Source organism: Dromiciops gliroides, chromosome 1 (genome assembly GCF_019393635.1).
Source record: "Dromiciops gliroides isolate mDroGli1 chromosome 1, mDroGli1.pri, whole genome shotgun sequence".
NCBI lineage: Eukaryota > Metazoa > Chordata > Mammalia > Microbiotheria > Microbiotheriidae > Dromiciops > Dromiciops gliroides.
This window is the reverse complement of record NC_057861.1, coordinates 676,738,319-676,882,497: the sequence shown is the minus strand read 5'-3', so window position 1 is coordinate 676,882,497 and position 144,179 is coordinate 676,738,319. Positions and strand designations below refer to the sequence as shown.

General features: G+C 43.6%; 1 protein-coding gene across 1 annotated transcript; it reads right to left on the bottom strand.

Annotated features, from left to right (window-relative positions):
• Positions 1 to 39,004: 39,004 nt before the first annotated feature.
• On the bottom strand, positions 39,005 to 132,357 carry MAPKAPK3 (MAPK activated protein kinase 3). Its single transcript, XM_043975652.1, is given in 14 exon segments — positions 39,005 to 39,744; positions 40,589 to 40,669; positions 41,364 to 41,449; positions 46,694 to 46,818; positions 48,067 to 48,142; positions 53,186 to 53,210; positions 53,212 to 53,267; positions 53,270 to 53,309; positions 54,438 to 54,517; positions 55,278 to 55,287; positions 55,289 to 55,343; positions 60,571 to 60,710; positions 131,146 to 131,520; positions 132,248 to 132,357. Coding segments are annotated over 13 exon segments (1,185 nt in total). The 5' UTR covers positions 131,404 to 131,520; positions 132,248 to 132,357; the 3' UTR covers positions 39,005 to 39,591.
• Positions 132,358 to 144,179: the final 11,822 nt, after the last annotated feature.

Here is a 144,179-nt window from a genome sequence, read left to right as displayed (position 1 = left end):
ACCATAACAGACTTCCTCGAGAGGAGAATTGGCTATAAACCAACATCGAATAGAAACAAAAAGACTTCAGTGGGGAAACATTGTGCAGGTGTGGCAAGGTTCACATAGAACTGTTGTCATTTTGGACAATATACTCCATAGGTCTTTTCATTTGGCTTGTAACAGAGAAAAGTTCCAGTCAAGTGTTGTGCTTATTCATAGAGTTATAAAGGGTACAGAAGTCATAACTGTGAGTATATGCAAAAATTCCTCTTCAGCATAACGAGGCCATGTCTTCTAGCCTTGCCTTGAAGGCAGCTGGGTGGCACAATAGATAGAACATTGGTCCTGAAGTCAGGAAGATCTAAGTTCAAATGCAGCCTCAGAAACAGATTAGCTGTTTGACCTCGGGCAAGCCATCTAACCTCTGTCTGCCTCAGTTTCTATCGGTAAATAGCACCCACCTTACAGTGTCATTGTGAAAGCACTTGTAAAGCACTTAGCACAGTGCTTGGCACATGGAAGATATTTAATAAAAGCTTGTTCTCTTTCTTTCCCTTTCTTGTATCCAAGGCACATAGCTCTCCCATTAGGGACTGTTGTCTTAGAAAACTGCAGTCATGGGAAAGCTTGAATGTCAAAGAGAGATGAATAGCTCCCCCCCCTTATATTTCCTGGCTCATTGTGCCCCAACCTCAGAATAAAACTTCAGGAAAAATGTCTTTAAAAAAGTTGTGCAATGTAAAAGCAGATATCATCAAAGCAATGCTTAAAACACAAAAGGCTCATAACGCACACATTGACAAATCCTTTAAACATGAAAGAGCAGCCCAGGACAAAGCATTCCTAGGAGCCCATATGTTTCTATGTATAAATAGATGCAGAAATGCATGTTATCCATAACCTCTACCATACTTGCCTGGGAGATCTGCTGAATATGTTTCACCCTCACCTCACAGAAGCAGGTATTCTTATTCTGTGTGCAGGAAGTAAAGGCATGTGGCAGAATCACTGAATCTTTGAGTAGGATGTGTGTGGGGGGAGAAAGGACAGACAGGAGCCATATTGCCAGGGACCTTGAATGCCCAACTATGAAGTTTGTATTTTGTGGTAAGGATTGTGCCTCTTATTCTTCCCCTTCTGTCCCCTCCTCCCCAGACTGAAAGTTTTTAAACAGGAGAGCTGTGTGTGCAAAGTGGTGTTCTATTCAGGAAGCTGAGGCTGATGGCGTAGGTTCGACTTTTAGGCAGGAATGTTTGGGCTCTTGGTGCTGATCTGATGATATCTCCATGAAGTCAAGCCTCTGAAGAAAATATTTCAAGCATAATCGGGCTAATGAGGGGAGTCTCCTGATCTGCTGGAATGAGGCACTTCCCCTGGGTCTAGGTCTGTGGGGAGAGGTGTGTTTTCTGGCTCAGTATTGAAATATTTGCACTCTGGGATGATGCACAAGTCCGTTATTGTTCCCTATGGTCCCTGTTACTGGGGGCTGTGTGAAAGATGATTGGTAAATGAGCAGGAAAAGCTGCCAAATCAGTAAGTTTAAAAGGAGAAACAACTTCTGCTTTCTTTCTCTCTTCCTTTCTTCCAAGTATGCTGGGACTCTTCCAGCTCTCCCCCAGATTCACAGTGAGAAGGTGTGGGAAGGGAATCTCTGTCTCTTTCCCCCTCCCCAGCAGACACTATGGTAGCTTCCCAAACATGACAGTGAGAGCATGTGCTTGTCCAGGTGAACTGATGACCGGATCTCCAGTCCCTTGTTGCCTCTTCTGCTTCGTGTTCTTTCTCTGAGTACAAGTGATTGAACAGTAATCCCGAGACAGACTTTCTTACCCTTGGAGACCTCATGAGCTCAAGAGGTCTGTAGTAATGGAAAAGGATTGATGTTGCTTGCCCAGTAGCAAGTGATTTCTACAGCTATACTCTTCTAAGAGGAGATGACATGTGTCAGGAGAATAAGCCATCCATGCCTAGCTGGCCAGAATATAGAGACTGTGAGAGAACTGCTGTGTACCATAGATAGACTAGGTGACTCATGATATTTGTTGGTACCGATTATGAAAAGCAGAAGTTTGAGGACCACCTGTTGGGTAAACTGTTTCCCATGTTGTACAGAGGGGCTTGGAATAAGAACCCCCACCCCAAGAAAGGCTCTGATATTGTGTGATGGTGATAGCAGGCAAGAACACTGATCATGGTTTTCAAGATTTCTTTGTCTTTTCAGAAGTTGAACAGCTTCCTATTGACAACTGAGTAGAATTCATAATCCTTAGGCTGATGTTCAAGGCATTATACCAGGAAACCCCCGCCCCCTTTGCTATCTTCTCCATCCTTTAAAGACCCAGCTCTAATGCTACCTCCCCCAGAAAATCTTCCTTGATGCCTTTCAATTAGTAGTGACCATACCCACTACTCCCTCCACCTTCAGCAGACTTTACATAGCACTTTGTTTTACTTCTCTAATGAACTTATTAAAGTTTCCATGACGATGCCCTCCCAGGGCACTCTTCTTACCTTTCTGAGCCTTCCTGCATCCTTTGTTAAATCCTCATTCTTCCATACTTTAAATATGGATTCTGTCCTTCACTTTCTCTCTCTATCCTCTCTCCTTTGGTAATCATTGCCTTGACTTTGTTATCACCTTTATGTAAGTGACTTTGTTATTATTTAGTCATTTCATTAGTGTCTGAGTCTTTGGGACCCCATTTGGGGTTTTCTTAGCAAAGATACTCCAGTGGTTGGCCATTTTCTTCTCAAGTCCATTTTACAGATGAGGAAACTGAGGCAAACAGGGTAAGGTGACTTGCCCAGGGTCACACAGCTAGTAAGTGTCTGAGGCCACATTTGAACTAAAAAAAGATGAGTCTTCCTTACTCTAGGACCTGCATTCCATCCACTGTGCCACCTAGCTGCCCCTATGTAAGTGACTACCACATCTTTAGATAAAGCCCTACTCTCTCCTAAGCTCCAGTTCCATGTATGTAACTGTCTGCTCAATATCAATCAATCAGTCATTTATTAAATGTCCACTGTGTGCTAGGCATTAGTGATACAAAGACAAAAATGAAAATATTCCTGACTTCAAGGAGATTAAGTTACATAAGGGGAGATACAAATCTCCACTTGGACATCCTACAAACTACTTGCAACTCAATGTTTCCTAGCAGTATTTTCCATGTTTTCCCCAAAGCCTATTCCTCACTCCAATTTCCCTATTTCTGTTGATGGCACCATCATCCTTCCAATCACCCAGACCTGAAACTTCAGAGTAATTTTTAACTCTTCCATTTATCTCACTCCCATATCTAATCTATTATCAAGACCTGTCAAGTCTAGCTAGGCAATAGTTCCAGTATCCATATCTTCTTTGCTACTCCCACTACCACCACCTTAATTTAGGTCATTGTTACCACTCATTTGGATTATTGTAATAACCTTTTAAAAAGTCTTTGGGTTTCCAGTCTATTTCAACCTACTCTTCCCATGGTTTTTCCAGCCATTCTTCAAATGACTAATTGAATCATCTGATGTTCCTTCTGGTCTGGTTCCTTCTCTAGTCACAACCTTTTCATGGGTCTTCATTACCTACAGATGAAGTATAAATTTCTGAACCTGCTTTTCCAACATTGCATTCTGGTTTCAGCCTACTTTCCCAGTTTTATCTCTTCTTACCTTCTTTCATTTACTTTTTGTGCAACTAAATGAGACTATGACCCCACGGTCTGTTCTCAACCTGCCCTACCTTGTCTTTATTGTTTTACTCTTACCTCACAATGCCTGGAACAGATTCCCCTCCTCCCAAACTATATCTGCTAAAATTCCTCTCTTCCTTCAAAATCCAACACAGGTATGATCTACAGCACGAAGTTTTCCTTGTTCTTTCTTCCCAACAGAAAATGATTGCTGCCTCCTCAAATTCACTAGAGTACTTTACCTGGACCACTCCTTTATATTTAGCTCAATATTCATTCTGTCAGTTATTTATATGCATTTCATTTTTCCCTATTAGATTATAAGTACATTGAAAGCAGGGTCTGTGTGAGAGGTGGCTTGGAGCTATCAATATTCTTGATAGAAATGTAGAAAGAAATTATATAAATTCAATTAGATTCAATAAATATGTATTAGGTGGCTTTTGTGAACAGAGCACTCTTTTAATCACCAGGTGACACTGATAACTGCACTCTGGGGAGTCCCACACTCACCCCCGGTTGCTTTGTGTATGCTTCACTGGACAGTCATGCTAAGTGCCAAGCTCTGTACCATTTCCAGAGAGTCAGCCACCTTCTAAGCCTCACCTCTGCCTTTATTAAGTAGCACTGTCTTATCAAGGGCTTTGTGGACTTGTGGATCTATCCTATTAGAAGTTAGCTCTAAGCCCTAACACTAGAAAAACCCCACCTCTTTTTCTGAACTTGTTGGGGTCCCCCCCCAGTTATTTCTAGTCATGTGATGGCTCACCACAGAATCAGAGAGACATGCTTAGATACTGTATGTAGCATTTACTTCTAAAATGGAATTGAATTGAAAATCAACTTGACAGAACTTAATAACTGGAAAATGAAAGTCACCATAGTCTAATGAATAGCAAGCTGGCCTCAGAACCAGGACTACCTAGACCTGCCTCTGATATAAACTAGCTATATTAACCTGGGTGAGTCACTTAAACTCCAAGCAACCCAAGGAAACTCTCTAGGATTCTAAGTTGCAAAGCAGCTTACAAACTGCATTGGTAGGAAGAATGTGACTCCCTAGACTAATGAAGTTACAGGTCTATGAACTGATGCTGAGGGAAGTAAACTCATCCAGGAAAACAATCTACATAGTAACTACAACAATGTCATTGCAAAGAACAACCACACATCCCCAAATCAAAAGCGAATGTAACAAATTATAAAGATCAAGCAGAATGATCCCAGAAAAACCTGGAAAGACTCATGAACTGATGTATAGTGAAGTGAGCAGAGCTGGGAGAACATTGTGCACAGTGACAGCAGTATTGCTCAATGAGCAATTGTGAACGACTTTACTCTCAGCAATGAAATGATCCAAAACAATCCCAAGGGACTAATGACGAAGCCTACTATCCACCCCCATAGAAGGAACTGATAAAAAGAGCACTTGTGGATTGTACATATATAACCTGGTTGCTGTCTTGTGGATGGGGGGAGGAAAGGGAGGGAGGAAGGGAGAAAAAATCTTATGAAAATGAATGTTGAAAACTACCCTTATATGTAACTGGAAAAAAAAAAAGATCAAGCAGAAATGGAATAAGGAGATATGAGAGAATAGTCCTAACCTGCTCCTTTGTACAGGTACGTCCATGGCAGGTGATGGTCTCCAACCTGTCTTTTTCTTTTAGGCTACAATCCTATATCCAACTTCTTATTGACCATATGGGACTCAGTATACCAGAGGCATCTCAAACTCAACACATCAAAAACAGAACTCATTATTTTTCTCCCTCAACTCACTGCTATATCAGTTAAGAATACCATTATTCTCTAGTGACCTAGGTCTAGAACTTTGCTGTCATCTTTGATTCCTAACTATATCTCATCCCACATATCTGATCAGTTGCCAAATCTTGCTTTTTCAACCTTTACAAGATCTGTTGCATAGATCACATAGCCATCACCTTAGACTACCGCAATAACCAAAGTGATTTTCCTAAAGAGCCATATCCCCTCTGCTCAATAAACTCTAGTGACTCCCTGTCTCCTCCAGGTTATAACACTGCATATAAGTAGAAGACACTGTGGGGAAGACAAAGAATTGGAGGCTAGGCTTGGGTTCCTGCCCTGAAGGAGCTGACAATCTAGCTGAGTGATGCTTCAGTGGCTTCCTCTGGTTACTGAGTCAAGTTAAAATTCTCCTGCTTGGCATCTAAGATCTTCCATAATCTGGAACAATCAAGTTATTGCCCTTCACAAATTCTATGTTCCAGTTCTAGATGAAATTCTATGTTCATCCAAACACACTTTGAGCTCTTAGGTTCTTTCCTATGTTCCTTCACCTCTTCCTCTATTGAAAATCTTTTGTTGTTGTTCAGTTATGTCCCACTCTTCATGACCCCATTTGGGGTTTTCTTGACAGATACTGGAGTGGTTGGCTATTTCCTTCTCCAGCTCATTTTAGAGATGAGGAAAATGAGGCAAGCAGGGTTAAGTGACTTGCCCAGGGTCACACAGATACTAAGTGATTTGAACACATGAAGATAAATCTTCCTTACCCCAGATCAGGATCTCTATCCACTTTGCCACCTAGCCAAATTCAAATACCACTTCCTGCAGGAAGAACTTTTTAATGTTGGAAGTCAGTGATTATCTTATTAGGGTAAAGGGATCAAGAAATTCTCCCATCAACTTGATGAGTTTACAGAGAGGAATTCCTTTATTTGGAACTTAATGAGCTTAGTGAGAAAGGAAGTTTTTGTTCCTGAAATTTTCCTTATACCTACTTACAGGGGATATAGACCTGCCAATAAGTGTCTTCTTAAAAAGACAAATGATCATCCAGGCCCAATTAAGTCCCAGCAACTGGGGCTATCCTCAAGATGGATTGCTTAGCTTAGAAACCCAAAGTTTGAAGGTTGGGGGATTCTGTTTTCTAACTGGAGGAGGATAATTCTTTGAACTTTTTGCCAATAAGAAACAGAAGATTTCAAACATGGTCCCTGATGCTAAGAACAGGGAAGGGACTTTATACATGACAGGAAGTAGGGGACAATGACCACCACCATACTACCCTTTCTATTAAAATTAGGAAGTGTATTTCCATATGGGCAAGGGTACGCCTACCTAGCAGCCTGAAAGTATTTCTTTTTTGGGAAGGGTGCAAACCATAAAATGGCAATTAGGTTCTGGGGGAGATTAAAGAGGACTTTGCTGGGGAGAGGAATTCATCAGAATATTGGTGTATTACCTATATGATAAACTCAAACCTAATTTTTTTCCAAGGAGAATCCAAACAACCGAGTGCAATTTCCAGAAAGACTTTAGGACCATGGTGGAAAAGTATAACCCTCAGAAAAGGACAATTATGTTTATCACTTGTGAGCTATTTTGGAGTTTCTGTATGTGTGGAGTTGTTGTCATTTTTCATTTCCTGTGGGGCAAAATAAATGCCGTCCAATATCTTATATGCACTTTGTTACCTTAAGTGCTTATACAGGAATCAGGGACTCTTGTACACATTTGTAAAAGCCTAGATGTTAGCTTCCCATAAACTATATTTGGAGATTTCCCAGAGTATACAATTTAGGTAGGAGGAAATCATGAGTCTTAGAGATATTGATCTTTTAGGTCACCCCTCAAATTGAAACCAGAGCACAATTGTGATTCCATAATATATGTACCTTTTAAAAATTACTATTATTTTATTTGAGCTATCTGTAAAGAGGAAGCTAGGTAGTTCAGTGGATAGAATCTGAAGTTAGAAAAACCTAGAGTTCAAATTCAGCTTCAGACACAATTTATGTGACCTTGGGCAAGTCACTTAATGGCTATCTGCCTCAATTCCTCATCTGTGAAATGGAGGTGATGATAACACATACTTCCCAGGGTTGTTGTGTAGATAAAATGAAAATATCTGCAAAATGCTTAAAAGTCTATGAGATGGAGGCAGCTAGGTGGTGCAGTGGTAGAGCACCAGCCCTGAATTCAGGAGGATCTGAGTTCAAACCTGGCCTCAGACACTTGACACTGACTAGCTGTGTGACCCTGGGCAAGTCACTTAACTCTAATTGCCTCACCAAAAAAAAATCTATGAGATGCCAGTTGTTATGTAACATCATATTATTCTGTTAGACAGCAGTCTCTTTATGTTGTATAAAACCTGGCATAACTCTCAGAGCCAAACAGTGTGCTGCACATAGTTTTCATTCAGTCAATATTCCACAAAATTCTCATGTATCCACATAATTACATGTAGATAGTTGTGCTAGGAGCTGAGTGATACTCAAAGTCTAGTTAAAACTCAGTCCCTTACCTACATAGAATTTATAATATAGTAAGACAATAAGGTAAATATAATATACACTATTATATGATAATATTGCCCATCAAAGATGGGCAAGCAAAGTGAGGTCCAAGTAGGAAGATTGTTATTGACTGGGAAGGTTTCCAGGATAAGATGTGACAATTTGGGCTTTAGAAGAATTTTTCAGGGAATAAATGTTGAATTGAATTAAATCAAACATTTACATCCAAGATAACCAGCAGCTGGGCAGCTAGGTGGTGCAGTCATAAAGAACTGGCCCTGGATTCAGGAGGACTTGAATTCAAATCTGGCCTCAGACACTTGACATTTACTAGCTGTGTGACCTTCGGCAAGTCATTTAACCCTCATTGTCCCACAAAAAAAAAAGAAAAAAGATAACTAGCAGCAGGCAGCATATTCTAAGTACCCAATGAGCTATAACAGGGCTTCTTAAACTTTTTTCCACTCGTGACCCCTTTTTGCCTGAAAAATTTTTTACATGAACCCTAGTATATAGGTATATAAAATAGGTATACATAACCCTTCACTGTTGCCAAATTTTTTGTGACCCCCCCCCCCCCACATTCAGTTACTCAACCCCATATGGAGTCACTACACACGGTTTAAGAAACTAGGAGTTGTACCAACAGTAGGTACTAAAGGAAAATGGAGGAAGGAGTAAGCCCTTAGGGCTGGGGCAATCTCAGAAGGTTTCACTGAAGGGGTAGATTTAGGTTGGACTTCAAAGGCACAATAGTACTCAGAAAAGTAAAAGAATGGAGAGGGTATTCCAGGCAGTTATGGGGTTGGGGTTGGGGAATGGTATGAACCAAGGAATTGAGAACATATGATTATGCTTGGTGAGTTTAGGGCTTAATGCAGAGAGAGTCAGGTTACCAGAAAGGTCAGGGAAAAAGAGGAGAACCCCTCTCAGGACACATCCTGCATCTGTAAATTTGGGCTCCCTAAGAACAAATTGAACTATGTATACTGCCTCTCACTTTTAACCATATTTGTTCCAGGATTCCTAGCTGTGGTTCTGGGCAAATCTACGAGAAATAAATAAGGACAGAATTCATGACTTTGGCTTCCCAAAGCTCATAGAATTTAAACCTGGAAAGGGCTATGCAAATTATCTAGCCCAATATTCTCATTTTAGAAATTAAGAAACTGGGGCAGTTAGGTGGCACAGTGGATAGAGCACCAGCCCTGGAGTTGGGAGTACCTGAGTTCAAATCCGGCCTCAGACACTTAACACTTACTAGCTGTGTGACCCTAGGCAAGTCACTTAACCCCAATTGCCTCACTAAAACAAACAAACAAACAAATTAAGAAACTGAGGCACAGAGGGTGAAGGTACTTACTTGCCCAAGGTCACAGTCCCTATAGTCTGCGGTGGAAATGTGATTGACACATAGGTCTTCTTCCTCCCTGGTCAGTGTTATTTCCATTCTATAGTGGAACATGCTTGCAGAATGATGCTTCCTGGTTTTAAGTGAGTCTATTCATGTCATTGTTAAGGGTGCTAACAAAAGAATCAGACCGTCTGTTATGCAAAGGCAAGGCAAACACAATAAAAATACTTTCTCCTTGACAAAAGAGAAGACAGTCCCTTATATCTGTTTCAAACTAGGATCAAAGGATTTTAGAGCCAGAAGGGACTTTCGAAAATAACGATCTCCTTTTAAATATGAAGGAGCAGAGACTCAGAAATCAGAGTGGGAATAAATGACAGAACCCAGGGCAGGGGTCTGTTTAGTTCTGCCTCTAAGCCCAGTGTTCTTTTCATTGTGCCACATTGCCTTGTTAGTCCTCCACTGAGGTCAGCTGGGTGGCATGGTAGGAAGTGGACTAAATTTAGATTACAGAAGATCGGAGTTCAAATCCTGCCTCAAACGCTTGCTGGCTGTGTGACCCTTAGCATATCACCTGACCTCTCAGCCTCAGTTTCCTCATTTGTAAAATGGGGGTAATAAAAACCCAACCCCTACAGCATAGGGTTTTTTGGAGGATCAAACCAAAAGAGAAAATATATGTGAAACATTTGGTAGACTTTAAAGCCCCAAGGAATGTTGGTTTTATATGTGTGGGCTTTTTTGGGTGTATGTATATGTATACGTATATATATATATATATATATATGTGTGTGTGTGTGTGTGTGTGTGTTGTATATATGTATGTGTATATACATGTGTACATATACATATGTATACGCATAGGCATATGCATGCATACACACAATCATTTCTGTCTGTCTACTTCCAAAACAAAAGACAGAAATGAGAACAGAGAGGGAAATGATGATGGTGGGAAATGACATTTGGCTCAGGGTGTGAGACAGCATGATAACCTCCCTCTGCTCTGGTCTGGTAAAAGGCAGAGACAGGGACAAGCAAAGGATGCTCACATGCTAAGGAGCTGTCCAGAGAATTCCCCTGCATCTCGGAATAGGAACAATCTCAGAATGTCACCTGATCCCAATCCCCTTTCTTAGGCAAAATTGGTAATGAGTCCCCCCACCCCCACCCCCTACACTTTACATAATACTTTTGCTTGGACCTCTTGAATAGTACACATCACGTGTTGTTTTCTATTACAATTATCTGGGTTTGGGGTGTATCTTTCCACTCAGCCCTAAGCTCCACAAGTTTTGTTGAAATGGGCCTGAAACCTATTCCTTAATAGAGTGATCAGGAATGTATCAGTGTCCATGAAGAAAAAACACACCTCCCCACCCCCAACGCTTTATTTCTTCAACTGACACGATACACAGACCATCAAATGTGATTTCCCCCCTCTTTCTCCAAGCACTGGGCAGAGTCCCACTTAAGCCATCCCAGGGCGATCAGAATCTCTCTTGTGTCTAAAGGCCTCCAGAAAAGGAAACTCCACAACCTAATTAAGAGCATCTGAGGCCCTGTGCAGAGAAAATGACTCGACAAAATCCTACTTTGAAATCATCAAAAGCGAGATAAAAACAATCCCCAAACTTGATGCCTTTGAAGATCAGGCAGAAGGGGAAGATTTGTAGACCACTAGTTCTAGACCTCTGTGGGGACAGTGAGAGAGGAATGGGGGTGGGGGTGGGGAAGGAGGGACTGACCAGGAGAGGCCAGGGGAGGTGAACATTCAAACCTGATCCCAAAGCCATGGCTTGCTCCACCCCACCACACTGCTTCATTAGCATAATGATGGAAACCTTTTCCAGTCTCCTTGAATTTGCCTTTGCAGCCATCCAGTAAGCCCAAGAAACCCCAACATTTGGAAGCCAATCCCTGTTCCAGCACTAACAAAGCCTTGTGGAAGTGGACTTTAAATTCATAATTCTAGAGAGAGAACCTGAGAACTATATTCAAGGTCACATAGACCATATTATAGATCTAGAATTAGGAGGGATCTTAGACAACATCTGAGATGATCAAATAAAATGCTCCCCCCACTCCTTTGCAGTTGTGAGAAATCCATGTATACTGAAAAATTGCATGTGTTTTCAGATTTTGGGATGTGTTGATAGATTTTGTTCTTTTTCCCCTTTTCTTCTTTTAAAAAAAATATTCTGTAAAAATGAGATAGCTCCCTGGGAGAGAGTGGGAGGGGAAGAAAGGATACAGGGAGAAATTTAGGCAAATGTGAAAATAACAGATATCAATAAAAATTTCATTTTTACAAAAGAAGGCATCATAGAAGTCATCCATTCCGAATCCTTTACTTTACAGATGAGGAAACTGAGGTCCGTGGAAGTTAAGTGATTTGCCCAAGGTCACACAGGCATTGAGCACCAAATTGGGGGTACAAACACGACTATACTCTGAGCCACTTTGGAATATAAGCAAAGAAATCACCCCTTAGCTTTTTCCTGTTGTAAGGGAATTGTCTTTCACAGACTTAATCACAAAAAGGGGCCAATAATGAGATGTTAAACTAACTGATAAATTGTGGCCACAGCTAGGTGATCCCTTTATGAAGTACAAACAAATCCCTCAGGTGAATCAGAAAGCAAATGATGCTGGAGGATGAAGATTGACAGGCCCAGCCTCTAGGTACTGCTCTTTAAAAATAAGTTTGGTAAGTCTAGGGCAGAAACTAGAATAGAAGCCCTGCCCCGCAACCAGACATTGCCAGAATAAGACTGGGGGCTAGAGAAAGGGAAGCCACGAGAAGCCAAAGGGTGCCCAAGAGAGCAGAAGCCTGACAGAAGCCTCCACCTCCGAGGAGAAGCCTGTCTGGGAGTGAGGCTGCTGGAACACATGGGCAATGGGACAGAACCAGTGCTGCCGAAACTTCCCCCAAACAGATCTCAGAGTAGTAAACCCATATCTCTATTCTCTCTGGTGGAAGCCTTTTTGGTTCTGGGCCTGAGAAAGTCTGTTTACCTTTCTTTGTTTTAAATGTTTATTTTGTATGTGTAAAAAGTGTTAACCACAGGATTTTGTTAATCTAGGTGTACTTAATGGAAATATGGAGAGCAGAGGATTAGGGACCATCCCCAGAGGAGAGCTAGTTTAAATACTGAGTAAGGAACACCACCATGTTTTTGCTGTGGTGCATCAGTCTCTGACTGATGGCTTGGAACTACAAAAGATAGTTACAGCTCCTTTGATAACAATTTCCCTTGGAGAAGAGGAGCATTCTCATCGAGCCAATGAGTCAGAAGTAGGGTGAGTGAGGCAAATAGGAGTAGTTAAATAATTGTTCACCACTCCTACCCCACTGGTACCACAACTGATGATTTGATCCTTTACAATCACAAGGTATAGGTTTTCTCACCTCCTCCCCAAATAAACCCTTTTTTGAATTCCAGACCACCCCAACTCTCCCCATTTTTCTCCTTTTTTTGTGAGGCAATGAGGGTTAAGTGACTTGTCCAGGGTCACACAGCTAGTAAGTGTCAAGTGTCTGAGGCCGGATTTGAACTCACGTTCTCCTGAATCCAGGGGCAGTGCTTTATCCACTGAAGTGCCACCTAGCTGCCCCCCTCCCCCAGATTTATCCGTCCCCCCCCTTCTTAATCAATTATAGGGCTCGGGGTAGCTAGGTGGTGCAGTGGATAAAGCACCAGCCCTGGATCAGGAGGACCTGAGTTCAAATCAGACCTCAGACACTTGACACTAGCTGTGTGACCCTGGGCAAGTCACTTAACCCCAATTGCCCCATAAAAAACCCCAAAAACAAAAATAAAAACAAACAAACAAAAATTATAGGGCTCAAAGATTCCCAAGCATGGATTTGGAAATGGGAGAAAGATAACATATTGTCTTCACACCAATTAAAGTGCTGAAAAGTCCAAACCAAGGCCAAGAAGTGAGAAAAACTGTTGAGACTGTCATAACCTATGTAGGAAACTGGAGTTTCTCTTGTACATAAGGGAGGGACAGAAAGACCCACCCTTGGGCTACTGCTTTCTTCATGGACACTTCATCTCAGTTCCTGACACTTACCTTGAGCAGCAGGCTCAAAGTCAGAAACAGGGTAGGCCTGGTGGAACTCATCCCTAATTGGGAGAGTGAAGATATGGGCTGTCTATTTTTTAATCTCTCTGTTTTTGTATTTTGATTTAAATGCAAGAGCCAACTGGTTGCACTCCAAAATTTCAGTCCCACTAATTTGACTTTAAATACTTAAGCTTTGTGTGGAGTTTATCTTTCATCTTCCTGAGTTGGCTGCTATGGTACTACTAAATCTAGGGAGCATTTGCTACAAAATGGTGTCGATCCAACAAACTTCCCAACTCCCACTACCCCTTTAAAATCAGATCATTAAAAGGAAGAGAGAGTTGCTGGTGGCAGTGCTGGTGAAGTACCCTGGAGTGGGAACCAAGCAGTCTAGGTTCTAGTCTTGTTGGCCTGTAAGTTTCTGAGTGAATTTGAGAAAGTCTCTTGTCCTTTGTACTAGGCAATTTCTCAGATGAGGCCCATTCTGCTTCTTCCTGCTATTCAATTCCAGGACTAGCTCACTTGTCTGTTTACAATTTCTCTCAAAGAGATATATATATATATATATATATATATATATATACTAATGAACTAATTAAATAAGCTAACCATAAAACTTTGTGATGCAATCCAGATCTGTCCATTTGGTGTTTTTTTCCTGCTGTGAGAAGAATTTTTTAAAAATTAAAAATAATAATGTGTTAGCAGTCATATAGGTCTTTAAAGGTTGCAAGGCACTTTACATGCATTAACTCATTTGATCCTCACAATAACTCTGTGAAGGGAGTCCCACTATTATCCCTCTTTTATAGATGAGGAAACTGAGGCTGAGATGTCAGGTGACTTACCCAGGATAACACAACTAGGAAATATCTGATGCAAGATTTGAACTCAGGTCTTCCTGATTCCAAGGTGGTGCTCTTTCTACTCTGCCACCTTAGTGGAGTTGTATAGAAGGCTATGCATTTTTAAAGGGGAAAATGCCATGTAAAATCTGAGGGGAAAGGTGATTTCTTAGCAGAGTTTGTTGAGGGAGGTTCAGGAAAAATAAACTTAGAAGATGGCACTTGAGCTCAATCTATCAAGAAGGCGAGGAAGGATGTTCTGGTCATAGGGAACACCCTGAGTATAAGGTAAGAGAGCAAGTTATGTTTAATAGGGAAAGAGGTGAGAGAGCATAACAAGGTTACCTTCACTTGGGAAGGGAGGAAGCCTTTTAGATCTAGCAGGATTTCTGAGTATCTTTAAATTATGTATAAGGGGGAGGGGATAAGAAAAAGGCCAGGTACAGGAATATTGGGAATCATGGATTGTAGATGCTTTTCTGAAGCAGGATAAAAGGGCAACAATAGAAGAGGAAGTGAGTAGCCTGGTAGGAAGGAAGGAAAGAAGGAGGGGAAAGAAAGAAGGAAAGGAAGGAAGGAAGGAAGGAAGGAAGGAAGGAAGGAAGGAAGGAAGGAAGGAAGGAAGGAAGGAAGGAAGGAAGGAAGAAAGGAAGAAAGGAAGAAAGGAAGAAAGGAAGAAAGGAAGAAAGGAAGAAAGGAAGAAAGGAAGAAAGGAAGAAAGGAAGAAAGGAAGAAAGGAAGAAAGAAAGAAAGAAAGAAAGAAAGAAAGAAAGAAAGAAAGAAAGAAGGAAAGAAAGGAGGAAGGAAAGAAGGAAAGAAGGAAAGAGGGGGAAGGGAGAGAGGGAAGGAGGGAAGAAAAGAGGAAGGAAGAAAGCAAGATAAAGAAAGGAAGGAAGAAAGAAAGAAAGAAAGCCCCTTTCTTTGTTCCCCTTCCCCAAACTCTTTATAAACACTTATATAAAAAAGACAATTTCCAGCTCTCCATTTCTATGATTCCATGAGTCTAAGAACAAGGGATAAGGTTAGCAAAAGAAGAAAATTATACCCTGGAAAAATGCTATTGATTTTATGAATAGGAATACAACTTTTCCTCGGTTGCAGGAGAGGAGAGGAACCCCCCTCACGGACATAACACACACACACACACACACACACACACACACCAAGGCAATCCTGCCCATAGTCAGTCTTTTTCTCCCTTTCCTAGACATTTTGAAGTTTCACATGTCTCAGGTATCTCATACTGTGCCTCCAGGAGGAGTCCCAAGATACCCTTTCTCCTCCTTCCCACTTCTATACCTCCTATGAAAAGGGAGAAAAAACCCACAATGGATGTTCCACTCTAGCATGGAATTGTTCACTATTCCAGGTTCAGCCATAATTAAAGGATTCTAGCCTCCCCCCAGTACATGCTTTACCAAATGACCAGGCAGAAACTAAGTCAAATAGCAAAGCATTTCACTGGGACAGTCTAGCAAAAGAAACAAAGGAAAATTCAGTAGTAGAATAATTCTCAGCACTACCACGTCCTATGTGAAAGGTTACAATCTCCCATAGTCCTATGACAGTCAGGAATGGAACACTTGGCGGAAAATTCATGGTATTTGTTGGGCGTGGGGGGTGGGGAGCCCTTTATTTGAGAGAAGGGGATAATGAATAGTGGGTAGTGAGAGATACTTTGAAAAAGCATCAATAAAACATTGTTAAATGTGCAGAGAAGTACAAAGGAAAAGTACAGAAGTACACAAAAAGAGACAAACGACCTTGATAAAGTTAATATATATGCATTTCTTTCTTGAAAAAAACTATAACAGAATTTTATCATTTCTTATCTAATTCACTTTCTTGTTCACCCTTGCATGTTGAAACATTTATGATGGTTGATTATTATGGTCGGAATTTTAGATAATATTTTTACAAAGGAAACTCATGAATCTAGATGAGGAAGGGTTTTATGTGGCTAGAACACCTCTCATGGATCTGTCTCTGGCCTGTTATCTGCTCCTCATCCTCAACTAGACCTTTTGCAGTTCTCTTGGCTTGGTGTTGGAGCTCCACTGACCACTGGACCTCAACTATACTTGTGCAGCTGCTGATTGGTTTCCTCAGCCAGCCTTTACTGAAGTGCCACCCTACCTTCACATATACCTGTCTTCTCTGTCAAAATGCTGCTGTCGTCTCTTAGGGCGGCAGCTTCTCCAATTGATGGGGAGAGTGGAAGGGAGGAAGTATTACCTTTCTTGTTAGATTGCTACATGCCAAGAACATCTTTTAAGAGCCAGTCAATACATTTTCAGTTCTTTAGTTAGTCAGGCCCAGGACTGAAGACAAAAGTCAGCTGTCAGAACTTTTTCCTTCTGACTTTTCTCCTTTCAATGAAGATCCCCTGTTCTCACTCCCAATTGGGTTAGGGTGATAGATTTTCTTTCAATTCCTGCCAGCTAGTGCCTGGGTCCTGAAATTTCTTTAAAGATTTCTTTTGCTTCAGGGATACACTTAATAATCCTGGAGAAGAAGAGATAGAGGAAGGGATAACCTTTGCCCTTTATTCCTATTGCTGTGGCAAAGGGCTCTGTACCTTTTATAAACATAAAAAATAATCTAATTCCATGAGATTTTTGGAGTGATCGTGTTGTGAGTTCTGAGAGCTTACTGACTTTTCTCCACCATCTTGGCTCCACCTAATTCCATGAGAAACCTGAAGAACACATGAAACCATGGGGAAGCATAGGTCTATTAAGATTTTAGAGCTGGAAGGGGCCTTAGAGATTATCCAGTCTGACCCCCTTATTTTATAGATGAAGCTTAATTCTGTCTTCTCTCTTGTTGATTATTGCCAATTTATCCTGTATAGTGGTTGCTTGTACATTGCATTTTGTCTCTTCTATCAGATTATGACCTCGTAGACAGCAAGGACTGTCTTTCTCTATTTCCCCAGTGTCTGGCACATAGTAGGCTCTGAATAAATATTTATTGACTAATGATTAACTGAGGCTAGGTAGGTTAACTGATAGGAAAATTAAGCAGCAAACAGGATCCAAGCCAGGGTCACTGCCTCCAGTTTCCTTTCTCATAGAGTAATAAACAGGTTTTTCTTTTCTTTTTGCTTTTTAAAACAGTATTTTATTTTATTTTTCCCAACTACATGTAAAGATAGCCTTCAACATTCATTCCCATAAGATTTTGAGTTCCAAATATGTCTCCTTCTCTCCCCTCCCCGCTCCCGAGGACAACAAGCAATCTGATATAGGTTATACATTACAATCATGTTAAACATATTTCACATTAGTCATGTTGTGAGAGAGGAATCAGAGCAAATGGAAAAACCACAAGAAGGAAGAAACAACAATGAAAGTGAAAATAGTATGCTTCAATCTTCATTCTGACTGCATAGTTCTTTTTCTGGATGTGGAGAGCATTTTCCATCATAAGTCTTTTGGCACTGTCTTGGATCATTGTATTATGGAGAAGAGCTAAGTCTATCCCAGTTGATCACACAGTCTTGTTGTTACTATGTACAAAGTTCTCTTGGTTCTGTTCATTTCACTCATTTCACACAGTTCATGTCATGATGTAATTCTTAACTGCTTGAAAAATAGGACCAAGGAAGCTCTGATTATAGGTTAAATGTACATTGCCTCACTTAAAGCTTTCAGTGATCTCATAAGGTGCAAGTATTATTACTCCCAGGGTAGCAAAGAACTGACTGAGGCTCATGCAGGTGAGGTGACTGGCTCAAGTTTATTCTACCAAGAAATGACCAAGATTTAGACCCAAGTCTTCATCTTGCTAAATCAGCATCCTTTCATCACACCACAGTATCTGTGTGGGTGCCACTCCTACTGAGGATCATGGTGCTAAGAACCCACTCCCCCTCCATTTAGAGAGCCTGAGCTGCCAAGCACATGCTTCCTCTCCACGCTAGTCACTCCATGCAAACATCAGTGGCAAGAAGAGGTGGAGCTGGAAGCCACCTGAGATGGCTACTAAGGGGTACTGTTCCGAGCACATAATTACTTCAAAGTGTTCAGCCTAGCTCCTATTTCCCAACAGCTATTCTGGGGCTCATCTCCCCCTCATGTACACTGCAGAACTCCAATTAACATTAATAAGAATCACATGAACTCATTAAGTGACAAACAGACCCCCCATTCTCTCCCATACGGTGAGGGCAGGGGGCTGATTTTCCTATAGCAGCTGCCTCTGAGAGTAGAGTTATTTCTTGTTACATTTTTATGCTGTCGAAAGAGTTATGATTACCTGATTCATTGGTGCTAATAGCCCCAATGAGCTTTCCTTCCACAGTTTAGCAAGTTTAATTTATTGCCGGAGTTTAGATATTAAGTGTCTCCAAGGGGCTTATGTTCAGTCTGCAGGAGCTGATTTAGAAAAGGTAGCATGAAATACACACACACACACAACATAATAGAAATACTCACCCCAGACTAAGGGAAAGGAGATGACTTTGGTTGGCAAGCCTGTCCAAATACATCTAGCATATGATGGTTGGTCCTAAGAACCACATTGAAGAATGAACTTCCATTAATTGGAGAATGCCCAGAGGAAACAAATCAGGATGGGACTCAAATTCATGAAGAGCATTTGAAAGAAGCAGGACTAGAGTACTGTGGATAGAGCTCTGGGCCTGGAGTCAGAAAGAATCCTCTTTCTGAGTTCAAATCCAGCCTCAGATGCTCATTAGCTGTGTGACCTTGAACAAATTACTTAACCCTGTTTGCCTCAGTCTCCTCATCTATAAAATGAACTGGAGAGGGAAATGGCAAATCACTCAAGTACCTTTGCTAAGAAAATCTCACAAAGAGTTGGACATGACCAAAAAATTACTCAAGAGCAACAAAAGAAGAAAGGAATCTCAGACTATTAGAACTCTGAAGGTTCTTAGGGACGTCATCTGATATCATTGTTTCTCTGAATTGAAAATTGAGATCCAGAGAAATTAAGTATCTTAATCAGGTTCCCACAACCTGTAGTGAATTACAGAGCTAGAATTTGAACCCAGATCTTTGGACATCAAATCCACTGTTCTTTCTACAGCACCAGACAACCTGTGCCTTGCAAGGTAGTGAGTTGCCCATCTCTAGAGGTCTTCAAGCTGTTACCTGTTAGGGATGTTGCTGAGAATATTCTTGGGACTTCCAAAATCCAAAAGTACAGATTCTGAAAATTACACAGGAATATCAGTGGAGAGGGAGATTGAGGAAAGTCTATGAGGCTCTCTTCAAGGAAACTGGAGTCAAGATGAGAAGCTTAGACCATAGACTCAAGAAATGTTTAGGCTAAAAGGGACCTAAAGAATCATCTAGCCCAATCCCCTCATTTTCTAAGTGAGGAAAATGAGATGCTGAGAAGAATAGGGCTGTGCCTAAGGTTCCCCAGCCAGTAAGTTCGCTTTCAAGGACACAGTTTGAGTCAGACGATATTTGAGCCCATGTTAGAAGGTTCTTACCTGACTTTTCAGGACACGAGGACCTTCCCCCCTTCCTTCTTCCCACATGTACAAGCTAGCTAGATGCCGAAGAGTAAGAAGCTATATAGATTCCAGACAATTCTTTTAAAAATAATCATGCTTCCCTAATTAAATACTGTTTGGTCCTTATTAGAGAAGGACTACAGGGAGCAGTGGTGCTCTCCAGTGATAGCCATGGGTAATTACAGACCTCTTTCAATTATCCAGGGGCTGTTGAGCCTGGGAGTGGATTATCCAGGTGCTTGGCTTTCCCTCTCCCTGTCCCTCTCCCCCCTCCCTCTCTCCTTGCTCCTTCATTTTTCCTTAGTCATTCCTCCAGCACAGAGTGACACTGAGGGAGGTGGACTTAGTCCAAGTGCCTAAAAAGAAAAGGGTTGCCTGGAGAGGAGGTTGGCACTCTTCATTTCTTCATGGTAACATGGGTTTTGGAAGCTACAAAGAACCTCAAAGACCATCTATTCCAGGGGTTCTTAACCTTTTTTTTATCATGGACCCCTTTGTCAGTCTGGTGAAGCCTATGGACCCCTTCTCAGAATAATGGGCTGTTACCTACATTCATAATGGAAGGAAATTCTCTATTTCAGTTAGAGGTCAGTGAACCTCTAACTGAAGAGGTTCTCATTCTAGAGGCATAGTATTGTTTTCCCACCCAGGCTCACAGAACACTCCCAACTCCTCCCACCCCCTCCAATCTACCAGTGGTTAAAAAACTGGTCTAGTCCAGACTCCTTATTTAACAGATAAGGAAATTGAGGTTAGCTTAGAGTGTAATGGAAAAGGCTCTGCTTTGGATACACAGGACTTGGGTTCATATTTTAGATCTGCTACTTCCTCCCTCCTTTCCGGCTCCAAGTCCTCTGAGCTGATGACTCTGATTGGAGTGTGCTCTTGTCATCACGGCTGCTGTCTGTTCAAGAGGATGGTTATCAGTGTCAAACAAGGCAATGAGGTCAAGGAGACTGAGAATTTATAGTTTGCAGGATTTAAAGCTGCGAAAGCCTTTGGAGACCATTCATGCTGTTATCCTCCTCCTCACCCCCTGCCATGATACCAAATGATAGAACTTTAGCCATAGGCAGATGACTCTAGAAATCAAAGTGCAAAGGGCTTCATTATAAAAACATATCCAGGTCCCCTGCTCCCCAATTCCACACAGCCAGGACAGTTAGACAGGTGTCTAACCATCTCCTTCCACCCTGGAGTCATGTATCTGTCACATGCAGCTCCAAATAGGTATAGGAAAAGAGCATACCCTGGGAAGATGATCATATCAGGGATTTACATGTGACCTAACGCCCGAGTCTCTGACAAAGTTTAAGAGGGAACACATATTTTTTAGGGAAACAGTCAACAGTTCAACATAGCTTTAAATACCAATTGAGGTCCTGAAACGTTTTGTGTAAGGGGATGGTTTGTGGTAGATTTTTTTTTCTTCTATCCTGCCCGCCCCCCACCCCCATGATTGCAAGAATGCAAGTTGCTAGTTCTGCCCGTCCCCCTTCATAGAGTCACTAAGTGCCTCCTTGAGGCTTATCCAAGCTTCGAGACAATTTGCATGGCCCAGATGTAAGCTTCCAGGGGACATAACAGGAGTTGAAAGACCAAGTGTATGTGTTTATCCCCAGCCCTGGAAAGACAGCTAGATTTGTAGAGAACATGTTGGAGACACTCAGCCAGGATTCTGGGTTGGGGAAGAGGTGAAAGGAAATTACTCATCCTTGCCCAGCTAGGAACAAGGAATGGGGAGATTGGGAGGTGGGGGTGGGGTGCAATGTGTGAGGGAGGGACAAGCACACAAAGTTTTAACTGTGAGACCCTTTTAAGTCTGCCAGATGTGAAAGATACCTTTCCAAAAAAAATAATAATAAAGCCTGTTGATTGTCTCTCCTGAGGCATGTTGGCTCTGCCAATAGAAGAGCAAACCATTTTCCACCCCCATCCTCCAAGGAAGCAACCGCAGAAGTAGATAGCAGCTTTAGCAGACGGCAGCAGCAACGTGCTGAAGAAGAAGCAAATAACAGGGGAACAGCAGCTATGGAGGCCGAGTAGAGAGCAGTAGCACTAAGGAGAGCGCCGGCCAATGGTAAGGGGGCGAGCTGTGGGATATGGAGTTGGAGTGAGCCACAGCCAAGTTGCTGGAAAAAAAAACATGAGAGTTGTATCATCCATGATGCAACCAATTCTGAGTGTGATTTTTTTTTGGGGGGGGGGATTGTTCCCTTTTCCACTGGCCTGGAATCCAGTAGATTTTGTATGTTTGTATTTGAGTGAGGGCTGAGAACAACTCCAGGCAAATGGAAGCCACCTACAAAGCCAGACTCACTGGGGGCTCTAGAAAAGGATTGGCAGCGATTCCTGGACTTGGGATTGGAACTGCAAGCCAGTGGGCCTGTTGATGGACTGACCTGCAAGGGTCAAGACAAGTGATTGAGCCCCAAAGTGATGCTTTGAGGGTAATCTGTTATATATGCACCAGCTGGATGTGGTGTCCACCTTCCTAATAAAGGAGCTGAAAATGTTGATCAGTCCTTATATGTATGTTGGCCCAGAGGCCGACTCACACTAGGTAACATTCTAATTCTTCCCTCTAACTCCCAGAAATCAAAGTAGCATATGGCAGCAGCAACTCCATGGAGAAATAATGTGACTAGCAAATACAGAAGAAGTCTGCAAATTTAGTGAATGGCAGCTAAGGAGATAAAGTGGCAGCCTCATAGTATCATAGAATCACATATTTAGGGCTAGAAAGCACCCTGGAGGACACTGAGCCCAAGTCCCTCATGCTACAGATGAGGAAAGCAAAGAACAGAGAGATAAAATGACTTCCAGAAAGTCATACAGGCAGTAAGTGGTAGAACCAGGATTTTTCTTTTTTTTTTTTGGCGGGGCAGTGAGAGTTAAGTGACTTGCCCAGGGTCACACTGCTAGTAAGTGTCAAGTGTCTGAGTCTGGATTTGAACTCAGGTCCTTCTGAATCCAGGGCTGGTGCTTTATCCACTGTACCACCTAACTGCCCCCCAGAACCAGGATTTCAACCTAGGTCCTTTGGCTCCAAATTCACTGCTCTTTCCTCTAGGGATAACACACTGTCTCTGGAGATGGGGTGGATGCTAGATGTAGCAGAAAAGGGACCTGAGAGAGATGAATCCAAAAAGCAGGGAGGTACAACTGGTTGCTAGGAGACAGAGTCATGAGGGGTGTTCTAGACCTGACCCAAGCCTTCTTCAACAAAATCTGGAGTTTTCTAGTAAGTGCTCCTTTTCCAATGGGAAGATCATATCCCTTAGGAGATTATATCCCTTAGTTTGTAAAGGAGACCAAAAATGATTTTATTCCCTATTTTGTATTCCCTTGTTATTTCCTTTATTAGTGCCCCCAGACAATTCTCTGAAACTATAAATTGCAGAGAAGGAGCCATTCTGAACATTGGAAGAGGGAGTTCCTCACCAGGAGCTCACTCATGAAACACAAGTCCATTGAAAAAGAAACAAAAAGTCCTTGACTATTTTGTCCTAATTAAATGCTTTACTGTTTGATGTATGTTTCCTGCCTGCTCAGTTGGTACAGAATAGTTCTTCTGGCTCTGGGGCTTGAATCAAATTCCTAGTAAGTAAAACATCATACTGTGAATGTATGGCTGTGATAGATTCCAGAATCACATGGAACCCACATTCCAGGTGCAAAGTGATTTTTTGTCAACTGAGTCCTTTTCTAGAGGCAGTTGTGTTACAATGAATGTTGCTAGAGGTCTTTGGCCTTTCAGCTCAGCAGACTCAACAGGTTTTGGAGGGTTAACCAGTCCCCAATGTGGAAAGGGAGCACCTTCCGTGTCACTATATATACTATCTATGATCACAGTTTCTCCCCCTCCCCATGAGCACCACACTTTACAGTTTACAAAGGGCTTTCACTATAGTAAAAATGACAATACTGCCTAAATTAATTTACTTATTCAGTGTCATACCAATCATACTACCTAAAAATTATTTTATAGAACTAGAAAAAATAATAACAAAATATCAAGAATATCCAGGGAAATAATGAAAAAAAATTCACAGGAAGGTGGGTTAGCGGTACCAAACATGGAGCTTTACTATAAAGCGGCAGTCATCAAAACTATCTAGTACTGGCTAAAAAATAGAGTGGTAGATCAATGGAATAGGCTAGGCTCAGGAAATGCAGTAGTAAATGACACTAGTAATGCAGTGTTTGATAAACCCAAAGTCCCCAGCTTCTGGGATAGGAACTCAGTATTTGACAAAAACTGCTGGGAAAACTGGAAGATAGTATGGCAGAAATTAGGCATAGACCAACATCTTACACCTTATACTAAAATAAGGTCAAAATGGATACATGATTTAGACATAAGAGGTGATACCATAGGTAGATTAGGAGAGAAAGGAATAGTCTACCTATCAGATCTTTGGAAAGGAAAACAGTTTATGACCAAACAAGAGATAGAGTATATTATTAAAAGCAAAATGGATGATTTTGATTATATTAAATTAAAAAATTTTTGTACAAACAGAAGCAATGCATCCAAAATTAGAAGGGAGGCAGAAAGCTGGGAAACAATTTTTGAGGCCAGTACTTCTGATAAAGGCCTCATCTCTAAAATATATAGAGAACTAAATCAAATTTATAAGAATCCAAGTCATTCCCCAATTGAGAAATGGTTAAAGGATATGAACAGGCAGTTTTCTGATGAAGAAACCAAAGCTATCTATTCCCATATGAAAAAATGCTCTAAATCTCTAATGATTAGAGAGATGCAAATTAAAACAACTCTGAGGTACCACCTGACACCTATCAGATTGGCTAAAATGACAAAAAAGGAAAATAATAAATGTTGGAGAAGCTGTGGGAAAATTGGAACACTAATTCATTGTTGGTGGAGCTGTGAACTGATCCAACCATTCTGGAGAGCAATTTGGAATTATGCCCAAAGGGTGATAAAGCTGTGCATACCCTTTGACCCAGCAATACCACTTTTAGGTCTTTTTCCCAAAGAAATCATGGAAAGGGGAAAGGGACCCACATGTACAAAAATATTTATAGCTGCTCTTTACGTGGTAGCAAGGAATTGGAAGTTGAGGGGGTGCCCATCAATTGGGGAATGGCTGGACAAGTTGTGGTATATGAATGCAATGGAATACTATTGTGCTGTAAGAAATGATGAGCAGGAGGAGTTCAGAGAAACCTGGAGGGTCTTACATGAGCTGATGATGAGTGAGATGAGCAGAACCAGAACGTTGTACACAGTATCATCAACATTGAGTGTTGATCTACTGTGATGGACTATATTCTTCTCACCAATACAATGACACAGAAGAGTTCCAGGGAACTCGTGATGGAAGAGGATCTCTAAATCCAAGAAAAAAAAAAAAACTGCAGAGTATAGATGCTGAATGAACCATACTATTTCTTTTGTTTTTGATGCTATTGTTTTTTTCTATTTTGAGGTTTTTCATCATTGCTCTGATTTTTTCTCTTATAACAGGACTAATGCTGAAATAGGATTAATGTTATTATGTGTATATACATATGTGTGTGTATCTATATCTATATGTATATAGATATATAGATATAACCTATATCAGATTACCTGCTGTCTAGGGGAGGGGGGAGGGATGGGAGGGAGGGAGAAAAATCTGAAATTGTAAAGCTTGTATAAACAAAAGTTGAGAACTATCTTTACATGTAACAGAAAAAAATAAAATACCTTATATGTAAAAAAACAAAACAAAAAAAACAACAAAAAAAAACCCCACAAAAGGCTTTTACATATATTGGCTTATCATTTTTATAACAGACTCATAAGAGGGCAGTCCTGGGGTTATTGCCCCCCATTTAAAAATGAGAAAATGCAGAAGCAATGCAGTCAAAATTAGAAAGGAGGCAGAAATCTGGGAAACAATCTTTATAGTCCGTATTTATGATAAAGGCCTCATTTCTAAAATATATAAGGAACTAAATCAAATTTATAAGAATGAAAGTCATTCCCCAATTGAGAAATGGTCAAAGGATATGAACAGGCAGTTTTCAGATGAAGAAATCAAAGCTATCTATTGCCATATTAAAAAAATGCTCCAAATCACTGTTGATTACAGAAATGCGAATCAGAACAACTCTGAGGTACCACCTCACACCTATCAGATTGGCTAAGATGAAAAAAAGGAAAATAATAAATTTTGGAGAAGCTGTGGAAAAATTGGAACACTGATGCATTGTTGGTGGAGCAGTGGACTGATCCAACCATTCTGGAGGACAATTTGGAACTATGCCCAAAGGGCTGTGGGACTGTTCATACCCTTTGACCCAGTAATACCATTACTAGGTCTGTATCCCAAAGAGATCAGAGAAGAAGGAAAAGGACCCACATGTACACAAATATTTATAACAACTCTCTTTGTGGTGGCAAAGAATTGGAAATCGAAGGAATGCCCATCAATTGGGGAATGGCTAAACAAGTTGTGGTATATGAATATAATGGAATACTATTGTGCTGTAAGAAACAAAGAGCAGGAGGATTTCAGAGAAACCTGGAAGGACTTACATGAACTGATGCTGAGTGAGATGAGCAGAACCAGGAGAACATTGTATCAACAACATTGTGTGATGATCAACTGTGATAGACTTGGCTCTTCTCAGCAGTGCAATGATCCAAAACAATTTCAAAGAACTCAAGATAGAGAATGTTCTCTACATCCAGAAAAAAGAACTGTGGATCTTGAATGCAGATTGAAGCATACTGTTTCTATTTTTGGCTGTTTTTTTCCTTTTCTAAGGTTTTTCCCTTGTCTTCTGATTCTTCTTTCACAATATGACTAATGCAGTACATATGTAACCTATATCATATTGCTTTCTGTCTTGGGGAGGGGGATGGGAAGGGAGGATGGGAGAAAAATTTGGAACTAAAAATCCTATGAAAACCAATGTTGAAAACTATCTTTACATGTAACTGGAAAATAATAAAATACTTTTATGATAAAAAAAGAAAATGAGAAAATTGAGTACAAGAGAGTCTAGCACAAAATATTGAAAGTAGCAATTTTGCTGTACTCATGGTGGAGTGGGCTGAGGCTGGTAGGTCACCTGTGTATGTCTGGGAGCTCTGAGCATCAGTAGGACTAAAGCATCAGGTGTCTGCACTAAGATGGACACAGATATGGCAAGGCCCTGGGAGCAGAGAGCCCCCAGTGCTGCCTAAGAGAGGGGAATTTTAAAAATGGATCAGGTTAAAGTTTCTGTGCTGATCAACAGTAGAGTAGGCCCTTGAGTGGCCACTGTATTTCCAGCTTGGGCATATTAGGGATCACCCAGTCTTAAAAAATTAAATTAAAGTAGCTGTTTAGTGAGAGGCAGATCATACTGGAATGGACTTCTGAGGTCATGTGAGCAAACCCTCTCATTTTATAGTTGAGGAAACTGAAACGCAGCGGTCAGGTGAAGTGATTCACCCCAAACCATGCAGGTAATAAGTGGCAGTCAGGATTTGAACCCAGGTCCAAATCCAGCACTATTTCTACAGGGGGAAGAGTTCCAGATTTAGAGTCTGAAAGTTATTACTGATTGGTTCAAATAGAAAATCCTCTGTTTGGAGTTCAAGGGCCTTCAAAACCTGCCTCTCTCATCTTTCCAGTTGTCTTAACACCTTCTACCATCCAACACGGGTGGGTAATTTCACTTCCCAGAATTACTTGGCAATCCAGTGACTCAGTCCTCTCTGTTGTTACTTGAACAACACTCTCCATGTCCCAATTCTGGGCTGTCCTCCATGACTGGAATGTTCTCCTTCCCTGACTTTCTACAAGATTCAGCTAAAATCTCACCTAGAGGAAGCCTTTCCTGATCCTTAGTTCTAATGCCTTCCCTCTATTGATTATGTCTAATTTATCCGATATAACTTGTTTGTACAGAATTGTTTGCATATTGTTTCCTCTGCTAGACAGTGGGCTCCTCTGGGGCAAGAACTGTCTTTTGCCCTTTTTTGTTATGCCCAATGCTTAGCACAATGTTTGACACGTGGTAAGAACTTAATAATTTTTTACTTATTATAGGAGCATAAGCAAGTCATTCAGCTAGCTAGGTTATCTGACTGACCTTGGAGCAAAAACTTACTCTGATCTGGGCCTCACTTTCCTTTTCTTTAAAACAAGAGGGTTGAATTAGACAAACTCTAAAGTCCCTTCCAGCTCTAAAATCAGCGTGAGTCCTAATCTAGGTTTTTTTTTTTTTTCTGGCTTCACTACACTATCTGTCTGTTTCAGTCTCAGTGTCTCTCAAACTCATTCTCTCTTGCCTTCTCTCCCCTCCCTCTCTCTCTTCCTTCCTCTTTCCTCTCCTCTCCTCTTTTCTTTCTGTCTCTTCCTTTCTCTCTTCTTCTCTCTCCTCTCTATTCTCTCTCCCTCCCTCTCCCTCTCCCTCTCCCTCTCCCTCCCTCCCTCCCTCTCTCTCTCTCTCTCTCTCTCTCTCTCTCTCTCTCTCTCTCTCTCTCTCTCTCTCTCTCTCTCTCTCTCTCTCTCCTCCTATCTTCTCTCCTTTCCACTCCTCTCCCCACCCCACAAACTGCTTAGGGGTGTTCTGGCAGCAACTGAAGTCTGGAAGGTGAGACTACAGATTAGCAATGTCACTTTAAAATTCTGCTCCTTCAGGCGACAGTGTGAGACAGGCCCCTGGCCCTTGGTTAATTGCTCTCCAGGGAAGAAGGGTCTCCCTTTCCCTCCCCCATCCCCCACCCTGCCCGCCCACACATTCCCTGCCGGGCTGCCTGCTGCTGAATGCAGGTCCCCATGGAGATTAGCAATCAGTGCTGGGGATGGGGGGGATGCCTGTGAGAAAAAATAGTTGGGGGCTGAGGGAGACAATGAGGAAGCCAGCAGGGGAGAAACTCTGCCTGGAGGAGAGGAGGGAGAGTGATAAAGGCAAGTGTGGGCATTAACCAACCACCCTTCACTAAAACACTGGCCATCAGAGGAAAAATATGTTTGACCACATCAACTCATTAAACTGTCTACTAAGGAACAGAGAGAAGGGCAGTTGTTGTGGGTGAAGGGAGAAAGTACTGAAGGACAGGTGTTAACTAAGTGTAAATCCAGGCCCTAGTTCCAGGGTCTGCCTGGTTCTGACAGCCAGGGCTGGAAATAACCCGGAAGCATTTTATAGCATCTTGAGCCTCTCAGCATCAGATTATAATAGATAAAGCTGAAAAAGGAAAACTAAGGCCTGGATTCCTAACCTTTTTTTAGGTGTTGTGTCACCCTGACATGGTCTGACTTCTTGGTGCCAAAAAAAAAAAAAAAAAGATTCATCTTCTTCTGGGGGAAAAAAAGAAGTCTTTAGCATCTATTTAGGGGTAGGAGCAGGGGAATGCAGCTCAGTGTCCCAGTGGATAGAGTACTAGACATAGAGTCAAAAAAGAGCCGAGTTCAAATCCTATCTCAGATACTTACTGAGTGTGACCCTGGACAAGTCAGTCAATCTGTCTGCCTCAGTTTCTTCACCTGTAATATGGGGAAAATAATAGCACCCACCTCCCAGGGTTGTTGTCTCAAACAAGATAATATTTGTAAAGAAAGTGCTACCTTTACATACACGAAAACCTCACAAGAGTTAGCTCCTATTTTATTCCCAGTTTTTAGATGAGTAAATCGAAGCTGAGTGACTTGGCCAAAGTCATAGAGCTAGTAGGGGTAGAGATAGGGACTGGGACTGGACCTGTGATTTCATAGGTCTAGGGAGCTCCTGGTGAAAAACTTCCCCCACCAATGCAGGTGAGCATGTTCTTTCCAACTTTTATAGTCTTAAAAAGTAGCCTAGGGGACAGGTAGGTGGCACAGTGAATAAAGCACCAGCCTTGGATTCAGGAGGACCTGAGTTCAAATCCAGCCTCAGACACATGGTAAGACACTTACTAGCTGTGTGACCCTGGGCAAGTCACTTAACCCTCATTGCCCCACCCCAAAAAAAAGTAGCCTACAGAATTAAGAGGTTGGACAAGTATGTGTCAGAGGAGAGACTGGAACCCAGGCAGTCATGGTTCCCAGGACACCTCTCCATCCACTATATTTTACTGCCTCTTTCAATAGTCAATCCAGGTCTTCCTACCTCCAAGTCTAATACTAACCACAAGGACCTCTAAACTGCTTGAACTTGAGTCCTTCTATGTGACCCAGGGAAACTTACTTCCTCACTTTGTCTCAGTATCCTCATCTGGAAAATGGGAATAATAACATTTGCTTTACCTTTATCACAAGGTTGTAAGTCTTAAATGGATTTTTTTAAAAGTTGCTTGTGTCACTAGTTAGTAAATTTAGAATAGGTCATAAACTTACCCAAGATTTCTGTGAAGTAGGGTCTCCCTCCAGCAACACTAAATGAACTCTTCCATGCCTTTGTTGATGGATTTTTGTTGTTGATGGGTGTTTGTGAGTTGTATTGTATAGGCCTTCCTCTAGGTCTCTTGGCCTCACATGGATCACAGTGGACCAAGAGGAGAGTGCATCTGTACTATTTGTATTCAATATATGTCTAGAACACTTCCTAATTTAATCATATGTCTCTTTGATATCTTTAATTGGACCATTTTTTACATTCAATTCTTAATTGGTAATATGGTCGGCAATTGGTAATGCATGCTAAAGGACAACCTACTTACAAACACCATGTATCTCTCCATTCCCTTTTTTTTGGTGGGGCAACAGGGGTTAAGTGGCTGAGGCCGGATTTGAACTCAAGTCTTCCTGAATCCAGGGCCAGTGCTTTAACCATTGCACCACCTAGCTGCCCCTCCATTCCCTTTTGTGTGACTTGCAAATTTGATTCCTCAAAGATTGTAGTATATGATGGCTTGAAATCAAACATTACTCAAAAAATGCTGATATTAAAGAGATGTGTTGGTTTCAGTTTTTAGTATAGGGAGAATCTTGGAGGTAATTGAAAGAACTATGTAATTTTCCCAATTGCAATCCTGAAAAATTTAATTTACTCCATATTTCTTCTACTAATCAAGATGCATTAATAAATACTATAAAGATAACTTTGATGATTCTTTGATTATTAACATATCAAGAGACATAAGAGAGGAAGATGTATGCCCACCAAAGGTGTTTGCCACTGATATGGAAATGATATCATATAGAGTTCAGTTGGAAGAATTCCCTATAGATGGTAAAGTTCTTCATGGTGTTCTTGTTCTCAGATAATATACTGATTGCATCCAGCCTGAGTACATTGCTGAGCTTCCTAAGTGAGACCCCTAAATACTCAAAAGAATCTGACCTAACTATCCACACAGGAAAAACCAAATGGATGAAGAATTCCTATTGTCCAGTTCATGACATACATTTGAATAGATATATACTGAGGGAGCATTTGATTTATAGAAAGAAGTTCAAGAGATGAGTAAGATACTGTCTCTACTTCAAGGAACTTCTAGCCTTACTGAAGATATGCACAAATGGATGAATTACCATAATAAAAAATAGGGTGTGAAAAAGTGTATAGGAGTGGCAATAAATGTTATGATGGTTCAGAGCAGGAAGAGTTTATTTCTGGTTTAGGGATTAGAGAAGGCTTTGTAGGTAAGACTGTATTCAAATCCTTAGAGTCTTGAAGGATGAGACATGTTAACTGGCAGAGATTCGGGGTGGAGGGGGTAGGATGGCAGACAACGGGAGATGTCCTGATCAAAAGTTTGAAGGTACGAAGTGTTGAATGTATTTGAGGAATGGCAAATATCCAATTTGGAAATGGGGTACATGAAGGGAAGAGGTAGGAGGTAAGGCCAGAGAGGAACCCAAAGATTGAGAAGTTTGGCCAACTGGCAAAGAGTGATCTACCTACACGTAGTATGTAATACATGTTGGTTGAATTAAATTGTATTGGATTAAATTAAAAGGGGGGAACTTTGGGAGGTTAATTTTAATTTTCAGTTACAAATTCTTTCCCTCCCTCTACCTCTCTGCCACCCACTGATAAGGCAAGAAATATGATACCTATTATATATAGGAAGTCATGCAAAACATATTTCTGTATTGACCATGTTTCAAAAAAAAAGCAAGAAAAATATGGTTCAGTCTGCATTCTGAGTCCATCAGTTCTCTATCTGATGGTGGAGGGCATTTTTCATTGTGAGTCCTCTGGAGTTCTGGTGGATCATTATTTTGATCAGAGTTACCAAGTCTTTCATAACTGATCATCCTTAAAATATTGTTGTTGTTGTATACATTGTTCTCCTGGTTCTGCTCATTTCACTTTGCATGAGTTCATATAAGTCTTCCCAGGTTTTTCTGAAACCATTCAAGAGGGGGAACTTTAAAAGGAGGAAAAGGGGGGCAAAAATGTTTTCAGGGTGTGGGAAAAAAGGCTTTGGACAAAAATTCTGAGAACTTTCAAATCTGAATCAGGTTTAAACTTACTAACCCGACCCCTTCAAAGCAGTGCTACCAAATTCATTTAAACAATGGGCCAGGATTGAGGGGAGTTGGTCAATGACAACTGAAATCTCTTGTATGCTGAAGAGTCTTTGCAGAACCACAAGGAAGGAGCAAGCCCATGGGAAGCTGAGTCCTGCTTTGTCCTTTCCTGGCAGAACAAACCACTCAATGGGGCAAATAGTTCCTAAGCAGTAAGTACTCATAAGAAAGGAACAGGAACCAAGACTTGCCTCCCAGGGGGTCTAGTCAGAAAATAGGTCAAGAGAAAGCAGGGTGGACAGGGGTCAGTGCCTCCTGGGGTGGGGGGAGGGGTGTAAATAGGAGGTAAGTTTCTCTCAACACCAGCTCTTAGGCTCTTCTGGGGCCTTCTGGTCTTGAGAAAAAGCAACAATAATGCTGAGGAATACACCTTTCTTGGTTTGTTTTCCCACTCATCTTAGTATAAATTAACAGCTCCTATTGGCTTTAAATCATCTGCATCATTAACTGAACACCCAGCTACATAGTGGGAGTTTCATCTCCAAGGGATGGATAAATTGATGCCATTAGCTGTTATACAACATCTAGAGGCGACTCTCAGACTGGCCTATGGTGATTAGAAACTGTCTTGGAGTGCTGGGGCCAACTACCCTGGACAAGGTCGGCATAGGGGCTCTCAGAGGACGTTGGGACAATTCACTGGAAGGGAGGTACACTGTTCAAACTCTCAGAAGACATGCCATAGGAGAAATAACTCTGGATCAGGAGTGGGGATTCCTGTGTTCTAGGCAGAGCTTGGCTAGTGTATGACCTTGGTCAAAATCCCTTTTTTTATTTGCTGATTCACTACAAAGAGCTGGGCTCTCCAGCTTCTTCATACCAGAAGTCATAGAATCAAAGTTACTCAGGATTTAGAGCTAGAAGGAAATTTGGGGCTTTGGTTCAGCCCCCTCATTTTATTTTTAAAAATGTTTTACTGATGCTTTAAAAAAAATCAACACCATCTCTTCCAACACTGCCTTCCCTTCCCCCTCCCCCCCCCAGGTTGTCTTTGTAACAACGGAGAAGTGAAACAAAACCAATGGCCCCATTGCCTGGGTGTATGCGGCATTTTGTATGGGCAGATGCCCATTTCTTTCCTGAGAGAAGGGAAGTATGTTTCATCTTCATTCTTCTGGGTCCAATACTGCTCACTGCCCTTCACCTGAATCCCAATGTCTTCTTGGGTTATTTTCATATATGTTATTATTTTTGGTTCTGCTTTCTTCACTCCATCAGTTCATACAAGTTTTCCCATTGTATCTCTCAATTCCTCATATTTACTATTTCCTACAGTGCAATAATATTGCATTCATCTGGCAGTGTGTTGAACCAATCCCCAGCTATCAGGCATCCATTTTGTTTCCAGGTTTTTTTTGTCACCATAAAGTGCTATTATGAATATTTTGTTGTATTTGGAATATTTCTACCAGGGACCATCTTGGTAAGTCTCTTGTTTTACAGATTAGGAAACTGAGTCCTGCAGGTAAAAAGGACTTGCCCAGGGTCACAGAGCTAGCCAAAGGCAGGGACTTAAACCCAGCTTTTCTGATCTTAAGTCTACTGCCCTTGCCTCTAAGAATTTGATTTTTATCAGTGGATTCTGGGACCATTCCACTGCAACATTAAGTGGAGATAGATGTCATTTCATGGCAAGCATTGAGTAAAAGGCTGTCATTTATGCCCCTCCTCCTCCACTGTTACTAAAATACATCCTTGAGGCTTTACCAAAGCTTCAGGACAATGCACTGGACTCTGCAGCTAGTTGCTGGGGATATTAAGAGAGTTGAAAGGACAAATGGAAAGCACGTGCTAGTTATTAATTACCAGCCCGGAAAGACTTAATGGAAACTGTAGGCCTTGAGGATAGGCACACAGCCTGCACTCTCAGGTGGGGAAGATGCTAAAGGCATTTATTCACCCTGATCCAGTGGGAAGTGAATGCTGGCGTCTTCTCACAGGGGAGGAGTCGGTCTGAGTCATTTGAGTGGGGTCAAGGAAAGAGCTGCAAATGCATTGATAAGCCCCAGAGACATATTGGTTTGGGGCAGTGTCCTCAAAGGGTGTTAACCCTCCTCCTCCCCCTATCTACTGGAAGAAGTCACAGCTGCAGATGACAGTTCCAACAGAGGAAAGCAACAGCTTGGTGAAGACCACCGCTCTCCATCCCTGAGACTTCCCATTCCAAAACTCCCTTCCCTGGCTAGTGCTCCTCTAGACAATCCCAAGATGGAATGAAAGGTGGGCAGAGATCATTAGCTGTCAGAAGCCCAGGAGAACCTTGAAATCTGGGACTTTGAGAAAAGCAGAATTTCAAAGCAGAAAGTGTCCAGAAAGATGCATGGCCAGCAGGTGGTGCCACACTCACAAGAAACACTCTCTCCACTCGTCTCCAGTTAATATAGAAATAACAGCTGGAGAGATCATCTAAACTAACTACCTCATTTTAGATGAGAAAATTGGGGGGGGGGGAAGCAAGTATGTGGTTCCAGACACTTCCAATTGATTGGCATGACGTACATCCCTATGGGCTTCTACCATTAGCTATCTTCTCTTTATCCCCTAAGAAAAGATAGGGGGCAGGTTTGGGGACCTGTTCATCTACCTCTTTTCTGAATTATACAAACACCAATATCTGGTGTAGCATACGTGGGCTTCCCCAATCTGGCTTAAACTCTGATGGGTTCCACTCAGTTTGATAGTTTTAGAGCTGAAAGAAACCTTCGAAATCATCTCCTCGATCTGATGAACTGAATGCAGATTGAAGCATACTTTTTTTTTTTTACCACTTTATTTTTCTTGCCTTTTTTTGGCAACATGGCTAATATAGAAATATGTTTTGCATGACTTCACTGTATAATTGATATCATATTGCTTGCCTTCTCAATGGATGGAGGGGGAGATAGTTTGGAAAGTAAAATTTTATGTAAAAGAATGTTAAAATGAATAAAAAGGAAGGGAAAAAAAGAAATCATCCCATTTAATCCTTTTGTGGAGGAGGAAACAGACTAGAAAAGTTAAGTGATTTACCTGAGGTCATAGAAATAATGGGTGGCTGTCAGGATTTGAGCTCAGATTCTCAGATCCCCAAGCCCATATATATGAGTGAGTTACCAAGGATTTGGGGGATTTGGAAGGTTAAAGAGAGCTGACCCCAGTGGAAAGTTTGTGTGGGGCCCACACTGTTTATATAGACAGGACAGAAGCTGCTCTAAAGCAGGCTCAAAGCTTGCCAGTATGTTTGGGGGCAAGGTTAGAAGAAGAGTCTCCTAAGGAGTGGGGTTGGACTTCTAAGGGTGTTTAGTCTATAGCTTTCAAGCTTTCTTCTATTTTAAACCCTACTCAAATGCATGGGAATGGAGGTGAAAAGGAAAGGAAGGCAGGGTTTACTCTAAATGAGTTTGGGAAAAGCTGGTGCCAAACTGGACCCTGAGCACAGCTGGATTAAGAGGGGTTGCTACTGAAGGGCAAATAGGAAGTGTCACAGTTGAATGTCATATTCACCAGGATCAACACATATAAATAGTAACAGGAAGGACTACCAGCATTCCCTACTATCCCCCAAAGAAACTGGTGTAATACATAAGAACAGTCTAGGATGGAGTCATTATGAAGAGTTTGGGGAGCAGGGAGGAATATACTGGGGCAGTGCTGGTGGTGGTGGTGGAAATTTGTGCAACAACACAGTCTAGTGACACAGAGAGACCAAAAAGAGTGGGGGAAACCTGGGTTGAATCCTGGTTTCAATACTTACTTGTTTTGGGATGAAGGAGTATGTCCCTTTCTTATATCTCACCGAACTGTTATGAAGAAAGCAAAGAAACTTCACAATCTCCTAGACCACAAACTTCATGAAGTCCAGGGAGGGCTATAGCCTTCATCCTTGAATACACGTCCTTACCTCCATCTTGAGAATCTTTAGTTTAGGTGCCACCTCCTATGAGTAAGATTTCCTGATCCTCGACCTCCTCAGATCATCTTTTATTTACTTATCTGGGTACGAATTGGCCCACCTCAGTAGGAAGTAAGCTCCTCTGGGGGAAGCTCTCTTTCTCGGCTTGTCTCTCTATCTGTGGTGCACATCACAGGGACTTAATAGATGTTGAATCGAGTGGTCTGACAAGCTTAATAGCTACTCCCATTTCTGTGAATCTTTAAGGTTAACGAAGCATTTTCCTCATAACAATGTAAGTGGGAAGAAGATTCCCTTCCTGATTTTACAGATGAGAGAACAAAACAAGCCCGGAGAGCCGAGGTCAGGAGGATCACAAAAGAAGGAAATGTCAGAATGGGGCCTTACACCCAGGTGACTCCTAAATCCTGGTGCAGAACCTTGGATAGCACCACTTTGTGGCTACAGGTAACCGTTTGGTCCTTACAATAACCTTGATCCAACCCAGAGGCATTATCAAGCCTCCAGAACAGAACTGCTTTCAAACCCTCCAAGAGTGAGCTGCCTTCCCTTCTTGGGAATGTGAATCCAGCCTCTCCTTGGAATCTCTTTCCCAAGAGGGCTGGAGGCAGCTGAAGATGACTGCAGGCACTGATATCAAATTTTTAGCCGATTGGCCTCTTCGGTGGTTTTTAAAATAAAATGTGCGTGTGTGCCCGTGCACATGTGTGCGGGTATATATATATATATTCCAACCTGTCCCTGCCTCCCCAATATCCCTACTGCCAAATGCAATCTGGCAGCTGCTGAAAATAGCTCTGAGCTACAGCAGGAAGCCCCTGAAGAGTCAGCAGTACCGCATTCAGCAGGGGGAGGGGGGAGATATTTATATATCCTGGGGGGGAGGGGAGTGTGGGTGGGAGATACATACACACTTCTTAATTTCACTGACCTTGGTATGCCAAGCTGCTGCTGGGGCTGCTCCTGCTTCTGCTATGTTCAGCAGGAACATCTGACTTCTCCACTGATGAGGTGACTCTCCTAAATGTCTGTGACAGTACGGCTAGTGGGGACAGTTAGGGTGCAGAAAGGGAAGCCATCCCCAGCCCCATTTCCCCAGTGTCCTGCTGCCCACTCTGGGAAATGGATAGCAGCTAAGCCCGTGGCTGAAAGGTCAAAGGAATACACAGGACTCAGGGTGGAAAATGCTAAAACACAATTTAATAGAAATCAGGAGGCAAAACTCCCAGTGGCTTTTTGACAAGAAGCTGGTAGGGGTTTTTGAACCTAAGGAGGCCCAGGCCAGAAAAAGGGCTCCAGGTCACACTCATTCACCTGAAGCTTCCTTGTAGAAGGTCCAAGGCAGACCTTGTGTGGCCCTGCTCAGAGGTTCTCCGGCCCAGGGAACCAAACCATACCAGTGTCCCCTGGCAGCCCAGGCTGACTCCTTGAAACTCTTCTGAAGATTTAATGAACATGCCCTTTGGCCATAAGCCAAACCTTTAATTCAGAAAAGGCACCATCTGATTAAAACAGAGCAGAATGGCCCCCCACACACATACACACACACACACACACACACACACACACACACACACATCAGTGCACCAGAAGATAATGTCTTCTTCCAGTCCAAACAAGGGCCTGAGTAAGGAGAAGGCAAAAACCAAATTTACATACATATGCATAGAAAATAGGTAGTCAGTTTCCTCCCTGGGTTTGGTTTAGACTAAGGAATTTAGCTGGTATTTTGTCACAGTGAGATTTGGCCAAGTTGGAATGGATTAAAAGCATCCTTTACCCCCAGGCCTATGTCCGAATCCCCCTAAGAATCAACTCACCACAGCCCCACCCTTCAGCTATGGAGACAAAGAGCAGGAAAGCCCCAGCACACAGGACTGGGTTAGCCCTGGTAAACCCTCAGGATGAGTGACAATCGTTTGGGACCAGCTGGGACTAGGGTAAGTCAAGAGGGCTATAATGGTGGCCTCCTGTATTAGACTTTCTTCTAGCTGAAAGTGTCCTTCAGGCCAGGCTGGGCTAGCGAGTCCTCAGAGATACACCAGAGGAAAAGCAAGCAGTCAACATTCCCCACACAACACCCACCACCTTCCTTTTCTCCCCACTCAGCAGGACCAAACAATTTGTTTGTTTTGTTTTGTTTTGTTTTTTGAGTGGGGGTAATGAGGGTTAAGTGACTTGCCCAGGGTCACACAGCTAGTAAATGTCAAGTGTCTGAGGCTGGATTTGAACTCGGGTCCTCCTGGAAGACCAAACAATTTGAAGAGAATGAGCATGGCCTGAAGGGAAATGCTGAAGTCAAAATTTTTTTCAAAGAAAATAGAGAAAAGGTGGAAGAAGAGACAGAGAAAGAAAGAGGGATAGGAAAGTGACCAGCCATTCAGAACTCATGGGTTTCAGAGGCTGGGTGTGTATGTGTGCTCTCTCTCAGTCACTGGGGAAGGCTTTGGATCTGGTCTGGGGTCACTGTGTAGCCTAGGACCCTTCTCCATCTGTCAATTCTCTCATCTTCATGGCAGGTGGGAAAAGTGAAGGGAGAAGGGAAGGCACTGAATGACCATGGAATTTGGAACTTTAGCTTCCAAAATGGAGAATCCATCATGGGAACAGTCCTGAAAAGTCAGTGTGGTTAAGAAAACCTAGAAAAGTGAAGGGGGAAGAGGGAGAGAGAGGGTAAGAGGGAGGGAGAGGGAGAGGGAGAGGGAGAGGGAGAGGGAGAGAGGAGTGAGGGAGAGAAGGAAAGGAAGGGGAGAGAAAGAGGGGAAGAGAGAGGAGAGGGAGAAGGAGAGAGGGAAAGGAAGGGGAGAGGAAGAGGGGAAGAGAGGAGCGGGAGGGAGGGGGAGAGAGGGAGGGGAGAGGAGGGAGGGAGGGAGGAAAGAAAGAGGAGAGAGAGGGAAAGGGAGAGAGGGAGGGAGAGAGAGAGAGGGAGAGAGAGAGGGGGAGGGAGAGGGGATTAATAAATCTACCTCTTGATTAGTTCCAGTTCCTCAGGACATCTTGGTTTGCAAGGGTATTTCAAACTAGACAAGTACCTCTCTCCTTGAGGGGAGACCTGAGGAGTAATTAATGGAGGCACTAATGTGAGAATGTTCAACTCCTTCCAGAGAGCCATCCCCTCTCCCACCAAATAACTAACTCCTGCTGCTATGCACGGAAAAGATCAACTAAAAGCTTTGGCTGAACCCTTTCTCTCGACTTGGTGTATGGCTAAAGCTATAGAGTCCCAAATACCAGGACTCTTGGGTCATCATCACCACCATTTTTAAGCCCAATGTCACACTTTGTTAGAACAATACAACCCCTTTTTCACTTAAAAGGCCAAATGCCCTAAACCCTAAAAGTCCTGAGTTTTGTCAGAAACCCAAGCCTGTCCTTGCTCTCCTCCTGCCAAGCCTGGTTCCCCAACACTGTGCAAGGCCCAATCCGGGTCTTGCCCCAAATGATGGGGGAGGATGAAGCTGGGATCTGGGCTGTCCACTGGCCCCTAAGTCCTCTCTTCTTATTGGTTGTTGCAGCCTGCGGAGGATGTGGAACCACCAGCCTGTTTCTTTCGTCGTTTGTTAAGGAGACGGTTGTTAGAAGTTTTCAAGTCTTTGATTTTCACCTGGTCATAATCTACACGCATGGTCGCCAGGGCACTGGTCATCTCTTCCTGCAGTCAGAAGGAGACAGAGATGGACAGGGAGAGATGGGGGCATTTGATACCATATTTTAAAAATTATTCTTACTAATTTTTTATTTACTAATAATTTATTACTAATAAATAATTTATTTACTAATTTTAAATTTCTTACATTTAAAAAATTTAATAAAAATCCATCTTTCTCCCTCTTATTGAAAAAGAAAAAAGAAACCTTAATAACAAATATGCATAGTCAAGCAAAACAAACTACTAAACTGGCCACATCTCCCAAAAGTCTTGTTTGACATCTTGAGCCCATCAGCCCTCTGTCAGGAAGTGGATAGAATGGAGCTGCTATCCAAGGCCTTGAACCTAGTTAGGAAGGGGCCTGAGGATATCTACAGAATACTTCTGAGTTCAGTGGATTAATATTGGAAAATACCTATTATGTTCCTCTGCATTAAACACCATTACTCCCTTCTGGCTCCTTGGGCTGGGGCCTGGAGCATCTCTGCTTTGTTTCTGTATGTTTGACACTTTACTTAGTGCTGGACACACAGCAAACTCTTAATAAATGCTTACTGATTGATTGATTGATTGGCTGTTTTGGGCTGGATCTTGATGGTGTTCCTCTTCTTGGTCTATACTACCCCAATAATCTGTCTTAAGGCCATCAGCAGTTCCATGCTACCTAAAGCTGGGAGTTTGCGTCTGCTGCCAGAGAAAAGTCAACCCCTACCCCCACGGCCTGGGACAAGTCCATGGACTAAAGTCCTGTTGCTAGCTTAGAATATGGGGGCCCAATCTTTTCCCCCCTCAAAGCCCCATTTCCCTGGGGGATAGTGGGGAGAGATAGAAAGATAGCAAGACAGACCTTCACTTCATCCCAGTGGTCTTTGTCTTCCTGCAGGACCCGGGCAGTGTGAAGAGGGGTTTGGGGTACCACCATTGATTGCTGTAAAAATCACAGCACATTGATTGTCTAAGCTGGAAGGGAATTGTTCACCCCCCTCATTTTACAACTATGTCAGTGGAGGCCTAGAAATGATTTGCCCAAGGTCCCATAACTTGCTGGTGAAAGAAGCAGGCCTGAAACTCGGGCTTTCTTGGCTCTTGGGATGGAATTTTTTCTACTATAACCCTCTCCTCCCTACCACCCACCCTGATATGTTTATTATTCCTACTCCCTCTTCTAAGCATAGGCCAGGGAAGATCAGGCCAACACCTTCTATTTCTAAGCTTGGGTCTTTGGTGCTTGCCCCAGTGGAAGACAAAAACAAGGGACCTCTTCTTGGCTCTTGGGGTTGCTAAACCTCTTAACTTCTTCCTCTCTTAACTCCTCCCTCCCACATAGGACTCAATGTGCAGGGATGCTTAGGGCTTATTAACAATACTGAAAAGACTAAGCATGACTGCACTCATTCCTTGTGGAGACCAAGTCCCACATTTCCCTGCCTTGGCCAAGGATGAGGGCACACACAGAGTGTGGGGTCGGTACTACTCTGGGCCCCAGAATCAGGAGAGTGTTACTTGCTCCCTTTAGCATTTCTCTTTCTTGCTATAAAGTGAACATGGATTTCTTAGCCTGGGGATGTGAGTACTCAAGGATATTTTGAATTACTCCCTTGCTGAAAGAAGAATGAACTCACATTAATCCAAGGATGGTTCATGAACTGAGCGATGGTCATTCTTTCGGTAGGTTCTGTCTTTAGCAAGAGTCGGATCAACTGCTTGGCTGGGAGGGAAGATAAGAAAGAAAAAGGTGGTAATTGAGAAAGTAAGAGAATTCAAAGGGAGAGAGGAAAAAGGAGGGAGCAAAGAATGGAGAAGAGAGAAGGAAATAAGAGGCCGGAGAGAAAAAGAACATAGAAGGAAGGAGAGGAGAGAGAAAAAGGAAAATAATGAGAAGAGAATGAAAGATAATTGCACATGTATAACCTATATCTGATTGCTTGCCACCTTAGGGAGGGGGAGTAGGAAGGATAGAATTTGGAACTCAAAACTTTAAATAAAAATGTTTATAATTGGAAAAAAAGGAGGGAAGGGAAGGGAAGGGAAGGGAAGGGAAGGGAAGGGAAGGGAAGGGAAGGGAAGGGAAGGGAAGGGAAGGGAAGGGAAGGGAAGGGAAGGGAAGGGAAGGGAAGGGAAGGGAAGGGAAGGGAAGGGAAGGGAAGGGAAGGGAAGGGAAGGGAAGGGAAGGGAAGGGAAGGGAAGGGAAGGGAAGGGAAGGGAAGGGAAGGGAAGGGAAGGGAAGGGAAGGGAAGGGAAGGGAAGGGAAGGGAAGGGAAGGGAAGGGAAGGGAAGGGAAGGGAAGGGAAGGGAAGGGAAGGGAAGGGAAGGGAAGGGAAGGGAAGGGAAGGGAAGGGAAGGGAAGGGAAGGGAAGGGAAGGGAAGGGAAGGGAAGGGAAGGGAAGGGAAGGGAAGGGAAGGGAAGGGAAGGGAAGGGAAGGGAAGGGAAGGGAAGGGAAGGGAAGGGAAGGGAAGGGAAGGGAAGGGAAGGGAAGGGAAGGGAAGGGAAGGGAAGGGAAGGGAAGGGAAGGGAAGGGAAGGGAAGGGAAGGGAAGGGAAGGGAAGGGAAGGGAAGGGAAGGGAAGGGAAGGGAAGGGAAGGAAGGGAAGGGAAGGGAAGGGAAGGGAAGGGAAGGGAAGGGAAGGGAAGGGAAGGGAAGGGAAGGGAAGGGAAGGGAAGGGAAGGGAAGGGAAGGGAAGGGAAGGGAAGGGAAGGGAAGGGAAGGGAAGGGAAGGGAAGGGAAGGGAAGGGAAGGGAAGGGAAGGGAAGGGAAGGGAAGGGAAGGGAAGGGAAGGGAAGGGAAGGGAAGGGAAGGGAAGGGAAGGGAAGGGAAGGGAAGGGAAGGGAAGGGAAGGGAAGGGAAGGGAAGGAAGGGAAGGGAAGGGAAGGGAAGGGAAGGGAAGGGAAGGGAAGGGAAGGGAAGGGAAGGAAGGGAAGGGAAGGGAAGGGAAGGGAAGGGAAGGGAAGGGAAGGGAAGGGAAGGGAAGGGAAGGGAAGGGAGGGAAGGGAAGGGAAGGGAAGGGAAGGGAAGGGAAAGGGAAGGGAAGGGAAGGGAAGGGAAGGGAAGGGAAGGGAAGGGAAGGGAAGGGAAGGGAAGGGAGGGAAGGGAAGGGAAGGGAAGGGAAGGGAAGGGAAGGGAAGAGGACCTGTCCATCAACATTTCAATGCTGGGCAATCCAAGTTCTCCTTTTAATCTCCTCCCTGCTAGGCAAACCAGGAAACCTCTTGGAGGGAGGAGAACAGTATATACAACTCATGATATTGGTATCAGGCTAAATATGATAAACTTTCATGTGTGAGTTATTTGCAGAAAATCTTTAACCCCCTAGCCTGTCTGTCCTCCTCCCAGCCTAGTGAGAAGAATCTGCCTTCCCTAAATACTTCAAATTCTATTGGGTCAAAATGTCAATCGTCTTTTATAGCCAATAATCCTATAATACAGTCTCAGAGGCAAAATCTATGATCTCGGGATGACCCTCTGCTCTGGATCACCTTCATATCTTCCTATCTGATCCCTACTTCCCTTGAAAGTAAAGGCAGTTTGGGAACTTCTGTCTACACAGGTGGTATGCATGGGGGCTTCCCATGAGAAAGCCACACACACACACACACACACACACACACACACACACACACACACAGAATGTGGGAGGAGACTGGATCTGGAGAGATTGGATTTGCTAAGGAAGAATCATGAGGCCAGCTGGGCTGATTTAAGTGACAGCTGCCCTCTCCCCCCTGGCCCCACGAGGTAATGCGGGTGTTAGACTAAGGATAGCGGCAGCCAGGTTTCCCCTAGCAACTCCAATGTCGGGCCTCCGTGGGAGGGAAGAGGGATTAGACAAAAGGCTCTGACTTGGACTCCGAGTACAGGATGCCAAAGTCTATCCAAGAATGTCAGAGCTGGGAAGGACCTTAGAGACCACCTGACCCAACTCCTTCATTTTACAGAGTAGGAGAGTGAGACCACAGATGGGGAGAAAGCAAGTTAGTGGCTGAGCTGGGACTGGAACCCTGGGCTTTTTCACACCATTCCCTAGAGCAGGTCCCATTGTCTCAGCCTTTGATGACTTCTATGTGGGATGCTGGGGCTAATTCACTAATGCAGGTTTTTTTATATAACCAAATAAATGCCCTTATAACTCAGTTCTGCTTTAGCCTCATGTTGAGTGATTGCCCTGGAAAATAAATTTTATAAAGTCGGTCTGTCTAGAAAGCTGACATGAATTGAGATCTACCCCCCCAACCAGCTGTATTATTGAAGGGGCCCCACTGCCCCACTGAACCATGGATGGGATTAGGCTGTGCCACAGTTCTTTTCCCAGCAAACAAGGGATAAACAATACCCTGCATTTCTATAGTGCTTTATACTTTCCAAACAAAGTGCTTTCCCATCCATTCCCTCTTTTGATCCTCACAACACCCCTGAGAGGGTTAGGTGGGAAAGCTGTTGTTCAGTCATTTCAGTCATATCTGACTATCTGTGACCCCATTTAGAGTTTTCTTGGCAAAGATACTGACATGGTTTGCCATTTCCTTTTCCAGTTCATTATAGAGATGAGGAAATTGAAGCAAACAGGGTCAAATGACTTGCCCAGGGTCACAAAGCTAGTAAGTATATAAGATCAAATCTGAACTCAGGTCTTCTTGATTCCAGGCCAGATGCTCTATCCACTGTACCACCTAGCTGCCAGGTAGAACTGAGGCAGGTGTTATGGTGGAAAGAACACAAGACTGCCCAATTGCTAATGCTTTTGCTCTCCCTGAATCACTTATCTGCTTTCATATTTAACCCCTAGTAGAACAGAAATTCTTGAGGGCAGGGACCGATATGTTTTTTATCTTTGCATTCCCAGTGCCTTGCATACAGTAGGTACTTAACAAATGAAACTACCACTAAACAGCCACTCGTCTGCCTTTGTAAAATGAGGGTGTTGGACTACATTGTTTCGATGGCCTGTTACAGCTCTAACCCTGTATAATCTATGACTGCATTTATCAGATGAAGAAACAGACCCAGAGAGAGGAAGCTATATGCCCAGCCACCCAATGGGCTAGAATTGGGAAGCAGGTGCTCAGCCTGCCTAGTAGCATTTCCTCTTCATCTTGCTGCCTCTCTCATTTTTTGCACTTGGCATCCTTGGTGGCTGCTCTGGTTTTAAGTAGAAATTACTGGTTCCCTGTGGCCCCTGGGGAAGACCAGTGCCCACCAGACCCACATCCTCCCCCACAGATTTAGAATATTCTAACTACTTGCTCTTCCTCCAGTGACCAGCCTGGGTGTTGGGGGAAGGGAGAGGTTGAGCCTTTGGGCCCGACTTTTTATTTAGCTTCAGTAGCAGTTCAAATGGAGAGAAGAAGGCGGCCCGAGGGCTATTTCAGCACAGCATTCCCATTAAACTAGACCATTCTTTATCATCTTCAAGGGCTGAATAAGATGTCTGCCTGTTTAAAAAACATCTTTTTCTCAAGGGCATTCAACATCTCCTCTGCCCCAGTCCGACAGTCTCAGAGGACAGACATTTATCTCCAAAAAAAGGTCACCAGTTTACTCCTAGATAACTGATTTAGTATGAGGATGAGTTATGAAAGCCAATTAAACCAGGAAAGGGGAACCAGAGGAGCCCAGGCCCCTGAGGAGTTAGGACTCTTAACATCTGTATCCTGGCTTTGCCACTAACTTATTTTGTTACCTTAGACAAATCCCTTTCCATCTCTGTGCCTTGGCTTTCTCCTCTGAAAAACGAGGGGACTAAATTGGATGGTAATAATATCATTCACGCCCGTTTGGTGCTTTGAGGTTTGAAGAGAGCTCTGCTCACAAATCCCTTACAGGGTAAGCAGGGAAAACCTAATCTCCAGTTTACAGATGAGGAAACTGAGGCTAAGTGATTTGTCTCTGATCACCCTTCCCCCCATGGCATGCTGCCTCACCGGTAATGCAGTATTTCCAGGAATACCATCCTGGACTCCCACCGTCCTTCCAGGCACCCCAGGTCTGCAACACTCAACTCTCCTCACTTTTCTCTCACCTTCTACTTTCCCTCTCCCTCATCTGCTACCCCACAGATGATGAATTGTGGGTTCTACCTCAGCAGCATCTCAGGCATTCGTCCCTTCTCTCAACTCACACAGCCACACCACAAGCTCCTGCCCTTATCACATCTGCCTTGGACTACAGCAGCAGCCCTGTAACTGTCCGATCTCTCCCCCTCTCCAAGGGGATATTCCTAGAGCACAGCTCAGTCCCTGCTCCAGAAGATGTGTCTAGGAACTCCACTCTTTCCTTGCCGTTTTAAAGCCTTTCACAATCTAGCTCCTTTCATGTTCCAAAATTATTTCCCCCATCCACTCGATGGTCTACTCAAAATGCCCCACTTAGCATTCCATCTCCCAGGAAGCAAGGGCATTTCAGGAAGCTCAGGCTTCCTTCAAGACTTACCCCACGCACTTCCTCTTACATGAGGCCTTTTCAGATCCTTGCTCTGTGGCTAAATGCCCACTCCTCCCCTTTAATGCCGATATATCTAGTATTGACTTGTCTGCATACACATTCTGGTCCTCCTTACCTCCCAGGAGAATGTAAACTCTTTGGAGACAGGCACTTTTCATTTCTGTCACTGTGTCTCCAGAGCCTAGCACAGTGCCTCGCACGTAAGAGATGCTTAAGAAAGCTTGTTGAAGGATCTTACAATTCCACAGACACAGTAATCATTAGGGCAGCAAAGGAGTACAGTGCATACAGTGCATACCGTGCCATGATAGCACCTCCCTTTCAGGGTTGTTGTGAGCATCCAATGAGATGATCATTGTATAGCATTTAACACAGTACCTGGCACAAAGTAAGTGCTATATAAATGTCAACTATTGTGCTTATGATGATTATAACTATAATAATTGGTAGGAAGCACCAAGAAGAGAGAGGGTGAATACACTTTATAGATAGGTGAAATACAGCAGAGGGGCATACCTTCTTCCGAGACATCAGACCACTCAGGATTGGGAAATCCATACTGTCCCATTCGGATCCTTCTCTTCATCCCAGGTGAAATGGCTTGGCCAGTATTGGAGTAGAATGGAGGGAAACCGCAAAGACTATGGGGAAAGTGTCAGAAATTGTCAAACTTTATCTTTGGTGGGGGGTGGAATATTGTTGAGGACACAGAAGGAGAATAATACACAAATAGCTGATCTGCAGCCCCTTCCATGACTGGCCACCAAGAAAGAGTATTTAAGTAGCTCTAGGAATGGAGTAGATGGATGGGGCCAGAAGTGGGATCGATTCCTTCATAGTAATATAAACATCTGGAGATTAGACTTGTTTTCTTTGGCCCCAGAGGGCTGAACTAAGAGTATCTGGGAAGGAGTTGTGAAGTAGCAGACTTTCTATCTATGGAAAAACTTTCGGTCAGTTGGAGCTGTATGAAAAATGGAGGCTGAAGGCTTCCAGCATTGGAGGTCTGTGAGCAGAGGCTAGAGGTCAATTCCTTGGGAATGCTGTTGAGGGATGGATTGGGTCAGGGATCCCCTGAGACCCCTTCCAGCTCTGTATCCTATGATCTTGGTCACTGAGGAGCTAAGAGCTTTACAAATCATACAACAGTTTATGGGACGTGGGGGCTGGAAGGGAGTAGAGAGATCATTTAATCCAAATCTCTTAAGGAAACTGAGTCCACCAAGGTGAGGCAGCTGGCGTTATTAGGCCATATAGGTGGCATTAAAAAGTTGAACTGGGATTTGAACACAGGTCCTATGACTCTTATTAGAGATGGTGCAAAGAATACCAGGACGTGAACTCATACTTGGTCCATTTCTTGGAGCAGGGAAGCACAAAAAAGATTCATTTATTGCGGGGGGGGGGGGGGGGGGGTTGTAGGACATCAAGGCACTGGGAAACTGAGTAGGGTTTTTCTAGCATAAGAGAAATGGATCTCAAATACCATATAGTCTTACTCTCTCATTTAACAATAGGAGAAATGAGGCCCAGAAGGCCTCTAAGATCACCCCTGCTCATTAGGAATACAGACAGAACTAGAACCTAGCTAGATCTTTCTGATTCCTGGACCATGGTGCCCATGATGTTCATGGTGTCCATGGTGCTTCAGCAAATTATTACCTAGTTCAAAGCCCTATAGGGTTAAGAAGAGAAAAAGGAGGGAGAGAGATAGGAAGGGGAAGAGGGGGAAGGGAGAAGAGAGGAAAGAAAGGAAAGGAGGAAGGGGGAGAGAAAGGAAGGAAGATAAAGGAAAGGCAAGAAAAAGGAGGAGAGAGAGAGGAAGGAAAACTGTTGGACATAGGAAGTGCATACTAAGCAGAACATGGAAGGCTTGTTCCCATACTCACAGGATGTACATGATAACCCCAAGTGACCACATGTCACAGGACTTGTCATACTTTTCAGGACCCAGCACTTCAGGGGCTAGAAGGAAACAAACAGAAATGAATGTCCTGAGAGCCTGTACCCCGTGCATATAAGACGAGCACCCTTATGCAAGGGAAGACAAGCCCCTACATAGACCAACAGACAGACCCTTGGCCTAACAGTGCCCTCTTGTTTTGACTTCTCTGGGTCCTAAAGTCTAAAGGAATAGAGGGAGGTAGGGGTTATCTCCCTCATCTGATCAAAGACCTCTTAATAACTTCTCAGAGTTCCTTCTACTGTATTTAGGAGAAGTTATGATTAGAAAAAAGAACATTGGATTTGGAATCAGAATGATAGATATTACTGCACCACTTTGGGGTCTGCAAAAAGCTTTCTATGTGTTATCTGGCGTGATTCCCACAGCTGCCTGGGGAGGTCAGTGCTCTATTTACCTGTGTTCCTATCTCACCTTCCTTAGCAGACTGAGTGATTCTTGAAGGCAAAGAACGGGTCTAGTTTTACCTCCCCAGCTTCCTAGTGGGGGCTCAGTGCCCTATGCAGAGCGAGTGCTTAATAAGTATTTGCTGAATTAATGAATGAAAGCATCCGGAGGCATTGATCAAGACACTGAACCAGACCCAGTTGGGAAACCTGATTTCGACAGGGGCCCATGCAGTGTCTCTCTCGCTGTAGCCAAATTTATGCAAAAATAGGGAAGGGGGAAAATGGGTTTAAATATAGCCCTAGTCTCCTCTGCTCAGAGAAGTGGCTCAGTTAGGAGGCGCTGCCAAGAACCGTCTGTTGGGGCTGGCTGACAAGAAGCAAGCTTTTACCATTCCAGCTGATGTGCCCAAGGTGAGGGGGAAGGGAGGAGACGGAAAGGCTCCGACTGATATGCCCACAGGCTCTTTGAGTGAGTGAGGGGAGGGGAATTAAGTACAAGTGACCCTGATATTATAGACCCCAGTCCCCCCAAAGCTGCATATAAATCTAGAATTAGAATTAGATTCAAAGTCAGAGAACATGAGTCTTGGCCTATGCCACCAATGTGAACTTGTGAGAATCAAATGAAATATGAAACAACTCCCATTTCTAGGGCAGTTTTAAGCCTCAAAGTAATTTTCTTTGCCCTTGGGTGGTAAGTAGTGTGAAGGTCATTATCCCCATTTAGCAGATGTGGCAGAGTGAGGGATAGCCTTGGAGTCTAGAAAGACCTGGGAGTTTGAATCCTCCAGCCACTGCATATGTGTGACCTGTGTCACCAGGCAACTCTCTGAGACTATAAATTATTGGTGAATTGTCGATCTACATCTGCCTGTTTTTCCCGTACCTGAGCTCCCTCAGTGATAAAAATCAAAGGCAATTGCCTAAGAGGAAAGACTTAAGCAGAGAGCTGGAGGAATGAGGGGCTATGCCTGAGTTCATCCAGCTAAAGGACAGAGGCTGTCCTCAAACCCCAGGTCTTCTGCCCCAAAGCTCTTCCTTTTAGTCAAGCAAACATGTCTTTGTAACTCAGGTGGTCCTAGAGGAAATATTCGGGAGGAACCTGAAGAACCTTTAGAGAATTCTTTTGGGGCAGTTGGGTGGTACAGTGGATAGGGCAGTGACCCTGGATTCAGGAGGACCTGATTTCAGGTTTGGCCTCAGACACTTACACTTAGTAGCTGTGTGACCCTGGCAAGTCACTTAACCCTCATTGCCGCCACCAAAAAAAAATTCTTTTGCAAGGAGAAGAAATCTGTACTACACAGCAGCAGCGGGCCCCTCATCTAGATGTTCAGTAAAGTGGGGGTCTGCTTTGAAGAAGGTTTTAGTCCAGGGAGACTTGCTTGGCTTTCTTTTCTAGCTGCATTTCTCCAAGCAAATATATCTATCTCTTCAACAAGCGTCTGGTGTGTGACTGACCACTGATAGCTTACAACACTCCACCCCCCCCCACAACACACACACTCATATAACATACCAGCTTACACAGAGCTTTTCATAGCTGGTATCCAAAGTGAACTTCACTATGATGTTGAGATGGTTGAGATTGTTACAAACCATTTAAATGTTAAGGAAAACAGATTCAGAAAAGGGTAAGAGATTTACTTGGAATCACACAACAAATAAGTATCAGAGTAGAGACTTGGATCCAGCAGCTAGGTGGTGCCATAGGGCATGGTCTGGAGTACCAGGTCTGGAGTAGGAAGACTCAAGTTCCTGAGTTCAAATCTGATCTCAGAAGCTTAAAAGTTGCATGACCCTAGACAAATCATCTAACCCTATTTGGCTCAGTTTCCCTCATCTGAAAAACGGCGGGAGAGAAGGAATTGGCTAACCACTCCAGCATCTTTGACAAGAAAACCCTAAATCAGGTCACAGTCACGCAACTGAAAAACAACAAAACTTCTGACTCCCAACTTTTGCTTTTCCCCCTAAACATGAGAGACTACTGCATTCAACAGGCTGCGTCAAGAGTAGGGAAAGCCAGGATCTGGGAAAGGGGGCACCTTTTCCTAAGAAGCATGAGCACAAATATAAATGCCCTGGGAACATTGAATCATAATCTCCCCAAATACCAGAGATCTGCAAGGAATGAGTGGGTGTTGAGGGGATGGAGGAGCCTGATGCTCAGAAAGTCAGAGTTGAGTCTGAGGCCCCTGAGATTTTGGTCCTTTCCTTCCCCCCACCTCATTGAGGCTGTGGTCAAAGAACCATTAAGGCCTCTTGGCTACAAAGGCCTCAGTTACCCAAATGCAGAAGCCAGGCTGGTTTCCTGCTCAGACTTTTCTCTGCAGGATGACTATGCACTAAGTCACACCAGAGCCCACAAAAGACTGCCCCGGGGTAGGAGGGGGGGTGTGGTTATCAGAGAAGGAAAAGATGAGTCTGCCTCCTTGTAGTGAGAAGAATACTGAAGAAGAAATCAGGAGGCCTGGGTTCAAGTCGTGATTCTGCTGCTAAACAGCTAGGTAGCCTTGAGGCAGTATCGTCCCCCATCTGTCCTCCATACCATCTCTCTTCTCATCACCCAAAGGAGTTTCCTGCCCAGGTCTTATTTTGGGAAGAATTCTGTGTTTTTCCATAATATAAATTTCAGACAAAAACGTAAAAGCAGGAAAAACACAGCCCAGGTTTGGTGTTAACCCCTCTGGCTGATGGGACTCTTACCACATCTCCAATGCGTGACTCAGAGCCAGGATTTTCCTTATTTCTCTTTCAGTGACAGTCCTAGTGACAGACTGTGTCTGTTTTCTGAGGACCAGCCCTGCTAAGTGGGGGAGAAGCTCAACGCCAGAAAGCTGACCATCTTCAGCGACCCACAAACTCAAGAAAGCTCCCAGCGGCTCTTGGGCTGGGGAGGCCCTCTGCTACTCTGAAAGTCATGGTGGCAAAAGAAAGGGGTGGGGGGTGGGGGTGCCGGGGGCAGAGGGTGCTACAGCTTTGGACTGTCTATAAACACCAATTCAACAGCTGGCATGCTAAACATGAGATCTGAAGCTGATCATAGCAATCTTGACACTCTCACTCTCCACATAACCAGGAGATAAAGGCAAGTTGCTGAAAAATTTGAGGATGGCTTCGCCCTGGAGAGGAAGATAAGGAAGCTGGCAGAGTTCGTTTTTCCCCAGGCACAAAAGTAACAAAGTGAGAAATGTCATTTCATGGGACATTCGGGTCATATCTGATACCACAGTCCCCATATAATGTATGAAGAAGTGAATACAATCGCACAAACAGAAGATGATGACAGAAGAGAACAAGTATACGGAGAGGCGATCCAAGGAGGGGCCTTATGATGAAGCTCGCCTATTCCTTCACCTATGCCATGCAGCCTGGGCAGATGGAGAGCTTTTAAAACTGAACCAGGCCAATCGTGGGTCAGATAAAAGAGGCTGTTACATTGGGGAAGCTACACAGACCCCCAAGCTTCTCCCTCAAACCCAAGGCCGTATATTTTTTGACTATTCTTCAGACAATGACCCATGATTTAAAATCATGGTATCCCAGTCTCCAGAGAATTAATTGCAGTTTTCTCCCAAAGGGCCAGAGAGAGGTCACAAGTCAGACAGGGATATGCTGCAGTATATTATCGATAAAGGATTGCCCTCCAGAAGTGGTATAAAGATCTCACCTAAGAAATGTATGAAGGAGAAAAATTTGGAACTCAAAATCTTACAAAAATGAACGTTGAAAAACTGGGGAAACTAACTGGGGAAAATAAAAGAAAATATAATCAAAATAGAAAATATAATCAAAAAAGAAATGTGGGGCAGCTAGGTGGCATAGTGGATAAAGCACCGGCCCTGGACTCAGGAGGATCTGAGTTCAAATCTAGCCTCAGACACTTAACACTTACTAGCTGTGTGACCCTGGGCAAGTCACTTAGCCCCAACTGCCTCACCAAAAAAAAAGAAATGTATGACTGGGGAAAAGACAGGATAGTCATGCAGAAATGGTGTAGGATAGCAGAAAACACAGTCTGTGTGTTCCATTGGTATTGACATGAAGGCCCCTAGCAGAGAGTTCATGGGAAGACATGGTCCAAGGGGTTGCTTAGGATGAAAAGGTGTGGATTGGTTTTAGACCCCCCATGATGGAGGGAGAACACCAATTCATTGAAGTGTTTCAATCATAGGAACATAAGGATGGGGGAGATTTCTAAAACTCTTCTTGGGCATTTAACTACTTGACTACCCCCATGGTGGGCCATATCTGCCCTAGATGTGGCTACTTTGGCATGTGCTTAAGATCAGGACAGCAATGGGGGGCAGGTAGAGAGATAAGTTGAGCAGCTGGTATTTTCACTCCCCAGAGAGGTTCAGGATCAGAGCCCGGTCCCCTATGCCTTAGTTTTGGGGAAGAGGTGATACATTCCTAAACACAGAAAAGGGTAACACATTAGAGTCAGAAGGCTGCTTATTAATTCTATGACCACAGGCAACTCAGGTGAATTGTCTGTATCTCACTTGAGTCTTCCCATCTATAAACCGAGAAGGCTGGATTACATGGGCTCCGAGTTCCCTTCCAACTGTAAAACCTATGCTCTTGTGATAATTATATGGATATTCTCTTTGGCAGGAAGGGTTGGTAGGGGGCTTGTTGCTTGGGACTCACCCACATAATAGGGTGTGTAGCAGGGGCGTCTGGAGGGCATTCTGAGTGGTCTCCTTGGCAAAACCAAAGTCCGTGAGCTTGGCACTGAGTCTTTCCCTTTGGAAGTATAGAGCAGGTTTTCTGGCTGTGACAGAGAAGAAAAAAACAATGATTTAACAGAAGAGGCCATTTCGGGGAAGCAAAGGGGACCCCAAAGCCTCAGCATATCCCCTCCCATCATGTAGGAGGGATGGAAGGAAATAGATAGAAATTCACTCAGACCCCTAAGTAGGAGCTGGAGTCCCTTCTGAACATCATCCATCAATATCCACTTCTCCTCCATTTCCCTAAAACCACCAATAAGAATGGCTAGCCTTCGGCAAAGTCTGCTGTCTTCCCAACCAGTCCCAGACCACTCTGTACCCACTATTTGTCTAACAAGTACATAAAGGTTAATTCCCAGTGTGTGGTGGCATCTGCTACTAAGAAGAGAAGGGGAGGATTCAGGCAGCAGTTTAGGAAAAGGAGCTATTTACCCAAGGGAGGGTGTGGGGGGAGGCAGACAAGGCTTCCTGGAAGAGATAAGACTTAAACTGAGCATTGTAGGTAAATGGGATTTAGGACAGTAGAGGGAAGGGCACTCCAAGCAGGTAGAACAGTGAAGGCAAAGACACAGAGGTAGGAAGCAAACAGTATGGATGGGGAGCAGTAAGTAGGTCAGTCTGGTTGGAATAGAAGGTACCTTGAGCTACAGTAGAAGATAAGCTGGTTACTATTATGTGGACTACAAGTGGGATATTGCTCTGGAACTCTGCTAGACCTTGTAGTCAGAGATATCTGTGAATGCCAAGAGGGTTTTATAATCGATTTGGAGCACCCCTAGAATGTAGCATAGTTCTTTGCACATAGTAGGTACTTAACAAATGACTGCTGAATTAAAATCGAACAGGAGTCACCTGATAGAGGACTGTTAGTCAAAAGAGTTTGGGATTTTATGCTGTGAATGACAAGGAGCCACAAAAGCTCCTGAACTACTTCCCAGGTCACTCTCAAGGTGACAAACATCTACCATCGTTTGCTTCTATTGCTGCCAGTAGATAATGCCCCTAAACTTCTCTGGTAGCTGTTTAAATCTTAAGATCATGCTCACACCAACCTTAGACCTTGAGAGGGTTGAGGACTGTTCCAGGACCCCTCTGGCAGGTTGGCACATTGTGCCAACCATCAGGGTTCTCTGAGCCCGACACCATCTCTGGAGGTAGGGCGCTCTCACCTTGACGTCCCTGTGAGCAATGTTCATGGCATGCAGATACTGGATGGCTGTACCAATGTCCCTCATGATCTCCGAGGCCTCTGGAGGTATAAGTGTATTGGTTTAATTCTATTTATGAAAGGTCATGGTTAAGGTAAGTTCCCTTCCTCCCCCAATCTTCCAAATTCCCACTCATGTGGTATTACGGTAGGGAAACCCACCTACTCAGGGCAAGAGAGAGACTGGCCAAGTTAGCCAAATTAAACTTAGCTCCAGTTGCTGTATATAGGTCTGTGAGCACAAAGGCCAGATAAGTCCCTTAACAGATATGGCTTAGATGTCTGCCAGAACATATGTGAAGATTCCATAACAATAGACATTTGCTAGAAAATAGAAATAAGATATCCACTCTGGGTAGGTCCTTAGATTGGCCCTTGGTGGGTTATCAATCCCATAGCCCCTTTGATCCAGGATCTCCATTCTGATGGGGACCCCAAATGGAAATTTGGGGGGAGGACAAGGATGCTTTCATAAGAAAGGAATGAGCAATAAATAGCCAATCTTTTTCCATATTAGTAGCCCGTCCTCCAGGATATATCTGAGCTTCTTGCAAGCCTGCACCTTTCCAGACCAAAGGGGGTCTAAAAGACAGCATGGGCTGAAATAATAGGATGAGAGAGTTTAGACCTGGAAGGGATATTGGATAAATGTTGTTTTGACTTCTTCCAGCCTGGGCTTTTGAGAAAAGAAACAATGGGGGAAAGATGGTTCACTCTAGCCTGAAAGACAGAACTTTGAAGGGCAGTCAGGAACCAGCACTCTCCCCAGGCTCTGCTGGATGATCTGTCAGATGTCTCATACCTCTCTCAGTGGAAAGCCTGGTCGCCCCGCTCCTGGATCCTGCTAAAAAGCTCGCCACCTTCCATACTGCAAGAGAGGGAGGATTCATCATTGAATTATTGAAGGTCAAGTAAGCTGAGGGGTAGGAGTACATTTCACCCTTTGTTTCGTTCTCTCTCTCTCTATCTCTCTATCTCTCTCCTCCCTCCCTCCCTCCCTTCCTTCCTCCATGCCTCCCCTCTTCCTCCCTCTCCCTGCCCTCTCTCTCCCCCCTTCCACCCTCCTCAACTCTCCTCAGCAAAAGAAATGCCCCAGGGAACACTGGCCTCCGGAGTCAATGCCCCACTGCCATTGGAGAGAAGCTGAGGACCTCAGGTTCAGGGACAGAAGACTGAGTGCATCTTGCATTTCTCTCTGACAATCAGTCCATTTTCTCTTCCACTAAAAAGCATCAGTCGGGGGCAGCTAGGTGGCACAGTGGATAAAGCACTGGCCTTGGATTCAGGAGGACCTGAGTTCAAATCTGGCATCAGACATTTGACACTAGCTGGGTGACCCTGGGCAAGTCACTTAATCCTCATTGCCCACCAAAAAAAAAAAAAAAGCATCAGTCCTCAAATACATGGGGTGCACATTTCCTTAGATTAAAATAATCCTGCATCACAAATTGCCTGTCTGACATCTCAAACCAGGATTATGGAGACATCTCAAACTCAATGTGTTTTAAAACTGCAGGAACTGAATGTCCGTCCCTATGACCATAGAGGGTGCCATCATCCTTTCAGGCAGGTGGGTTGACAGTCTCAAAGTATATCTTTGACTCATCACTTTCCCTCATCCCACATATCGAATCATTTGCCAAATTGGTCATTCCTACCGCCACGGTATTTCTTGCATATGTTTCCTTATCTCCACTTACATAGCCACCATTCTAATCCATACTCTTATCCTTGTCTTCCCTGTAAATCTTTCTCTATCTAATCCATTCCCCACACAAAACCCCCAAAGTGATTTTCCCAAAGCTCAGTTCTGACCTCACCACTATTCTATTCAATAAAACTCAGTGGCTCCCCTATCTACTCCAGGTGAGACCTAAACAAAGTCATTTGCATAAACTGAGTCCTTCCTATCTATCCAGTATCCTTACATATTGCCACCCTCTACAATTTCAGCCAGATTGGTGTACTTGGTGCTCCTTACACACAAGGTTCCATCTCCTATAAGTCTGTCCTCCATGATTAGAATGCTCTCCCTCTTCAGTTCAGCTTCTTAGAACCACTTAGTTTCTCTTTCAAGAGTTTAGGTCAAAGTCATCTTCAGCAGAAGACCTTTCCTGATCCCCCCAGAGATGGGTACCTTCCCCTCTCAGGTTACCTTATAGTTACTCTGTATGTATCTTGTACATTCCCATATATGAACATCATTAGATTAGAAAGAAAAGGGAGATAAAGGAGAGATGGGAAAAGAGGGAGAGAAGATAAGACAGGCAATAAGCAGGAAACAAGAAGAGGAAGGCATGGGGAAATCAGAAAAGGAATAAGGAAGGATTATGACAGTGAGGCTGGACTGGTGGGGTGGTGGGGGATTGGGGGGAGTGGCTTAGACTGGGGCAGTTGAAAGCCAAGCATGAAGTGAAGAAGCAGGACCAGCAAGTCATGCACCTACCCAGCTAGAACATAGACTCGGGGACAAAATGTCAGATCCAACTAGTTCAACCCATAACTGAACCAAAGCCTCCTCCGAAACATACTCAACAGCCTCTGCCTGAAGACTTCCAGAGAAGAGAGACTCACCAGCCCTGGATGTGCCTCATTTCAGTCTTGAATAGGGCTAGTTCTTGGAAAGTTGTTTCCTTACATCTTCCCTACATCTTCCCTACATCATCTTCCCTACATCTTCCCTACATCATCTTCCCTACATCTTTTCTGCTTTTTTTCCACCTCAACTTCCTGCCCTCTAACAAAATAGAACAGATCTAATTAATCCCTCCTCATCACAAAGCCCTCCCAACAGCTGAAGACAACTCTGAAGTCTCCACTGAGAGAAGTCTCCTTTTCTCCTGAGCAAACACTGTCAATTCTTCAACCGATCTTCATATGCCATTATCTGGAGGCCTCTGTTATCCCTGGTTACCTTTGCTTATCATGGCTTGAGGGATGTCCTTCCTAAAACTGGGGTGCCCTGAATAGAATCTAATATTCCAGAAATTGGCAGAGTTACAGCAGGACTGAATACTATGCCTCTCTCCTTTTAAAATTTTTTTTAATCTTTTTTACCTTTTAAAACCGAATACTTTATTGTTGTGGTCCTGTGTACAAAACAGAAATTGATGAAAATTTAGAAAGGAAGATGTGAATGTCTGACAAAAGCAGAAATGCAGAGATTGTCTTGGAGCATTATAATAGCCTAAATTCTTATAGAGACTTGGAAATCCTCTGTCCTTTTGAATACTGACTGCTGACATTGCATCTCAGCAATGCACCGATCCACAGAGGAAAACCAGCTCAGGAGATCTCCTGAAGTACTTAAGTAACATTTTACTACAGTAATGAAGAGACTACCAGAGAGTCTAAACGGATTTGTATTTCAAGATCTCCAGTTAGCAGGAAATTATGTAGTAGAGTTTACAGGCAGAGATATTGCAAATCTGTTGCAGTTTGATGACAACCTTCATTTGGCTGAGCCCGGCTTCTAGACACCCTTCTTCATGGCAATGCCACTGCAGGCTGCTACATGGCATGAGAACTATGGCCAGGGCAGTGGTGGGGGTGGGGGCTGGTTGGGTTGGCAGTCAGTAGGGTGGGTGCTTGCTTGCTCATTTCTGGACCACTGTTTCTCTTCATGTAGTCTCACATCACAGTATTTCTTTTGATCTGCATATCATGCTGTTGAATCATAATGGAGATCTTTCCAGGAAAATCGGTATCTATTCCAAAGCCTCTCCTATTTTGATTTTCAAACCCAAGTTCAATAATTTACATTCATCCCTATTAAATTAAATCTTCTTTGACTGAGCCCAATGTTTTTGGATGCTATGTCACAGGTTGAGTGTCTGGTCCAGTTCTGCATCATATGCGGATCTGATAAGCAGGTGAGTTCCGTCTTATCCAAGTCACTAAGAAAAAGGCTGAAGAGCATAGGTTCAAAGAAAGATCTCTGTGACACTTCACCAGAGACTTTCTTCCAGTATGACTTTGAAATGCCAATGACTACTTTTTGAGTCTAGCCATTCCACCAGTTTCAAATCCAACTATTTCAGAAATCTCCATTTTTTTGCCCTGACAAGAACAGCATGCCAAGTCTTATGAAAGGGTCTACTAATATCTAGGCAAGTTACAGCTATGGCATTCCTCCAGGCTCCCAGCCTAGTGATTCTTTCTGGAAAAGGAAAAGAGATTATGCTGGCATGATCTGTTCTTGGTAAGGGTTCATTGGCTCTTTGTGATGATCTCTTCCTTTTCTGTATGTTCCTTAACCATCTCTTTAATAATATACTATAGAATTCCATGAGGAATTGAAGTCAAATGCCACAAGCCTAAAAGTTTTCTGACTCATTCTCTTTCCTTTTTCTGGAAATCAGGGCATTTGCTCCTTCCAGTCCTACAGTATCTCTCCCATTTTACATCACCTTTCAAAGATAACTAAGAGTGGTTCATCGATTGCATCTGCCGGGTCGGAGGGTGCTGTTCATCTGGGCCCAGTGATGGAAGACTCCTTATGACCAGCTAAGTGCTTCCACATCTTCTTCATCTCATCTCCCTACTTCACTCTCTCTAGTAATTTTCTTTTTCTTTCTAATTCTTTGCCAGATGTCTGATCTTGAGCACCTTGACACTATTATTACAAGGTCATCCCATGTTTCTGTTACCTGCCCTTGTTTTCATTTGTTCTATGCATATTCTCACAATTCAACTTGCTTGATGCCTCCAAATTGGTCTTTTCAGACAACTCTTCAGTCTACCCTTTTCTTTTCCTTGTTGGCATTGTGTTGCTTTGTTATCTTTAGAATTTTTTTTCTTGAGGGCTTCCCATCTTTCCTGGGCTGACTTCCCCTATAGAATTTTAGGCTGTAGGTTCCTATTTAGTCTCTCTCTGAACCCTTGGAAATCTGCTCTCCTTAAAAATTCAAAAGCTATAAATGTAAAGTCTTATATGTGGGGTCCAAAACAAAATCAACTTTACAAACTACAATATAGTGTAGGTGTAGTTAAGGAAGCACTTTGGAAAAGATCTGTGTTTTTTGTTTTGTTTTAGAGAACCAGAGGTCCAGTAGTGTGAAACAGAAGCCAACAAAAGTAATGAAATCTTGGGCTGCTTGAAGACAGGTACAGCTTCCAGGTGATTGTCCACTGTGTTCTACACTCTCGTTGGACCACATTTGGAGTTCAGTTCTGGATACCTAAGTTTAGGAAGGACATTGATAAGGAGCTTCCAGAGAAGGGCAACCAGGACGGTGAAATGCCCTCAGTTCATGTCACATAAGGATTGGATGAAGAAATTGGTGATGTCTGATCTGGAGAAGACACTGGTGAGGGGGTGGTATTAAGGGTTGTCATGTGGAAGAGAGATCAGACTTATTCTCTTTGGCCCCAGAGAGCAGAACCACAAGAAATGAGAGGGAGTTGCAAAAAGGCATATTTAGACTTGATGCCAGGAACCCCTTTCTAACAATCAGAGGTGTCTGAAAGTAGATTGGGCTGTCTTGGCAGGGAGGGGGATGGATTTCTCCTCCTCTGAGGTCTGCAGCAGAATCTGGATGAGATGAGCATTCATCAGCTACATCAGTCTGGATCTCTTTTGGATATGAATTCGACTAAATGCCACCACCACCCTCACCCTCAGCCCCATACTTCCAGCTGTAGAATTCTACTTAATTCAATTCCATAAGCATTTCTCTCAAATGCCTACTATATGCCAGGAACCCTGGATGCAAAAAGAAAACAGTCCTGCCCTCAAGGAACCTACATTCTAATGAGGAAAAACAAGGTGTACACAGTCAAGTGTAGACAAAAGAGAGTAAATGCAAAGTGATGTGGGAGGAGGGAGGTGTTTGGAGAACAACTAAGGATTGGGGAGATTAAGAGAAGCCTCTCTATTTCAAGGGCCCTTCCAGCTCTACCATTTCAATATCTGATATTCCTGAATTCCTGAGGCTAGAGAGTTAGGCATAAAGATAGAGCTGGTTACCAGGACACTTAGCCATCCTTCCTTCCTAGCTGTTTGCTTACTGCCCGCCTGCTCTCCCCCCCACCCAGGGGAACCTGGCTGGGCAGGAGTTGGGATGAGCTTCAGGGCCAGACCACTGGGACCTCACCATTCCATGACGATAAGGAGGCACCTCTTGTTGTGGTGCATGTTCTCATACACGTCCACGATGCGCACGATGTGGGGTCCGCCAGAGGCCTGCCAGTGATGCTCTACTTCCTGCCGTGCTTTGGGACTGTCATACAGAAGCTGGAAATGAGAAGAGGAGGGCAGGAAGGGTCAGATCAAGGTCTTCACTGTACGCACCTCCTCCTTCCCTTCCCTAGTGTCTCTGCCAGCCAGGATTCCCAAGGTGACCACCACTTGTTCAGGAGTTCTGTTTGAGTCTGAGACTCCCCGGACAACAACAGATCTCCCCTTGCACTCATGTGGCATCTCTCTGAGACAATGTAGTGTTACACATTATATATTTATATATATATGTATGTATATATGTATATATGTATGTATATATATATGTATATGTATGTATGTATGTATGTATGTATCTCTAAAGACACTAACACCATTGAAATTAATTCTTTCATTCCTTTCCAGGCTTCACTCCTGATTTTCCCCTACTTTCTCTACATTGTCCCCAGAAACCTCTTCACCCAAAGCTCGTTTTACCCCCCTGGGAATTCACACACTGGAAGTACCCTTCTGAACCCCCCCCCCCGGCCCCGCCGCAAGGCCTCTTCCCTCTTATTGGGCTGGTTTATCTGAGAACCCTCCACCTTGAAGAAGGACACCCAGGCAAGCCACAACTGCATTCCTCTCCAATTCTGCTTGTTTTTGAAATCTCAGTGCTTGGCACAATACCTGGGGCCATGGTGTCTGGCACTTAATAAATGCTAGGTGTGACTTGATTTGGTCTGGAATGTTCTTCTACAAATAAGGAGGAATCCCACTGAATAATCACAACTCCCTGCATTTATAGGAACTGAATTGGGACTGGAAGACCTAGATGTGAATCCTTTTCTCTGACACATACTTGGCAGTGAGATCTCGATGAAGGCCCCTTCATCTATACTGGCCTCAATTTCTACATGTGTGAAATGATGTGAACATACTCCATATATACATACATACATTCATGTGAGTGCCGATCATTGTTATCGTTCTGTAGCCAAAGCCAGCAAACACAAGTGTTGTTATTTTTTTGCTGATGCCTTGATAGCATTTTCTGTGCCTGAGTGGGTGGGAACAGGTTAGGGCGAGGTCAGGGTATGACTCACCATCTAACAGGCATTATTGTACAACAAGCTGTGGTAGAAAGAGCCCATGGTCTTGCAATTGAATGAGCTGGGCTTCAGTCCTAGCTTCAGAACTTCCTAGCTGAGTGACCTTGGGCAATTCACTTCATATTTGTGGGACTCAGTGTCTCCATCTGCAAAATGTAAATAATGCTACATGCATGGCCTGCCTCACTGGGTTGTTATGTTGTTGTTCTGTCATTTCTTCACTACCCCATTTGGGGTTTTCTTGGCCCAAGATACTGGAGTGGTTTGCCAATTTCCTTCTCCAGTTCATTTTACAGATGAGGAAACTAGAGGCAGACAGGGTTTAAGTGACTTGCCCATGATCACATGGCTAAGGAAGTACCTGAGGGCCAGATTTGAACTCAGGAAGATGAGTTTTCCTGACTCCAGACACAACGCTCTATCTATTCACTGTGTCACTAGTTGCCCTGGGTTGTTGTGAGAAAGACACTTTTATAAATGTTATGGTGGTCCTATATTGTTTGAAATATGTAGTGCACTTGTATACCTGTATATGTATGTATGTACATATGTGTATATATGTATATATAATATTATTATAACACCTCACATTTTTCTATTACTTTGGGGCCTCACAGCAGTCTGTGAGGTAATTAGCATGGGTATTATTATCCCCATTTTATAAAGAAGCTAGAACAGAGAGAGGTTAAGTGATTTGCCAAAGGTATACAGAGTCTAAGTACGAGGACCAGGAATAGCTCTGTTGGATGCTTTTAACTTTCTGAAGTGGCTTTAAATCCACACCTTACTTTATTCTGTAATGTAAGGAGGGCAGGCACTGTTATTACCCCCATTTTACAGACAGAGAAACCGAGGCTGCAGAAGATGAAGCCACTAAGCCACAAGTCATACAGAGAGTTATCCAGGCCACCTGACATCAGGCCAGGGTTCTTTCTACCACACTGCGCTGCTGCCGACTGCATGTTTTGATCTGGTTCACCTTGTGATCCAAGGGAGTGTATTTGTGAGGTTTGGGGACCACAAAGCAGAGCTAAGTGGATCATACTGAGATCACATCCAAAAGTCTGGCCTCCTACTGCAAACCAAATGAGCCGAGCAGACCAGAGACACCCGGCCATCGACTCCCTCCTAGGCCCCCCAGATGTTACTCTGTATGATCATCTTGAGAGGCTAAACCTAATAAGATGAATTTAATGGGGATAAAAAAGTCCTCACTTGGGTTTTTAAAAAAATCAGCCAAACAACTGCAAAATGGGGAGAGATGGTTAGTTAGGAATTCATGTGAAAAAAAAAAATCTGGGGGGTTTGTTGGATGGCAAGCCCAGTCTGCAACAACAGTGGTTTGTGGAAGCCAAAAATGCTATTTTGGCCTCAGGTTTTTCAACCTGACACAGAGGTGCTGCTCATAGGTTCCCAGGGAATATCTGGGGGGTGGGGGGAAGGGAAACTGACAGATCACCTAGTCTAACCCTCTCATTTTCATACCATCTGAAGGGGGGTGATTTGGCCAAAGTCACATGGAGTTGGTAGAGGGAGCTGGCAAGGATCAGGAAGGTTCTTTTCATGATCCTATTTGGCTAATCGCTTGTGATCTCAAGCTAGGATGACCTCATTGTCAAGTCCATGTTCAAATCTAATTCATGACCTCAGAGAGAATGAAGATGTTGAGAGAACTCTGGATTTATAGAGGCAGAGATTCTAGGAAGAAGTAGAAATAATTAGTATCAACAGAGGTTCCTGCTATTTCCAAGCACTAACCTATTATCTGGGCTCAGCATCTCTACCAAGGGCAAAGGCTTTTTTTAAAAAAATATTACATTAACTGGTTATCTTCTGAACCTCTGAGAGAATTATGCTCACTGAACATCATGACATGACTACTGTACTGTGACAGACAAGAGACACTTGGGCATCTTGGACTCTTCTTTGCCACAAACACTCACCAGTGAGCAGGCAGCCATGGGACCCTGGGTTGATGAAGTCATTTAACAAAGAAGGGATGTTTATCTTTGCCCTACTGGTCCTTCCCTTCTCTGGTGACTCATATCTCCCAGTATGTGAAAGGGTGCTGCCTTGCCTCAAGAGCCTCCTGCGGTTGGCTACTGATACTGATTGTCAGAGAGCGGGCCTGGGAAAGACTTTGTTCCTCCATTCTGGACCAGTTGGGGGAGGGATAATCTCCATACTATGGTACTAGGGAAAGAAGAAAAACTTGTATTTGTATAGGCTTTATAGTTTGCAAAGAGTTTTCGATCACAGTGCCTCCATGAGTTTGACCGAGAAGATACTATCTCCCCTACATATGAGGAAACTGAGGCACAAAGAGGAGAGATGACTCATCCAACATTACATTCCTAGGAGTGGCAGAGCTAGGACTAGATCTTAGCTCTCCTGACTTGGTCTAGTGGCATTCTTTAGATGATTCCACGAGACATTATAATCCAGGTGTCCTTCCCTCTACCTGCCTCCAAACAGGCCAGGTGAATCCCCACCTTTGTGCCCTTGATTAGACTGCTCCCCCTCTATGGATGTTCCTTCCTGTCCATTGTATTCATTCCTCATGGCCTGAAAAATGAAGCCACAAAGTTTTCCCCTAACTTACAGTCTCTCCCTTCTCCGAATTCCTCCAGCATTTCTAGTCTCCACCATAAAGTTTAGCACTTATATCACAGATGTTAGACCTGGGAAGAATCATTGTACATAAAATATGAGGACTAAACTAGACCTGGATTGAATTCCTTCATTTTACAAATGGGGAAGCAGAAACCTAGAGAGAAGAAGGGAATTGTCCAAGGTCATATTTTGTGACTAAGTCAAAACTAGGACCCAAGTCACCTGAGTTTTAGGGTTTCAATGCTGTATGCCCAATGCCACGTTTCCTTATTCTCTGTTTCATATGTCGTCACCATGCATTTATTAATTGTTTGTTATGGGTCACGCACGGTGCTAAGCAGTGGGAATGCAAATACAGGCAGAGAAAGAAGGATGTTCCCTGTCCTCAGGGAAGTTACATTTTAACGAGAGTCCTTTCTCTCTAACTAGATTGTAAAGGTGTTCCTTGGGAGCAAGGGACAGGCAGCCTGGCATAAGGAAAGATCACCAGATTCTCAGGCATGAGACCTGAGATGGAGACCTGGCTGCAATATTTCCGAGCCATGTGGCTGTTGGTAAGTCACTTCAAATCTCTGAATCTCAGTTTTCTTATCTGTAAAACAGGAATGAAAATATTTACATGACTTAACTAACAAAGTTATTGTGTGGAAGGTGCCTTGTAAATCTTGAAATGCCATAGACATACAAACTGTTATCAGTAGACACCTTTGTATCCCCCATACCATCTTGCATGGGCCTTCAATACCTTAGTTTCTTTTTTTTTTTAGGGGTTAAGTGACTTGCCCAGGGTCACACAGCTAGTAAGTGTCAAGTGTCTGAAGCCGGATTTGAACTCAGGTCCTCCTGACTCCAGGGCTGGTGCTCTATCCACTGCGCCACCCTAGCTGCCCCAATACCTTAGTTTCTTAACAAACGTTGCTTTACTGACTGATTCCAAGCAGGAAGTTAACATGAGGCCAAGTTCCCCATAGTTTCTTCCCTAGAACAGTCCGCCACAAGTCCATGCAGTGACTTGATCTGCACACCAGCTGTGCTTACACACCATGACTAACAACCACTGGGAAATCATGACAGTGGCCTGTGCCTCTGATTTCATTACCCAAGTCCTTGTGCTTACACCACTGGTGTTCTGTGCCATATATTTCTATTCGGGGGGGGGGGGGTGGGCAGCCAGGTGGCACAGTGGAGAAAGCACTGGCCCTGGATTCAGGAGGACCTGAGTTCAAATCCAGCCTCAGACACTTGATACTTCTTAGCTGTGTGACCCTGTGCAAGTCACTTAACCCTGTTTAGCCCAGTTAGCTCATCTATAAAATGAGCTGGAGAAGGAAATGGCAAACCATTTTAGTATCTTTGCCCAAGAAAATCCCAAATGAGGTCACAAAGAATCAGACATGATTGAAACAACTGAACAACAACATATACTCCATTCCAAAGGGAGACAGGAAAACCTTTTCCATTTCTCCTCTGGATGGTGAAAACATTGCCCCCTGCCAGCCCCTATGCTCCTGCCATTGAAGCCGAGCTGCGAGAAGGCAGGCGGCATTACCATACCCAAAGTGGCAGGTCTTATTACAATTTTACTACCTTTGGTTAATGACCACAGAAATACTTAAGAAAAAAGAAAGAGAAGACATAATGTGATTTGGAAAATAAGTTATAAAGAACAAAATAAAATGTGACAATCAGTAACATCTCAGAGTTAATTCCAGACAAGGAGATGTCACCACACCATTTTAACTGCATAAATAATTTCCTCTCTAACTGGGAAAATGGTCCATGCAAAAGAGAGGTTCTAAAAGTTATGTAAATCTTCATGTTAGAAGGTAGGAAATCACTTCCATACCTTCACCTTGTCTAGTGTTCTAGAGCAAATATTTCATGGTGATGAGGACCCTTGCCTTCATCAGTGTGAAGGATCCTTCATCAACACTATGCCTAAGGAGACTTCCTGAATTGCTATGGTCAAATAAATATGTCACCATGTGGGACCTGCCTGAAGTTTTCATTCCACCAGCAGACCCTTAAAGAACCCAGGCTCACCTCCATGCCATGATGAGGCACCTAAGGAGGACTTTAATGGAGAGACCTTGGCTAGATAAATGCATATTAAAATTACCTATGAAATTTCTGGTGTGATTCCAGATATAGAGAGAAGTATAAAAGGTAACATGAAAGTCCTCAGGCTCAAAGGTTTCATAGACTTAGGTTAGCTAGACTGGAGGAGGACAGTGATACCTGACATATTTGTCTATTCTTTCTTTGGGGGGAGGGGCGGGGCAATGAATGTTAAGTGACTTGTCCAGGGTCACACAGCTATTGTCAAGTGTCTGAGGTCAGATTTGAACTCAGGTCCTCCTGAATCCAGGGCTGGTGCTTTATCCACTGTGCCACCTAGCTGCCCCTGTCTACTCTTCTTTATGCATGTACCTCTCCCAATAGAATGTTAGCTCCTTTGAGGACAAGAGTTGTTTCATTTTCATTTTTGTGTGCCCAGTGCCTAGCACTTAATAAATGTCTACTGATTCATGGTGGTGGGCATGATTTTGAAATGGCTTACCATAATTACTCACTAATCTGAGTTTAAGGAATGTAAGAATGACTAGCTCGAGAGAGAACAAAAGGATCATTTTAAATGATCATATAGTACCTAGAAAACGCAGTATCCTAGATAGGTGCCTTGCAGACATAGCATTTTAACTAAGAATCCCATCATTAGCCTTTTAATCAATGAATATTTGGAGAAACGACATGGGTTTGCCCTGTGGGAGAGTTAAAGCTGTCAACAGTATTTTCAGAGAAAGTCCATCATTCTGTAACTGGACTGAGCACACATTCTTAGGGTGGTTCTTAGGTTAAGCCTTCAATTTATTTAAAGATTTGAATATAAGCCCCCCCAAAGAGGAAGGGGTATGTACCCAACTAAAAGGGATCAAAGCTCCACCACAATTGGCACTGTCAGAGTACTGAGAGGCAAAGGGAGTATTTTGACAGATAGTTCTATTTCCAGAATTATAATCGATCAATAACCAATTCTCTCTTCACAAAGGGCTCCTTTTTATCAAATCCCTTTTCCAGAAAGAATTTGGGCTATAGCTTTGTCACTGGAGAGTTTTGGAGAATGGTCTGTAGGTGGCTGCCATTTTTTGTGTGGTGGAATTTCAAGAACACTCTCCTGGTGTCCGTGACTATGGTTTTTGTGATGATGATGAGGCAATTCCAGGAAAGCACCAGTAAAATGCCTGCTCAGATAGTTAAATATCTGGGCAATGATTCATTGGCTCATTATTTATAGCCTACCGAAAGCGGCTGGGTTCTTTTCCAAAAATCTACCACTTCAGCTTCTAAATAATTATGGTGCTCGGTTCTCAGCAGTGACAAGAGTAAAACCACCACATTTGGATTGTCTCAGCCAGTCCTGGATTTACTGAGACAATGGCACTTAAGGAAATGAAGTCAGGAAGTGTGGTTGGACTGGCCAAATACAAGTAGGCTTCCAATGCTGGAAGCAGCATAATTTTAAAGGCACTTGGGGATTGCTTTTTTTAAAAATCTCAAAAAAAGGAAGAAGAGAATGAAAAAGAGGGGGAAATGGACAATTTCAAATGAATGATGGTATTATTAACCCCCCCAAAATATCCAAAACAAAAATCAAAAGTAAATGTCTATTTTCTAATCTCTAGAATCTTTATAATGATGGTCTACAGATGTAGAAGGGGTATCCTTGATGAAAACATGAGAAGGAAACAGGAAGGCTCATGAAGATTTTCTAAAGTAGATCCCATCTTTGGAGCAACATAGCTGACTGAAAGGTATGGAGAGTACAAAATTGTACTGGGTCTAGCATTTATTTGTTGATCACATGCACAAAAACAAAAAGTCCTTAGAACAAAACACACCCTTAAAGGCTTTTCTTAGACAAAGTGTCCCTCCTATTGAAATTAGCTGATGCCATAAGACTAGCTCTGTTGGAGATAACTCTGCCCAGTGATCCCCTGGATATCAAATGAGGCATAAAAAAGGAGACATAAGCTTCCCCAAAGTCCCTAGATCACAAATGTCCAAAAAAAGAATGTTCTGGTGATAGAAAGATATTTATAGATGTACCTGTTTATAGAGCATATTGTGCTGATTACATTAAGGCCCCAACACACTATATGGCTTTCTCAATGACATCCATGTTTGTTGAAGGGAGTGGTCTAATAATCCACATTGGAAGAACAAAGCAGATGAAGCCTATTTAATTTACTCATAGAGTAGATATATACAGTATGCAATATACATGGATAGAGTAGATATATACAGTATGCAATATACATGGAGCTATATGTGTGTGTGTGTATACACACACACACACACACACACACACACACACACACATATATATATATATATATATATATATATATATGCATAAACATAATGACCTGTAATTGCTTCAGTGTAGGGAACTTCCAGGGAGAAAATTCCTTCTATCAGCATATATCAGTTATTCTCCTGATTATCAGACTCTTGAAGTCTGGGGATACTGAGAGTGATTCTTGCCCCAGAATCATGCAGCCAGTATATGTCAGAAGCTAGACTCTTCCTACCTCTGGAGCTGGCCCTTTGTCCATGCTGCCTTCTCGTGATGTGCATTATATCACAGACACATATGGATACCCTGGCATAAATATACATATATCTATGCATACATGCATACATATAGTACCTTGGATGGCTACCACAGCTAAATTATGAATGGCACAGGAGGTAGCAAGAGGACTAGACTGCATTTAAGAAACTGTCTGGTGCTTTTAATTACACAAAGCTACTTGCTGAAACAAAAGTACATCTTTTCGATGCCAATATTCCCCTGGAGATTTTATTTGGCTGCGAATCACAGGACATATGATTTCTGAAGACCCACCCTTGTAAGTGACCCAATGACAGTGGAAAGACACGATGAAGAGTAAGCAGGCTATGGCAATGTCTTGTGTGGAGAAGCAACATACCAGATGCCACTGGGGTTATGTATGAATGTCAGAGTAGGTCCTCGAGTCATGTAGGAAGGGTGAAAAGCAACAAATGGGCTGTCTGAGTGCTAGACTGGTAGCCATGAAATCTAAGTCATAGGGAAGTTTCCATCATAACTAGTAGAGGGAATGTAGCTGAGATCATGGATCCATTGAAGTATTGTTGCAAAAGGCAAAGATTCTGAACAGTAGCCTTTTGGGACACAAGAGAATAAAGATGGTGGGAAAATGACATTAGTGTAGAGATGAAGAAGGAGCTGGTGAGAGCCAGCTGGAAGATATGCTAAAGGAGAAAGACATTTGGTAGTGAAAGGCAGAAGGTAGGGACATGGGGGGAGTATGTGGAATGTGGACACCATAATCTGCAGACTCTTTGGTTAGCAACTTCATCACTATAATGGTGTGACATCAAATCACAGAAAAGCCCCTATCAAGGGGCTGTAAAATCAGAGGTTATCACCACTAGAATAAGAGTACTTTTTATTCTTACTTATTCCACTCACTCTCAACAATGGTCTGAGTCTCAGTTTACTTCCAACTGTAATGCTGGAAGTGAAAATTAGTAACTCAGTCTTTCCTCAGTCCTTACTGTGTGCCCTGCCCTGTGCCAGGCTTTGTAGAGGATACAGAGGCAGCAGGAGAAGTAGCCTCTATTCTTAAGAAAATCATAGTTGGAGACAAGAGTCACATGGGAAACAGCAGGATTGGACGACGAATGCTGACAGGCAGGGTGTCAAAGTGGATGGAGTGTAGTCCTGGTTCTGAGGCCAGCTCTCCAGAAATTAAAGCTATCTACAGCCATATGATAAAATGTTCTCAATCACTACTTATTAGAGAAAATGCAAATTAAAATTACTCTGAGGTACCACCTTGCACCTATCCAATTGGCTAATATGAAGAAAAAGAAAAATGATAAATATTGTAGAAGATGTGGGAAAATAGGAACACTAATGCATTGGTGATGGAGTTGTGAACTGATCCAATCATTCTGGAGAGAAATTTGGAACTATGCCCAGAAGACTATAAAACTGTGCACACCCTTTGACCCAGCAATACCACTACTACATCTATATCCCAAAGAGATCATAAAAAGGGAAAACGACCCACATGTACAAAAATATTTATAGCTGCTCTTTTTGTGGTGGCAAAGAATTAGAAATTGAGGGGATGCCCATCAATTGGGGAATGGCTGAACAAGTTGTAGTGTATGAATGTAATGGAATACTATTGTACTGTAAGAAATGATGAGCAGGCAGATTTCAGAAAAACCTGGAAAGACTTACATGAACTGAGCAGAACCAGGAGAACATTGTACACAGTATTAAAAACATTGTGTGATGATCAACTGTGATAGACTTAGCTCTTCTCAGAAATACAATGATCCAAGGCAATGCCAAAAGACTCATGATGGAAAATGCTCTCCACATCCAGAAAAAGAACTATGGAGTCTGAATGCAGATTGAAGTATATTATTTTCACTTTTGTTGTTGGGGCTTTTTGTGGTTGTTGTTGTTTCTTCTTTTTTGAGTTTTTTTTTCCTTTTTGTTCTGATTCTTTTGTCACAACATGACTAATGTAGAAATATGTTCAATATGATTGTAATGTATAACCTATATCGGATTGCTTGCTGGCTTTGGGAGGGGGTAGGAAAAGGAGGGTGGGAGAAAAACTTGGAACTCAAAATCATACAAAAATGAATGTTGAAAATTATCTTTACATGTAATTGAAAAAAATAAAATTAAATGCTATTTTTTAAAAAAAGAAATACTTGTTAAGTACCTATGCTGTGTCCAGATCATTGTAGCAAGCCTCTGGGAAGAGCCACAATTTAGAGAAGCTGCCATTACCTTTGGGGAGCTCACAATACAATAAAGTGATTAGTTGTGGGGGTAGCACTAAGTACAGTGTGGGATAAGACAGAAGGGTGAGGCCAGAGTGAGCTACAGGCTTCCCTGGTCCCTAGGATGACCATAACAAAAGACCAGGCAACATAGATCATGTCTGAAGACTCCTTTAAGTTGTAGGGTCAGATCTATAACTAGTCCAGGCCTTGTCTCAGGTAGATGGCATGAGAGGGACAGGTCTTCCCCACTGCTCCTTAGCCACTCCTGAAAGAACACTTCCTTCCTGTAGTGACAGTCATCCTCCACCCCTCACACCTGAGCTCTTACTGAGCTGTGCTGCCCTACGGCATCCTGTTATTACCGTGAGGGTGCAGTCCAGAGCTGGTGACCTTCAGCTGGTACTGACAAATGACACTGATTAAGAGCTGTATATGTGATGGCTGGATACCCAATATTCAGAAACCTCTTCCTGTGCCTCCTCTTGCTGTTCTGAGAGGGTTAGTCTGGTGAAAACTCAGAAGTATGCTTCATTCATTCATTTTTTTTTTGTTTTTTGTTTGTTTGTTTGTTGAGTCAATTGGAGTTAAGTGACTTGCCTAGGGTCACACAGCTAGTAAGTGTTAAGTGTCTGAGGTCTATTTGAATTCAGGTCCTCCTGACTTCAGGGCCGGTGCTCCATCCACTGCACCACCTAGCTGCCCCCATTCATTTGTTTTTATTTCTGTTTTTTTTTGTTTGTTTGTTTTTGTTTTTGTTTTTTGCGAGGGGCAATGGGGGTCAAGTGACTTGCCCAGAGTCACACAGCTAGTAAGTGTCAAGTGTCTGAGGCCGGACCTGAACCCAGGTACTCCTGAATCCAGGGCCCGAGCTTCATCCACTGTGCCACCTAGTTGCCCCCATTCATTCATTTTTCTTTCTTTTTTTTTTTTTGGTGAGGCAATTGGGGTTAAGTGACTTGCCCAGGGTCACACAGCTAGTAAGTGTTAAGTGTCTGAGGCTGTATTTGAACTCAGGTACTCCTGAATCCAGGGCTGGTGCTCTATCCACTGCACCACCTAGCTGCCCCATTCATTCATTTTTAAAGGTAGGCAGAGAAGAAAGGATTTATCTGGTGCCATTTGAAGGGCCTCCCCCCAAAAATACCTTCCCGTTCTTGCCCCCCACCCCTTCCCATTTGTCCTGATACCTGAAATTCCACCATTACCAATTCATTCTGGTTCATAGAACCAAAGGATTTAGAGTTAGAAGGGTCTTTAGAGATCAGAATTTATTTATTTGTAATTATTAGGTCTGATCATGTTGCCCCCACTCCTCCCCCATCCCCCATATTTAATAAACTTCAGTGACTTCCTATTACCTTCAAGAGCAAATATGAAGTTCTCTGGTGTTTAAAGTTCTCTCTACAACCTGCCCCCCTTCTTATCTTCCATCCTTCTTATACTTTATTAAGCTCCATACATGCTACAAGGGCAGCTAGGTGGTGCAGTAGAGAGACTGCCAGACCTGGAGGCAAGAAGACTCATTTTCCCAAGTTCAAATCTGGCCTCAGACACTTCCTGCATGACCCTGGGCAAGTCACTTCACCCTGTTTGCCTCAGTTTCCTCATCTGTGAAATGAGCCGGAGAAGGAGAAGGCAACCCACTCCAGAATCTCTGCCAAGAAAACCCCACACAGGGTCACAAAGTCAGACACAACTGAACAACAACATACACCCTACACTTCAGCTACACTGGACTATTTGTGCTCTGCTCCTGACATTCCATGCCTTTGTACTGACTCTCCCTCCCCACCCCCCACTCCCTTCAAGTCCTGGAATGTCCTGGCCCTCCTTCCATCCCTCCTCCCTCGTAACTTTCCCTGGCCTCCTTTCAGATCTCCTTATCCCTACTTGGTATATAGTTTGTGTCTCTTGTAGCCATTTGCACATTCTGTCATCAGTTAGAATGAAAACTCCTTGAGGTCAGAGACTGGTGGTGGTTTTTTGCTGCTTCTGTCAACTCAGCTCTTAATACAGTGCCTGACATATAGTAGGTGCTCGATAAATGCTTGTTGACTGACTACATGGCAATCTGAGTAGGAAGTGAGACTTCATTGCCTTTAAGATGCCTTCAGACTCTGAGTCTATGATTCCACTAAAGAAGTGTCATTTTCTTCCATCCAGAGAATGAGTCCATACAGGGTGTATACGTGGGGAGACCTTCTGGTCAGAGTGGCACAATCGCCGAGCTCCATCCCACAAACTTGCTGACAACAGTTTGGCTGCCAGGATGGACTCCTTGTTTTGTCCACCCTACCTTTGTCTGCTGGGCTCTGCATCTCCCCCCGCCCCATCTTGGCAGGGCTGGGAACACAGCTTTAGTTATCACTTTCCCAGCCCGCCAGCAGAAAGTGCTGGCAGGAGTGGACGGCCAGGTTTCTCCAATGAGAGGTAGCTTTTGATCTACCACATTGGGGGTGGGGGGTGAGGAAGAGTAAGCCTTCCAACTCTCAGGGAGGAAAAGCTATAAATGAAACTGTCTTTGCTGGGAAAGGTATTTATGAAATGAATTGCTTAGTCATGATTGCTCATAAGATATAGTCCCTTTGCTCCCAGAGATGCTTCAGACACATCATCTTGCCAACTATATGAGAGACAGATAGACAGAAAGATCACAATATAAAAGAGCTCCTTCCCCATTCTGAATCTCAATTTCATCTGTCCAAAGACAGTCCAGTTAAATAAAGAACATCGACTGGAGTTACAGGACCTGGAGTAAAATTCTACCTCTGATGCACACTACCTGTATGACCTTGGGCAAGTCACCTAACATCCCAGAGCCTCAGTTTCCTCACCTGTAAGATGGACTAGATAGCTTCTGAAACCCCTCCCAGCTCTAGACCTTTGATCGCAATGACCAAAATGGCCTCTGAGGTCTCTTCCAGTTCTGTTTCTATGATCCCTTTGGGTCTTAGCCATAAATCATGATTGGGATAAATGGACCCCGAAAGACAGTAAATGACTAAACCAAAGTCACACAACCAGGCCTATTTTCCTTCCTCTAGCTCGCCATGCCCACAGTTAGGTAATGTCCCTTTAGAAGAAGCGAAGAATATGGACTGTGTTACTTAGCATCATAGAAACATGAGCCAGAAGCAGGTTTGGTGCTCCTTTATGCAATTCTCTCCAACCCCGTTTGTGTGGGGATGGACACTGAGAGTCAGAGACAATAGAGTATCTCACTGAAGGACAAACAGCAAAGATACTGGTGGGGACCAGCTGTCAGTTTGGTGTGGGATCCTCAGTGCCAAGAACTTAAAAGGACGCAAGTAAATCTCTGTGGAATTGAATTAAGTCTCCCTACCAGACGGTTAACACAGATGCACCAGGGAGACTGAGGATTCTCAATCTCATTCATCTGAGAAGAGTGGCCTTTCTGAAATGATGGACCCAGGGCCGATGGAGCCGAGAACCATTCCTCTTTTCATATAAGGAAGGACTTAAGGGAGGCTGGGAGCAGAACAGAGTTCTCAGTGCCAAAGGTCTCTGCAGCTCCTCTCTCCTTTCCCAATCCCCACAGCTTAAAGCAGCAGCTTTCTCATCCTAAGGCATGTGTGGGGAGGGGGCTTCGGATCTAAATTGTCTTTGCCCCTGCCCACAGGGTCACTTGCTAGCCTGAATGGATGGAAAGAGAAAGAGCTTTTCAAGGTTATAATTTGTAGATTATACAAAGGAAGGGAAGAATTGTATTTCATGGACACATATATAATTTCCTTTGATGTTACGTCTACTTTTATGTATAGTTGTTTATACATTTTTATTATTTTGTGCAAATTAATAGCATACAATAGAAAGATCAAATAGCAAATATTTATAGGTCTTCAAAAAGTACTTGTTATGATGCCTGTGTGTGGCCTGCAAACTGGAGGGAGGGCCCTGACAGGTCTTACAAGGCTCCCGTTAGTACATTAAGTTAATTAAATGAGTACACTATCATCCAGGAAGTCAGGTAGAACATGGCATAAGCAGGATGAGAGATGGTAGCACATACCTGAAAGCAGGAACTGTTCTCCGTCTTTGTATACTCAGTGTAGCACAGTGCCTCACAATGTGTGAAGAGGAGACTGGGGCCACAGGAGAGAACAGTTGTATTGGATTGGGACAAGAAGGGTTTGGAGGAGGAGGGGGCAGGTAGTAGTAATAGGTGGTGGGCAGGCAGGTTCTGAATGAATTCAATGACAGAGAAGGCCCAAGTAATTAGCCCCACCCTTCTCTCCCTCCTCTTCACCTCTCCCACCAAACCAAGTACTCTGTCCTTCAGGCAGTGGAAAGAATAGAGTGATTTTCATTATAAGAGACTCTGTAGGTTATGAGATGACCTAACGCTTACTTATTCTAGCTAAAAGAGGTGTGAAGTCATAAGCATGACACTGGGCTCTCACGTCCTTCAAGTCAAACAACTTCTTCTGGTTAGGGAAGGTGGGGGTGGGGGAGCAGAGCAGTAGAGAGAGCTTAGGGAGGATATACCCCAAGGAGGTCAAAGAAGGGGAAAAGGGTCTCATATACACCAAAGTATTTGTAGCCGCATTTTTGTAGTAGTAAGAACTGAAAACAAACCAAAAAAAAATGCTTATTAATCAAGGAGTAGAGAAATAAATATGAAAAATACAGAGAAGCATGGTCAGGCCATAGAACTGATGCAAAGATCACCAGAAAAACAATGTGCACAATGACAGCAATGTAAAGGACAACAACAAGGAGGCAGCTAGGTGGTGCAGTGGATAAACCACTGGCCCTGGATTCAGGAGGACCTGAGTTCAAATCCAGCCTCAGACATTTGACACTTACTAGCTGTGTGACCCTGGGCAAGTCACTTAACCCTCATTGCCCCCCCAAAAAAAAGACAACAAAAAAGTGAAAGGGAATGACATGTAATTATCACCATCCAATCTGATCCTGAAGAGAGCAGAAAATACATCTCTCTCTCCCTTCTTCACAGAGAGGGGAGGAGGACATAGTTATGAAATACTTCACATGTTGCGAGACTTTGCCTCATGTGTTGGTGAGTTTTGCTGAATTAGTTTCCTTCCCGCTCCGTCTTTTTAAAAAAATTCTTTGTTACAAGAGATGACTTTCTGAGTCAGGAAGAAGGAGATGTATATTTGGAAATTTAGGCAATATAAAAACTGAATATATCAATAAGCATTTTTTAAAAGAACCCAAGAGGGCTCAGGGCTTTGGGGGTGAATCTCCTACAGAATCATTAACATTCTCACCTTGGAATAATCTTCAGACTGGCTCAGAGGAAGCATCCCAGAAATTATTTATTTCATTCCGCCTTTGTCCTCACCACATCCACATCAAGAAAGGATATGACATATATTCTTATGTTTGAGACAGGTCATGACTTACCCAAGGTCACATAGGGAGCCCATCAAAGAGCTAACACTGAGCAGAATCCCAGGTTGGTCCAGCCCAGTCCTGCCCTCCCCTCCCTACCAATCCTTCCTCAATATATACAAGCAGGTTCTATAGGTGGATGTACACTCTCCCATCAGAAGCAGACTTGAAGCAGGCCAGCAAGGAGAACTGAGGAGCCCAGGCAGTCAAACTACTAAGCCGACCTCAAAGGACTGGAGGTAAGATGTTAGGGTCACAGAACCATTGATTTAGAGCTGAAGTTTGTCTATCACTCTGTGATCCAACACTGGCTTCTGTGCAATTCATTAATTGCACAAAACCCTCTGGGTGTTTCCACCATCTGTTCCCTCCAAGCCTGGGACACTCTTCTTTCCTGGGTGCCCTAGCTTCCTTCAGGGTCCAGCTCCAAGTCCCACCTTCTTCAAGACTTTCCTGGTCCTCTTTAATCCTGGTGCTTTCCTTTAGGGATTATCTCCCCTCTAGGGGGCAGCTAGGTGGCACAGTGGATAGAGCACTGGCCCTGGAGTCAGGAGGACCTGAGTTCAAATCTCACCTCAGACACTTACTAGCTGTGTGACCCTGGGCAAGTCACTTAACTCCAACTGCCTTAAACATCTAGAACCATCTCCAGTTTTCCTGATCTATATCTTGCCATTAGACCCAGAAAGCTCTGGAGGAGAGAGTGAGGTTGGTGACCTTGCACATTCCTCCCTCACATAAATACAATTCACTTCAAGTCATGACATCCCTTCAATGCCATGGCCCTCCTTGGGAGTGAAGGACAAACAACAACATCTCCCCTTTATACTGTATCTCGTTTTTTGCATGTTGTTGCCCCTACCAGAGTGGGAGCTCCGGGAGGGGAGGGATTGTTTGATTTTTTCCTTTCATTTCATTCTCAAAGCCTAGCACAGTACCTATGCATGTTGTTGTTGTTGAGGTGTTTTCAGTCGTGTCTGACTCCTTGTGATCCCATTTGGGGTTTTCTTGGCAAAGATACTGGAGTGCTTTGCCATTTCTTTCTCCAGCTCATTTTACAGATGGGTAAACTGAAGCAAACAGGGTGAAGTGACTTGCCCAGGGTAACATAGCTAGGAAGTGTCTGAGGCTGGATTTGAACTGACTTCAGGCCCGGTGTTCTATCCATTGTGCCACTTAGCTGCCCACATGCACACAGAAGGCACTTAATAAATTCTGGTTGACAGACTGCTTTTCAGTTTGTAAAGCACTCAGAACATATCACAGAAACCCTTAGAGGTAGGTGCTACAGCTACTATCAACTGCATTTTACAGATTAGGAAACTAAGAACCAGAGAAGTTAAGTGAATTGCTCAGGGTCACACAGCTAGTGAGTGTCTTTGGTGGAATTTGAACTCAAGTCATCCTGATTCAACTTCACTCTAGTTTGGGCCAGTGGATAGAGGGCTAGACATTAAGTTGTAGTCCCTGATGCTAGATCCTGCTCATTCAAGGAAGCTGTTAGACTGGATGCAGCTAAAAGGTACAATGGACAGAATACTGGGTCTGGACCATTTGTGTGACTCTGGGCAAGTCATTTCACCTGTTTGCCTCAGTTTCCTCAACTATAAAATGGGGTTAATTATAGCGCCTACCTCTCAGAGTTGTTGTGAGGTATATGTAAGGCACTTAAGAGTGACTGACATATGGTAGACTCTTAATCAATGCTTTCTTTATTCCTTTCCAAGTGAAGTTTCTGCAACAATCTGCATCCACATTTAACTTAGCAGGCCATTTGATGCTGTATCCACCCTTTAGGGTTAGAGGGGGTAACTCATCATAAAGTTAGAAACTGGCCCCTTCCCTCCTCATCCACAAGCCCTCTTGCCCACACCTCCAAGAACTTAATTCAGACATGGGAGGAAGCCAGTGTTGCTGCCCCTCCAGTGACTCCCAGCCAGCTCTAGGTCGGGTAACCCCCTCCAGAAATAGCTACTCGAAGCTTCTTCTCAGCTGTGGCCAGGAAATTCAGGGGAGGGAAGTGGCCAAGGAGAAAGTTGTTTTCTATCAGTTACTGAGGTCCCTGATCCAATTACTGAGACATTAATGATCTGATCCATTGGCTTCAGGCTTGCTCTCTAAAAAATGAGAAGGATGTGGTCGGGTTGAGAGACAGGATGAGGGGACCGGCAGTCAGAAGAGAAAGTCTTCTTAGTGCCCCTAAAGAGATTCTCTTACACTCCACAAACCCCCAGGCTCCCATGAGCTATTCCTGGGGCACTCAGCAGCCCCAGAGCTCATGCCGGCACTAATCCTTCTTCACCAGAGATGAGAAAGAAAAGGAGCCATGCCCACAATGGGAGAATCCTAAAGTGAGATAGAGCTGGGACAATGTGACTTTCAATGTTAACTATGAAAAGCTAACTACTCATTCCTCCCCCTTATTCAAAGTGCCAGGCATATAGTGAGCACTTAATACAATTTTATTGTCTGTCTGTCTCTCTTCCTCTCTCTCTCTCTCTCTCTCTCTCTCACACACACACACACACACACACACACACACACACACACACACACACACACACACACATGTTCCCCCCCCCATTTCTTCTATCAGTGTCAGACAGACCCTGTCAGCTGACCAAGGAGAGCCTACAAGGATGGTACAGGTTACAAAGCGGTGGTTAAGGTCAGCAATTTCCACCCCATCTCTCTCACCAAAGCTATACTGCTATTTCCAGACAACCTTAATTTTGGAAGAATTGTTGAAAGCCTCAGAAAATGGGTTTTATGAAAAAACAATCAGTCACCCAGAAATAAAGAGCTTTCTCTTAGCTTGGTACTGACTGTGTTGTGGCAAAGAGAAGGAGAAACTGTTGGAGGTGGGCACTTGTCAGAGTGGCACAGCCAAAAGACGGAGCTCTGGGAGTTTCAGTGGAAAGGTGAAACATGACAGGGGGGAGGGAGGAGAGAGACAGAGGGGAGACCAAGAGGAGGCTAGGCGGGTGGTGGGACAGGTAGACAAATGCTATAGAGGACCACATGCTTAGCAGGGTCTTGCCAGGTCCTGTGTTGCACCAGCCAGAATGGAATTATTCCAATTCCTGAATCTCCTTCCCAGGCCACCTCCCCACTGCCGCTCATCTAGAGAGAGCTATATTTAGGAAAAGTTATTTTCCCACACAGATTAAAATAGGCATTTCTCCTTGCTACCATTGCCTGGCTAAGAGGAGCAGGGGGTGGGGAAAGGGCTTTCAGCTCACAATGTCAGTATGGATTTTTGGTCCCCCCCCCCACACCCCCGTCAAAACACACACACACACACACACACACACACACACACACACAGCCCCAAACCAACCAAATTAAAGTTCTTTGCTTGGCAAACCAAAGAGCCCAAATGCTCCCAAAGCTGTAGTGCAGACCCCAAACTCTACATGTTCAAACGCACTGCAGAGGGAGCCATGTAAAGGACCTGACTGCCAAGCTGAACAGAACTGGTTCTCTCTCTACCATCAAGCCCTGGGGCTGTCAACACTCCAGGTGGCCAGCAGCTCCCTTTCAACAGCTCCACAGTTTCTCCAACACCTATGTCACCAAAGGCAGGTGGTCCTTCATTGGTGGGATGGAATTAAACTCTCCCTTCTCCAACCCACCAGAGCAGATTCATCTTTTCAAAACATCATTTTTGAGGCAACCAGGTGGTGCAGCAGTTAGAGCACTGGAACTGGAGACAGGAGGACCTCAGTTCAAATATGACCTCAGATCCTTACTAGCTATGTGACTCTGGGCAAGTCACTTAGCCCCAATTGTCTCCAAAAAGAAAAGAAAACAAAACAAAACCAAAAAACCCAATCACATTTAATGATGCCACTCCTCAGCTCAAGAAAATGTAATTGCTCCATAATGCTGAACACATCAAATCCTAACTCCTTAAATTGGACTTCAAAACCCTCTAAAATCTGGCCCCACCCTAATCAATTCAACATTATCTCCCTTTGTGTTTCCCTCCCCCCCCCCCATCATACTCCATTCTAGGATCCATGCCAGGCACAGGCTGTTATCTCCAACCAAAATGACTTCGCAGTCCTCTCTGCCTGTCTAAATTGTATCTATTTTTCAAGCCCCCCTCCTCCAGGAAATCTTCTGGACTACCCCGGCACTAACTGAGGGCCCCCTTATCTAAATGCCTACTCTTCTTTGCCCTACAATCACTATAAGATCTCTCTGGTCTTGAATTATTCTCTACTTTGTTTTATGTGTTTGGCTCTATAATGTCCAAATAGCCTGGGACCTCCACAAGTCAGGTTGACATATAGGAAGTTAATTAAAGGTCTCAGATGCACGTCACTGTCCCAAACTTAACCTTGGGTGTGAGGAAGTTCAGGAGATGTGGAGGGGAAGTGAAATAGAGTGGAAGAGGGGGAAATTTTTACACCAAGTTTTATTTGGGGGGGGGGGCTGGATATTGAAATTACATCCCTGGGAGAAAACAATAGTCAGTGAATTTTGATACCTAGCACATTAAGGAGACAGTTTGGTGGCATGGAAAGAGCACTATGCTCTAAAGTCTGAAGACCTAACCTGGCTCCTCCACTTGTTGAAGTGTTCAGTTGTTTCAGTCATGTCTGACTCTTTGTGACCCCATCTGGGGTTTTCTTGGCAAAGATACTGAGGAGGTTTGCCATGTCCTTCTCCAGCTCATTTTGTACATGAGGAAATTGAGGCAAACAAGGTTAAGTGACTTACCCAGGGTAAGTGTCTAGTAAAACACCAGCTAGTATGTGTCTAAGGATAGATTTGCACTTAGGTCTTCCAGACTCCAGGTGTGGCACTCTGCACTATGGCACCATCTAGCTGCCCTGGATCCTCCATTTACTTTGGCCAATTCCTTTCATCTCCCAGAGCCTTGGTCTCCTCCTCTGCTGAACAGGAAGAGCCCACTTACACTTATGACCTCCTGGGGTATGAGATAACGTCTATAAAGTACTTTGTAATTTGAAGCTATAAATGTTAGGTACCTTCCGTTGTTCCTTTTAATCAGAAACTGGAAATAGGGAAGCTGCCACTGTCACTATGATCAAATTATAGACAGTGGAAGAAAGGAAGGATGAAAGTCCTTAACAACCAGTTAGATAGCTGAAAAAGGCCAGCCCTAGGCTTCAGTGAGGGGCAACTAGATGGTGCAGTGGATACAGCACCAACCCTGAAATTGGGAGGACCTGAGTTCAAATCCAGCCTCAGACCATCACTAGATTGTGAGCCTGGGCAAGTCACTTAACCCTATTAGCCTCAGTTTCCCCATCTGTAAAATGAGCCGCAGAAGGAAATGGCAAACCATTCCAGTATCTCTGCCAAGAAAATCCCAAATGAGGTGACAAAGAGTCAGATAGGACTAAAAAAAGACTAGTAATCTGCTCCAGTCACCCTCGACCTAGACTGGGTATTCTTGAAGAAGCCAATGGCATCCCAGAAGAGGGTCTAAAGGGGGTCACTTTAGCCTCCTGGAGGCAGACAAGCTGCCCGTCACCTGGAGGCCAGCAACCAGTCCCCCAGAAAGAAGGGGCAAGGCAAAGTTGTGTACGTGCATCGGCAGAACAGCAGGAAGTCTAATTTGAGATGGCATTTCTTTACTCACACCACTCTTTTCCAAGCTTTGGCAAAAGGAGTTATTTTGAGAGGACACTTCTGAACAGCCGCTCCCCAGTCCCTTCACTGCCACTTTATTCCTGCCCCTCCATTTCTCTCCTACCTCCTCCAGGGGCCCTGGAGCAGGGAGCTTTATTCTTTATGAACATTCTACCTCCCTACCCCCACCCCCTGCCATTTGTGATACTGCTCTTTTCTCCCATGTATATCCCCTCAGCTCCATCCACTGTGTCAAGGCATAGTGTAGGACAGTGGGAGAATCGTAGTAAAATAATAAGAAGTAATGGCAACAATAATGATGATGGTATAACTATCCTTTAAACAGCATTTTACAGATTTGATCTTCAATGCAATAATATGAGATAGGTGTTATTATACTCTTCATTTTACAGATGAAGAGACTATGGCCAGAAAAGGTTGAGTGACTTACGGAACTAGTAGTGTCTAAGGGGGATTTTGATCCCCCTGGATCTTTCTAGGTAAAGCTTGAACCCTGAAAACACACACACACACACACACACACACACAATTTGTATGTGAAGAAGCAGACCTCTGGGAGAAGTCTTAGAGTCCAGAAGTCTTATTTCACATCCCTCCCCTGACAAAGATCAACTAACTGTCCACTTGCATTGAGAGAGGGAAATTTTTCTCACTGGGACTTACAACATTCATGAAAAAACAATGCTAGTGTAAAATTAATTTGTGTATATATATACATATACATATATTTGTATACATGTGTTGTTATTGTTTAGTCTTGTCCAATTCTTTGTGACCCTATGACAATACTGTTCACAGGTTTTCTTGGCAAAGATACTGAATGGTTTGCCATTTCCTTCTCCAGTGGATTAAGGCAAACAGAAGATGAAGTGACTTGGCCAGGGTCACGCAGCTAGTAAGTGTCTAAGCCTTGATTTGAACTCAGTCTTCCTGATTCCACTGATTCAGTGCTCTAGCCACTGAACCATCTATCTGCCTATATGTGCGTTATATACCCCTGTCTCATTTTTGAAGAGAACCAGTAACATCAAGGGTGATGTCTTGACTTGTGAGTGAATTGTATTTAAAGTGAGACAGAGCTGCACAAAGTCATCAGCCTCACTCCCTCTTGCAAAGTCATCAAAGGCCAGTGGGAGGACAGAAATCAGGACGACCGCCAATGGCCAGGACACGGTGGATGACCTTGGCATCTTGGACGTCTGACCAGGCTCTAAGTGCTCCGCAGAGCCTGCTTCAGCTGCCTTCGTGGCTGTTGGAACAGGTTGTTCTCATCTGCCCATTCCCCCCAGGGGAAGTCTTCACAGGCTGCCAATGGGTCTGAAGCCTGATGGGTTTAGCCCTGGTTTAGCCCGTCTGCTGAGATGGTTTGACCAGGGTGTGGCTGTTGCCCACGCTACAGCTTCTTGGAGCTACAAGGGAGAGTTGGGTGGCAGGTGGATGCCAAAGGTGCCCCCAGCAGAGGAGCTAATCCTCCCTGAACACCCCCTATCTAATATAAATTCCTTAAAGGAAGACTTTCATCTGTCTTTGTATGCCCAGCACTTAGCTCAGTGTCCAGCACATAGTAGGGCTTAAATGGTGATAGTTGAGTGATTTCATTCATTCATTCATTCTCTGCTCTTCTGATGATGCTCTGTCCTCTAGGGTATGATTTCCTATTGCTGACTCTATATATCTCCCTTCCACCTGATCCACGTGACCAGAGATCTCTTTCTTGGGACTTCCTCTTCCCTCATAGAGGACCTCTCTGAGGTCAGTCTTCCCAGAAGAGATAAGTAGAACAAAGACCCTTCTGTGCCATAAAGCTTCATAGAGTCATCACCTTGGTCCTGTAGGATGTGATCCCAGCTAAGAAACTAGAAATTAAACTTAGGTCAAAGCCAAGTCCACTCAGAAAGTGCTTAATGTGGATGAATCCCTTCACCTTTCTAGATCTTGGCTTTCCCAAGTGTAAAAGGGGGGCACTGGACTAAATGGTGTGAAAGGTCTTCTAGTTCTGGGACTCTTTGTCCTTTTCTCTTATGTGACTGCCGTGTCCTCCCAAGAATCAGACAATGATGCAGGTGCGAGTCACTTTGACTTTCTTTGGAAACTGGCATTTGTAATCAGCATTATTAGTCTATCCTAAAAGTTGGATAAAAAGTAGTATGGGAATAGCAGAAGGGATGATAGTCAGGGTGCAGGAGACCCGAGCTCTAGTCTCAACTCTGCCCTTCCTTCTTTTTGTGACCTTGGGCTCTCTAGGCTTCACTTCCCTCCTCAGTGGACTGGGTGATCTCTGTGGCCTCTTTTTGTTCTCCACTGTGATGGAGGAGGCAGAATGGTGAAACAGCAATCATAGATTGCTCTTTCCTGGCATTCAAGGCCCTCCCAAGTCAGAAAGAACCCAGCTCTCCGGTCTTTATCTCATATTGTTCTCTTCAGTGACAGCTACATGACCTGAAGGGGATCTCTCCTACCTTCCTGAACTCACTTACACTGTTTCCTACTCCAGGAAAATTCATCCTCTTCCAATTCGCTTGAATTCTTACTCATCTTTTAAAGTCCAACTCAAATGCCTCCTCCTCCATGAAGCATTCCCTGATTTCCCTGGTTATGTAAAAAAAGGTACCCTCAGAGCATATTAGAGGCAATAAAACCCAACAGACAACCATTTTATTGCTTCTAATACGCTCTGAGGGTAGTAACTGTGACTTGAATAAACTTTCTATCCCCCTCCAGCACCTTACATAGAAGTCTGAAGGTGGGAAATCCTTAATTCATGTCTGCTGAATGAATGAATGCACAGAATCAGGAGCTGTGTCCTGGTCCTAAGTTCTGTCACTGTGGGGCTGGCACTTGATCTCTAAGGTCGCTCCAAGCTCTAAACATCTTAATGCTTCTATGTCTAAAAACAACACACCTCTGAGACTCCCAGAGGTACCCTCCAGCCCCCGGTGCCCAGTTTTTCAAGGACTTCCCCTCCACTCCCCTCTCCCCAAGGCTGCTTGGTTGCCCTTTAATTAAGAGTGTCCATAAGATCTTCATCTTCTGGCCAGACTGGCAGACTTCCTCTACCACCCCCATCCCTTCTATCCTTTCATATCGGCTCAGCTAAGCTCACCTCTCCCTCAATTAAATCAGAGCCTCTGGCCAAGTTTCATTTGGGTTTTAGAAGGAACACCTACTTCTTCCGGGGAAAGTAGGCTGTTCTGAAATCCCCTCTCCAAATGGAGAGGTGATGTCACATGGAAGATTTGGGGACTCTGGTTTCTGCAAAAACCTGGAATAAAAGTGGCTCCTAAACTCCCAGAGGGCTGGGCCTGGATCTTCTCCCTGAGCACCTACCTGGGCACACAGGGACTACTCCATGAAGACCAGCTGAACCAATGGAGGAGGTTATAGAAGAAGGACTGGGGAGCAGGGGGTTCTCAGCCTTTCCCATGAAAGACATCAACCCTATTCACCTCCCTCAGACCCCCAGCTCTCTCCCTTCACCCACTTGGCTGCCATTACTTATGTTCTTCACAAGCATTTGTTAATTGCATTTGTTCTGGCTTCCTTCCCACTAGAGAACTTTCTTGGCAAAGCAACCAAGGATGGGCTCTTCTTTAACTTTGGTTATTTTTCAAATCTGAGGGCCCAAGATCACCTAAGAGGAATTAACTTTCTGCATGTCTTTTGTTGCACAATGGGGAGGGGGAAGGTAGGAAAAGGAAATGAATAAACATTTATTAAGCACCTATTATGTGCTAGGCATTGTGCTAAGGCCTTCACAAATACTTTATCATTTGATCCTCATAACAGCCCTGGGAGTAGGTGCAATTATTATCCCCATTTTACAGATGGGGAAACTGAGGCAGAAAGAGGTTAAGTGACTTGCCCAGAGCCACATAGCTAGTAAGCAGTCTGAGGATAGATTTGAACTCGGCTCTTCCTGACTCCAGGCCCAGGGCTGTCTGTATTCACTATGTCACCTAGCTGCCTGGAAGGCATAACTGGTAAAGTTCTGAATTTTACAGCAATCTCACTCTGGCCATCTGCAAACTTATTTTCCCTCAGTCCATCCTGAGTTTTTTTTCTTCTCAGGGTGTTGTGAAAATAAAGAAGGATTGAAGATAGTAATGTAAACTCCCTGAGAAGGAAAGGCTATATACTAGCCTACATCTGGTATCTGCTTACTACCTATGAGACTTGGGCAGGTTCCCTCAGTGGGCAATCTTCCTCTGAAAAGTAAGAGGCCTTGATTAGATCCATCATGAAGGATCTTTCATTTGAAATACCTCTTATTTTGGCAACATTCATAATATAGCATGTTAAAGTCTACACAGGCACATCAGAAATATGAATTTATAGAGCACTGAACAACTAGGACCTGTGACCAATGAGACAGAGGATGATGCATTTTCTCTGATCCTCAGAACTTCTCAAACCTCTCCAAAATAGGAATTATGCATGAGACATAAAGCAAATTCATCTCTCCATACAGTCTAAGACACCAGGAACACTAATGAGGGGAAAAGCTAAGAACTAAACAGGGGGAAGGTTAATCCCTTGCCCCATATATGTTCACTCAGCACCCTCTCCTCCACTAGATAGATGCCAGGGACTTACAAGGCAGCACAAGCTGGCCCATGAACTTGCCACAAAATTTAGCTCTGCCCCAACTTCTTCCCCTCTGTGTTGTGCCTGGAAAACCAAACTCTGGTTGGGACGGCAATATAGAAGTGCTCTGAGCTGCAACAAGGCTCAGGCCAGAAAACTGAGACCCGCAGGGAACTAGGAAGGATGTCAACATTTGTGGTGCTCTACTAAACTGGGAAGGGACCAGCATTGAGGTGAGGCCAGTTTTGTACCCCCTGAAGTCACTTGGAATAGAAAGCAAGGCTCCTGAAATGTGAATTCCCCATAGAGGGAGGAAGCTGAGACAAATTTGAGGTCCTGCCACCAAGTAACCACCATCAAAGGAGAAGTCAGAAAGTTAGCAGTAGGGGAATATAAAGAAAAAAAAGAACAAAATTACCGAAGATCTCACAAGGAAGAAAATTCAGTTATTAAAGATCTTAGAACATAAGTATAAAATGCTTCCCAACCAGGAACATATTAATAACAGAAGGGAATATTGGCCTGCAGATCAGCTAAAAGACAAAGGAAAATGAAACAACACCTGATGAGGCAGAGGAACCTGTAGGATTCACAAGAAAGCATGGAACTTTAGCAGGAAGTTCCTGAATGGTTTAAAAGAGAAATAAGAACTGGGAGAGCGGAATTTATGGACTTCACAGCAGAAATCATTGGAAAAACTTGAATCTGCAGTGGCAAGCATCACCAAAGAATTAAAAGGAAAAACAAATGATTGGGAATTAAAATACACTGGAAGTAAAGGACAATCTGGAAGAAGAGGAGCAAAAAAGCAACGTTAAGCAAACACATGATCATCATGCAATCAAAAGATATTGATCTCAAAGACAGGATGTGTGAAGCAATTTAAGGCTTATAGGAGTCCCAGAAGAACAGGACAAACCAAAAACATAATGAAACATAATGAACAACATAATGAAAGACATAATGTAAGAAAATTTCCCAGAGCTTTTGATTATAGAAAACAAAATGTCAGTGCAAAAAATCCACAGATCATGTCCAGGAAAAAAAATCCTATGCTCTCAGTCAATAAGCATTTATTAAGTACCCATGTGCCAGGCACTGTACTAAGCACTGGAAATACAAAAAAAAAAGGGCAGTAGATAGTCTCTGCTCTCAAGGAGCTTACAATCAAATGCTGCAAAGTGAACATCTAAAATAATACAGAGCCTTGTCTTGATACTAAGGAATTTTTCAGGATAGAGAAATGTCAGTCAGTCAGTCAACAAGCACGTATTAAGACACTTGTTATGTGCCAGGCACTGTGCTAAGTGCTGGAGATACAAATTTAAGCAAAAAGAACGACTTTCTCTTTCCCACAAGGAACTTACATTCTAATGAGGGAAAAAACACACAAAAGGAACCTGAAAAGTGGCTAGAGCAGAGCTGAAGGTGCCTAGCACAGGGTACCTTCAACTGGTAGAGGAAGTCCAGAGAAGAATGAGACATGGCTGACCTGGGTACCCTCCTTACATGGAGATTTCTGGGAGGAGAACACAAGGGGAGGGGATACTTGCAATGTGTAAAGTTCAGAGCTTGAGCTGAAGTGACTCTACAGAGTGAAAAGGTTTCTGACCATGGTAGAGAAAGTCTGGAGTTCAGCCTGAAGAGGAACGAGTTTGTGGCTGGCCTAGATGCATAGAGGATTCTGGAAATGCCTTCTAAGAAATGACTTAAAAATCACTTCTGGGTGAAATATTTGAATGGAACTAAGCTAACAACAGGAAAAGGAGGGCAAGCTATGTTTTAACTGAGGCATGGAATCATGGGATTCCCAAACAGGAGCTACAGTCTGCCAATGAAAGAGAAAGAGGTGGGGATTACTGAGAAGGCAAGATCCCACTGTGCTAGGAAGGGTTGCAAAATTCTGAAATTCCTTGAAAAAACCATCTAAGTACTACAACATCCAAAAGCCACAAGCCTGTAACAACTTTACCCTCTTCCTTGAGAAAAGTTTTCCAAACTATGTTATTGAGGGACCCATTTTGTGGAGACCCGTCTCTAGATTTACAAAGCAAGTCAATGGTAAACTAGGGTTAGTTCACTTTGTAGACAAATCTTTAACTATCCAAAGCACAATTGTATTCCTAACCGCCAACAGGACACGCCCCACCCCACCCCATTCCCACCTCTAGATGTCCCAAGATCTCCAAGTGAACACGTCCAAAATCAAGTTTATCATTAGAGGCATTTCCTTTTCTTTTGATCCATCTCCATGATTTCCATCAGTCATTTACCCTGGTCTCTTAGGTCGGAAACCTTAGTATAACCTTTAATTCTTCCATCTACTTCACTTCTCATGCCCAACTTGTTGCCAAGTTCTTTTGATTTGACTTTCACAAGAAACAAGACTGGACTTCCTTCTTCTTAGGTCTGACTAGCACCACCCTATCGTCCACCTCAATCATCCCCTTTGGACTACTTGCACCAACCCTCTTAACAGAATTTCATACCTCCAATCTTTTTCCTCACCAAACCAACCTTCACATGGCTGCCAGACTAAACTTCTTCCTATATAGATCTAGGGCCATCGCTACTTTGCTCAAAATACTTCAATAATTCCCCACTACTTTCTGAATAAGGTTTGAGATCCTTCGAATACCATGAGGACATGCTCCCCTGATCTCTCTCCCCACCCCCAACATTTTTCCCTTTAGTTCTCAACACCTCATTTTCACCTTTCTGAAGCCTTTGTCATTTACTATTTCTGTATGTATATATTGTAAGCTCTAAGAAAACAGGAATCATGCATTTTTTTTTTTTTGCGGGGCAATGGGGGTTAAGTGACTTGCCCAGGGTCACACAGCTAGTAAGTGTCAAGTGTCTGAGGCCGGATTTGAACTCAGGTACTCCTGAATCCAGGGCCAAAGCTTTAACCAAATCATGAATTTTCTACATTTTATATCCCCTCCCAACCCTACTCCCACCCCATACTTAACAGTCCTCTGCACATGCTAGGCTTTGAACTAATCTGGGGCCAGATTTTTTCCTGCACCTGGCATCCAGAAAGCAGTAGGAAGTGTGGACACTGATCTAGAAGCCAGGGATGGCCATAATGCTAATACTGCCCAGAATTCCAAGGCCTCAAAGCCACTGTTTTCCTTTGAAACATCCCTGCTTATTAAACTGGACACTGCTGATCCTTCCCCCGGAGCCAGCCAGAGCCCTGGTGAGTATGTTAAATATTATGATGGTATCAAATTTAGCTTTTCAGCCACATGCTCAAATTATAGGCTCAGCCCTGCCCTGTTATCCACTCATATGTTCATTTTTCTTGGTTTCCATTCTCGTTCAGAGGGAGATAATTGAAGCAATTTTGCAAATATGGATTAGCTGGCCTCGTTCCAGGCCAAATCTCATTTCATTAAGTTCTGACCACATCCCCAGTCTCTCTGAATCTATCTGCCTCTCCTCCTTAGTAACATCAGCCTTGGATTTGTCGATGCCAATAGTATCAGTCAATTCCCAGTTTCCCAATTTTGGCTTATATATGTTACATATTATTTAATAGTAGCAAGTTTAGAAGTCCAGGCTAGCTTTCCCTGACAAAAAGACGCAAAGGTTAAGACACCATATCTTCCCTTGCGGAGCTCATATTTTAGAAGTGGGATAAGACTCTAAACCACCTTAGATCTTCAAGGCTTGTCATAGGTTTTAAAAGCAGGGAAGATTCATTGGAAACCATCCTAGTCTAATCCCCTTGTTTTAATAATAGTTAGCACATATACTGTGCTTTAAGTTTTGCAAATCCCCTGACAATTATGAAATTACTTTACCCTCACAACGACCCTAAAAATGGAGGTGCTTTTATTGTTCTCATTTTAGAGATGAGGAAACTGAGGCAGACTAAGGTTAAGTGACTTGACTGCAATCACATAGCTAGTAAATGGCTGAAGCTGGATTTGAACTCAGTTATGCCCAGATTCAATGCCTCCATATTATTTTACACATAAGGAAACAAGGCCCAGAAAGAATTGTTTTGCCAAAAGCCACACAAGTAATGAGTAGCTCTTCTTATCTCACATTTAGTGCTTTTCTCTACTAGACAGGAATTCTAGGCTCCTTCCCCCATTACCAGGTAGTGAGTAGTCTAGGAATGTAGCATATTAATACAAATGTGACAAAAGAGAACTAAGAAAGCAAATCATCCTCAAAAAAGGAAGTCAGACAAGGTATCATAAAGCAAGGTAAAAGATTTGTGGATAATCTACTGCTTCTCCATTTAGTCAATAACCTTCTCTAGCTGTTTGACTATGTTTTCTCCTGCTTCTCTGAAGCTCCTCCTCTCTTCTGCCTTGGTCTGGTAAACAGGTAAACTAAAGTCAATAGCCCAGTTCAGGATGGAAATATAAAATATCAGAACCAGAAAGGGGCCTAGGGATTGTCTAATTCAACCATCTCATTTAATAAAAGAGGAAGACAAGGCCCAGAGAGGAAAAGAGGCATCCCCACAGGCATAAATCAGTTAAGAGGAAAGAAATCTGGGACATTTTAATGCAGTCATTAGGCCTTATTCTTCACATGGTGATAGATTCCAAGGCTCATTCTCCAAAGAATCCCATTCTTGCTCAGGGCCAAAGGTCTCAGAGCCAAAGGCAGTATGGGGTGGTCAAGTGACTTAAGAATGGGAACCAAACACAAGGAGGGAGCAATTTCTGCCTCTCCTTGACTCCCCTCTCCTCCCCAATTATAGGATGAGATCATTGCTTTTGCCTGCTTGCCAGGAAGCTCTGCAGGGAGATATTCTCTGCTGGTATTACCAGCTCTGCAGATGGCTCATCCACAAGCAGGAGGGAGTGTCAGAGAAAGCCTGAAGTCAGCCTATAGGCATGAAATGTTATCTGTCTTCAGGAGACTTTCTAAAACTTCCCTATGTCACTCGCAAAGGGGTGTGTGTGTGGGGAGGGGGGGGGGTGTTGGAGAGTGAGGCTCCAAAAAGATCTTTATATAAAACTCTATTTACAGAAAAAAAAAAAGCAACACACACATATACTTGTGAATTTTCAAGTTTTGCTAAAAATATTCAAAGTTTGCTTCAATTGTGATCCCCACAATCTGGATAAATCTCCACTACTCGCTCTGCTGAAAACAAAGGCAAGACCCCGTATGTTTCCCCTGGTAATGCCCCTCTTTGGAGAGGACAGCAAAGGTCTTGAGCATCTCTGAGCAGATAGAAGGGGAAAGAGTGAGAAGGGAGAAGGAACAAAGCAAGGAGGGAAATGAGGAAAAAAAGCATCAGGAAGGGAGGGAAGAAAAGAAAAAAGAGGTAAGATGGGAAAGGGAAATGGGGAACAACAGAAAGAAAAAAGGAGGAGGGAAAAATAAAGATGAAGGGAAGGAGGGAAGTAAAAGATGGAGGGAGATCGGAAAGCAGGGCAGGAGAAGGCAGAGGACTGCAGAGGGGCCTGCTCTCAAGAGATACTGATTTTCCACTCTCTGGTAAAGGCTGCTCCACTCTCCCATAGTGAACTTCACCTCCAAACGCTAACTCATTATGTCGATGAGGGAGCTGCTCTGACTTTGACAAGGGGCCAGCTGTTTGTGGTTGGAAAGACGAAGGCTGGGCCCCATTCCCCAAAGCTTTTTCCCTGTTCTTTCTTTTCCTCTTCTCCTTGATTCTTTCCTGCTTTCCTTCTTCCTCCACTCTCCTTCCTTTCTAGGTCAGGGGTCCTTGACATCTTTCTGTGCCCTGGACTCCTTCATCAGTGTCTGGTGAAGCCCATGGACTCTTTCTCAAAATTATGTTTTTAAATGAATAAAATAAAATATACAGGATTGCAAAGGAAACCAATCATTCTGAAATGTGTTTATCAAAATATTTAAAAACAACAACAACAACAACCAGTTCACAGCCCCAAGTTAAGAACTCCGGCTGTATGGGGAATTTCCACTGAAGTGAGATTAGGAACTGGCAACTGAAATTAGAGACTCCATGCAGAGAAATCTGAGAGGTTGGGGAATCAGTGGGTATGGATAAACCCCCTGTTTCCTAGGGAACTTTCCCCTTTTCATACTCCCATGTTTGCTCATTCACTCAACAAACATTCATAAGCATGTATTGTGTACAGAGCTCTTTGAGTTTTGTTAGAAGAGATACAAAATTTAATTAAAATATGGACCCTGTCCTCATGAAACTAGGGGGTAGGAGGAGGAGACTGAAGCAAGACACAAATACAGGGAACTATAATAAATAACCCAACCCTGGGTTACTCCCTCTAGCTGCTTCATCCATTCCTACTGGAATGGAGGGAGTCACATAATGGAGCCAACCTGATCCACTACAGTTTTCTTATCTAACCTTAGCAAAGTAGTCCTTTTACTCCTCTCTTAATTGACTATCTTTCCCACTTTGCAAAGAGTCTACTGTTAATGTCTCTTCTCTGCTAAAACCTTCCTCCCTCGACAGGCATCATCCTCTCAGGAGAGAATCACACCTCATACTTAACTGAAAAAACACTGGTCATTAACCATGAGCTCCCTCTTCTTCCCTTATTTATCTCTCAAAACCCTTTAATACCATGCCTTCTCTTTCTTTACTCCAAACTCTGGCTCTTCTTACCAAGGCTAATTCCTCAACGTGTGCCCTTGATTCCATCCCCTCTTTTTCTCCAGCAGAATGCATTCCCCAATCTTCTCTTTTCTTTCTAATTTTCCATCTATCTCTGTTTACTGTTTTCTTCCTTGCTAACCTTCAAATGTGCCCATTTCCCTATCCTAAAATGACCAACCAAACACCCTTCACTAGATTCTACCATCCCTCAAGTTATTGTTTTATTCCCTTCTTTACACAGGCAAATTCCTAGAAGACATACATTGAATGCTTGTTGCTTCTACTTTCTCTCCTCTCATTTACTGCTCAACCCTTTGCAAAATTTACAGCCTAATTGTTCAACTGAAATTGACCTCTTCTAAATGAACAAATTTAATGGTCTTTTCCCAAGTTTCTTAATTGCCAAACTGATGATCATTTTTCAGTCCTCATCCTTCTTGATCTCTCTGCAGCATTTGATATTATTGACCTTCCTAGATATTGCTGACTTCTAAATATAATTTTTTCTATGGATTTTTGTTACACTGATCTTGTTTAGTTTTCCCTCTGCCTCTCTGACTACTCCTCAGTCTCCTTTGTTCACCATTTTTATCATCATATTTATCAGACCCTAACACTCTAAAGGAGCAGATAGGTGGCACAGTCCAGAAGTCAGGAAGACTTATCTTCCTGAGTTCAAATATGGCCTCAGACACTTATTAGATGTGTGATCCTGGAGAAGTCACTTAAGCCTCAGTTTCCTCCTCTGTAAAATGAGCTGGAGGAGGAAATAGCAAACCACTCCAGTATCTCTGCCAAGAAAATGGGGTCACAAAGAGTCAGACACGACTGAAACAACTGAACAAAACACTCTATAACACTTTCCACCCTCTGATTCTCTTTTTTATATACACTTCCTCGATGAAGACTTTATCAGCTCACATAGATTCATCATCTCTTTGCTAAATGACTCCCAGATCTGTACATTCAATGCTCCTTTGTCCTGAGCTCCAGTCTCATGTTACCAACTGCTTGTTAGATATTTCAAACTGAATATCCCACAGATATCTAAAACTTAACATGTCCAAAACAGAACTCATTAAATTTCTTCAAAACCTACCCCTTCCAAACTTCTCTGGTTCTCTCCGTACCATCATCCACCCAAATTTGTAACCTCTCCTACATCTTCGACTCCTCCTCCTTCCTATAGACCCAATAGATGGTCAAATCTTATTGTTTCTATCTCTACAACATCTCACATTTCCCCACTTCTCACTCATCACACAGCCATCCCACCAGTGCAAGCCCTCATCACTTCTTGCCTAGACTATCTCAAGAACCTTTTAACTTATCTCCCTGACTCCAGTGTCTCCCCACTCCAATCCATCCTTCACAAAATAAAGGTTGAAGTGATTTTCCTTAAGTACAAATATGACCCTGTCATTTCCCTACTCAATAAACTCAAGTGGCTCCCTATTTCCACCAGGATTAACTATAAATTTCTCTGTTAAGACTTCCTAGAGGAGATGGCATATAAATTGGATTGAAGTCAATTCAGCATGTAAAGTAGGGAAAGAGAACACTCAGAGCACAGAGGTGGGGAAATACAGTATATTTTCAAGAGCCAGATAGTACGTCGAATTTTTCAGATTATAGAGGACATGTAAGGATCAGGACAATACAAAGAAGGAGAGGGACACTTCATTGTGGAGGGCCTTGAATGCCAAGAAAGAAGTCTGACCTTAGCATCGAAGGAAATGGAACTATTAGCAATGTTTGAGCAGAGGAATTACATGACCAGATATTTCCATAAGGAAGATTAATCTGGCAGTGGTGTGAATGATGACGACACTGTCAGAAGAGAGAGTAGAATTTGAAAAGTCCAGTTAGGTTCCTTTTGAAATATTAGAGGTGGTTAGTAATAATGGTATGGGCAATGGACCTAGAGAAGAGGAGACTAGCTTGAAACTAAAGCATGAGTGGAACAAACAAGATTCCCGCCGAAGTACTCTACCTTCCATTTTCTGTTCTTGTTTGGATTTCTCTTTTCTGAAAATCTCTTGTGCCTAATCTCTCCTGGGCATCACAATTATTTATCTGTGTGGATACATATACATACATACATACATACATACATACATACATACATACATACATACAGATGTACAAATAATTGTATATACTTACATACATATAGATGTGTGTGTATCTCCCCTACTAGACTAGGAACCCCTTGAGCTCGGGAGCTGCATATATAATGCCCCAAATATTGTAGGTGCTTAATAAGTATTTGTTGAGTTGAATCAAACTCATCCCCCAAAGAGATGGCACAGTTTGGAAACAGAAATGGAGTTTAGGCTCATTCAAAAGGATTTAGAGGGGAAAAATTGGAAGATAATTTCCCTAATTAGCTACTGGGGAGTTGGGGGTCTCTGGAATCAGTTCCTATTCCACCGTGGCAAGAAGAGAGAGAGCCAGGTCTCCTGCAAGGGCCTCAGATTGAGGATTCGGACCTGGACAGGCCCCTGGAATGATCCACGAAGGCCTTGCTGATGGTCTGATGGAGTCTACAGTGTGGACAGCTTCCTGGCATAGTTCAAGCCTCCTGTTTGAGCAGACAGTCGGCAGCTCTCCCAGGGAGGCTAGTCTTCTGGCAAGGCCACTTCAGCAGCTCATTAGCAGCTGGGGGAATCCCCAGGCAGATTTCCCCAGAAAAAGGCTTCAAGCAGTGTCCTCTACCTCTCTGGTGCTGGAGCTGGGCCAGTAGAGAGAGATGCTTCAGACCAGGCTGCTCTTCCAACATGAGGGAAGGACAGGCAGGGGAGGTCCTCAGGATGAGAGAGAAGGTCCTGTGGTCTGAGCCCACATACTCTACTCTTCTAGAGGGCAATAAAGAGTAGTAAGGGAAGAGGGATGCTTCTGATCTGGGCTACTCATTCTAACATCTAATTATTGTATCACATTGGAACACTCAATTCAATGAACTTGATTTAGCACCTACTAGGCAAAGTGGAATGGAAGAATTTTAAAGCTGGAAATGACTTGTCAGAGATATTAGCCCAATTTATTATTTCACAGATAAAGAAACGAGGAGCCAAAGGAAACTTTAACTTATTAGGAATTGAGCTTCAGATAATGTCACACAGCAAATTCTGCATCTCCATGTCAGAAGGAAAATGGGGGCAAGGAAGTAGAGAGAGATGGAGCAAGAACCCAGATCCTCTCATGCTTGACTCCAGGTCCCCCAGCTCTTGGATACCTAAGAGAGAAGTGAAAACTAGGGGAGAACTAGCCCCCAGCCTGACAGAGCCCTCCTGGCCCTGGGAGAGAAGTCACCTCAGAAAATGGCTGGCCTAGCTATGCTTCGCTCCTCCCCAGCCTGAGCCTGGTTGTGTGGGACTGACACAAGGTCAGCCTGTGATCCAGGAATCGCAGCCCCCTGACTCATGATGAGGGATGGGCTGCCAATGTTCTAGGTACATTTAATCAATATGTGGCATGAAGTAGGAGGAGCCAGTAGGAGTCTAAGCCTGTCCCTGGATGAATCACTTAGCCTCTGTCTGCCTCAGTTTCCTCATCTGTAGAGTGTGAATAATACTAGCACCTAACTCCCATGGTTATTGTGAGGATTGCATCAAATAATATTTGTAAAGCATTTAGCACAGTACCTAGCATATAGTAAATGATATATAAATGTCAGCTATTTCTATTCTTATTAAGATTATGTGTAGGGGCAGCTAGGTGGCGCAGTGGATAGAGCACCGGCCCTGGAGTCAGGAGTACCTGAGTTCAAATCCGGCCTCAGACACTTAACACTTACTAGCTGTGTGACCTTGGGCAAGTCACTTAACCTCAATTGCCTCACTAATTAAAAAAAAAAAAGATTATGTGTGGGGGCAGCTAGGTGGATAGAGCACTGGCCCTGGAGTCAGGAGGACCTGAGTTCAAATCTGACCTCAGAAACTTAAAACTTACTAGCTTTGTGACCCTGGGCAAGTTACTTAACCCCAATTGCCTCACAAAAAAAAAAAAAAAGATTATGTGTGGATAGAGCACTGGGCATGGAGTCAGGAGGACATGAATTCAAATCCAATTCCAATCTGATACTTACTAGCTGGGTGACTGTAGGCAAGTTACTTCACTTGTTCTGCCTCAGTTTCCCCATCTGTAAAATGGCAATATTGATAGCACCTACCTCCCAGGGTTGTTGAGAGGACCACATGAGATAATAATCATAAAAGTGCTCATCACAGTGCTGCTCTGCACATAGTAAGCACTACATTAACATTAGCTATTATTATCATTAAGGAGAAGAAGGGGGGAAGCCTTGGTGAGGAGGGTAGACAGACCTTGATGGCAAAGGAGGGAAGACCTTTTGCTGGAGGAGTTCATGCCTGCAACAATCACCCTGTGCAAGTCCCTTCTGAGCCTTCTGGGCCCTTTTCCTCACGTCTAAAATGAGAGGGCCTAGATCAGAGGGCCTCTGAGGTCCCTTCTAGCATGCCATCCTCACCTCCCCTTCTCGCATCAAAACTCATCCTTCTAGTGAGCCAAATAGGAAAAAAGGGACCCATCAGTCCCTTTAGCTTCCTTGCCAGAGGATTCCCATAAAAGATGGGCAGGGTGGGGCTGGCTGGGTCATTAGGGAGATCTGAGTGTTGCCCCCACGGAGCTGTCCTCTTACCCCATCCTGCCCTCCCTCAGCTCCCTCCCCTTCATTTCAGGCTCCCAGGCTAACACTCTGGTGGGCAATCGTACTCCCACTGTGCGGGTGGGAGCCAGACTTCCAGCTGTTGGCTTGAATAAGATACAGTGTTTCTATTTCACAACAGCTGGTGATGAGGAAGTCTCGGTTAACATACAATTTGCAGCCTCTTCCCGGTCGCTGCTACTCTGTGTCACCCCTGAAGGTTTCAGTACCCATCCTCCCACACCCACCCACCTACATCCATATCCACACCCTTCTCTCCCTAACACAGTGAGAGTCTGCAAAGAGGAGTGTGAATGGCCACAAGCACCTCTGGCCAGTACTTTCAACCTCTGAGTAGGTGGGCAGTGTCTTGGATGAGTCAGGGAGTAAGAACTATATCAGGGGCCTGAGTTTTAACGTGCTTATTTCCGGAAAGAACGGCTAGCTGATTCCTGTGAACCCTGGCAGGGCCAGCTTGTGACCCAATCACATCAAGTTCCTCTTCCCCTGGGCAGGGCTGATGAAAGGGGTCTGACAACCAGTGTCTAAACCACTTCCAATTATACAAAATGCCCATGGCTGTGAAGAAGGCCTGTCTTTCCTTAGGCCTTTGCTCACAATGTGGTGACCAAAGAAAGACTGACTGGCACAGAAGGGACGTTAGAGGGCAAATGTGTCTCTGCAGGGTGTACCACCTTTCACCCATAGATATAATGCTGCTGGACTTGCCACCAGAAGGTACTCAGCTCCTAGGAATGGAGATTTAGAGTTTGAACGGCCTTGGAAATCCATCCAGCCTCCTCGTGTTAGAGATAAATGACTTCTGCCTGTATGACTCGAGCAAGTCACTTGACCTCTAGATCTCCATCTCCTAATGTATAAAATGAAAAGGTTTGGACTGGGGGACCTCTAAGGTCCCCTTCAGCTTTAAATCTAGATTCCGTCAAACTTAGACCCAGATAAGGGAAGTGATTTTCCTAAGGTCATATGAGTAACAAACAGAACAAAGATTCAAACCCAGATCTTCTGGCTTCAATTTCATTGTTCTTTCTATTCTGTTCCAGGTGTACTCCTACTGTATGCAGACCATAGTGGGAAAAGCAGGACAGTTTAAAAAAATAATCATAGAACTCAAAGTCTGGTGGGGAAGGGAAGGGAAAGAAGGACATGTATCCCAATAGCCATAGTACATGAGAAAGGTATCCAAGAAATGCAAACAAAATATGTGAGGAGTGAAAGGCCAAGGAAACATGACAAGCTCCCTGGAGGAGGAAGCATTTGTGTGGAATTTTAAGGATGGATAGGAAACTGAAGTGAAGAGCCACTGGCATTTCTATGGCATTTTTAGGTCTACAAAGTGAACAGCTTTGGGCAGAAAAGTGATGTTCCTAGAGCTATGCATAAGGAAGCTCATTCAGGCAAGGCATGAGGATATGACAGAAGAATGGAGAGGAGAGGGAGGGGAAGAAGACCAGAAAGGAGGCTATTGTAAAAGTCCAGCCAGGGGGCAGCTAGGTGGATAAAGTACTGGCCCTGGATTCAGGAGGACCTGAGTTCAAATCTGCCTTCAAGGGGTAGCTAGATGGCACAGTGGATAAAGAACTGGCCCTGATTTCACGAGGACCTGAGTTCAAATCCAGCCTCAGACACTTGACACTTACTAGCTGTGTGACCTTGGGCAAGTCACTTAACCCTCATTGCCCCACCAAAAAACCAAAAACAAACAAATCTGCCTTCAGACACTCGACACTAGTTGTGTGACCCTGGGCAAGTCACTTAACCCTCATTGCCTCACAAAAAAAAAAAAAAAAGAAAAGAAAAAAATAAGTCCAGCCAAATGATGATGCAGTCCTGCATCAGGGTGGCAGCAGTTGGGGTGTGAGGGGATGGATGCAAGAGATAGGGAAATGGGCCCCAAAGTTGTCTAGAATCCCCTGCAATGAGGCTGAGAGACAGGCTCTCTTCTTTCCTAACCCTCCTGAAGCCAACAGCCTGTATCTGTAAGAAGGACAGCCAAGGTTTGGGGCAAGCCTGAACAGAGTCAAGCTACCTGGCCCAAATAGGGATCAAATCCATGGCTTCCATTTCATCAGGGAGAGGGTGTGGTACAGTGAAAAATAATATAGAGTTGGAAGAGCATGCTTGCAGGCCTGTATGTCCCATTTAATAGCCAGAGAACTTTGCAACAATAAGAACCACTCTCATTGGTATGACACTTTAGGGAACTTTCTTTACAACAACCCATGGGCAAGCTATTTGACCTTTCTGGGCCTCCGTTTTTTCCTCTGTAAAGTGAAGCAAGGTAGACAGACTCCTGTTTAATAAATACTGCATGAGTGCCTAAGTTATCTGCTAATTCTATATTCTATGATCAGAGACTTTTAGACAAGGTGATTGGGTAAATAGACACAGACCACCCAGTTCCTGCATACCTATTGTGGCAGAACCCTGAAATTCATACCAGAACAAATAACGATCAAGAAATCCAGTGACAAACAATACTGACTACTTTAATAGGAGGAGTTCAAAAAAGTCAGCCAGAGGCCTATAGGCAATAGTAAAGGAAGCCACCAGCAAAGTCAGTGCCAGTCCAGGGAAACAAGCCCATGGCTTCCCAGCATGAGAGAAGCAGCAAGAGGAGTGGGCTCCCCCAGTAAAGCTTCAGGTTGTTAAAAAATACCAAGGTAGCTAGTAATCTACAGGCAGTGACACTAATGTAGATTGTGTACAGCAGCGCTCTGACAAGGACAGCCCAGTTACCCATGTTCCTAACACTCTACTGAGATGCTATAGAAGGCCCTAAAGACTCATTGCTTTGAATCTCAAAGATCCAGAAGCCTGACCCCATGAGGGAGAGATCAGTGGAGGAACCCAACTGACTCAGGATAAGACCAAATAGAGCTGACCACCTAACCAAAAAATGCAGCAAGGGGCAAAGCCTGGTCCTGGCATAATGCCTCAATTCAGAAACTAAAGTTGGAGAGATGAGTAAACCAATAAGGACTTTAATCAGTAATTACTGTAGATTTAAAGATGCTCAAAAATTCAGCCAAGAAGAGAGTAACTCTGTAAAGAGTTCAAACAAAAACAGGAAATTTAAATTGATTTTTCATAAGAGCTTTGTGAATACCTAAATGAAGCAAGGAATAAAAAAATAAATAAAAGCTCTAGAAGAAAGAGCTAGAAGGCTCATAAATAGCTTATAAAATAAAGTGGTAAACCTTATCCAAATAACAAATTTCCTGAAAACTATGTAAACTAAACAGAAATCAATGACTCCATGAGATATCAAAATATATTAGAATAATATTGAAAGATTGGAAAAAAAGAACAAAATATAAGATTTTAAAAATCAAAACCAACCAACTTGGAAAACAGAAGAGAAATAATTCATGGGTCTCTAAAGCCCTGAAAACCATTGGTTTTTTTTAATATAGCATATTTCAAGAAATCATACACACAAAACCCCCCTGCCCAAATATATTATAATCAGAAAACAAGTAAAAATAAAAAGAGCCCACTGTTCCTGAAGAAAAAAAAAAACTCCAAAAAGAAAGTCTCAGGAATACCATAGCCAAAATCCAGAGCTCCTGTGCCAAAGAAAAAATAATGCAAGCATACCGAAAAAAGGAGTTCCAGTATGAGGGAACCAGAATCAGGATTACACAAAACTTGGCAGCTTCCTCAGTAAACAAGAGGAAATCTTGGAATACAATATTCCAAAAAGCAAAAGATATAGGCTTACAACCAAGAATAACTTCCCCTGCAAAGCTGAACACAATCCTATAGGGAACAGAGGACTTTCAAACACTTGTGGTAAAAAGATCAGAGCTGAGTAGGAACTGTGAAGTGAAAACACAATCTAGAAAGATCATTTTGTATAATTGGAAGGGGCTATATGATTATATAGTGCTAACATTCTGAAAGAGGAAAAAGAAACATGTTCTTTTAGAACATGAATGTCCTTAAAGATTATTGAGGGAGTTAAATAAGAAAAGCAGAGGACAGTGGGGTGTATTGGTTCTGTTCTGAGGGTTTTAAGAAGTAAAAGAAGGGAGAGAAAGAGGAATATACTAGTATAGAAAGAAGAGGGTAGAACTTGCTATTTCTCACAAATGGGATACATGAAAAAAAGAGGATACCAACTTGAAGAAAGGGGTAGAGAGAGTAAGCATCACTTTTATCTGACACAGGCAAAGGAAAGTTGGACTCACACAGAGTTTGCTATCAAAATACTTCGAACTCAACAAGGAAATGAGTAGAGATGGGGAAGGGCTAAGAGGAAGGGAATAATCCTAAACAAAACAAACTTCCTGATCTCATAGAGGAGATTAAAGGGGTCAGGGGTAGGGGGAAGCAAAGCAAAGAGCTAGAATCCAAGGAGGTGCCTTTCAACTGGGGAATGGCTGAACAAATTGTGATAAACATAATGTAATATTGTTGCACTATAAGAATAACAAAAAGATTTCAGAGAATCCTGAACTGATATAGATTGAAGTGAATAGAACCACTAGAACAATTTATACAAGAACAGCAACATTTTAAAGAAAAATAACTTTGAAAGACTTATGAATTCCAATCTATGAAATGATCAACTATGCCTCCAGAGAACCAGTTATGAAGCATGTTACCTACCTCCTATCAAAGAGATGATGAACTCAAGGTACAAAATGAGATACACAGTTTTTGATATGGCTACTGTGTCGATTTGTTTTGCTTGTTTATGCTTATTTGTTACAGAAAGTTTTTCACTGGAGGGGTGGGAAAGGGAAGAGGGAGTTAGTAAAGTAATAACAGAGAGACAGAGAGACAGAGAGAGCACAATTGAATTTTTTTTAAAAATGCACATTAAGGAACAGAGAAGGATGTTCAGAAGGAAGCCCAGAAAAGTAGGACAGGTTTGAAAATAACATGAAATTCAGTGTTTAAGAAAACAAAAACAAAAACAAAAAACTAAGTGAGGGGCAGCTAGGTGGCACAATGAATAAAGCACCGACCCTGGATTCAGGAGGACCTGAGTTCAAATCCGATCTCGGACACTTGACATTTACTTAGCTGTGTGACCTTGGGCAAGTCACTTAACCCTCATTGCCCCACCAAAACCAAAACCAAAAAACCTAAGTGGTATCAAATGCAGATTCATGGTTTCATATACAATCCTCTCTTCATCTTTTGTTGTATATGTGGAAATTATGATTTTCTTTGGGTATTTAAGTTCGGAATAAAAATCTTTTTTAAGAAAATAAATTCCTATTCCATTGTTCTGTTAGCACTATGCAATCATCATTGGAATAGGCAACCACCAAAGAATTCCTTTCATTGCTATCAATCATAACCTAGAAAACTTTTCCCTTAAAGGACATTCTCTCATGTCTCTTGCACTCTGATAAGAGAAATCTAGTAGGATGCTGTTTAAGTTGGGTTCAAAATATAGTAGACTTAGTCTATCTAATTCTTCCATAACAGGTTTGCCTAAAAAGACAGCATCTTGCTTCAGAACAAAGGCAAAAGAGGTTTAAGCCTCACCTATTTAATTCTGCAATACCAAATACACACACACAACCAATATGTATTAACAAAGCAGGTCCTTAAAAGCAGCTTAGCGATCAAAGACCATGGGGCAAACAGAGCTAGGAAGGGCCTTGGAGATTGTCTAATTCAATCCCCTTGTTTTACAGGTGAGGGTCAGAGAGGAGAAGAAACCTGCTCAAGGTTACACAGCTAGTCAGAGACAGACTTTGATTCTGAGTCCCAGGTCAGGGCTTTTCCCATTCTATTAGACTGTCAGAAAAAAAGGAAGAATATTTGCTGCCCAGAATCAAAAAGAAGTCTAGAATCCATTTTTGTGTCCTGGGTCTGCAGGAATTTTTCAGCTCTGGTAGGGGAAACTGTAGAGAGACAATACAGAAGCTTCCCCCCCCCCCAATATTCATTTTTTTTAGTTCTAAATTCTCTCCCTCCCTCCAGCCTCTCCCCCTGCCCATCCTCTCCCCCACCCATAGAGAAGGGAAGCCATATGATTTCCTAATATATTATGAAAACATTTCCATATTATTCATATGTATATGGACTTTTCAGAGGTAAAAACTTCCCCCCATTGAACCGACAACAAATAGAGGTTTGGGAGGTGGGGACTGAAACTTATTCTATGCCCAATGTCAGAAATCAGGCTCTTCTACTTACTATCTGTGTCACCCTGGTTAAATAAGGGATTTAGACTACATGATCTCCAAGGACCCTTCCAGGTTTGAATCTACAATGCCATATCATCTCAGCCTAAAGTCCTGATTGTACAAAAGGGGAAACTGAAACCCAAAGAGGGAAACAGCTGTGTCCAAGGTCATATATAGAGTCAGGACAAGAACCTTAGTTTTCAATCAATAAATAAACATTAAGTTTCTACAAGACAGAACTCTAGACCAGCTGAGCTTCAGGGCAGAGTTCATGGAGGAGAAGGGAAGAGGAGATTAATCAGCCTGGAAAGTTAGATTAAAGCTATATTGTGAAGGGATTTAAATGCCAATAAGAGTTTATATTTTACCCTAGAGGTAATAACTGAGAGGCAGTGGAGTTCACTGAACAGGGAACTGACACAGTCAGACCAGTGCTTCCAAAATATTACTTTGTCTACCATGTGGAGAACAGATAGGAGAGGGGAGAGATGAGATGTAGGAGAATCAAATAGAGGGATGTTACAATAATCCAAGAAAGAGGAGACAAGGCTCTCTACTAGAATAGGTGTGGTAGGGTCAAGGAAAATAGGAGAGATGCAAGAGATGTTGAAGTAGGGTTGATGTAGAGGTGAGAGTGAGGAGTCATGGATAACTCCAAGATTTCAAAATGGCCTGACTAGAAAAATCATGGTGTCTTGAACAGAAATGAAAGTTAGAAGGATGGAATGAGTTTAGGGGGAAAGATAATGTTGAAGATGAGATGTCTATGAGACACTAAAGTAGAACTGTCCAACAGGAACTTGGTGATGAGGGTACTGGCGCTCAACAGAAATATGAACTAGATAGTCATGTGGAGCTATCTTCATTGAGAGGATAGGTGAGATATGAGACCTGGGTAAGTCATTTTATAGTCATCTACACTGAGATGACAGGTGAGCCCAAAGGAGTTTATGTGATCAATGGAGCAACTGTAAGGAGAGAAGGAAGACCCAGGATAAATTCTTGGAATACACTGGCTCACCAGGGAAGGGACAAAAATGATGATCCTCCAAAGTAAACTGAGAAGAATCAATCAGACAGGAAAAGAACCATAAACTGGGCAATGATGAGAAAACCCAGGAAGGAGAAATTATCCAGATGGTGGGAGGAAACAACAATGTCAAACAATGCAGAAAGGAAAAGAAGTATGAGCACCAAGAAAACTCACTGGCAATCTCAGAAAGGGGCAGCTTCAGGGGAAGGAAGAGGCAGAGTGCAAGTCCATCCTCTCTGACACCTCTCCCTTCCCCTCCCCCTCCCCCTCCCACTAACTCAATCTCCCAACACCCCAAACAGCAGAGAGCCTGGAGAAAAGAGCAAAGACGAAAACCCAAGATAACACAGTTAGCAGTGACAAGCCGAAAGAAGTAAATAAGAGGATGAAGGTAAGGCTACTCCTAAGTCTTCTCTGTTGCTTGCCTGTCCTCTTATCATCTGCTTGAGGCTTAAGGAGAAAAGCCTTGCCTGACTAGAAGGCATTGTTGTACTTTAGCTATAAGCTAAAAAGGAAAGAAAAAAAAAAGCAAGTTCCCCTACAGCCTGGACTTTGCTTCAATTAGACAAAGTTTAATCTACTTAGAGTTAGAAAATAGCACTGTACCTCCAGGCACCAGGGGCATCTGATCTGGGAGGTCGGAGGAAGTCAATGAGTCCATTGTCACAATTGGTTCCTTTCATACCATTCACTGTCTTTCCAGCAAGGGAGCTGCCTTTCCCATGTTGAAACAATCCCAGCAGTAACTGGGGCCTGGATGAATAAACCTCCTCGGAGGCTTCTGGGGAATGGCCCCCAGAAACAGTGAAGAGACGGAGCTTTTGAAAGGGCTTAGTCCATCTGAGGACAGACACCCCACGCTGTCAAAATCTCGAGTATCTTCAATCTGTGTCTCGCTGGGCTCCTAGTCCCCTCTGCCCCTAGCCGTCATCCCTACCTCCTACATTCCTGATCATGCTCTTCCCTGACAGGTGTTTGGGGAATGCAAACTCATTTAAATTCTGTCCTGAGCAAAATGCAATTATGGAGGGGCAATGTGCTACGAAACTATCATACATCACACAGCACATTCTAAGTGTTAATATAAATGACTTCAGAGATGTAATTAGGCAGGCGCAGGAGGCCATCAGAAGTTCAGACAGCCTCATGGGAAGATTTCTGGGCTAGGACTGATTTGGGGAAGGGGAAAAGAAGAAAACCTGCCTCCCTTATCCACTGCTCCCACTCCAACATGAAGTGACCTGGTAGATACATATATTCCTCCTAAAAGTGTGAACTTCTCAGTCTGGCCTGGGAGTCAGAAGACCTCCTGAGCTGGCCACTAACTAGCTGTGTAAATTTGTGCCAATCCTTTCCCTTCCCTGGGGCTCAGTTTTTCTAGCTGAGAAATGGAGGGGGGTTGCCCTAGATAGCCTCTCAACCCTAATGCTGGATAACAGGGGTTTTGTGACACAGTCCCCTTTGGCAGTCTGGTGACGGCTTTTCAGAATGATGTGTTTAAATACATAAAATACATAGAATCATAAAGGAAACCAATTATACTTAAATCCAGTTAATAACTTTTTTTTTTCAAAAACCCAAGACCTTAGGTTAACAAGCCCTATTCTATGCCAGTGGCAATCCCCATTTTTATAGTGCTTTGGTCCTAATTATCTTGTGATGAAGATAACACAAATGATTCTCAGGAGAGATGATGAACCTTGTCCAAGGTCACGGAGCAAGGACATGTCAAAGCCAGCTGTTGTCTCTACTCTTGCTTCCTATATCCCTGCTCAGTTTCATCCTGCGTTGATATGGATGGCAACCTTCTAGCTTTCATTTACTGGAACAGCTTTGGTTTCACAAAAATAATGATTGCTTTGGAAATCAGTATTTTTGTTAAGCTGGGCATTTCAATTTTTTGTTTGGAAAAGATGGTCAGCATCTACATATCTAATCACATGGCCAATAATCTCATGGGTAAGTTAGAGTTTGATGGGGATCAACATTTCTGGAACCCCGAGAGTTGAAGAAGTATCAGAAAGCAGACCCGCCTGAGCTGCTACTTCAAGGGAGTAAAACCCCAACTGTACACCATAGGGAATGATTTATTTGGTGTGGTTCCCAGCTCTTTCTCTCAAAGGCAAAAAAACGATCCCAGATAAATTATCCCAGTACCTTGCAGCCAGGAATGAGCCACTGAGATATGCCACCACCCTACAAAAATAGCGCTACAAGAATTAACCCAGTATTGGGCCAGAGGCCATTGCCCCTTAAGCAGGAGCTTCCACAGTTGAAATCTAGCAATTCACTTGCCATCAAACAACGACAAACACCTTCCTTCCACTGACTTGCCAGGGTCCAAATGGGCACCAAGTAATCTCATGACATGCAAGATCGTATGGCTTGGAAACAAAGTCCAGAACTGAGGCGTCCAAAGTTTAAGAACTGTGGTATGCGGTAAGGAAGCTAATGTAACAATTCAATTGAACAAATATTGATTAAATCCCTTCTGTGCACGCAGAACATTGGGCTAGGTGCCAGTTAAGTTGTCACCCCGGTGGACCTTATACCCTGCTAAGGAGATAAGACCCAAATGCAGATACCTGTAAGACACAACAAATGGTACTTGCTCTAGAGAGGCATTGGTGAAATGCTGAAATGTAAAGAAGACTAGAGTTAGAATAGGTCCTGCAAGTCCAACCTACTCACGGAACATTTTGGGTTTTTTAGAAAGCATTTTTTACACTTATTATCTTGTTCGATCCTCACAAACACCCCTAACTGGTGGGCAAAGCAGGTATCACAACAGGGAAACTATGTCTCAGAGAGGGGATTTTCCCTAAGTCACACAGGGAGCCACTGGAAGAACTATGACCACAACCCAGGCATTTATTTGCTATCAGGAGTCAGTAGATTCCAAGAATTGTCTCCAAGGCACTGAAAAGGAAAAGAAAGTGGACCAACGGTAGAAGAAACTTAGGATCACAGAATTTTAGAGTCAGCAAGTATTAACTGAACACCTGTCTTGGACCTGGCCTTGAGCTAAGTGCTGGGGATACAAAGAATGGCCAAAACATAGACTCTGCCCTCAGAGATGGGGAGGACCTCAGAAGTCCAACTTATAACTGAAGAGGTATCCCGAATTCTGTATCTCTGACAAATAGGCATCCAGCATGGGCTGCAGAGGGAGGTGTTATCACTGAGTGGGAGAGTGGGGAGAGCCCTCTGCAGCCATCTAGCCCCACCCCTACCTGAAAGGAATCGCCACCACAACATATCTGACAAGTGGGGTCGAGTCTCAGCCAAAAGACCTCGAAGGAGGTGGAGTCCAATAGATGCTGAACAAGGCAGCCCATCTCAATTTTTTGTACAGTTCTAATGGTCAGAAGGTTTTGCTGGATATCAAAACGAATTTAACCCTAGTTCTGCCCTCTGGACCAAACAGAACAAGTCTACTCTAGCCTAAACAAGATAGCCACTCGAAATCACTGAACACAGTCATCATGACCCACCCTGAGGCTTCTCTTATTCAGGCTTCATTCTTTGCTTCATTCAACCATCATCAGGTCCTTCACTGGCCTACTGACACTATCTTAGAGGCAGGTAAGTGGTGTCATAGCACACAAAGCACTGGATCTAGAGTTGGGGAGATCTGAGTTCAAATCTGGCCTCTGGCACCTATTAGCTGCATGATCCTGGGTGAGAGTACAACCTCTGTCAGCCTCAGTTTCCTCATCTGTAGAATGGGGATAATAAGAGCACCTGCCTTGAAGGGTTGTTGTGAGGATAAAATGAGATAATGTGTAAAGCACTTTGCAAACCTTAAAACTCTATGTAGGGGGCAGCTAGGTGGCACAGTGGATAGAGCACTGGCCTTGAAGTCAGGAGGACCTGAATTCAAATGCAGCCTCAGACACTTGACACTTACTAGCTGTGTGACCCTGGGCAAGTCACTTAACCCCAATCGCCTCACCAAAAAACAAAACAAAACAAAACAAAAAAACCCAACTCTATGTACATGCTAGCTATTATCATCATTATCACTATCCTGTTTGACCTACTCTGGGTACTCTACACCTTATTATTGTCCTGATATTGGTGGTGCCCAGAATTGAACCCAACATTCCAGATGAGGTTGAATGAAGTCAGAGCACAGTGGGACTGTCATTTACTTATTCCCAGAAGCGATGCCCCTTCCAATGGGCCCAAGATGATATTAGGATTTTTTTTTTGGCTGCCATATTTCACTGATGACTCCTCTCAGGCATGTAGTTCAAAACTGTGTCTCCTCCCATCCTGTACTCATTAAGCTGATTTTTTGTTGTAACTATGTAAGACTTTACAATTATTCCTACTGAATTTCATCTTATCATTTAGATTCAGTCCAACACTCAAGCCTGTCAAAGATTTTTTGGAGTCCTGTCATCCAGTTCCCTCCCGACCTTATGTCATCTGCAAATTCAATTAGCACCTTTATCTAAGTCACAGGAGCAAATCCTGATCACAGGGATACCATACTGGGGACCTTCAGCCATGCTGATGTTGGACTATTTCGGTTACTCCTAGAGCTCTGCCATGCCACCAGTTCTGAATCCATCTGATTGCAGAACCATCTAATCCCTATTGTTCTTATCCAGAAGAATAGTATGAGATGCTCTATCAAAAAAGCTTGGTTAAGATCTAGGTGAACTATAACTACAACATTGCCCTGATCTGCCAGCTTAGCAACTCTAATAAAAATAAAATCAGGTTAATCTGGCATGACTCACTCTTGAAAAAGCTTTGCTGGCTCATGGTAACTACCCCTTCCTTTTTGAGATGCTTACCAACACACTTTGACCCAGCAATACCACTTTTGGGTCTTTTTCCCAAAGAAATCATGGAAAGGGGAAAGGGATCCACATGTACAAAAATATTTATAGCTGCTCTTTATGTGGTGGCAAGGAATTGGAAGTTGAGGGGGTGCCCATCAATTGGGGAATGGCTGAACAAGTTGTGGTATATGAATACAATGGAATACTATTGTGCTGTAAGAAATGATGAGCAGGAGGAGTTCAGAGAAACCTGGAGGGTCTTGTGTGGGCTGATGATGAGTGAGATGAGCAGAACCAGAAGAACATTGTACACAGTATCATCAACATTGAGTGTTGATCTACAGTGATGGACTATATTCTTCTCACCAATGCAATGGTACAGAAGAGTTCCAGGGAACTCATGATAGAAGAGGATCTCCAAATCCAAGGAAAAAAAAAAGAACTGTGGAGTATAGATGCTGAATGAACCATGCTATTTCTTTTGTTTTTGGTGCTGTTGTTTTTTCTATTTTGAGGTTTTTCATCATTGCTCTGATTCTTCTCTTATAACATGACTAATGCAGAAATAGGATTAATGTGATTATGTGTATATACATATATATATAACCTATATTAGATTACCTGCTGTCTAGGGGAGAGGGGAGGGAGGAGAGGGAGGGAGAAAAATCTGAAATTGGAAAGCCTGTATAAACAAAAGTTGAGAACTATCTTTACATGTAACAGGAAAAAAATAAAATACTTTATTAATTAAAAAAAAAAGAAAATAGGGCCATCTTGAAGTTTGGCATGGGGTGGGGAAGGGAGAAAAAAAGAAAGTTGCATGGTAACTTGGTGGTCAATCTAAAAGTAATAGCAAGTTGCCCCTAGTGGATTTGCCATCTCAGGGCAAGCTTCTCTTTTTCTATCCCACTTTGTTATGGAAATGCTTGTTTTATTTCTTAGGTTCAGAATTAAATAAATTATAAAAAGAAAAGAAAATTGGCACACTTGTCCTTCCTCAATCTTTCTCTCTCTTTGATCTTTCTCTGTTTTTCATGATCTGCTATTAGTGGGTCTCCCATAGTGGAGGTCTTCTGGAAAAGGTTGGAGGACACCTCATTGGCTATGCTGGTATATTGCAGAAGGACTTCTAATTCAGATGCATATCAACCTAGATGAGCTAGCCTCAGTTTGGCCTGAAAGCCCTTCTTCCCCAGGCCCCTTCTGCCCTCCATGGACTCTGACCTCTAATGACACTGGCCACCTGGATGTTCCTTACCTGTGGCCTGCCATCTCCTGACTAAGCATTTCACAGTTTGTCCCCTGTGCCTGACACTCTCCTTCTCCTCCTCTGCCTCCTGGCTTCTCTGGCCTCCTTCACAAGTCAGGTCAAACCCACCTTCTGCAAGAAGCCTTCCCCAGTCCTAAGCATTAGTGCCCTCCCTCTGAGCCCATCCCTATTTTACCATGCCTGGATCTAGTTTGTACAGAGGTGTCTGAATATCATCTCCCCCATAAGACTGTGGGCTCCTTGAGAGCAGGAACCAACTTTTGTCCTTCTTCATACCCTCAGAGCATCGTGCCTGGCACATAGCGTGTACTTAATGAATGGTTGCTGATGACTGGCTGGAGGGTCTCTAAGATTCCTGCTAAGTCTCAGAGTTTGGAATTCTGTGTGACTTAAGCAGGGACAGAGGGTAAGTTTCAGAAGAAGCAGAGATCATCTGTAGCTGGGAAGGGAGGGGGGAGAATAAGATAAGGCTTGAGACGGAACCTTAAAGAAAGGAGAAAGCTGGGGTCTTGGTGGCTCTCTAACTTGATTACAAATGGGGAAACTGGGAAGAAGGGACTGAGTTAAAATATTACTTCTGGACATGATGTTAGAGATCAGCTGGGCATTTATCTTACAGATGGGGAGACTAAGGCAGGATCAGGCAGAGCAGGTAAGGAAAGAATGTACAGGGATGAAGTTACAGAATCTCTCCATCTGTTGGCACATCCTTGGCCCCTCCATAATGTTCATGGGATATTCATTAGTCCAGTGGAGTGAATGCTCCCATGGAAGAGAACACTAAGGATTCATCAGTCTAGTAATCTCAGACATAAATGCTTTGTAGCACAGCTTTACCTCTTCCTTCTACTCCCAGACTCCCTTTTTGTCAACTCTCCTGGGGAGTGGTATGCCTTAAAAATAATGTGTTAACATGGTCAAGGGCCATGGCCAAGTGCTTGGAAAGAGCCTGTGACTTTACCAAGTCTTCTGCCATGATCTGTACAATCATGGCTGAGTGTTCCTTGAATGAGACAGCTGGATTAGAATGTCTCCAAAGTCTCCTCTGGTTCTCACATGCAACATTCTATGTTCCAAGCACTGTTCTAACTCTCCTGTTCTATATTTCATGCTATGACGTAGCTTTTAGCTCTGACTATATTCGATGGTCCTTTAAGCTCTGATAGTCTATGAAAGCTCAGGAAAAACAAGCAAACAATCCCCCCCCCAAAAAAAAATCAGAAGTCTTCTACGGAAGCCTATGGAATCCAGGAGTGGTGGGTATCAGTAAAGGCAGTCTTTTCCTCCATTTTTTTTCAAGGAAAGTTGATAATTTCCCAGAAGGAAGTCACTTTGTTGACCACCCCAGACCACAGGAATACCTCCCTCCTATCGATTCAAAGAGCCTTGTTTCTATTCCTCATTTAACACATATTGCTTTGACCAAGCTTTTGAGCTGTTTACTCTTTCAAAAAGACGCAAAGTCTATAGGATCTTAATGTTGGAAAGGACCTCAGAAGCAGTGTGTGTAAGCCCTGTCTCCTAACCTGGACTTTGCTCCGTCCCAGTAAAGCCCCATGTCATATTCCTTGTATCCTACACATGGTACACATTCAATAAACAATGATTGAACAAACAAATGAATGCTGTTTTTCCAGGAATCAGGAAGGAGTACAGCTTTGCCATAGCAGAAAAAACACTGAACCGTAAATTCCTTTTCTAGACCCCAACTTCCCTACTTGGAAAAAGGCTTAAACAGTCTTTATTCTGAAATTCTAGGATCTATATATTGAGGAAGTTGGCAAGTTTATTAGCTGGATCACTGATTTGGCCATTTGTACAAAAGGCAAATCACTTGAAGCTCTCTGAGGCAGGGTTAATTCATCTCCCAAGAGTATCTCCTAAGGTTATGACAAACAAAAGGGAAGTTAAAAGATAGATTACATGTATCTATACATATATACGTATGTATAAGTATACCTATATGTATGTGTACAGATACATATATTGATGTATCTATATACGTATGTTGATACATGTGTATGTATACATATACATATACACACATATACATACACACAAGTGGGAGTTTTATCACAGTTTTGGGTCCAGCCTCCACATAACCCTGAGATTTTCAGTTCCTTTGTTGAATTTGGCATGGTTTGGTAAGGCTTTAGTCACGTTTAAGATAATTTTTGCCTCTATATAGCATCTTACAGTTTAAAATGTCCTCACATCTATTATCTCTTCTAGGAGGCAGAAGGATGTAGTGAAAGAGAAGTATTCAGGGAGTCAAAAACCTGGATTCCAGTCCCAGTTTAGCCAATAATGATTCATCTTTGGTCTTAATGAAGTCACTACTCTCACCTGGGCTTCAGTTTTCCTATCTGTAAAATGAGAAGAGGATGACTAGATGATCTCTCGGGTTCCTTCTAGCTCTAACATTGCACCGTCCTATAATCCCTGCATGGGCTCTGTCTGACCAACAAGACAAAGTAGAGATTATTAGCCCTGTGTTGCCAATGAGGGAGCAGAATCCCAGAAAGGGAAAGTGACTTAGTGGATGTCTTATAGCTAGTTAGAAGCAGAGATAAGAACGTTATAGGAACCTGTTTGCTAACAGATCTTTTCAATGCTACCAAGGCAGCTGGGTGGGAAGCAGCCAGAAGGTAAGTCTGAACAGCCACAATCTCCTTCACAGGGGGACTGAGCACTAGGGGAGGAGCAAGAGCGGTAGGGAGAATGTGGAAACCCCAAACCGGCAGCTGACTTGGAAATGCCAACAACTGGGAGAAACCATGTGGTTGTGAAGCTTCCTACAGGGCTGCCTCTTCCATAAGAGGAGTGAGCAGTAAGTCATGGACACGCTGCTTATCCGAAGGGGCTTGGGAAGGCTGCCTTGCCCTGTTTATCTACTGTCCAAAGTCCCCCATCAGAGGTTTCCTCTTCTGGGTTAAGTATTGCCCTGTCAAAAACTCCTCTTTCTAAATTAAACATTCAAATTACATAGTGATCTATCTCGTATTAATGAGTATATGAGAGGGGCAGCTAGGTGGCACAGTGGATAGAGCACCAGCCCTGGATTCAGGAGGACCTGAGTTCAAATCTGGTGTCAGAAACTTGACACTTACTAGCTGTGTGGCCCTGGGCAAGTCACTTAACCCCAACTGCCTCACCAAAAAAAAAAAAAAAAAGAGTATATCAGAACCTAACTTCTCAAACTGTGGGTGGAGACCCCATATGGGGTCACATAATGAAAGGTTGGGATCTCAATAAGTTTGGCAACAGTCAAAGGTTATGTATACCTATTTTATATACCTATATACCCAGGGTCACAAATGGAAAAAGTTTAAGAAGCCCTGTATCAGAAGCTTAGGGGGCAGAGAACCACAGCACTAGGTGTGGAAACTCCAGAGAATTCTTCTTGTCTATCTTGCTGTTGCCAAGGGTACTACCATCTCCTGGCCCATCTGCTTTTGTTCATTTAATAATTGACTTGCTTTTGTAGCAGGCTAGAATCAACAGGTTTGTGAGTGGGGAGAGGGGTTGGGAAGGGGAGGTGGGGGAGGAGGAAAAAGAGGATATTGTCAAACCAGAAAGTCCCAGAAGTAACACCCCACCCTTGAGGCTCCCAGAGATTCTCATGTAGCCTACAGTGTAGACAAGCCAAGACTTGCCAGTACCCACCTCACCCAGTCCTCAAGGTACTAAGGAAAGAAGGCTCAGTGGCTCCCATGGCATGGGAAATTAAATGTTAGGCTGCCTCCCTGCATGGCCGGGTTCATGATTTCTACTAGCAAAGGGAATTTCCCTGTTTCTTTAATAGCCCTTAATGACACACTTCAAAGTGGTGTCAAGTTTTACTTTGGGGCGGTGGCAAGAGCCCTAGATTTGTCATCAGGGCCCTGGGCTCCATTACTGGCTCTGCCATTCACTCACTACCTGTGAGATCTTGAGTAAGTCCTTTCTCCTCTCAGTTTCCTACTATGTAAGGAAGAGACTGAGCTAGATGATCTCTAAGGCCCCTTCTAAGAGCAGCTAGGTGGCACAGTGGGTAGAGCAGGGACCCAGAGTCAGGAGGACCTGTGTTCAAATCCAGCCTCAGACATTTACCAGCTGTGTGACTCTGGGCAAGTCACTTACCCTGTTTGCCTCATAAAACAAGTTAGAAAAGTTAATGGCAAACGAGTCCAGTATTTTTGCCAAGCAAACCTCAAATGGGGTCACAAAGAATTAAACATCAGTGAACAACAACAAAGGTCCTTTCTACCTCTAAATCTATAATATTATGATACCATGACAAAAGTTTCCATTATGTTCCATACGAAGATTTCTATCTATGTTGCCTCCCCTATGTCTCACTTGTATATATTGCAAGCTGATGGAACTTCTTGATATTTCTCAAGATCATGCACATTCTCCCCATTTCTCAGATGTGAAAACTAAGTCCAACAACCAAGAAGGCTAATCCTCTGTCGGAAGGAGTGCTAGGTGGAGGAATATTAGTCTGTCTTTCTGCAGTCAATCCTACCAGCTCACCCCTTGAATGAGGACAGATTTGGGCTTCTATATTGAAAAAGTGTCTAGGAAAAAGAGTCCCAGACCTGGAGTCAGAAAACATGGGTTCTAGTGTTAGTTCCACCACTTACTAGCTAAGTTGTCTCCTTCTTCATCTGTAAATTGGGTTGGTACTCATCCTACCTGCTTCACTAAGTTATTGTAGCCTTGAGGCTTAGATATGAGAATGCATTTGAAAGCATCCTAGAAGTGGTAAAGCCCCGTAAAAACAAACAACTGAGCAGTCCCCATCTGTGCTTCTAGCTTCTCTGAAGTCACTACTAATGTCAGAGACAGTCTTCCTTATGAAGAGAAAAATCCAGAGAGGAAGAAAGTGTCTGAGCTCCTCACAAAGCTAAGTGGGTCTGGGGCCATTTGCCTCTAAATGAGTCCACTTTCTTTAACTAATGGAGCCCAGTAGGGCCCTTAAGGTCTAGACCCAGGAAGGCTCCAACAGCACACAGAATGTAAACCTGGCTTTTAAGTACAGACCCCGAGCACAATCACTTTCTGCCAGCAGAGCAAGTCACCATTAATAGGCAGCCGCCGCCTGAGGAAGACCCAAAAGGTCCCCAGGGCTGGCAGCAGTGGATACACATGGATGGAGGTACCAGTGCGTGAGCTCCACACCCCCTTCCACATCCTCCCTGCCCTATCTGACCTTACCTCCACTCTGCCAATGGGGCACAGAAGCTTCTGCTGGCACAGAGAAATGAAAAGAGGACATCACTCCTTCTGCTGCCCCAGATGCCACTAGTTCTTGCCAGTAGCATCTGAGATGCCTTGGGCTAGAAGTCTTCAGGCAGCCAAGTCTTGTATCCTCTATCCTTCCACATGCCCACTTCTCCAAGACAAAGCCCTCCAAAATCTGCACCATGCTCCCAACTCACACCCCTTGCAGCCAACTTCCTCACTCTCTTGAGCACACTGCACCCCTTCCCACCTCCAAGCTTTTGCTCAAAGTTGTATCCAAATATAGAATTTGAAAGTTTCAAGGTTCTACCCCCTACCTGCAGAGCATCTCCACTACCATGTACCAACAAGACATAACCCAGGCCCCTACTTAGAGACCTACAAGAAGGGGAAACCTCTTGAAGTGGCCCTTCTACCTTTGGACAGTTCTAATTGGTAGGAAGCTTCCTCTCACCCAGAATGCCCTCTGCCCTCGATTCCCTTCATTCAAAATATACCCATGATTCAAATTCCAGCTCCAATCTCTGCTTCTCCAGGAAACCGTCCCAGACTATTCCAGCTCACTAGACCAAAGCTTCTTAAACTGGGGTCGCATAACTGACTATGGGGGTCATGAAAAATGTGGCAACAGTAAAAGGATATGTATACTTATTTTATATACCTGGGGTCACATACAAATTTCTTGGGTGAAAAGGGGTTGTGAGTGGGAAAAGTTTAAGAAGTCCTGTACTAGACCAACACCTAATTGTTCCATCAGGGTTCCAAGGGGACTCGTCCCACCATCACTCCAAAGCAAAGACCAGATGTAATACTCCCATCTCAATATTTCTCTTAAGGTTTACAAAGGACTTTCCCTACAATGCTCTGAAAGGTGGGAAGGTATAATAACTCTCCTTTGACAGAGAAGGCAAGTGCAGCAGAGAGGGTAAGTGACTAGCCTGAGGTCACACAGCCAGCAGGATTCAAAGTCAGGTATTCTGCATCTAGTGCCAACTGCCTTTCTACTGTCACACTACTCACCTTCTAAATACCTTTGCATTCCTCCAATGGAACTAGCTTTAAGGACCAGACACAGAAGAGTCAGTGCAGTAGTGAAAAAAAAAACAACAACCTCAGGAGAGACCCGGGGTTCAAATCCCACCTCTGACACTCAATAACACAGTGACCAGGGATAGTCACAACCTTCCTGATCCTCAGATTCCTCACTGGTAAAATGAGGGTAATAAATTTGACAATCCCTCGTCCACAGGATTATTGCAAGGATGAGATGAGAATGTATGTAAAGTACCTTGTAGAACCTTAAAGCCCAATATAAATGCCAGTCATTATTAGTAGGCCCTTTGCCTTCAAATATCTGCAAGGCAATCAAGAAAAACAGATTAGACTTGTTCTGCTTGGCCCAGGGGGAGAGAACTAAAAGGGGGAGGCCGAAGTTTCCAGAAGGCAGATTTTCGTCTTAATAAAAAGAACAACTTGTTTGGAATATTTAGCTACAATAACAAAAATAAGAATAAAGTATTATTAAGCACATTATGTGCAGGGAGCTCTGTGCTGAGCACAAAAAAAGACAGAGTGTATGTTCACAACATAATACATGATAAGTGTACAAGAGAAGTACAAAGTGTCAGGAAATATCTGAAAAGGGAAATGACCATTACCCACTGCGGGGAGGGAGAGGAAGGCAGGCTTCGGGAAGGCTTCCTCAAGGAGGTGGCATTTCAGCAGGTCTTTAGAAAAATAAGATGAAATTCAAGAGGAAAAAAGTGGGGAGAAGGACATTTCAGGAAGAGGGAACAATGCCGACAAGAGGGAAGCAGAAGGCCCTTGCATTTCTAATGTGGTGATATCATTAATAGAAATAATAAATTCAGAGGGAGGAGAAGGCTGTGGGAAAGGTAAAGCCTTATTGGGCTCATGCTGACTTTAAGGCATTGGTGGGACATACAGGTAGAGACATCCTGCAATGGACATCCTAGAGATCAAAGGCTCATAGGGCAGGACCTTAGAGGTCATTTTGTCCAACCCCCTCATTTGACTGATGGGGAAACTGAGGCCCAGAGAGATGAAGTCACACAGGTAGTAAGAGTCAAAAGTGGGATTTGAACACAGACCCTCCGATTCTGGGGTCAAAGGCTTGTCTGCTGTAACATGCTGTCTCCCTGTGTGGACAGGAAGCTAAGAAAGTATGGCAGGGATGGAGATACAGATTCAAGAGTCATCTGCAGAGAGGTGATCGCTGAAACTGTGCCATCAGCGCATTTTCCAAAAGAAAGAGCAGAGAATAAGATGAGGACCGAGGGCATTATATCGAGGAGCAGCTTTCGAAGGCTTAGAAAGAAAAATCAACCAAAAAAAAATAGTGAAATCGATTTGGCAGATAGAAGAGGCAGGACAGTGTGGCGTCCTTGAAGCTGAGTGAGGGGGGTGTCTTCAGAAGGGTGGGAAACTCTGGAGGATGAGGAGTGTAGCAATCGGTTGCTGGATTTGGCGATGAGAATAAGTCTACTGGTGACCTCCAAGAAAGCAGGTTCTGTGGGACAAAAGCCATAATGCAAGCGGTTGAGGAGAAGGTAGCAAAAACATAAAGGCATCACATACAGAATCTCTAGAGAAATCTGACCCTGAATAGATGGAGATGAAACCACAGCTGGATGGGGTAGAAGGATCAAGAGAAGGCTTTTCTTAGGATAGGGAAGTCTTAAAAAATGCTTATAGACAGGGGGCAGCTATGTGGTACAGTGGATAAAGCACCGGCCCTGGATTCAGGAGGACCTGAGTTCAAATCCAGCTTCAGACACTTGACACTTACTAGCTGTGTGACCCTGGGCAAGTCACTTAATCCTCATTGCCCTGCCCCCCCCCCCAAATTCTTATAGACAAATGAAGAGGAACCAGTGGAGAAGGATAATTTAAAAGTGAATGAGAAAAAGGATGACTACTAGAATGAGGTCCAGAAGGGGGCGGAAGGGGTGGGAGGAGGGTGACAGGATCAAGAGTTCACATAAAGGATTGCATGACTCTGTAAGCAAGTCACTTCACTCAACCTTAGTGAAGAATAGGGATGTTTCTCAGCTCCTGAACAATTCTGAGACACTGGGGAAAGGAACTGAGGAAATTTCCGTCAGATGGTCTCAATCTCCCTCCACAGTGAAGTAGGATGCCACTTGCTTCAAATGTATGCATGGAGGGAGGGGCTTGGGGGTAGAAATGGGGGAATCCAGAGAGGCTCTTAAGAAAGTAGAGCAAAGAGACAGGAAGCAGGTAAGACTAGGCAAGTTACGTGGTCCTCTCTGTGATTTCCTCATCTGCAAAATGGGGACATTACTACATACTACCTACTACATAAGGTTGTTATGAAGAAAGCCCTTAATAAACTCTAAAGTTGCTATAGAAATGGGAGCTATTATTAGGTGATTTGTTCAAGGTCACATTGCTGATAAGTAGCAAAGCTGGGATTTAATAAGAACATTGCTTTGGGAGGCAGGAGTCCTGGCTCCTGATCCCAGGTCTGCCACAAGTGAAGTTCCATCTCTTTCCTGTTTCATGGAAACACAGATTTAGCAGTGAAAGGCCATCTGGTCCACCTGGACCCAAGAAGTAACTTGCCCAAGGACACAGAGCTAATAAGTAACACAGGCAGAATTTGAATCCAGTTCCCCTGACTCCAAATCCAGCCCAGTTTCCACTGTACCATGTCCCCTATTTCTGTCCTTGTAGTGAAAGAACCATAATGAATTGCCAAAGGGAATGCTCCCAGATCCAGACCATTTATATAGCAGATATCCTATCAGGCATTTAAAAAGCAATTGACAGTCATGTTTTTGGATACTGACAGGGTTGGACTGGATGACTACTTCTACCTGTGACACCATGGACCTCTATGAACCCTTAGTATAATTTCTAGGACCCCGACTTCCACCGGGGAGATGAGGGGAGCAGGGGCCCATTGGCCCACACTACCTGACTCTCTTGACTCTCAGGCTGGAGCAGATTCTAAGAATGGAGGCTTCCCTTAAGCTAGAAGGAGAGCTGGAAGAGAAAGAAGGAGAAAGAAACGAATATGGAGAGGAGCTGAAAAGTGATAGGCTGGGCTAGAGCCCAAATCATGTCTACCATGCTGGGGGCTCAGGCAACGAGAGATCCGCGTGGGAGGGAAGGAGAGAGCCAGCTCACATCTCCTCCTGGTATCCCCACAGGACACAGCATGGCGTGGAGATGAGATGGTGCTGATGGATAACTCTGGGGACAGGAACCTTGCAAGGTTCTATTCAGGACTCGGAGTTTTAAATAGCCACTGAGCAACGGGAATCATTTCCAGGGCCTTCCTCTTTATTACACATCCCAATGAAAGGTTACTCAGCCTCTGGCTTTTCTTCTCCCCCCATTGGGCTTTTGGTGCCTTCCCTGAAGCTCCCTGAGAGAGATGTGGCATTCTTGTCTACCTGCATGATGAGTGATGAGCGTGAGGGCAGAGAAGTGGAAACAGAAGAAGGAGTAGGGAAAGAACGAGTACAGAAGGAAAGTCATATCCTGGTATTCTAACCCCTGCTAGAGGACCAACAAGGTCAAACCACAGAAAAAGAGAAAGGGCGGTGTGGTGGGAATAACCTGGGCCTCAGGTGTGGTAACTAGGGAACCAGCTATGGAACACTGAAAAAGGCCTAGCCTCAGTTTCCTCCTCTGTAAAACTGGGAATGCTAATACTTACATACTACCTACCTCACAAAGTTGTTGCTAACGAAATACTTTGTAAACTTAAAAGCACAAAACACATTTGAGATGTTGTTATTACTGTTGTTTTTGTTGTTTCAGGCTAATATTTGGGAATTTCCGGGCTGAAAGTAGGAGCCAAGAGACTTAATTTTGGGCACTTTCCTCCTCATAACACCCAATCCTGTGGCAGGTGGCTTTCTGGAATTCGTCCAAATTGTTTTTAAATCTCATTATGCTGTAGCATGCAATCGTAAGGTTCTTTTAATTAGCTTTCATTTGCAAGAACCATTTAAAGTTGTATAGCCAAGAGACCCTGTGTCTGCAGCAAGTCTGCCATCACAAAATGGAGACCAGGCCCCCAGACTGCAATTAGGAGTAGGGATTATATCTCAGCAAGGCTCAGGGTCTGTTAATTCCACTCAAGCAAACCATTATTAAGTGCCTACCATGGGCAATGTTCCTCAGCCCTGCTCTCTCCACTTCCTGTATGACTGAATGCCTGAATCAACCCAAACTCTTCCACTGTCCTCAGGAGAGGTATAGAGAAAAAGCAAAGGGTTTGGCATTTGGGAGATCTGACCCTACGTTTGCTACTAATTCACTGTGAGCTTTGATAATTCCTTTTTTTCCTATCTAGGCCTCCTTGGTTCCCTCACGTGTAAAATGAGGCAGTTGGTTTCCGTGATTTCTAAAGGCCCCCTCTAGCTCAGACACTCAATTCTCTGTGACTCGGGGAACAGCAGTGCCATTTAGATATCACTGGCCAGAGTAAAAAGCTAATATTCAGACATCTAGTTCAAAATGGTTGTGTCAGTATAATCCTACCCACCTTTTAATACCCACTCAAGGTACAGGAAACCCACCAAACCCACAGCCCTCTCTCTCTCCTTTCTCTGGACCATTAGCAAGCACACTGGTGTCCTCATGACTTTACCTGCCCTTTATTTTAAGCATTTTTAAGTGTTAAAGGGCTCTTACCTCCCCAACTAAGCCATGGGCTCTTCCAGAGCACAGTTACGTCCAGCTCTGCCACAGGGGGCTGAGACAATAGCAGAGACACTCAATAAATACGGGGAGGGGCTGCTGTGCTGGAGCTGGTGCTTACTTCATATCATCCTGGAACTTTTGTGGATGGGCCCAGGCTGGCCATGTCTCATTCCCCTTCTCGTTGTGCTTCTGACTCTGGGGACCTTGTCCCTATGACCCCCTTCTTTCAGTTCTTTTATGTGGCGTCATCTCACGTTAGAATGTAAGCTCTTGGAGGGCAGGGACTATCTTTCTTTTTGGTTGTATCTCTATCCACAATGCCTGGCACAAAGTAAGGGCTTAATAAATGCTTGCTGCTTTCCTTCTAGGGATGAGGGCCTACCTTTGTAGGCCATTGCAAAATCTAGAAGGAACAATGGTTTTTTCCCCCAAGAGCTAAGATATACTAAGCACACTGGAGCTGCAATTCCCAGCCTTGGTGACATGATCTGAAGGAACGAATGTGAAACACAGTGGCCGGTATTTTTCTTTGTGAAATTTTTTAGATTGCTGGGACTTAGTTTGCTAATTTTTAAAATAAAAGGGTTGGAATAGGTGATATCTAAGGAGAAGATGGAGGAAGAGGAGAAAGAGAAGGAGGAGGAGGAAGTAGAGGAGGAAAAGGAAGGAGAGGAGGAGAAGGAAGAGAGGAGGAGGAGGAGGAGGAGGAGAAGGAAGAGAAGGAAGAGAAGGAGAAGGAGAAGAAGAACTTGTGATTCTGTTTTTAAGCTATGGCAGAGCATTTGACTCTGAGGGCTCAGGAGAACCTCTGAGGAGCAATGTTATTTAACTGAACAAACGTTTGCAAGCACCTACTTTAGGCAGAGAGCTAAGCTAAGAACTAGGAGAGATAGAAAAGTTAGGTAAGAAATAGCCCACACCTGGCACAGTGGATAGAGCACAGGCCCTGGATTCAGGAGGGCCTGAGTTCAAATCCGACCTCAGACACTTGACACTTAGCAACTGTGTGACCCTGGGCAAGTCACTTAACCCCCATTGCCCCACCAAAAAGAAAAGAAAAGAAAAGAAATAGCCCACACCACCATAGACCTTATAGTCTAGTAAGTCCATTGTGCATTTAAACAAACCAAACCCACTCTGTGCTATATATTAAGAGAGAGAAGACATGATTTTTCCTTTTCTGTGCCTGTAGCATTGTAGGTCAACTTAGGAAGACAAGGAAGCTCCAAGAACCACAAAAAATAGAAAGTCATTTTCTTAAGGATTTTCTACAAAACACTCAGTGTGGCCTGAACCGAAATAAAATGTAATTGAGAAAATTTTAATAAAATAAACAAAAACACAAGACAACCAAATTTGTCATTTTAAGTCAGTACCCAGCCTGCAGAGATCCATTTCTATTTGAGATTGACACCACGGCCCTAAACCATCTCTAAGCAAAACTGAAACCTGTCAAGATGGGGAAAGGGAAGTGCATAAAGAATTTCTTTTCAGAGGGGAGAAGCACAATACTTGGAGTCACTACACACCAGAGCTTCTAGGCAACTCTTGGAGACAGCTGACTATAAGTGGATTCGGAATCAGAGAAGCTTCGTTCAAATTCCAGTTCCAACATTTCCTATCTATATGATTCTGGGCAAGTCACAATTCCTTTAGGCCTCAGTTTCCTAGTCTAAGTCCCGATTAGTATAAAGAACGAACCCTATGAAATTATTTGATTCACATTATTCTAATTTGTACTGCATATTTCCATTGGGCTGGAACCCAGTGCCATATTTTACATCATTATCACTTTGAATTGTGAGAATTCAAATACTCGAGATCATGGGATTTGTTGTTTACAAGAATTGAGTGAGACTGAGCTGGGCTTTGATCTGCAGAGTCTTTTCCAAGTGAACCTCAATATCCAAGTTGATTATTCATGCAAAGGGTTAGTTATCCAGCCCTGGAACTTACCAGCAGGCTGGCAAAAAAATGAGGCCTGACCAGACTCAGCAGATCTTCTCCGTGGGAACAGCTCTGGTCACACAGTTGCTGAAAGCACCTGAGGTCTCAGATGAGCCGCTTCGATCCCCTCTGGTCAGACCCGTGGAAAGAAGACTGAGACAGGAATGGGAAAGGCAGGTCTCAGGTCCCAGCTCTGCTTAACTTGCCTTGGGCAAATCACTTGACCTCACCTACTCTCGGTTTCCTCATCTCTAAAATGTGGGGGTTGGACAAGCTGATCTCTAGGGTTCCTTTTAGCTCTGATATTTTATGATTCACCCACCCACCTTCTCCCTTCCTCCTACCTCAGCCCAGGCAACTAAATATCAGATGTTTTTAAACCAAAAGAGCTCTTGGGACTCAGCTTGGAGGCAGGTTTTCCATGGGTTGGTCCACACAAGAATACACTTCCAGGCTTCTTCACTTCTCAGCCACTTCTCCCTAATAATCACAAGATTTTAAAGTGGGAAGGATACTTAGTCTATACCTCCCCCATTGACAGAGGAGAAAACTGAGGATCACTGAGGTTAAGTGACTTGTCTAAAGTCACATTGTTAGTAAGTGGAAGAGCCAGGACTAGAATTCAGGCCTTATCATTTTTAGTAGGGGGGAATCTATTTTATTCTTTGCATTCATATCCCTTCAGGGCAGCTAGGTGGCACAGCACCCAGCCTGGAGTCAGGAAGATCTTAGTTCAAATCCTACCTCAGACACTTACTAGCTGTGTGGCCCTGGGCAAGTCAGTTAACCCTGTTTGTCTCAGTTTCCTCATCTGTAAAATGAGCTATAGAAGGAAATGCCAAAACACTCTCATATCTTTGGCAAAAAAACACAAAGAGTTGGACACAACTGAAAAATGTGAATAACAACACAATTCACATCCCAAGCACTTTCTCATAGAGAAGTTGGTTTCTAAGTCTCCTTCAAAGCCTGGCCCAAGTTCCCTCCCCCACTCCTTCAGGAAGCTCTCCCTGTCCACATCAGCTCACAGAGATCCTTGATTCCTCTAAGCTCTTCTACCCTCTGCCCTGTCTAAACAGCACTGGGTACCCACAGCCTGGTACTGTTTAGTACATGTTTTCTGTGTTTGAGTCTTGTCCTCCCTGTACACTGTGAGTTCTCTGAATGGTTCAGCCACAAGGCATACAATTCTCCACCTTCTTCTCCCCTCCCCCCTGCCCCAGAGGACTTAGAACAGGGCCTGCATAAGGTAGAGGCTTAATAAATAATGACTTAGTGACTGAGCAAGAGAAGACGAAAGAAGGAAGGGAGAGGGAAAGGGAAAGGGAAGCAACTGGTACCTCTTCCCTTCTGGTTTCTGGTGATAGTTAAAGACACAGTAGCCTGATGGTAAAAGAAAAAAATAGTTCTGTCTAAGAAGAGGCCTGTGACCAGATGAACACTTCCGGCCATTGCAGTCCTAAGGCTGGACAGAGGTGATAAAGAGTAATGTCTTTGGGACCAGCTCCTACTAGTCAAGGGGAGCTGTCCTCCTGGGGAGCAGAGGTACCCAGCTCTGGAAGATGCCTAGCCTGACAGAGAGCTTATCAAAACACTCTTGGGGGGCAGCTAGGTGGCACAGTGGATAAAGCACTGGCTTTGGATTCAGGAGGACATGAGTTCAAATCCGACCTCAGACATTTGAAACTTACTGGCTGTGTGACCCTGGGCAAGTCACTTAACCTTCATTGCCCCTCAAAAAACAAACAAACAAACAAACAACAACAAAAAACCAACCACTCCTGAAGCTCTCTCCAGGGTACATTCTGGGTAAGGCCCTTTGGCAGGTCAGCTCCCAGAATGGGTTTCTCAGAAGGTTCCCACTGCCAGATGTTACTACCCCGGCATCCTTATGGGGAAACGGGTCAGTTTTCTGGGTCAGAAAGTAAGTCCTACTTCTGCTAATGAATTACAATAAAAAGCATTTCCATTGAAACAGCCTCTCAAAGTTCACAAAGGGTTTTCATACAACAATCCTGTTAAATAGCTGCTGTGCTTTTGGGAGGGATAGGAGAAAATTCAGGACCTGTGAGTTCATCTGTGGAGGAAATCTCCCTCTGCTAATACAGGTCTAAAACTATTTTGTCTTGAGAGAGCTGCCGATAACACTGAGAGGATTTATGACTTGTCGTGATCAAGTAGCCATTCTAGTTCAGAAGCGGGCCTTGAACCCGTCTCTTGATTACAAGGTTGATCCTCTTCCCCACCATTCCATTCCTAAGCCCAATTTAGAGAAGAGAAAAAGAGACAGAGACAAAGAGAAAGGCAGAGAGACAAAGAGACTTGCCCAGGGACACACGGTGGGACCCCAGATCCAGCATTCTTTCTGTAACAGCATACTAATACCTGCCCTTCAGTATCTTGAAAAGATTCATGATCTCATCCATTTGGATTCTTTATCCATCAATGCAGACCACAGGCTCAAGAAGAAGGTTTTATGGTTTGTTGTATCTGAAAAAAATCATTACTAAGGGGCTGAGTTTTCAGTGAAAATGAATGCCAGCCTAGCTAGGCTGGCATTCAGACAACAACCCATTTTGGGGCAAGCACTCATAGAATCATGGATTTTTTTTTTAGTGAGGCAATTGGGGTTAAGTGACTTGCCCAGGGTCACACAGCTAGTCAGTGTTAAGTGTCTGAGGCCGGATTTGAACTCAGGTACTCCTGACTCCAGGGCCGGTGCTCTATCCACTGCGCCACCTAGCTGCCCCAGAATCATAGATTTTAAAGCTAAAAAGGACCTTGGAGGCCACTGTATCCAGTCCTCTCATTTGAAAGACAAGGAAACTGAGGCTGAAGAAGGTTAAATGACTTAAGTTTAGGATCACGTAGCTAGTTAGCGTCTGAGGTAGGATTTGAAGCTAAGTCCTCTTGATTTGTGAGTCTAGGGCTCTATGCACTGCACCAAGGTAGGGCCTGTCAACACTTGTGCTCAGGTGGTATAATTGTGAGAAGCTAGTGATAGACAACAGAGAATTCAGTGAAGGCAGTAAGAATTCTCAAAGCCTCTATGTACATCGTCTCTTTGGATCCTACAAGGAGAGCATTTATTGCTATATGTATCATCTTCAGATGAAGCACAGAAAAATTAAATGCCAAACTTGGCCAAAGACACACAACTAGGTCAAAGGCAGGGGTCAGGATTCAAATTCCGATCTTCTGATTCCCAGCCCCATGGTCTTTCTGATGGATTGGCCCACCTCAACCACTAAAGGAGCTTGGCCGCTTTGTTTTTTAAATCTGGTGCTAACAGTACCTAGCACAGGACTTCACGCCCACCAAGAATGTGGGACAGAAAAGCATATAGAAAGGGTTGGGCCTCCCAATTCCTGACTATTGTTAGATACTCATACTAAGAGGGGTGATATAAAAAGTGGGGGTGGGGGCAGGGAAACTTTGAAGAAGATGCACTCACTGATTTTTAAAGTTCTCCCAGAGTATTTTACCCTTTTTTCTTAGAACCAAAAAAAAAAAAAGCACTTAAGAGAGAATCAGATCAGCTCTGGTTTCAAGGACAGAAAGATATACTCTTTGGAAACTGCTACCAAAGGAAAAAGAAGTTCCCCTACAGGGAGGGCCCCCTACATAACGTTTGTAAAGACCACACAGATCTTTTACATCTTACATCTTACATCTACTACCCCTGTGACTTTGGTCCCATCATGCAGGGGTGTTTTGGTAAGTCCTTAAAAACTGGCTTTCTTTAATTGGAAAAAAAATGATGCACAATACACTTTTAAGTGTAATTGTCATTATTAACATTTTCTCCATCACTTTCTCTAGACTAAACAATCCACACACCGAGAAATCAAGCCCTGATGTGTAGTGTTTGCTGATTGCAGAGGGGTAAATGCTCACACTGAAAATTCAACAATGAGTTCTTTCCCCTGCAGGAGTAGGCTCCAACACTGCCCTTCACCAGTCACCCAACTGTGGCATCGTCAGTTTGGTGACAGAAAAAAATGGCATCTCCAGAGCACAGCAAGCTCAAGATGGCACAGGGCCTCCACAGAACCTTTCTATTTCCTTTTCCTCCTTTTCAGGATCCCCAACAACAACCACAGATTAAGCCCCAAAATGTCATGGTTGGAAGAAACCAGTTTTATCCAACCCCCTCATTAGGGAAATAGAGGCCCAGATAAGTGCTTGCCCAAGGTTACACTGATGGTTAAAAATCAGAGCCAGGAGTCTCCTAACTCCAAATTCAGTGCTCCATTGTTACACCTTGCAAGAGTATGCCTGGGGGCAGCTAGGTGGCTCTGTGGATAAAGCACTGGCCCTGGATTCAGGAGTATCTGAGTTCAAATCTGGCCTCAGATACTTGACACTTACTAGCTGTGTGACCCTGGGAAAGTCACTTAACCCTCATTGCCCTGCAAAAAAAAAAAAAAAAGAGTATGCCTGGGGCCACAAGTACATCAAGAACCCTGGGTTCCAGTCCAGTAACTAGAAGGCTGAAACAATTTCCCTCTCCTCCTCTTGTGACCATAAGTTGGGAAGCCCTATATATACCCCCTATTTCACAAGGTAATGGTAATAGTGACTATCAAATGAGTTTGTAGGGGGTGAAAAAGCTTTGGAAAGTTAAAAGATACCAGATGGAAACTGGGAACCATTTATGGAGACAGGATGGTGTTGTCTACACAGGATGGTGCTGTCTATACAGCCTTTGTCTGGAAGTCAGGAAGAAAGAGTTCTGCCAAGTCCCAGCTTAGTCAGTTTCCTCAGCTCAAAATGAGGTCAATAGAGCTGTCCAGCTCCATTCTTATCAGGAAGGACTAGCAGTGAGTGTACCAGCTATAGGTCCTGTAAGCTTGCCCTGTCTCCCTAGCTTAAGGGGAAGGACAAATCCTTCTTCCCTTCTACACAAGTGGCCCCAGAGCCTCAGTATCTGGGCACTCCCACTCCACTCAGAATCAGTCAGTTCTCATTGTTCTAGTCAGTAAACAATTATTAAGCACCTACTGTAAGCAAAACTCTAGTCTGGAACCCGGGGGGAGATACAAAGTTCATATAAGTCTTTGCTCTCAGAGAGCTTGGTCTTGAAGCAAGGGGATGACAGATACAGACAAATATAATACACATCACATAAAATGTGTACTAGAAAGGTGAAGAAGAAAGCAGGCCAGGTGCCTTGAGGAGTCTGTCCACCACTGACCTGCTCATCCCTCACCTGTAACTTCCAGGTCACTTCTACCACAGGCCTTAACGGAGAAGGCTCTGCATTTTCGTATAGTTTGGTCCTTAGGGGCTCCCAGAGAGCTTAGCCTCTAGCCTGGCTGATGGGGCCTGTAACCCTAAAGGAATGCATGTCCCCAAGGGGGATGGAATCAATTCTGCTAGCCCCATATAAAGAAAGTATCTATATATAGGTAGTCCCTATACAGTAGGCTGTGGGCAGACAAGATGTGGAGGAGGTAGAGAAGATGTGGTCCCCGCCCTCTGGGAGCTTACAATGCAGTAGCAGGAGACATGGGTAACCCAGGCAACGGGGAGATTGAAGTATTTTAAAAAAGGAACCAGCCTGATGTCTTGTAAAGCACACTCAACCAGAAATCAGGAGGCCTGAGTTCTAGTCCCAATTCTATCACTTGCCGGGTGACCTTGAAGAAGTCATTGCCTTTCTCTGGGGCTGTTTCCTTCTCCATAAAATGAGACGGTTAGATTAAATGACCTCTAAGGTCCCATTTGGCCTGGACACTCTGAATCTAAGACACACTTGGGGGGGGCTGTTGATTACACAAAGGAGCCAAATCAGGATCCCTCAAACATTATCCAAGTCCAGGAATGGGCAATACCGTAGAAAAGGGATGATCCCTAGGGTGATAACATCAGAAACCAGCAGAAGCCCTATAAAGATGCTTAGGAAAAACTGTGTGGTATCATTAGCATCATTACAACAATATCTAGCATTTCTATAGTGTTTGCAAAGGATTTTACAAATGTTCTCTCATTTTATCCTCACGACAATCCTGGGAGGAAGGTACTGCTATCTTTCCCATTTTACAGAGAGGGCAATTGAGGCAGATAGTGTTTAAGTGAGTTGCCTAGAGTCACATGGCTAATAAGTGTCTGAAGGAGGATTTGAACTCATGTCTTCCTGACTCCAGGTCCAGTGCTCTATTCCCTGTGCCAGCTATTTTGGTAGAAAGGACTTTGGATTGGGAGCCTGGAAGACACCGGCTCAGATCCCAGGATCTTCCAGTGAATTACTCTATGACCTTGGGCAAATCATTTGGAACTCACTTTTCTCCTCTGTAAAATGGAGAATGATAGTAATTCTCCTAACCACCTCACAGTTATTATGGCAATCAAATCAGGTAATGAATGTAAAGAAGTAAGGTTCATAAAGCACCATAGAAATGGCTTAAGTTGTTTCTTTTCTCAGATACTCTAGTATGCCTTCTCTCCACCATCACCCTGCCCCCTCCCAAACACACACTCTAACAACAGAGAACCTGGTTGGCAGGTATTATGGAATGAAAAAAAAATCAGAGCCTCTGAGGGCATGTAATCCACCCATTTGTCAACAGAAATCTCAGTTATAATATTCTTAGCAAATGGCTGTCTAGCCTCTGTTTGAAGACGTTCAGTGATAGGAACCCCACCATTCCCATAGCGCTTTTGGACATCATTAGTTGTTAGAAAGCTTCTCCTTATATAGAATTGAGATCCACCTCTTTGCGTGTTCCTAGTTCTTCCCTCTGGGGCCAAAAGCCCTTCAGTACTTGAGGGTAGTCAATTACATCTTCCCCAAATCCTCTCATCTTCAGGCTAAACAGCCCTAGTTTGTTTAACTAATCCCCACATAGCATACAAAGTATGCTACGCATGTAGCTACCTCCTTGGACGGCAGACAGTGTAGACTTGGGGGGGGGGGAATGTGGCCACACTCACCTTCAGGGCACACTTCTGGCCTGTCACCCGGTGGAAGCATTCTAAGACCTTTCCATTCACACCGAGGCCCAACACCTGTTTGGAAAGCTTGTAATCATCGGTGACTGCATACTTCTTGGGCTCCACCTTGCCAGGGGCCAGACTCCGAGGCCCACTCTTGGAATTCTCTTGTGTTCCTGTCCCAACTGCTCCCCTGGGGCCAAGGCCTGAGGCTTCTTCCTCAGCCATCTGCTCCTCCCCTTCATCATTGGGGTCCATGGCAGGACCAGGGGCCTTGGGAAATAATGACCACAAACTGGGTTGCTCAGGAAAGGCCACTCATTCATCAAGAGCCCCAGGCAAGGGGATGCAGCAGTATGTGGCAGGGCGCATCACCTGAGGAGCAGAGGGAGAAGGAGTCAGGGCAGCGCTAAGAACACATCCAACTGCCTGAGAAGGGAGATGAGGACCACAAAGTGCAGAGAAGAAACAAAACTGAAGGGGTGAGGGTGGGGTGGAGTGTGTGTGTGTGAAAGAGCCAGGACCAAAAGGAGCTACAGACCAGAGGGCTCGGGTAGAATTGTTGGGGGCAGGGGTGGGGGGGGATGCCTGGGCCAAGTTGGTGGGGGAGGACCCAGAAAGTGTGTACTAAGTACCGGTGAGGCTGAGGACAGGTGTACTAGGGCCAAATGAGGGAAAAGAGAGGGGCTAAGCGGATTGGAGTAGAAGGGGGCTGAGGGCAGGGGAAGGGGGGCGGGTGGGGAGGCAGAGATGAAATTGAAGACTACAGGTAGAGTGGAGGACAGATGTGCCTGAGTGGGGGAGGGGGGAGAGGAGGTGAATCCACGTGCAGGCGGGGAGGAGAGGACCGGAGTTGAGATCGGGGGTCCGTCGGGGCCAGGTAAAGAAGGGGAAAGTTGGGGTTGAGTCAAGGGGGGGGGGCGCAGAGCAGGAAGAGGCTGAGGGCACGCGCTCCGAGGGGGACAGAGCGTAGAGCAGAGGCTGGGCGCAGGTGCGCGGGACGGCACCAGGTGTGTCCCGACCAGGTGCGGAGCAGGGGAGGCGGACGGGAAGCTCCAAGGTGGGAGCGGAGGCCGGGAGGGGGCCGGGAGAGGCTGGCTACCTGGCGGTGGCGGCGGCAACGGCGGCGGTGCCGGGGACTCAGAGGCTATGCTGGGAGCTGGACGCGGAGCCCGGGCCACAGCGGCCGACAGGCACTGGCCTGGGGCCCCCACGTGACCCGCCCCACGCGTCATCCCAACTTTGGGCCCCGCGCGGTCAGCCCTTAAAGGGGAAGGCCGGGACCCGGGGTTGGGGACCGGGAGAAGAGTGGAAGAGGCGGGGCAGGGAGGGCCCGGGGCCCCATACTTAGAGGAGAGGAAAGACAAAAAAGGAAACGAAACCCAGCCCCGAGCTCCAGCCCGCCGCCCCCTCCTCACTCCGCGGGGCCCAAGCCCCAAGCCTCCCCGAACTCTGACCCGGTCCTCGCGGGGTTTGGCACCCAAGAGCTTAGGGGAGGGCAGAAAAGAGCGGGGAGAGGTAGGAGAGAGTGAGAAAGAAGAGCTCGCGCCCCCCCTCCGCCCCCCCATGTTCAAGAAATGGAGGCGGGGAGTGGGGGGGGGCGCGGGAAAGAAGACGGAGAGCACCTAAAGCCACGAAGGGAAAGCGCTATCGATGATCAAAGGGTGTAAATGTATGGGGGACACCAGGGAATAGCAGATCTACCTCCTTTGCTTTACGGAGGAGGAAACTGAGGCCTGGAGAGGAAATAAGTGACTTGATCAAGGTCACCGTTAGTGACAGAGCTGGAAACTCGAATGCAGACACTCCAATGGCCAAGACCAATTAGTCTATCCATCAATAAACAGAGTTCTTTCTTTGCCCAGCCTGGCTGACGTGTTTTCCTTCACCCTCCTGTTGGGAAAAGGGTCAGGTCGGGAATGGGGTTTGGAGGAGAACCGGGCGCCCCACCTTGAGGTTAAGACCCTCCGGATTCCCGTAGGAGAAGATTTGAAAAATGGGGGAGTCAGACAGAAAGAACCAGTCCTATCTAGCAATCCGACCCGTAGCAAGAGGAGAAAGGAGACAAGGGACTGGGACTGAAGGCACAGGGTCCTTTCCATCCCCACCTGGGGAGGCACTGGTCCAGTCCTTGACCCAAATGTATCTCTGCTGCCTTCTCTCGGCCACCTGTGGGACTGAACCTGAAAGTGCCTTGAGCATTCTCAAAGACTTCGCTGATCTTGGGCCTTTCCCCTTGACTTCCTTTTTGCCTTGGGCAAACTCTAAATATTAGTTATAGGTCTTATGATTTAAAGCTGAAAGGGACCTTAGAGGTCATCTGGTCCGTCCACCTTTGCAATTAAGGAAACGGGCATAAAGAGGGGCTTTGACTTGCCCCAAATCACACAGCCAGCAAGTAGTAGGTTGTCAAATCAACCCGATCTTTTGCCTGCAAATCCTGAGCTCCTTCTATAGGACCCATAGCTTGTAGGACAGGTAGTTAAGGTCCAGTCTCAGAAGGGGAAGGGAACAGATATTTATTAAGCACCTAGAGTGGGTAGGGCACTGTGCAAAATGCTTTACAATTATTTTCTCATTTGATCCTCACAGCAACCCTGTGAGGTAGGTGCTTTTATTATCCGTTTCCCCAGTCAAGGAAACAGGCAGATCAGTGGTTAAGTGACTTGCCTAGGGTCACACAGCTAGTGCCTGTTGTGTTGAATGAGCAGCAGAACCCACAGGGCCGATACTCAATCTTTCCCAATGCCCTCTAGAGAGGAGAAAAAGCTACCCTTAGTGGTGACACTGGGAAAGTTCAGAAACAGTTAGGAAAAATCTCTGAGAGAGGAAAGAGCTCCTATCCTTAGGTGCAGGGATACATTAATTCATTCCACCAACAATCCTTCAGCACTTCCTACCTATCCCTGCTTGGGAGGGGTGGGGGGCAGAAATACCAAGAACTTTTCTGCCCTTGAGGAGCTCATAGCTTGCCCAGAGGTGGTGATACAGTGAATAGAGCCCTGAGATAGGGGAGGAAGTAAAAGAGCCAAGATTCCAATCCAGGCTCTTTGACCCCAGAGCTAGGACTCTTCTTACTGTGCCATATTTGAATATGGCCAATGTCTATGACATGGGCAGAGAAACTGCTAGGAATGATCAGAAAAGGGTAGGCTTGATGTCTGTTGATGAGATGGTGCTTGATCTGAATAATTTTCAGGGTATCTAGTGATTAAAACTGGGGCTGTGGTAGTCTCCCCTGAAATGTTAGTGGTACAAATATGGAGGAGTGTTTCTAGTATTGTTGGGCACTCTCTGGGTACTTCCTGATCTTAGTTAATGCAAATATTCAGATGGATTCTCCCCCTCCACCCAATTAGGCAAATTTAATGATGGTGTGCCTCAATTTTTAAAATAACCAATAGAGACATATCTAGGTTTTCACTTATATAATAGAGAATTATTATGGATTTCTCAGAAGGATTATTCATTTTAGAAAACTGTCCTATTCAGGTTTGTTTTAGTCAGCAGCACCCCCTAGTGCATTTTAAATGGTATTCAATTTGGAAAAAAAAATTATTTGCAAAAATTCTACTTGCTTACCAGCAACATATCTATTATCCAAATTGAAGAACTCCAAGATGCAATGGAATTTATAAGATGGGAAATATAGGTGATATGTATTTGCTTTACAAGAGGGTTGATTGATTCTTTAATTTGAGGGAATTCCCTGGAAGTGTTGCTTTATGGATGTATTTTGTTTTTACATGACATTCATTTGTGGATGCATATTGTCCCACCACCCACACTTAGCCAGCCAGCCCTTATAATAAAGATTTTAAAAAGGAAAAAAAAAACTAGTTCAACAAAATCGACCAACTCATCTACCTAGTCTGACAGCATAAGCTGGATTCCAGCCACACCCATTTAAATCTCTTACCTCTGAAATCAAGGGAGGAAGGGGCATCTCAAATCTTGTCCTAGGCCAAATTTGGCCATTATAATTAGGCAGTTCCAAGTTATTGTTCTTTTTTTTTTGGTTGTTCTAGTAATTCTGTGTACTGTAAATCTCATTCTACTTACTGTACTTTCCATCAGTTCTTGTGTCTTCTCATGCTTCTTGGAATTATTCATTCACTCATTCATTCATTCATTCGTTTGTTAATATTGCATTGCAAGAATTCACTACAATTTTTTGTACAATGGGTACCTATTTTGTTTCCGGTTCTTTGCCACCACAAGGAAGGGAAGAAGGAAGGAAGGAAATAAGCATTTGTAAAAATAAAGATTTATAAAAATAGGGGCAGCTAGGTGGTGCAGTGGATAAAGCATCAGCCCTGGATTCAGGAGGACCTGAGTTCAAATCCGGCCTCAGACACTTGACACTTACTAGCTGTGTGACCCTGGGCAAGTCACTTAACCCTCATTGCCCTGCAAAAAAGAAAAAGGAAAAAAAAGGATTTATAAAAATGAAAACCTACTATGTGCCAGACACTGTGCTAAGCTCTTTACAGATATTATCTCATTTGATCCTCATAACAACCCTGGGAGGTAGGAGCTATTATGATCTCTGTTTTACTGATTAGAAATCGGAAGCAGACAGAGGTTGAGGGACTTACCCAGAATCACACAGCCAGTAAGTGTCTGAGTCTGGATTTGAACTCAGGTCTTCCTGTCCCCATGGCTAGTGTTCTATCCACTATGACACCCAGCTGCTCACACACAAAAAAATGATACAACTGATATTTTGGTGTATATAGGACATCTCTTTCTGCATGTAACTTCCTTGCACTCTATGCCTAGCAGTAAGATCTCTGGGCATGGACATCCTAATAAATATATTCCTTCACTTTCAAAGTTTAAAATAAGAATTCATTTATTAAGTACCTGGGGTGGAGGTGGGGGGTGAGGGGTGGTGAGTGATGGAGAAGGAAAGCAAAGACAAAATGAAAAGCCAACCTTCAAGAACCTTACATTTTCCTGGAAGGATGCAACCTTTAAACAGATAATTACATGCAAAGTAATTTGAGGAAGGAAAGGTCATTAACAACTAGCTGGGAGGTGGGAGGATGTGGAAGAGGAAAGATTTCCCATAACAGTTGTCACCTAGTATGAACCTTGAAGGAAGCTAAAGATTTTAAGGTGTGGAGGTAATGAGCAAGTTCATTCCAGGCATGGGGGGGAAGCTTACACAAAATCAGAGGTGTAGGAGATGGAACGCTGAGTCTGGGACCCAGCCAATAGGTTTCCTTCATTAGAAAATCTGTAGACTTCTGGGAAGTGAATAATATCAAATGAGTCTAAGAAGTTAGACTGGAGCTAGATTGTGATACTGCCAAGATGAGAAGTTTGTATGTCATCTTTAAAAAAAAAGAGTTTTTATTTTATTTTTCATTTAACAAGCATGTGGGGCAGCTAGGTAGAGCAGTGAATAAAAGCACTGGCCCTGGATTCAGTAGGACCTGAGTTCAAATCTGGCCTCAGATACTTGATACTGACTAGCTGTGTCATCCTGGGCAAGTCACTTAAACCTCATTGCCCCACCAAACAAACGAACAAACAAACAAAAAAAACCCCAAACATTTATTTCCTTTTGCTCACATATCACCCCATTGGAGGTAAAAACCTTGTAATACACACATACACACACACACACACACACACACACACACACACACACACGAGTATCCAAAAGTATATTTCTTGTTCTTCATCTCTGGTTGCTTTTATGTCATTCCGGAGGCCAAAGGGAATCATTCTAAGAGCCTCTACACAGCAAGGGGTAGTTAGACTTGTGCTTTAGGAAGATTCTTTTGGCAGCTTGGCAGAGAATGGATCAGAGAACCTGGAAGCAAGGTGACTAATTAGGAGGCTGGAAGAGTGTAGTCAGGAGGTGATGAGGACCTGAACTATGTCAAGCTCCATGAGTGGAGGGGGAGAGGAAGAGTAAGGAGGGGTCTGGGAAATCTGGAGATAGAATTGACATGTCTTGACAACTAGTTGGATATGAGGGTTGAGTGGGGAGAATGAAGAATCAAGGATAATGCCCTAAAGGAGTAAGATGATGAATTCAGTTTTAGAGATGTTGAGTTGGAATACTGTCTGGGGCGGGTAGGAGGAGAGATGGGGAGTGAAAATATCTATTTATTTGAAGTTTTGAGTTCCAAATTCCATCCCTCTCTCATTCCCTCCCTCCCTCCCCTCCCCCTTCCCTAAGGTGGTAAGCAATCAGATAGATATAAGTTATACATGTGCAAATTGGGAGTGAAAATATCCAGATAGTCAAAGATGCAGAACAATAGGACAGGGGAGAGATTGGGGCCATATTTGTAGACCTGAATGTCATCTTCATAGAGATGGTAGTTGATACCATGGTAGTGGATGAGGTTACTAAGGGAAAGAGAGAGGGAGCAGAGGATGGATTCATAATGAAGGGGGATGAGTAGAACAATGAACCCTTAGGAAAGTGAGATAGGGAAGCAGTGGCTAACATGGTTCTTTGAAGATGTTCCTAAGTTGTTCAAATGTTTACCCATGCTAAATTTTAAACTCTTCTAAGACAGGACACATCTCTACTCTTCATGGTATTTTACATTTCAGATTGCTAATTAAATATTTCATGAGCATAGCTCATATCTTCCTACTATACTTTGTCTCCTCCATTAGGGTCTAAAACAGAATTATCTTGTACATAGTAAGCATTCAGTAAGGGTTTTTGGTTTGAAGAAATGAATCTCTGAGCCTCAGCTATAACAAGGCTCCTCCCTACAAAACTAGAGATTCCCACTCACTCACCCACCCACCCAGAGGTTGCAGGAATGTGCTTTGGCTCCCACCCAATCTCCAGGACTCTATAATGAACTGGGTTTGATTTGTATCAAACAGACAGGGATCTGTATCACACACATTTTAAAAATAGCATTTCAGGGCAGTTAGGTGGCGCAGTGGATAGAGCACCAGCCCTGGAGTCAGGAGTACCTGAGTTCAAATCCGGCCTCAAGACACTTAACACTTACTAGCTGTGTAACCCTGGGCAAGTCACTTAACCCAAATTGCCTCACTAAAAAAAAAAATAGCATTTACATAGTATTTTAAAATTTGCAAAGTGTTTTACACATATTATCTCATTTGATCCTCAAAACTACCCCTTCCTCCAGAAATGGGTGCTATTATTATCCCTATCTTATTTATAAATAAGGAAACTGAGACTCAGAAAGTTAAGTAATTTCCCTAGGTTATACAACTAGTAAGTGTCTGAGGCAGAATTTGAACCCTTTCAGATGTCAAGCCCAAAGCTTTCTCTATTAGCTGTCCCTTCATAAACCTTTCATAAAACACTTTATGCTGCTTGAAACTGGGCAAAGGACAACCGCATTTATCTGGTCTCCTGCTTCTCTTTGTTGTTGTTATTGTTGTTGTTGTTCAGACATTTCAGTCATGTCCAACTCTTCATGTCTCCATTTGGGGTTTTCTTGGCAAAGATATTGGAGTGGTTTGCCATTTCCTTCTCCAGCTCATTTTACAGATGAAGAAACTGAGGCAAACAAGGTTAAATGGCTTACCTTGGATCACACAGCTAGTAAGTGTCAGAAGCTAGATTTGAACTCAGGTCTTCCTGACTTTAGGACTGGCACTCTATCCACTGTGCTACCTAGCTATCCCTCCCCTTTTTTCCCTACATCTCATCTATCCATAAGGCTTCCTGTGAAGAGTCGGCATATCACAGAATCACAAAGTTGACAGAGATCTAAGAGGTCATCCAGTTCAAAACAAACCTGAGCAGTATCTCCTTCTATCTCATCTCCAATAAGAGAATCCAGTCTTCACTTGAACACTTCCAGAGAGGAAACTCACCACTTCCTGAGTTCACCTAGTCCAATTTTTGGATAGCTCTGATTATTAGGAAGTTCTCCACATATTGAGATAAAGTCTGCCATCCTGCACCACCTCCTTATCCCTTCTCTTCCCCCCCCCCACTGTTTCTGCTTCCTGAGGCCAAACAAAACAAATTTGAACCATCTTCCAGGTTTTTGGAGATGCTGAATGGATTCCCCATTTAAGCTTTTGCTTTTCAATGGCAAACATCCCCACTTCCTTCAAATGGTCTTCATAGAAGATGATTTCTAATCCTCTCAGCACTCTTCTTGCTTTCTTTTGTGTCCACTCCAGCTCGTTATTTCTTTCCTCAGAACTGAATACAATACTTCTGATGAGGGTCTCAGCAGGAGACACTACAATGGGACCACCCCTTCCCTTCTCCTGGTTGTTTTGTTTAATATTCAGAGTATCCTAGATCTGAAAGGAATCTCAGAGACTATCTGGCCCAATGTCTTCACTTGACAGAAGAGGAAACTGAGGCCCAAGATCACACAGCTAGCTTGTTTTCCTTAGAAGCAGTGGTCGTGGAATTTAAAATGAATGGAAATTGTCTTTCATTCCCTTCCCCATGTCATAAGCAGAGGAGAACATTAGTGACTATTGATTAACATTCAAATAGATCTGTGAGCTCATCAATTGAGATGTTACCTCCAATTCTGAAAATCACAACTGTGATATTTAAAATCTAAATTGTGGTTGCCTTAAATTAGAAGCTTTAGCACCAGTCCTTGGGCATTAAACATTTATTAAAGCATACAGATATTCCCATGGAGTTCAGAAAGTTAAGAAAAAAGCCTATTTAGCCTAGAGTTCCAGCCTGGTCTGGTTTTTCCTCAAGTCCTCTGCCACAAGCCTGCTTCAATCATGAACTCTCTCCAGCAAACTGATTGTGGAAGCTTTTTATAGGTCTGGAACAGAAGCGGTCCTTACACACTGCTTCAAGCTGATTGGTTGGCATCATCCAAATCCATTGGTTCTGAAGGTGTTCTCAAGGTGTGATTACAATCCAGTTAACTTGAAGTAGGCTAATCAGCAGTTAATCACCCTCACTTGATTCAATCAGTCTAGATTAATCTCCAGGTGGGTCTTTGAGTATCTGCTAAATCTCATTATTTTATCACACAACCCATTCATGTTTGCCCATCTTTTGTGTCTCTTGTCCATGTCCTCTCATAAGTTCACCATGGGGGCATCTATCCAACATGCTGGACACCTTCCACACTGTCTTAACCTCTAAAGAACACTCATGGAGTCCTCTGGATGCCCAATTGTCATTTCCTCACTCTTGCCACATCATCCCATATGATACCACCCTTTATTCAAGTTCTTTACAGTTCCTTTTTTTTTGCAAAGTAAATGCTCATGCCCATCCTATGTGGAATTAAATTTTAATTCCTCAGAAAGTATCATGTTTGTTTTATTTTTATCTTTTTCCTTTCTGTTTCATGTGAAGGCTTTCTCTGCCTTGCTAAATTATAATCTAGTACTCTTTACTGACCTCAAGATTGTCATGAAAGCAAAGACTTGACTTTTCAACATAGTATTAACATTTTACTGGTGTTTCTATTAATAGTGAGACCTGAAACACCATTGCCTCTGAAGAACTAAAAATGAATATCACACAAAAAGTAATAGAGAAGGACCAGGTAGGCTTTAATATTCTACCACATTGAACCAATGAGAAATTTCAAAGAAGAATAAATTAAGGGATGTCACATAGGAATTGTATGAAGAGAAAAGGGCTGGTCATGGGCAAAAGCAAGGAATAACTAGAGTCCTTTCTGTTGGTGCCCTTGAAATATTGGAGAAATGAAGGACATCTACCTCCATGTTAGGTGGAACCCTTGGGATGAACTTTTAGGAGTGCATGGACAAGAGTTAAACAGGATGAGCAGGCATAGATGGGTTGTGATTTGATTGTCGGGGACTCCTAAGCAGATGATATCACAGATACATTTATGTATTTGAGGATGAAGTCTGCTTCTTATTTATCATGAGCTACAGAGAAAAGAACCCTAAAAACTCAATAAGTATGAGCTGGTTGATTAACTTAGGCAAAGTGAATTGTTTGGGAACTGTGTGGCCTGTCCCACTTTGTTGTTGTTCAGTCATTTTAGTTGTGTCTGACTCTTCATGACCCTATTTGGGGTATTCTTGGCAAAGATACTGGAGTGGTTTCTCATTTCCTCCTCCAGTTCATTTTACAGATGAGGAAACTAAGGCAAACAGGGTTAAGTGACTTACCCAGGGTGGCACAGCTAGTAAGTGTCTTAGAGTGTATTTGAATTTAGGAAGACGGGTCTTCCTGATTTCAGGACTGACACTCTATCCAATACCTCACCTAGCTGCCCCTTTACACTTATACCAAGTTCTAACAGATCTGTAATTGTAACAGAAACTGGTCAGTGCTCTGTGTAGAACGAGAAGGCTAGATGAAGTGATCTATTCTAAGATCCCTTCCAGTAAGGAGGCAGCTGGTTATGATGGCTGAAGTGCTGGTCTTGGAGCCACTTGAAAAGCCTGAGTTTGATTTTGTCCTCAAGTACTGTGTGACTCTGAGTGAGTCATGGAACCTCTTTGACCCTTAAGTTTCCTCATCTGTAAGACTGGATAGCAGTAAATTACCTAAAAGGTAGGATCAAATAAGATAGTGTAAAGTGTTTTCCAAACAGATTTCCCTCCAGTAGATGGCACTGTAGAGCTATAAAAAAAATAGCCAGAAGCCAAGTAAAATGTGTGTGTGTTGGGGGGGGGGGGGGAATGAGAATCTAAATGTCAATACTTTTCTTTTTTAATTGTTCTATTGATGCTCTCTTAAAAGAAAAAAATAAATCAGTCACTTTCTCCTCTGGTCCCCAGTAAAACAAATAAATACAATCAAGAAAAACAAATCAGCACTCAACCTTTTTCTGATGCTTAAATCTTCCCTTTCCAAGAACTTTCCTTTTTGAGTGTTGGAAAATCGGGCCAGTTTTCCATTGTCTCTCTGAGTGTTAAGGAATGGTAGAAAAATTATTGCATTTGAAGTTAGAGAAATTGAGCTAGAATTCCAGCTCTGCTCCTTATGTATAATCTAACCTTCGGCAAATGATTTACTTTTCTGGTCTGTTTTCTCATACACAAAATAAAAGGGTTTGACTTCATAGCCCCAACGGTCTCTAAATCCTATGTTATTTCTTGGTGCACTTTGGGGGTGACAAAAGCTTTCAAATTCTGCTCTCAGGACAGGCTTAGTTTCTCGTGTTAGTCCCTATGTTCTGTCTTCTATTCAACCCACATCAGACTCTCAGCCCAGACATTCTCTGTGATGTGAAGGAAGAGACAACCTTCTGGGGTTACTCAACCATTGCTATCTGATTCAATGCTTCCTAGGAGGTCGAATACCAGGCACTTTCTCAACCTCCTTTACTGGATCTTCACCCAGATGACGCTCATTCCTCCTAGCTGTCCTCCAAGGCTCTGTACTGAGTCACTGTATCTCCTAGCTACCTTTTGGACATTTCAAACTAGATATCCTATAGGCATCTCAAACTCAACATATTCCAAACAGAACTCCTCCTCCTCCCCAAATACTTCCCTCTGCCCATCTTACTTTATTATTGTCCAAGTCACAAACATCCTTCCATTCACCCAGCTCCAAAGCCTCAATGTCATCCTATACTCCTCATTCTCACTCACCCCACAATATTAAACCCATTGACAAATCTTGTACTCCTAAAACATCCCTTGTACACATCCTCTTCTCTCTACTCATACCCTAGTACAGGCTCTCGATACCCCTTGCCTTGATTATTGCAATAGCCTTCTAACTAGTCTCCCTGCCTCAAGGATCTCCCCCACTCCAATCCAGCCAAACTGAAACTGCCAAGCTGAAATCCCTTAAGTATGGGCATTCCTATATCAAACCGCCCTCCCTCCTTAATCATTTCCAGAAGCTCCCTATTACCTACAGAATCAAATAAGTGCTCTTTTGGACATTTGAAGCCCTTCAGAGCCTGCCCCCACCTACCTTTCCAATCTTCTTACACTTTACTGAATTTCACCAACTCTTTAATCCAGCAACAACTGGAGCAATTGCCATTCCTAACCATCTCCAACGCTTTTGCAATGGCTGTCCTCCATGCCCAAAAGGTACCCCCTCCTCACAACAGCCTCCTAGCTTCCTTCAAGGTTCAGCTTAAATCCCATCTTCTGTAGGAGGCCTTTTCCAGTTCTCCCCAAGATTTGAGAATATCTTCAATTTACACTGGATAGATCACGCATAAGGGCAGTTAGGTGGTGCAGTGAATAGAGTTTTGGTCTTGGAATCAGGACAACTCATCTTCATGAGTTTGAATCTGATCTCAGAGGCTTACTAGCTGTACACTCAGCAAATCACTTAACGCTAATTGCCTCGGTTTCCTCATCTGTAAAATGAACTGAAGAATGAAATGGCATGCCACTCCAGTATCTTTGACCACACACACACACGCGCACACACACACACACACACACACACACCCCAAAACAAAAAAAAAGGGGGTCACAAAGAATTGGACATGACTAAAAACAACAACACCACAAGGTCATGTGTATATACATACGTATACATACATAGATATAATTGTTTATATATTGTCTCCCCAAAAAACTTGGTACCTATAAAATATTTAGAGTTTCCCTCTGAGAGGGGAAGGCACTAGAACCTGGGAGGAACTGGGAAAGGTCTTTTGCAGAAGATGGAATTCAAACTGAGTCTTGGAGGAGGCCAGGAAAGTCAAGAGAGGAAAATGAGGAGAAAGAGCATTCTAGGCCTTGAAGACAGCCAATGCAAAAGCATGGAGATAGTAGATGGTGTATGTGAAGAGCTGCAAGTAGGCTAGTGACACTGGAATTTAGAGTTCATGAAGAAGAACAAAGTGTAAAAAGACTGGAAGGGTGGAAAGGGGCCAGATTATAAAGGGTTTCAAATGCCAGAGTATTTAAAAACAATTTTTTTTATCCTTAAGGTAGTAGGGAGCTACTAAAGTTCATTGAGCAGGGGAATGACATGGTTATAGTTATACTTTAGAAAAGTTATCTTAGCAGCTGAGTGGAGAATGAATTGGAGTGAAGAAAGACAGGAATACCAGCAGAAAGGTTATTTTGATAATCAAAGCAGGAAGTGTTGAGATAGTATACTAGGGTGGTGGCAGTGT